This window comes from Aythya fuligula, chromosome 1, assembly GCF_009819795.1.
Source record: "Aythya fuligula isolate bAytFul2 chromosome 1, bAytFul2.pri, whole genome shotgun sequence".
Taxonomy (NCBI): Eukaryota; Metazoa; Chordata; class Aves; order Anseriformes; family Anatidae; genus Aythya; species Aythya fuligula.
Window position 1 is genome coordinate 206,077,747 of NC_045559.1, and position 134,596 is coordinate 206,212,342.

At 61.3% G+C, this 134,596-nt stretch overlaps 8 protein-coding genes across 8 annotated transcripts; 4 read left to right on the forward strand and 4 right to left on the reverse strand.

Moving 5' to 3' along the window:
• Positions 1-3,626: 3,626 nt before the first annotated feature.
• Positions 3,627-11,025, reverse strand: STARD10 (StAR related lipid transfer domain containing 10). The gene is made up of 6 exons (XM_032193342.1): positions 10,808-11,025; positions 5,526-5,673; positions 5,200-5,303; positions 4,790-4,907; positions 4,306-4,358; positions 3,627-4,210 (listed from the first exon to the last, which is right to left on the reverse strand). The coding sequence occupies exons 1-6, from the start codon at positions 10,967-10,969 to the stop codon at positions 3,983-3,985; spliced, it is 813 nt and encodes a 270-aa protein (XP_032049233.1). The 5' UTR covers positions 10,970-11,025; the 3' UTR covers positions 3,627-3,982.
• Positions 11,026-17,646: 6,621 nt separating this feature from the next.
• On the forward strand, positions 17,647-83,196 carry CLPB (caseinolytic mitochondrial matrix peptidase chaperone subunit B). The gene is made up of 17 exons (XM_032207476.1): positions 17,647-17,820; positions 19,417-19,468; positions 28,284-28,370; positions 38,337-38,440; positions 42,317-42,445; positions 57,547-57,644; positions 61,257-61,371; positions 68,546-68,623; positions 71,182-71,237; positions 73,800-73,844; positions 76,207-76,368; positions 78,258-78,414; positions 78,806-78,880; positions 81,010-81,083; positions 81,494-81,613; positions 82,008-82,112; positions 82,398-83,196. The coding sequence occupies exons 3-17, from the start codon at positions 28,342-28,344 to the stop codon at positions 82,647-82,649; spliced, it is 1,599 nt and encodes a 532-aa protein (XP_032063367.1). The 5' UTR covers positions 17,647-17,820; positions 19,417-19,468; positions 28,284-28,341; the 3' UTR covers positions 82,650-83,196.
• A 6,302-nt stretch (positions 83,197-89,498) lies between these two features.
• Positions 89,499-93,953, forward strand: PHOX2A (paired like homeobox 2A). The gene is made up of 3 exons (XM_032208132.1): positions 89,499-89,718; positions 90,592-90,779; positions 93,504-93,953. The coding sequence occupies exons 1-3, from the start codon at positions 89,499-89,501 to the stop codon at positions 93,951-93,953; spliced, it is 858 nt and encodes a 285-aa protein (XP_032064023.1).
• Positions 93,954-96,887: 2,934 nt separating this feature from the next.
• On the reverse strand, positions 96,888-111,186 carry INPPL1 (inositol polyphosphate phosphatase like 1). The gene is made up of 29 exons (XM_032207807.1): positions 111,026-111,186; positions 106,209-106,272; positions 105,585-105,735; positions 105,373-105,493; positions 104,861-104,998; positions 104,690-104,780; positions 104,420-104,509; positions 104,240-104,338; positions 103,964-104,114; positions 103,717-103,823; positions 103,524-103,626; positions 103,234-103,430; positions 102,780-102,897; positions 101,609-101,705; positions 101,322-101,460; positions 101,123-101,222; positions 100,950-101,038; positions 100,775-100,856; positions 100,598-100,687; positions 100,365-100,478; positions 100,190-100,278; positions 100,007-100,094; positions 99,752-99,907; positions 99,571-99,655; positions 99,259-99,409; positions 98,960-99,142; positions 98,457-98,654; positions 97,119-97,249; positions 96,888-97,020 (listed from the first exon to the last, which is right to left on the reverse strand). Exons 1-29 carry the CDS (start codon positions 111,184-111,186, stop codon positions 96,930-96,932), a joined length of 3,474 nt encoding a protein of 1,157 aa, XP_032063698.1. The 3' UTR covers positions 96,888-96,929.
• Positions 111,187-115,311: 4,125 nt separating this feature from the next.
• Positions 115,312-119,713, reverse strand: LOC116502086 (folate receptor alpha-like). The gene is made up of 4 exons (XM_032207818.1): positions 119,579-119,713; positions 117,875-118,063; positions 116,764-116,899; positions 115,312-115,595 (listed from the first exon to the last, which is right to left on the reverse strand). The coding sequence occupies exons 1-4, from the start codon at positions 119,711-119,713 to the stop codon at positions 115,312-115,314; spliced, it is 744 nt and encodes a 247-aa protein (XP_032063709.1).
• A 1,558-nt stretch (positions 119,714-121,271) lies between these two features.
• Positions 121,272-123,153, forward strand: ANAPC15 (anaphase promoting complex subunit 15). The gene is made up of 4 exons (XM_032195063.1): positions 121,272-121,411; positions 122,262-122,321; positions 122,505-122,642; positions 122,860-123,153. The coding sequence occupies exons 1-4, from the start codon at positions 121,292-121,294 to the stop codon at positions 122,905-122,907; spliced, it is 366 nt and encodes a 121-aa protein (XP_032050954.1). The 5' UTR covers positions 121,272-121,291; the 3' UTR covers positions 122,908-123,153.
• Positions 123,154-123,239: 86 nt separating this feature from the next.
• LOC116493572 (transmembrane O-methyltransferase homolog) lies at positions 123,240-125,309 on the reverse strand. Its single transcript, XM_032195049.1, has 3 exons — positions 125,048-125,309; positions 123,647-123,843; positions 123,240-123,560 (listed from the first exon to the last, which is right to left on the reverse strand). The coding sequence occupies exons 1-3, from the start codon at positions 125,307-125,309 to the stop codon at positions 123,240-123,242; spliced, it is 780 nt and encodes a 259-aa protein (XP_032050940.1).
• A 3,647-nt stretch (positions 125,310-128,956) lies between these two features.
• LAMTOR1 (late endosomal/lysosomal adaptor, MAPK and MTOR activator 1) lies at positions 128,957-132,697 on the forward strand. The gene is made up of 5 exons (XM_032193677.1): positions 128,957-129,065; positions 129,604-129,749; positions 130,548-130,625; positions 130,737-130,863; positions 132,181-132,697. The coding sequence occupies exons 1-5, from the start codon at positions 129,024-129,026 to the stop codon at positions 132,271-132,273; spliced, it is 486 nt and encodes a 161-aa protein (XP_032049568.1). The 5' UTR covers positions 128,957-129,023; the 3' UTR covers positions 132,274-132,697.
• Positions 132,698-134,596: the final 1,899 nt, after the last annotated feature.

Below are 134,596 nucleotides of genomic sequence, written 5' to 3' on the forward strand. Positions count from 1 at the left end.
GCCACCCCTGTCCCCGAGACGCCCACCCCCGAGTCACCCCTGTCCCCAAAACGCCCCCTGCCCCATGCCAGGCACTGAGCGCCGGCTGGCACTAGGGACGCCCCCTTTCCACCCCAAAACCACACACACCAGCTTTACAACCCCCCCCCTGTGCATGGCACCACCTCTCCTGCAGCTCTGGGGTGTCCGAGGGCCACCTTGCAAGCACCCCCAGGGGGGCAGCATCACCACCACCACCCCCCCGTTGTGCTCAAGGGGAGGGGACGCAGGGCGCAGGCACCGCGGGGTGGCACGGCGGCGCTTCCAAACGTGCCCCGAGGTATTTTTTAGAGGTTTTTAGAGGTTTTTAGGGTATTTCTATGCAGCAGGGCATAGCAGCAGACCCCACAGCTCAGCATCGCCGGGGACACCCCCCTGAGGTCCCAACCTTGCCACCCCCGAGCGCCCCCCCCCAGCTCCAGAGCCCAGCACCTCCTGCACCCAGGCGATGGGTCGCACCCTGGCCACCCTCTGTAGGATTTCTCCCGCTGCCCCGGGGTTTTGGGGCTCTCACTGAGCGTGGCTTTAATCACCTGGGGGCCCCGATGGACACCTCCCCTTTTGGGGACCCCCCTGCCCATGAGGATGAGCCGAGAGCCACCACCGGAGCCCGGCACCAGCCGCTCTCGCTTCCCCCTGCGGTGCCCAGGGCGGGGGGGGGTCCAATTTCTGCCTCTTTGGGGGATCGGCAGAGACATCCACAGGGCAGGGAGGGATCCCGAAACCCTCCCCTGTCATAAACGACCCCTCCCTGGTGCCCTCTGATCCCATAACAGCTCCGGGCAGCCTGGCACAAAGGGTCCCGAGGTGGCACCGCAGCCCTGCGGCGACCCCAAACCCCCCCCCGTGGCACCGAGGAGGGGGACATCCCCCAGCCACACACCCCCCGAGCATCCCCCCACTGTCTCTGGGAGGGGGCAAAAAGCAAATCCCTGCCCGATTCGGGCCCTGGGATGTGCTGGGGGGTAAGCTGGGAGGTGCTGGGGGTGAACTGGGATATGCTGGGAAGCCTCCAGCCGGGCGCACGGCCCCGCGGTCACCGCGCTGCGCACCTTCGGAGCACGGATGCAGCCATCCAAAACCTGCCCCAAAAACCTGCCCCATCCCAAACCTGCCCCCCCCCCCAGGAGCTCACCCGACCCCCAGCTCGGCACGGCACGAGGAGCAGAAGCAGCAGCAGGAGCAGAAGGAGCAGGAGGAGCAGGAGCGGCACAGGACGAGCAGGGTCAAAGCTCGGGGCGCACGGGGTGGGGGCAGCGCCCAGCACCCCAAATAGGGGCGCAGGGAGCCGAGCAGGGTGGGGGGCACCCCGATACCCCGGGGGGGGCACCCCGATCACCCCGATACCTCGGTGTCCTGGCAGCAAGTCGAGGTTTCACCACGGGTGCCGCCGAGGCGCAGCAGCTCCGCCAGGCCCGGGCGCGTTCCCTGGCTGCCTCATGGAAACGGGAGCCGAGGGGAAAACCGCAGGGACTTTCCCAAAAAAAAAATAAAAAATTAAAAAAAAAAACAATTAAAAAATAAAATGGGCCGGGCTGTCGTGCTTGGGTTTGGTGTTTTTTTATTTTTTTTTTTTTTCCCTGCCCACCCAGTTCTCTTCCCAAGGGGAAAAAAAAATGAAGCGCGGTGGTGCGGGGACGCCCGCACCGGGGTCTCCAGTTTGGCACCGGGACCCTCCTCGCTCCTGGGGGGCCGGATCCTGCCCTGGGGGGGGTTGAGGGGGGGGGTCCCGCAGCCCCTCGCCCCCAAGCAGCAGCCGTGGTGCCCTCCCCGTGGCCACCCTCCAGCTTGGGCAGACAATGCCCCTTTCATCCCGCGGGGACATGGGGACACGGGGACGGGGACGGGGACACGCTCGCCGCCGGCCCCCCCACGGCCCCTCCAGGCTGCTCCACGCCAGGGTGGGTGCCCCCCTCGGGGGGGTCCAAGCCAGGGGGTGCCGCCCCCTCCCCAAAAAGCGGCTCCGTTCCCTGCCTCCCCCTGCCCTCAGCACCCCCCTGCGTGCCGGATGCGCCCCCCAAGCACCCGGCCCCGCTCACCCCCCCCAAAAAAAAACAATCCCTGGGAGCACCAAGAGGTAAAAAGACCCCAAAAACACCCCCGAGGGGTTCACCCCCCCCCCGTGCCACCCCCAATTTGCCCTCGGCTCCGGTTTTGCTCCGCTCTTGCTCCACACGGGGGGGGGGGGGACGGCGCCCGCTCCCCTTTTAATTAGGTCCTATTATTAATGAGCGTGGGGGAGGCCGGGGGGGGGCAGCGGTGGGGGCCGCAATTGGGACCCCCGTGGCGCCCCCCAAGCCCCAATGCGGGGTCTGGGGGTTCCCAAACCCTCAGCATCCCCCCCCCCCCCCCCCAAACCTCCCCCCCCACCTCGGCCGAGCCAGGAGTGCTCACCCCAAATCTTTTTGCGGCAGATTTCACTTTTTGCTTTCTTTTCATATTTTTTTTTCTTTTTTTGCTGTTTTGGGGCAATTTCGCAGCCGGGAGCAGGAGGGGACGGGGCCGTCTTTACGCGCGCCCCCCCCACCACCACCCCAAAGCCAGCACCGGGATGGTCTCGGCGCCCCCCCCACCCCCCCCAAAACCCCTCAAAACACCCCAAAATCCCCCAAAACGCCGCAGCCCGGGGGGGGCCGGAGCTGGCCCCGGGGGCCGCCCCCCCCCGCCCAAACTTGGCCAGGAAGTGACCGGGACGTGGAGGGGGGGGGGGAGCGCACGGTGCCCTTCGGACCCCCCCCCCTCCCTGGGGGTCCCCCCCAGCTCTCCTGGGGCTGGGGGGGGGGGAGGAATTTTGGGGAGGTCCGGGGGGGTCCGGGGGGGGGCGCACTGACCTGGCCGTGCCGCTGCGTGCGCTCCCGGGGGCTCGGGGGGGGGGGGGAGGAGGAGGAAGAGGAGGAAGAGGAGGAGGAGGAGGAGGGGGAGGAGGCGGCCGAGCCCTTCCCACGCCTCCCCCCAGCGCACAGCCGCCCCCCACCGTGAAACCCACCCCCCCCCGGAGCTGCTCAACCCTTATCAGCCCCCCCCCCGAGCGACCCCGAGGCGCCCCCCACCCTTTTATCCCCCCCCCCATCCTCTCCCCGTTTTATGGTGCTCGGAGTCCCCGAATCCCCAAACGCCCCCCCCAAAAAATAAAAACCCAAACCCAACCCCCGGGGGGGGGTCCTGGGGGTGTTGGGGGGGCCCGGGTGGTCCCTGCCCGAGCCCACCACATGTTGGGGGGGGGGGCACACGGGGATGGGGAGGGTCCCATGGGGAAGGGGAGGGGGGGGGGGCAGGATGGAGAGGCGACCCCCCCGCGCCCGAATTGTTTGTTTTATTCCTAAAGAACCCGCGCCGGTACAAGGTACAAAACCTGCCCCCCCCCGCGGGGGCACCCGCAAGGGGTCACACACCGAGCCCGGGGCCCCCCCTCCCTGAAAAAAGAGCTTGGGGGGGGGGGCAGAAACCCCCAGGGACCCCCCCTCTGGGGGTGCTGGGGACCCCCCCAAGCTCTCCTCTTTATGCTTGGACACGCCAGGAGCCCCCCAGCCCCCCCTGGACATGCCAGGAGCCCCCCCTAAAGCACAGGACCCCCCCCCCAAGCAGAACAGAGGGGATGGAGCCCTGCAAGGAGCGGGGTGGTGGCACAGGGGGGGGTCCCTCCTCCCCTGTCCCCCCCCCACCGAAGGCTGAAGGGCACTTTGGGTTCGCCACCGATGGGGACAGCAGCATCCAGGGGGGGCCCAGCTGCCACCCCCAGCCTGGGGAGAAGCGGGGGGGGCACAAAACGCCCCCCAACCCCTCCTGACCCCCCCCTCTCCAAGGAGCTGGGGGTGCCCGGCACGGCTGCGGACCCGGAGGCAGAAGCGTGGGTGCGTGCGCGCACGCGGGTGCGAGAGCTGCGGCGGGGATGGGGAGGGGGACACACAAAAAATAACCCCCGGGGGGGGGCTCGGGGGGGTCCTCAGTTAACGCTGTCCTCGTCGCTGGCCTCGCCGCGGTCGTCTTTGGTCTCGGAGAGGGAGCTCTCGTCGATGTTCTCCAGCGAGGCGGCGTGCTGGATGGAGAGCTCGGAGAGCGCCAGGGCGGGCAGCGTGCTCTGCTCCGGGAACAGCCAGGGCTTGAGGCCGGGGTTGTGCCGCTGCTTCCAGTCCGGGTACTTGAGGCACGCCTTGTACATCTTCTTCATCGCCTGCCGTGGGCGCAGCGGCGGGTTGGAGGGGGCGCGGGGAACAAGCGAGGGACCCCTCGGAGCGCGAGAACCCCCCCCCCCGATACCCGACTCACCTTGGGGGCCAGGAACTGCGAGGATTTGTTCACCACCCATTTCGGCAGGGAGCCTGTGGAACGGAGACGAGAGGGGTCCCCAAGATGAGGCCGGCACCCCCCGGGGGTCGGGGGGCTCCGGGACCCCCAGGCAAAGGGGTGAGGGGAGAGGGTGAGCGGAGAGGGTGCAGGGAGAAGGGGGTTGGTGCGCCCAGTTTGCTCCAGTTGCACCCAGGGGACCCCAGAGGGGTGCCCCCCGGGTTCCCCCCTTGGTCTTTTCCCCTCCTGGTGCTGCCAAATTTAAGCACAGCCAGGGACGCTTCAGGGGAACAATCCCAAAATGTCCCGAGTGGTGTCACCCCAGTGCCCCAACTGGGACCAGTATGATGACTCCAGCCCCCCCGCTGCCCACTTTCTCCAACGCCGCTCCCCGAATCCGCCCTGCCCGCACCCACCCGTCCAGGCTGAGCCCGTCGGGGTGGGATTATTGGGGCCCCCCCCTCACCTTTGGGGTCCACCTGTGCCAGGTAGGTGATGGTGCAGCTCTTGGCCCCCTTCCCCTCCACCAGGTAGCCCGTCTGGATGGACACCGCTCGCACCATGTCCTTACGGGGTGGGTATTTCTGCAGGGGGGGGGGGACACGAGGAGGATCAGGGGCAGGGCACCCACAACGGCTCCCCCAGAACACGCTGGCACCCACGGGATCCCACCCTGAAACCCCCACCCCAATGGGGACACCGGGGGAGCCGCGGCACCACGGGGTGCCAGGCGATGCGCTCCACCACCTCCCCCTCCCGGGGTCCCTCTCCAAGCCCACCCCAAGCCTCTTCCCGGGCTCTGAGCGACCCCAGAGCCCACCCAGCCCCATAGCACACCCCCCCCCCGGTCGCCCCCCACCCCCAGCAGGCGCTCACGGGGTGCTTGACGGAGTAGTTCATGATGATGTAGTCGGTGCCCATGGGCAGCCAGGAGCGCAGCGTGACGACGTCCCGGTTCTTCAGGGGCTTGGGGCACTTCCCTGGGGACAGCAGCGGCGGGGGGCCGGGGGTGAGACCCCCACCACCCCCCCAGGCATTCATCCCAGCCCCCTCCCCACCTCTGCGGGTGCCAAATCCCTCCCAAACCGGGCTCCTCACCGTGACGCCCCCGGCACCACGAGCGCACCCGGGTCCCCACCGAGCCCCAGGGTGCTGCTGGCACCCCGCCGCCCCCCCTGCCGGCCCCGTGGCCCCCTCCTCACAGGCGTAGTAGCCCACGTCGGCGTTGACGGTCAGGCGGCCGATGTCGAAGGTCTCGATGACGTTGGTGTCCCACTTCTTGCGGTACTCGATGTCGTGCAGCACGTCGTACAGCGTCTCCGCCGCCACGTCCTTGCACTCCATCCTGCACTGCAGGGGCGGGCGGCTGAGAAACCACCCCGGGAGAGGGGAGGGGGGGGTCCACAGGCACCCAGCACCCCCGGGAGGGTGCAAAGGGGCAGCAGCCCCGCTAGCAAAGCCCCCCGCTGTGGGGTTGGGGAGCCCCCCAGCCCCTCAGAGCTCCCCGCGCATCCCCAGCGCCAAGCTCCGGTGCCCGCAGCCACGGCGCCGCACGCATCCCCGGCTGCTGCTCGCTCCCTGAGGGCAGGGGGCTGAGGGGAAGCCCCCCCGGACCCCGCTAGCAGCATCCCCAGCAGCTGACGGCCCCATAAAGCAGCAAAACCCGGCCAGAGGAGGCGGCACGCAGCGCTCCCCCCCCTCACCCCCCCTCCTGGCTCTGCGTGACGCGCCGCGAGCCGCGTTTGGGTGCTCGCAAAACCCCTCTGCTGCCAGGCAGGAAAATGCACAAATCACCCGAGGGAAGAGCCCAGCAGCGGGGCGGGAGGACAACAGAGCTCTCCACGCACAGCTCGGCCCAGTTTGGCCCAGTTTGCACCCCCCCCCCCCCCCAGAGCCACCGTGGTGCAGAGCTCTGCACCGGGATGCCCGCGGTGCTGAGGGTACCGGGGGGCCCTTCCCACCTTGGGGGGGTTCTTCCCTCCTCGCCTCCATCCTGGGGGCACGGGGGGCAGCTGGGGGCAGCCGCAGCCTCGCCGGCCCCGTAACCAGCTCCAGTAACCATGGCAGCCAAATCCTCGGCAAGAGGAGGAGGAGGAGGAGGAGGAGGAGGAGGAGGAGGAGGAGGAGGAGGAAGGCAAAGCTGCCATCGGCGCAGCGGGGCTGCCACGGGACCCCCCCGGGGGCAGTCACAGCGGTGCCCCCAAGCAGGGAGAGGCTGCGGGGTGCAGGGGGGTGCACCCATGGGTGCCGGGGCAGGAGCTGGGTGAGGCTGAGGTGAGGTTTCCGGGGTGCTTCCCAACACGTCCCGGGGCGCACTGAGAGCCACGGCAGGGCTGGGGGGGCTGCAGCACGGGGGCACCCCAGGCACCCAGCACCCACGGTGCCGAGGGACACAGACCCGGGAGCACCCATGGGTGGCCAAGCAGCACCCGGGGAGGTCCAACCACATCGGTGGCACTTGGCATGGGGCAGCCACGGTGAGCACCGAGCACCCAGAGGGGTCACCAGCACCCCGTGCCCTTCAGCCTGTCCCCTCAACAGCACCAACCACGCGAGGAAGAGGAGGAAGAGGAGGAGGAAGGAGGGCTCAGGGTGAACCGTGGGGCTGCCCCAGCACCCTGGGGCGCACAAACCGAGGTCCCCCCGGCGAGGAGCAGCGCGTGCATGGGGCGCAACGAGCAGGGGGGGCTTCCTCATGTGCCGTGCCCCCTGCCAGGCCCCCCACGGCACCGCTCCTGCTGCTTTTTGCTCCTCGGGTGGCAGCAGCCGGTGGTGACTCAGGGCCTGCCCGCGCTGCCACCGTGACACCCGTGTGGCACGCGGTGCCACCGGCTGCCGTGACTCACCGGGGCCACCGGGACGCGGGGCAACACCGGGGTCCCCCCCTCGGGAAGGGCACAGTGCCACCCGGCGCCGTGCGCCCCAGCCCTGGGTCAATATTGACTCTGGGTGTGCGTGGCCAGCAGGAGGAGGAGGAGGAGGAGGAGGAGGAAGCAGGGCCAGGAGGGAGGCGGGCGCAAGGCATTCAAGTGGCCGCCTGTGCCGGGTGCTGCCCCGCTGCGCTCCCAGACCCCAAAATTTTGGGGGGGCAGCCTCAAAAAAGGGGCTTTCTGGGGCAGACCCTGCACGGCAGGGTGGCCACAAAGCACCCGGTTCGTGTCCTTCCTGGGGGGACCCTGAATTTTGGGGTGCACCAGGAGAAAAAGCTGCTGGGTCTGGGGGATGAAGCAGGCACGATCCGGCTGTGGGGCTGGAGGCAGGGACACCCAAACGTGCCCCAGCCTGTGGGGTAGGAATGGAGCCAGCAGGTCCCCAGGGGGGTCCCCCACCCCACCAGGGGCTGCCCCCAGGGTGCTGGGGCCAATTTGGGGCTCCCCGGCACTAAAAGGTGTGGATGGGGGTGGAGGGGAGGAGGGGGGACCTCGCTGCTGTGCGCGGCCACCCCATGGGAGCACGTGGAGATGATGGGGCCGGAGCCTTCCCTGAGGTGCCTGGCGTTGGGATGGGGGCTGAAGGGGGGAGTCCCGGCTGGATGGAGGGGGAAAACCCAAAACTTTTACTGCTGGGGAGGTCACAGAGTTGGGGGGGAGGGACGCGGAGGGGCTGTGGGGTCTCTCCAGAGTCAGGACTCAGCTGGATGCAGCCCGGAGCACCCCGACCTGGGGTCAGCTGGGTGGGCAGGCCCCCAAATTCCCGACCCGAATTAGCTGTGATCCTGTGATCCCAGAACAAGGCAGAGCTCGAGGCGAGCCCCTCGCTGGGGGGGGGCACCAGAGGTCCCCTAACCCCACTGATGGCACCTGCAGCCCTCATCCTGCAGAAACCCAAACAAGGGGCCAAGGCCAGCAGGTCCCCACCACTTTGGGATGGAGAAACCCCCCCAGGGCCATTCCCAACCACCCTCCCCTGCCCCAGGCGCTCACACAGCCCACCCAAAGCCTGCCCGGACCCCCCCCCAGCCCCAGCTTTGCGCTGCACCCACGGGGTCACCGATGACAACGGAGATCTCCCCGTCTCAAGGTGACCCGAGCTGGATCCGTGGGAATAAATAAATAACGAGCAGCAGCCCGGCCTCACGGGGACGGCCAGCGTGTCCCACACCGTTTTGGGGTCTCTGTGACCCCCCCCCGGGCCAAATTTCCAGCCGGCCCCAAGGCTCGGCACCGCGCGGCACCGGCTCGCTGCGCCTCCAGCCTCCAGCAAGCAGGTTGGGCGAGCCCAGCACCTCTGAGGGAGAGAGGGGGGAGCCCCGGGGGGGGCCTCTTCAAAGCGGGGCGAGACGTTCGGGTTTCATTTAATTACAGAGCAGGAGAGGGAGCAAACAATACCAGCCCCGGGAAGGCTTTGGGAAGCTGAGGAGCGCGCCCCTGCTCCTCCCGGTGCCACGTCAGCGGCCACCGGGCACGGAGGGGACGGCAGCGGGGTCCCCGGGGGGGTGGGTGCCCGGTGGCACCCCCAAATTGGCAGCCCTGGTGCCACCGGGCATGGCTTCTGCCCGTCCTGTGGGAGAAGCAGCCGGGGTTTTCCCAGCAGGATCCGTGCAGCAGGGTGCTGGGGGCAGGACGCCGGGGCAGGGGGGCGCAGGGGGCCCCGCGGAGAGGACCCGAAGGTTCGGGGAGGGAACGTGGGAGAGGCGCAGGTGTGGGGCAGAGGTGGTGACCCCCCCCCAAAGGGCAAATAGGGACCTTGGCCCCGCTCCCCCAGCCACCAGGGTGCTGCTCAGGGCTCCCCGTGGCGGCGCGGGCGAGGTTCCGGGTGCCGAGCACCCATGGGAGCGTGGCGTCAGCCCCAGCCAGGACATCCTGGTGCGTGTCCCATGTGGCTTCCCGGCTGAGCTCATCGGCACGGGCAGACGTGGCACCTGGGGATTGTCACCCGGGGGGGCAGGGCAGGCAGGGGGGGGGCAGCCAGGAGCAGCACCTAAGCACCCAGCCCCCCCCGGCACCACGGCCCCGTCCTTCCCCAAAATCCCTCGGCCCGCACCAGACTCCCCCTTTTCTCATCCCACACCAAACCCAAGGACATTTGGGGGGGGGCAGCAAAGCCAGCAGGGGCTGGGGCGGGGGGGACACACGGTGACATTTGTAGACCAGGCAGCTGGATCCACAGCGTGGGGGGGGGGGGACTGGGACATTGCACTCAGCCTGGTGCCAACGGGGACCCCACAACCGGGACCCCTGCAAACTCCCACGTGTCCCCAGGGCGCCGCAGCCCCCGGGGAGCAAACAGCACAGCCACAGCCGCCTGCAAAACCCCCCCCCCCCGGGGCCAGGGCCCCCCCGGCACTGCCTGTTTGTGCCACCAGCTGCCAGCAGGCCGCGACGCCACCGCCACCTCCGCTCCCACGCCGTCCCCAAGGGGGTCCCCACCAGCAGCCAGCGCCGTCCCCCCCCCCACCTAAAGCACCGGGGGAAGTTTTCCCTTGGCTTTCCCAGCGCCTGGCACCTGCTGATGCCACGCTGTGCCCCCCCCCCTCCCCAAAAAGCTGCTCTCCTGGCATCTCGCCCCACAGCCCCCTGCGCCCCCAGCAGCTCCTGGCCAGCCCGGATGGGGACACAGCAGGCTGGGGACACGGCGGTCCCCTTCCCACAGCCCCCCCCCCACACACACAGTGAGACTTGGGGGAGTTCTTGGGGTGGGGGGGCACAGCCCCACAGCCCTGCTGTCCCCGATTGTCCCTGGGTGAGTCCCCACGGGCCCCCTTGTCCCCAGGGAACCCTACCCGTCCCTGCCCACCCCAGGGTGCCACTTGTCCCACTTGTCCCGGGGTTCCCACTCCCCCCTTGGGGTCCCTGCTCCCCCCACGGGCACTGCACCACCCGAGGGTCCCCTCCACGTGCACCCTAAGGTGCTGGTCACCCCTGTGTCCTTGCTTTCCCCCAGGGCCCCCAAACCCCTGCGTGAGGGCTCCCCCCAGGGTCCCCACTCACCCCAGGGTCCCCCATTTGCCCCAGGGTGCTGGGCTCCCCCCTGGGTGCTGGGTTCCCCCCAGGGTGCTGAGCTCACCCCAAATCCCCACTTGCCCCAGGATCCCCACTCCCCCCAAGGTGCTGCATCACCCCAGGGTCCCTACTTGTCACCAGGTCCCCACTCACCCCCCCAGTCCCCACTCCACCAGGGGACCCCCCCGGTGCCACGGGGACCTCCCTTACCCCCAGAGTCCCCACGTACCCCGAGTCCCCTCCACTCCCCCGCAGCGCTGGGTCACCCGGGGGTCTCCACTCCCCACTGAGCCCTCGCTTGTCCCCACTGCCACTGCGCACCCTCGGGGTCCCCAATCACCCTTGGGGTCCCCAATCACCCCTGGGGACCCTGCGCCACGGGGGTCCCCTGCGCCACGGGGGTCCCCGGTGCCACGGGGTGCGCGGTGCCATGGGGATGCCCAACGGTGCGCGGGGTACCCGGTGCCAAGGGGTGCTCGGGGGTGCCCGGGGGGGGGGTGCCAGCTACCCGGGGGTGCCCCCCCCCAGCCCCTCGGGCTCACCTTGATCTTGTGCAGGGAGCGCTCGGGCTCCAGCAGCTGCACCCAGACGGCCACCCCCGCCTTGCTGTAGCTCAGGCTCCAGCCGCGCTCGCACTCGCACTCCGCCCGGAACGCGCGGAAATCGCGATCGTCGGGGATCTGCACGCTGTCGCGGCCCGACATGGCCCCGCACCGGCCTTAGGGGGGGGGTCGGGGGTCGCCGGTGCCGGTGCCGGGGGCTCGCGGCGGCCCCTACGGCGGCGGCGGCATCCCCGGGGCGCGGCGCCGCCCGGTGCGCGGTGCGCCATGGGCCGGGGCGGGGCGCGCGGAGGGGCGGCACCGGGGGCACGGGGGGGCGAGGGGTGGGGGGGGTACCGGGATGGGGGGGGCACCGGGAGTACCGGGGGGGGAAAGGGGAGGGAGGGGGAGGGCAACGGGAGTACCCGGGGAGGGGTATCGGGGGGGTATCGGGGGGGTACCGGGAGCACCTGGGGGGTACCTGGGGGGGTACCGGGAGCGCTGGGGGGGCACTGGGGATGGTGGAATTGGGGGAGGGGGTGGGGGGTACTGGTGGTGGCATTGGGAGCACCGGGGGGGGCAGTTATTAGGAGGGGGGGCACCGGGAGCGCTGGGGGAGGGGGTACTAGGGGCACTGGGGGGAGCACCGGGAGCACCGGGGGGACACCGGGCGGGGGTACTGGGAGCACTGGGGGGGACACTGGGGATGGTGGAACTGGGGGATGGGGTGGGAGGCACTGGCGGTGGCACCGGGAGCACTGGGAAGGGGGCACTGGGAGCACCAGGGGGACACCTGGGTGGGGTACCGCGAACACCGGGGGGGACACTGGGGATGGTGGAACTGGGGGATGGGGTGGGGGGCATCGGTGGTGGCACTGGGAGCACTGGGGTGGGGGCACTGGTAGGGGCATCAGCAGGGGGGGGCACCAGGAGAAGCGGGGGTCACACCAGGAGCACTGGGGCTGGCACTGGGAGCACTGGGGGAGGTTGGGAGGTTGCAGGGGGCACCGGGGCCGGCACCAGGAGCACCAAGAGGGCACCGGGGGGGGGGCACCGGGAGCACGGGGACATGGGGGGCTGGGTGCCCCCAGCCCTGCGGCAGCGTTGCGGCGCCGCAGCACCTCGCCAGGAGGGCAGGCTGCCACCACCGGCAGCTCCAGGGCTGCCAGGAGGATTTTTGGAAAGGCCGGGGCTTCCCGGGGCGGCTGGGGAAATGCTGCAGACTCAGGATTTCTCTCTCCCTGCTTAGCAGCAGAGAGGAAGCCTCTTCCCAGCTCCCGCTGCCCTAAATAACCGGGGAGGTGGGGGCGGAACGGGGCCGCTCGCCGCAGCGCCGTGGGGAGATGATGCTCCGGCAGCACCCGGGGGGGGGACAACGGGTGCAGCCCCTTCCCGGGGTGCTGTTCCTGGAGGAAAAAGCCCATGCGTGGGGAAACGGGGACAAAAAGCCCAGCAGAGGGTCCGTGGGGATGTCCCCCGGCACACGGTGGCCTGGGCGCAGAGGTTTCTGACCCACACGACGCCCTGGGTGATGCGGGGGCTCAGTGCTGCTTTTTTGGGACAGGGAAAAGAAGCCGAGGAGCTTTCTGGCATCATACAGAGCCCCGTGGGGTTCCCCTGCAGGCTGCGGGGCTGGGGGATGAGGCTGGGGGTCCCCATCCTGCTGCAGCCCCCGCTTCGCTCGCGCCCACGCAGAGGGCACGAAAAGGCAGGGATGTGGGGCAGGGATGGATGTGGGGCAGGGATGGATGTGGGGCAGGGAGCAGCTGCCCCACACCCACATGCCCTCGTCCCTGCTGCCCCAGCCCTTCCAGACAGGCTGTGTCTGCCCTGCTTCCCAAACCTGTTTTATTTTTATTTTTATTTTTATTTTTTTATTTTTTCCGCCCTGTCCCCAGGCGGTTGGGGCCGTGCCAGGAGCCTGCAGCGCGGGGAGCGCCTCTCCCGGCCCTGCCCTCCCCGGGGGGCTGAGGAAGGTGCAGGGAAAGCTCTGCCCCCACGGGGAGCCCGGCCTCACCTCTCACGGTGGGCAAGGGCTGCGGCCAAAAATTGGGCAGACGGCATCTGCGGGCCCAGCAATCCTGCCCGTGCGCACCCAGCTGGGGCACGGCGCCGGAGATGGGCTGGGGTTGGGGGGTTTAGGGGGGGCAGGCAGGGCTGGGGACCCCCTCTGCACACCCCATCACCATCAGCTCCCTCTGTTCAGTGCCCAAAACGGCTGAAATTCGGGGCTGGGTGCAGGAATCCCAGATCCTGGCTGCCCCCACGAGCGGCTCAGCAGGGAGCTGTGGGGGTGCCGGGTGCCCCTGAGCCCCGCTCTGGGGACATTTGTGGGTCCCCCCCCCAAAATGCACGCACATCCCATCGCCTTTCCTGCTGGAGCCGAGCCCTTTTGCCTTGCTGTACCCCCCTCGGTGCTTTTTTGGGGCAAATCCCAGCGTTCCCAGTAACACCCAGGCCGGGTTTCCCACTGGTCCTGCGCCCCCAGCTCCAGCGCCGAGCGGTTCGTGCGCGCTGAGCCCCAGCTCTGCCCCCCTCCACGCAGCATCCAGCCCCTGGCAGGCTCTAATTAGCAGAGCGCTGAGCTCAATTAGCCGTGCAAACCGTGTCCCACGCCGTCACGCTCTGCCGAGGGCTGCGGGCGTGGGGAGGCAGCTGCTGGGAGCCCTCTGGTGTGTGCAAATATCGCACGGACCCGCTCGGCACCCAGCCAGGTGAAATGGGCTCCGTGCTCGGGGCTGGGATGCTGTGGGCACGGCTGAGGTGTCCCCACTGCCCCGTCCTGAGGTGTCCGGGGTGAAAAATAAACAAATTCTGGTGTTAATTGCTGGGAGGGGGAGCTCATACATGTGAACACGCGGCTGGGAGAGGAAGCGGAGCTGCGAAGTGGCACTGGTGGAGCTGGGCAGGGAAAAGGTCTCCAAAAGGAGAGCAAGGGGAGCCAGGGCCCGTCCGAAACTGACCCCGTGTCGTGGAGCTGGAGCTGGGGCTTGGCACAGCTCGCCATGGCACGGCTCGGCACAGCTTGGCACGGCTTGGCTTGGCATGGCACGGCATGACACAGCTTGGCACAGCTTGGCACAGCTCGGCACAGCTCAGCACAGCATGACACAGCTTGGCACGACTTGGCACAGCTTGGCACGGCTCAGCACAGTTTGGCACAGCATGACACAGCATGGCACAGCTTGGCACAGGTTGGCACGGCTTGGCACGGCTTGGCACGGCTCGGCACAGCTTGGCACAGCATGGCACAGTTTGGCACCGTTTGTTATGGCTTGACACGGCTCAGCACAGCATGGCACAGCTTGGCACAGCATGGCACAGCTCGGCACAGTTTGTCACAGCATGGCACAGCTTGGCACAGCATGGCACAGCTTGGCACAGCATGGCACAGCTCGGCACAGTTTGTCACAGCATGGCACAGTTTGGCACAGCATGACACAGCTCGGCACGGTTTGGCACAGCTCACCTTGACACAGCTTGGCATGGCTTGGCACAGCTTGGCACAGCTCAGCACAGCATGGCACAGTTTGGCACAGTTTGGCATGGCTTGGCATGGCTTGGCACAGCTCAGCACAGCATGGCACAGTTTGGCACAGCATGGCACAGCTTGGCATGGCTTGGCACGGCTTGGCACGGCTTGGCACGGCTTGGCACGGCTCAGCACAGCTTGGCACAGTTTGGCACAGCTTGGCACAGCTCGGCACGGTTTGGTACAGCTTGCCTTGGCACAGTTTGGCATGGCTTGACACGGCTTGGTACAGTTTGGCACAGTTTGGCACAGCTTGGTACAGCTTGGCACAGCTTGGCACGGCTTGGCACAGCTCAGCACAGCTCGGCACAACCCTTCCCTGTGCCCCCAGAGCCGCTGGCGAAGGCGTTGCAGAACAGCACCCGCAATAAACCCCAGGTCTTGTAAACAACCCCGATTTTTTTCTTATCTCCTCCCTTTTCACCTCGCTCAGCCCCAACCTTAACTCCCGGGGGGTGCCGGGGGGCAGCTCCCGGGGGGCTCGCGGCCTCCTCCCGCGGCTGGAAGCAGGGGCAGAGCCTCGGCTCCCGAAATATTGATGGGCCTGGGGGAGCGAAAACGCTTCCTTGTGCTGTTTTAGCACCAAACACGCCGCTGGAAAAAAAAAAGCAGCCCTGGGGCCTGGCGGTCCAAACCCCAAAACCCCTTTTTTTCCTCCATCTCTGCCCTAAAATCCCCAGTTTTTGCACTGCTTTTTTTTTTTTTTTTTTTTTTTTTTTTTTTTTTTTTAATTTTAATTACCCACTGCCGTGCCCTGTTGTGTGCACTCGCGGGTACGCACACGCTTGCACACACATGTGCTCATGCTCGCAGGCGTGTACGTGCACACACGCAGTCACACACGTGTGCACACGCGTGGACACGAGTGCATGTGCGTGCCCACGTGTGTGGCTGTGCGTGCAGCTGTGTGCACGTGTGTGCACAGCCCTATGTGTGCAGATATGTCTGTGAGTGCATGTATGTACATACGTGTGTCCATGTGTGTATGGATGTGTCCCTGTATGTGTCCGTGTGTGTGTGGACGTGTACATGCGTGTTTGTGTCCATACATGTATGTGTATGTCCATGTATGTAGGTATATGTCCATATATGCATGCATGTGTCCATATGTGTATGTTCATGTCCATATGTGTATGTCCGTGTCCATATGTGTGTATGTTTGTGCCCATGTATGTAGCTGTGTGTCTATACGTGTATGTTTGTGTTCATACGTGTACATTTGTGTCCCTATATGTACATATGTTTCTGTCCATATATGCATGAATGTTTGCAACCACATATGGACATACGTACGCATGTGTCCCTATATGTATGCAACCATGTATGCATGTGTCCATGTATGTTTGTGTCCATACATGTACACATGTGTCCCATACATGTACATATGTGTCCCACGTATGTACATATGTCTGTGTCCATGTACGTGTCCCTATATGTACATATGTGTCCATGCACGTACGTGTGTCCATGTATGTATATTTGTGTCCCTACATGTACGTAAGTGTCCCTACATGTACATATATATATCCCTACAGGTACACACATGTCCCGTACATGTACACACATGTCCCCACATGCACATACATGTCTCCACATGTACACGTGTCCCATATATGTACATACATGTCCACATATGTACATACATGTCCCATAAATGTCCCATATGTGTCCCGTACATGTACACAGTGTCCCTACATGCACATACATGTCCCCACATGTACACGTGTCCCATATATATACATACGTGTCTCCACATGTACATAGGTGTACCATACATGTCCCATACATGTACACACGTGTCCCTACATGCACATACATGTCCCCACATATACATATATGTCCCATACATGTCCCATACATGTCCCATACATATCCCATACATGTACACACGTGTCCCCACATGTCCATACATGTCCATACATGTCCATATGTGTCCTGTATATGTACACACATGTCCCCACATGTACACATGTGCCCCATATATGTACATACATGTCCCCATATGTACATACATGTCCCATACATGTCCCGTACATGTACACACGTGCCCCTACATGCACATACATGTCCCCATATGTACACGTGTCCCATATATACATACATATCTCCACATGTACATATGCGTACCATACATGTCCCATACATGTCCCCACGTGTCCCCACATGCACATACATGTCCCATACATGTACATACATATCCCATACATGTACACACGTGTCCCCACATGTCCCCACATGTCCATACATGTACATATGTGTCCTGTATATGTACATACATGTCCATAAATGTACACACATGTCCCATATATGTACATGCATGTCCCCACATGTACATACATGTCCCATACATGTCCCATACATGTACACACGTGCCCCTACATGCACATACATGTCCCCACATGTACACATGTGTCCCATATATGCACATACATGTCCCCATACATACATACATGTCCCATACATGTCCCCACGTGTCCCTACATGCACATACATGTCCCCACATGCACATACATGTCCCATACATGTACACACGTGTCCCCACATGCCCATACATGTACATACATGTACATATGTGTCCTGTATATGTACATACATGTCCCCACATGTCCCATACGTGTCCCATACATGTCCCCACGTGTCCCACACATGCACATACATGTCCCCACATGTACATATGTACATGCACACGCGTGCCCCCTCCGCGTGCCCGCGCCTGCCCACGACTGCCCATGCGCGTGCACGCTCACACGGGCACGAGCACAGCCCCCGCCCGCGCACCCCCGCCCCCCCCCCCCCCCCTCCGGGGCCGGTCTCGAACCCGCGGCCCCGCGCTGCCCGGCTCCGCTTCCCATCATGCCCCTGACACCCGCCGGCTCCGCGGTGCTCCCTGGGAGCTGTAGTCCTGCGACCACTCCCACCGCACTGCGCAGCGCGGGGCGCGGACTCCACCTCCCATCATCCCTCGCGCGTCGCCCTGCTCCCGACGCCGCTCCCGCGCCTTTCTCCCCCCTCAGCGGGCGGCCGCCATTTTGCGTGCCGGCTGAGGAGGCGGCGGCGGGGCAGGCGGGCGCGATGCTGGGCTCCAGGGCGGCCCGCCCGCCGCCGCCGGGGCTGGCGAGGCTCCTCCGTGCTCAGCCGTGGCCGCCGACCCCTCGGGGAGCCTCCGGAGCTCCGACAGCGACGCCCGGGCCGGCGGCAGCGCCGTTGGTCCCGGGCTCGGCCGCCAGGGGCCGCCGCGAGCCCGCTGTGAGGGGGAGCGCGGCCTTGCCCTGGCGGGGGGCGGCCTGCGGGGGGCGGCAGGGCCCGGGGGGAGCCCCCTCGGCCCTGCTGGCTGCGGTGGGCCCGGTGGTTGAGGGGTGTCCCCCCCACACCGGCCTCGGAGCCCCCGGTGGGCGGCGGAGGGGCTCCTGTGGGGCTGTGCCGCCTGCGGGCCTGCTCGTCGCCGCGCTGGCTGCCTGCTACGTGAGGGACCGAGCGACTAAGGGTGATTATTGGTGTCCCCACAGGGCTAGGGGGGGGGTTGGGGGGGTCTCAGGGGGGAATGGGGGAGCTCTGTGGGATGAGGGGGGTGCTGGGTGCCTGTCCCGGGGGGGTGCTGGGCTGTGGGGGTCCCTCAGGTGTTGGGAATGAGCCTCAGGGTGGGCACAGCTCCTTGGCTGCTCCCTGGGGTCGTGTCCCATATGTTGGAGCACTGCAGGGAGCTGTCCCAGCGCTGTCACCTCACACAGGGGATGTGGGCAGTGCTGTGCACCCACCCTGCTGCAGGATGCCTGCTTTGCTTCATCCTCAACAGCTCTGGGCACGGAGAGGACCCAGCCCCGTGGCTGTGGGTGAGGGAAGCTGGCAGGAGAGGGGCTGAGCCACATCTGCGTGTGCCCAAGAGCAGCTCTCCCTGCTTCTGTGCCCTCAGCAGGGGACGTTTCAGGCACAGAGGAGCTGAGCAGTTCTTGTGTCCCCCCCCTGTGGGAAGGAAGCGCTTGGTGGGTGGCCACAGCCCCAGCACTGGGCTTGGGCCTCGAAAGGCTGACGTGTCCCTCCCAGCTGAGGCATCGGGGTGGTCCCAGGGGGGTTTTGGGGCGAGCTGAGTGCTTTTAGGTCGATGTGTAAGTGTGGGTTTGTGCCACAGCAGTGGGTTTGAGTCCCCTGCCTGGTGCTGATGCAACGTTTTGGGGCTGGGAGGGCTCTGGGTGGCCTTGTTAGTGCCTCTGCACGGGAGGTAGCCCCCGTTAATGGTCTGCCAGGCACACACAGCCCAGACAAACCTCAGTCCTAGGGTGAAGAGCTCCTCAAGCTCTGCAAAATGAGGAGCTGGGGCAGGACGGGCCGTGGCTGCAGACAGGGCTCCTGGCTCCGTGGTTTCGGGCACGTCAGAGGTCGGTTTCCCCATGAGTGACGCTCAGCCTGCTGCGCTGGGCTGTCTGCGTGGAGGTTGTGCTGTCATTACGGGAAATCTCGTCTAATTAGCAGTTTGTGCCTTGCGCTCCTGGCAGCCAGAAGCACGCTGAGTGCTGCTGCTGCTGCCTCGTCCTGGAGCAGCAGAAGAAGAGCTGAGGCCTGTGGGGCTGGGGTGCTGGAAGGTGGCTGCTAGGGCCGGCTGGAATCCTAATTAGGCTCCTGCCTAATTGTGGCTGCTCGTTAGCACCCTGAGAGGGGCTGTGACAGAGCCATGGCTGCCCGAGGAGAGGGGTTAGAGGCAGAAAACTGGGCACGGGTGGGTTGGAGAGGCCCAAAACGCTGGGTGGAGAGGGCAGAGAGCACCTGGAGCTGGGAGGAACTGGGAGGAGCCCCTCGGAGGTCAGGCAGAGGCAGGCAGAACTTTTTGGGGGGCTCAGACGTGTTGGGTAGAGGCTGCCCTTCCCCGTGCAGCCGGGAGGTGTCCTTCCTCACCCACAGGAGGAGCTCGCTGTGCTGGGGCTGCCCTGTGGGCCCAGGAAGGCAGCAAGCAGGCAGCTTGCTCCTAACCTGCCCTCCGAAACGGATCCTTGCTACCTGTGCTGGTTGGGGCCGTGCCCTGCACCCTTTCTGGGTCGTTCCGCAGCCGTGCCCGGCTCCTGACTCCTTTCTCTGTGTCTGTTTGCAGAAGACGCCCTGCTGGAGGCCGCGAGGTTCAACAACGTGTCCGAAGTCAACAGGTGAGCAGCTGCTGGAGGTGTGTGAGGAACGCTGCTGTGCAGGGCAGGTGGGGAAGCTCTGGGAAAGGGCTGGGCTCCTCCTGGGTGCCTCTGTGACCCCGCACGAGGCTGCGTGAGGGCAGGAGCAGAGCCAGGAGGGGCTGTGAGCGCTTACAGGTGAGCTGCAGGGTGGCTCACGGGTCGGTGCAGCATGGTGTGGACGTTCCCCTCTAGGCCAGGAGCAGCAGAGCCACGTTTTGGTGGGTCTGTCCCCAAACTAACAGCTCTCACAGGAGGCCAACAGCTCTCTTGTTGGTGCTGTGGGCAGTGCCTGCCTCTTTCGGGGTGGTGGCGTCGCTCAGGAGCTGCCAGCAGGGCTCAATTCACCCGGTTTTAGGTAAAATCACATTTCTCTCACCCCCCTTGAACCTCCCTGTGCCTCAGGGCTGTGACTTCTCTTGGCCCCAGGGCTTCCCGGGCCGCTTTGTGCAGCCCAGCTCTGCCCTTCCCCGAGCAGCTGCCCTCAACCAGGACAAGAAAACATTTTGGCAGCCTGCACGGGGTGGGAACAACCACTGCTGTGCTCCTGGCGGCCCCTGTTTGTCTCTGGGCTCTCCCACCCAGTGCAGGACCCAGGAGCTCCGTGCTGGGTGTCCTCCCACGGTGAGGAAGAGGAGGAGGAGGAAGAGGAGAGCCTCCGTGCACCCCTGGGGCTCAGCGGAAGCAGCCTGGCTCCGCCGGGGCCGGGGTCTGGTCTGGATCAAGGGCCGAGCAGGATATTGGTGCGCAGCTAATTGGCACATGTGTTCTGCTGCTGCTAATTGCAGGAAGCTGCTGCTCGGCGCTGCCGGGGGGGTGATTTGTGAGCCTGCAGGGGCACAGCAGCACCAGGGGGTTGCTCTGCGCTGCCCCTGCTGAGGGAAAGGCTGTGTCTGAACACGGCCCGGCTGTGCTGCGTGCTCACAGCTTGGGTTTTTGTGCCCTTTCCTTCTGATCCCTGCCCCACAGCACCCCACATTTGAAGCTCCCTGCCTGGCTGTGCCCGCCACGTCCCTCACCCACAGGCACGAGGCAGGACGGTGACAATGAGTGGTCCCCCTGCTCCAGGCAGCTTCAGCCTCAGCTTTATCGCACACCTCAGCAGCCCAGAGCCTCCGCGTGCTGCTGGCAGGCTCCTGGAGCTCGCAGAGGCACCAACAGCAGCACGAGGGGCTCCTGCTCTGCCCCCCCTGCAAGGAGCAGAGCCCCCGATCCGAGCTGAGCAGCGAGGGCTGCACCCAGGAGAGGGCAGCCCAGCCCCGTGAGCGCCCTGCTCCCTGCGCTGCCCCACAGAAGCAGCCCTGATGGAGTTTTCTAACGCAGCATGAGGCTCGTTTAAACCCAAATCTCTCCCGGGGTGGCGGTGTGGCAGGGCTGAGGGGCTCATGGCCTTGCTCGGGTGCTTCAGGACGTGTGTCCTGTGTCCCCAGCAGAGCCCTGCTGCTGCCTGTGCAGGGGAGCAGTTGCTGCTGCTGTTCAGCTCTCCGTCCTCTCGGCTCGAAGATGATGAGGAGAGGCAGGCCAGCTGCTGGTAATTCTCCAGGCCGTGTTCTCTGGTACGTGCTCTCCTCCTCTGCCACGAGGGGCTTGGCTTTGCTGGCAGCCTCGTTGGGCTTTTTGTGAGCGCCTCGCCCAGCTGGCTGCTCGGAGCTGGCCCCTTGGAGCAAAGGCTGTGCTGTGCAGCAGGGACCTGCAGAGCTTTTAGGATAACTCTGTTCCTTATCCCCAAAATGTTCTGATTTCTGTTGAAAGGAAGTGACTCTTCATTGCCCTAACCCAGAGGATGATCTGAATGATAACCAGGGAGTTTGGGGACCACCACAGGGGATCTGGTGGCAGCAAGCATAGCCAGGAGATGTTCCTAAACCAAACAGCAAAGCGTGGGCGGTGTGGGGAGCAAGGCATGCGTGGCTGTGTCCTGAGGCTGTGTTCCTGGCAGGCGTGGTGCTGACACGATGCAATGAAGGGTGAAACAGGTTTTAGTGTGGGAATTAAATTATTGGGGAGTGGAGAGGTGATACACGGGGACTTGGGGAATGCACACGGTCCAAGTGCACAGGGTTTGTGGTGTGGAAGGTGCAGGGGCCAGGAACAGCAGCACTACCAGCGACTGGAGGAGATGCTGGCTCCCCAGGGCAGGTCACCCCTCCAGAAGATCTCCCCCTCTGCGTTTTGGAGCGGAAATCTTCTCGCTGAAGACCCGGCAGCAGCGAGCAGAGTCCCTGCTTCCAGGGGCTTTCCCTGCTCCTGTCTTGCTGCTGAGCTGCTGGGCACAGAGAGGGGATGAGGTGGGTGTGATGAGTCCAGCTGGAAGTCTGTCAGTCAGGCGTGAAAGGATGAAAGTTGGGGACAGCAGCAGGGAACGGGAGGCTGATGTTGAAGGGAATTCCTCCTTATTCCAAGCAGCTTTTTCCTCGGTGGAGGATGAACGTGCCTTTCAGACAGAGCTCACACTGACACGTCGGTGTTGCTGTGGGAAGGATCCCATGGCCCAAGGCTGGATCCAGCTCGAGATCCACACGCTCTGTTTCCCTCTGCTCTCAGCTCCCAGCAGGTTTTCTCCTCTTTGCCCTCTCTAAATGGGAGAAAACACTCTGATTCTTGCATCGAGGTCAAGGAACGCGTTAACTTTTGCCACCATTCCCTTTGGAGCGTGTGGCCAGCTCTTCCCTTCAACCCCTCGTGCTGTTAGGCAGTGCAGAAGATAACCCCTAATTAACAGGGATGGTTTAATTTGCCCCAACCTCAGTTGTTCCCTGCGTTTGGAGGGAAAGCAAGAAGCAAAGCCATACAGAACTGCTGCCTCGATGCCCCTCGTGCTTCTGTTCGGGGGTAATACTGATCCCGTGCTCCAGCTTTATTTCCTCATCAGCCACCCCATCTCTCTTTATTACTGAGAAAAGATGAAATCTGAGGTGGTGGTCGGCTGCAGGAGACCGAGCTGAAGGTGCTGCAGGTTGCTGCACTCCCTGAATGGGGCGGCCGTTGCGGTGACCTGCTCCTTAATCCTTTCTGTAGCTGGCGTGGAGGGCGAGGCTGCGCTTCTAGAAGGCTGCTCGGCTTTTTTCACGGGCACACGTGATGGAAGGAGCCGTGCAGTGCTGCAGCCAGCCCAGCCCAGTCCCCTGCCTTGTCCTTCATGCCTCTTGCACCTTTTTGTAGCCAGGCTGCGAGGAGGAGCTGAGATAAGCTGGCAGGACCACGGTGGGTCCGTGGAGATGAGCCTGGTTGGAGGTAAAATGGGTTCTGCCCACGAACATTGCTCTCATCTTTCAGCTCTCTCCAGCGCAAGGGGTGGGCTGGGAGTTCAGCTCCTTGTTCCCCATCTGTGTTTGGGCACATTGAAGGCATTTAGAAACTGCTCGTGAAATCCCCAACTGGGCTGTGGTGTTCCCATTGCTTACCCTCACCGGGCCTGTCGTTGTTAGAATATATCCGAGTTAATGGGCATGTGAGTTTTTAGGGTAAACAGCCTTTTTTTTTCCCCTTTAAAAGTTCCCTTTAATCTCCCAACGCGTGCACCGGGTCGTGCAGCTCTTTGTTTCAGTGGAAGTTTTTTGCCTGGTTATGAAGTCAGATTTGGCCTCGGGGGCTTGGAGCAGATAGGGCAGCTCGGATTTCTCCACGTCGGCCGTGAGATATCGTGGCAGGCTCGTGTGTGCTTCGTCCTGGGAGGCTGGGAGACCAAAATGCTGGAAGGGAGGAGGAGGAGGAAGAGGAGGAGGGCAGCAGGGGTTAAGGAGGAAAGCTGGGCAACGAGCTGGTGCTGCTGCTCAGCCTCTCGGGGTTTGCAGGGCGTTTTGCCTTTACATTTCCTGTGCAGCGCTATTTTCTCCTGCTTTTTGTAGCGTTCTGAGCGTAAAATCTCCCCGGACCTGTGTTTGTGTGCTGAGTCATAAGAGCAGGCTTTGCAGCCAGCAGCCGGCCACAGGAGCCAGCAGCTCTCCTGCCTGTCTCCAAAACTGCTTCAAACCCAGCGTGCCCAGACCCTGGCTGGAGGCAGGCGCTGCTTCAGCTGGCACAGCCGCACGGACAGAGCCAGGGAGCACCCAGGGGTGTGCGGGCTGCAAGCTTCAAAGTGCAGGACAGAAATGAGCTTGTGCTGTGGCTCTGTTTTCTTCTGCTTTCCCCATCACGTGCGTTCTGCAGCGCTCTCACCCACCCTTCGAGACCTTGGGCAGCCCCACTCTCCTCCGAGGGTTCGTTTTCCCTTCAGAAATCCAGATGTGTAAGAGCTTCCCTCTAATTTTTGGCATTTTTTCATAATGTTTCCTGAGTTCACGTGTCTGCAAAACACTGCAGCCTGTTACCAGCCCTGAGCTGCTCATGCAGAGCTTGGGAAGCAGCCACGACCCATCTCAAGGAGGAACAGCAGCAAGATCAAAGGCTGTTGAGCGGCCTGCCTGGTGCTCCTCAACGGGCACCTCCTTCCTCCAGCCCTAGCAGGGGGATTTTGCTTTCACGCTGGGAATGCCTGCTGGCTTGGGATGGTTTTTTTTCCCCGTGCAAAACCGAGGGCAGGTCCCAGGAGGGCGAGCGCTTCGTAGGGTGTCAGCCACCCCTGCGGTTAAACGCTGACATATTGGGGACGGGCTGGGGGAAAAACGGAGCGGCCGAGGGCAACAGAAGCTTTTGTTGTGGAAAAGTTCAAGTTTCCAGCTTCCTCTTCCTCCACCTGTCGGGAGGGCGAGCTGGGCCCGCTCCCGGCGCTGAGCACAAACTCAAACATGCCCTCTGGGCTCGGCTGGGAGCGCGGTGTCAGCGAGTTAGTCACCCAGAACCCCGGCAGCGGGGTGAATAGGAGGCACATCTGTCTGGGGGCAGCGGGGGGAGAGGGCACGGCGCCGCGCGGCGGCCGGCTCGGGCTCAGGCTCGGGCTCTTTCTGTGCCGGGCGGAGGGATCAAAGTGCTGGAGCTTTGCGAGCTGCTGTCTCGAGGCAAAATAGCCCGGGTGCACAAAGCAGCGCGGGGCGCTCTCTCCCGAGGCTCCTCGAGCAAATTCCAGAGCACCTGGTGATGTTCTGCTGCCTCCTCTGCTCCCTCCTCTTATTTTCAGGGAAATCTTACAGCCTGCACGTCGCCCCTTGGAGCTGTGGGGCTCCACGGGCAGAGGAGATGCTGCCAGACTCCAACCTGGATCTCTGAGTGTTAGAAACACATCAGGAAAATCTGCTTGCGCAGAACACTGGAGAAGCAGCCGAGCTTTTTGCCCTAAAATCGTGAGGTTTTTCTCTAATCCTTAAGATGTACACACTCCAACAAACAACGAACACAAAAAGCCCTTTGCCCTGCACCAGAGCCCTGTTTTCATCCCACCCGTGTGGCTCGGGGTCTGTGGGGTACCTGCTGCTTGTAGGAACACCACAAACGGTGCTAACAGGGCCACGCGCGCACGGGAAACTGCTTAGTAGGTAAGAGTGAGTGTCTTGGATCTTATTTGGTTAAAATGTGGATAAACATCCTAAACATTGATCGGAGGAGTTTATTTAATTAAAAAAAATACTCCTGCTGGTAAATACATTTGGCTGTCTAGGAGCTGAGCAGTGGTCGTCGCTTTATCGATTGTCATATCATTAAATCAGGCGGGGAAAAAATTAATGATAGGCTCGAAGACCCTGAACATAAAGTTCAGTTGTCTAGAAAATCTGTTAAGTTGCTGAGCATCTTGCAGTGACTTAAAAAAAAAAAAAAAAAAACACAAAACAAAACAAAAATGGGGCTCCTAAATGAAATGTCAATGCGTGTTCTGCCAGATGAGCCGATGCTGGTGATGCTCTGCGCTCGGCTGGGTCGTGTGGCGTTCCAGATGCTGGCGATTATCTGGATTCTTGAATGGAAAACTGCCTGCTTCACCCTCACGTCTGAGCTCCCAGCCCCTGATCAAATCCTGCAGCAGAGCCCCCAGCGTCCTTCCTGGTGGGTGCACCGTGTTGTAACAGCTTCGGCTGCTGCACCAAGAGCTGATTTAATGCTTTTGTAATCTGGGAGCGCAGATAATTCATCGTTCAGGACGCACTTCCACAAAACCTGCAGAGAAAGGAAGCCTCCCAGGGAGCTAACAAGTCGTTTTTAGCGTCTCCAGAGCACTTTGAGGTTGCTGTCCTGCCCTCTGTCCCCTCAGAGACACACAGTGACCTGTTCAGCTGCAGTTCACCATCAGGAGGGAACAACCATCAGCCTGCCCTCTGTTTTGGGGGTAAAACCGAGCTTTTGCAGCAGCGACCCTGCAGATGGGGGACGTTCTGCTTGGGGCTGTGTTTCTCCATCATGCCAACGCCGCGGTGAGTGCAAGGGGCGCCGTCAGGCTGTGCACTGATATTTGCAGCCCCAAAGACACCCAGAGGTGGCTGCGAGGTGGCTGCTGGGCTGTACCTGCCGTGCCTCCGGGGCTTTCCTGCCTGCCTTCCTCCTCCTCTCCTGGCCTCCCGCCAGGTTCTCTCCGTGGCATTAATATTTTACTTCCTTTTGGTTGCTGGGTTTTACCTGGAGGACTTCGTACCGCTCAGGGAACAGCGCCAGGGGGTGGGCAGCACGATGGCAAGAGGAGAAATTCTCAAATTGCTGGGAGCTGTGGTGGCTGCGGGTCTGCGTCCACCTCGTTTATCCAACCCCGTGGGTGCCTGGCTGCACCAGGAGCTGATCTCTGCAGCCAGAAAGCTGCTCACGAGGGTTTGTCTGAAGCTGCCTGGGGCTGGGGACGTGCACGCGTGCGCAGCGTGGATCCCGTGAGGGCTCTGGGTGAGACCTGCTGCCTTTGCTGCCGCAGGGTATCGGGTGTCAACCTGTGGAGAACAAGGGGCTGTTGTTTACCTGGCACGCAGCTCTTTGTCCTTAAGCTGTAACCCTGGCGAAGGGAGTGTAAGCCTTCTGTTGGTGCTGTGGATCATTTACAGGGATCGTGGCCTTCGGAGCTGGTTCGTTTTTTGAGCTGTTGCAGTGCTGCCCTGCAGATTTCCCCGGAGACACCTCTCCTCCCTGGGCTCAGGGCCTCTCACAGGCTCCAAACTTGTGGGATCCCTGTGGGATCTCGGTTCTGGAACCTGATGAGGAGCTCAGAGCGCTTGGTAACTCTCCTGGCAAAAAAGGGCTGCTGCAAATCACCCCCTGGTACTACCCGCTGGTGTGCACAGCCTCCTGACATCCTCTGCCTGTTGTCTCCCGTGCTCTCGTGCTCCCAGTCTCATTCTGGCAGGGTACAAAGGTGCAGCTGGAGGGGAGCAAAGAGGACCTCATTTTAGGAATCTGGTTTGGGTAACAGTTCTCTGGTGCCTCACACCAGCAGGGAGCCCAGCATTCAGCTGTGCTGGGGTAGCTGTAGGGTTGGGGAGTGGGTTTGTTTTTAGTGAAACCACTGCAAGGGTTTTTGAGCAGGTGGAGGAAGGCTCGCACAGACCCCGTGTCCAGGCTGGTGTTTGTGCTTTCCTTTATGGTCATTCCAGTTGTAGGAAGATGATTTTTTTAATTTATATTTTTTTAGGAAAGAGGGGGAGCTTTTCACTCCTTTTCTCTAATTCTACCCCAGCAGTCTTTACTAAGCATCTGACGTGGTCAGTCAGCCACCTCAGCAGGCTGAGGGCAGTTAATTTGCAGAGGGTAGCCAGATTCAGGCACGTACCCTGTGTGAGCCCTCCAAGAAGTGATCTGATGGTCAGTGCATGCGAGCAGCCATGGGTGCAGTTGTGCAGTTGTGTTATCTGCGGTTCTGGAGGCGGTGTAAGTACTTAGCACCAGTCTGGTGCCTGCACGGCTGCAACTTGGCTTGTTTTCACTTCTCACAACCCCTGGGTTTGGTGGTTGCTCGTCCCTGCTGTCCGAGGGATGTGCTGTGCAGTGACACACGCCAGGACGATGGCACAGCCTCCGTTTGGGGAAGGGATGAGCCAAGAGGGGGACAGCTGCTGATGGCTGCGTAGCCCTCCCAGCTTTCTGAACCCCCCTGGATGTTAATTCCTGCAGCACGCCGTCCTGTGGGGCGGGAATGGGGTTATGGTGCTGCACCCAAAGGTGTAGGGTTCGGATCTTATCTCACCTCATTTAACTTGGGCACTCCACAAGTTGTGCCTGAGGTCTGAATTTCCCTCCTGCCTTGTGGCAACAAAGCTTTCAGACCCTCCTTTCGTGCCACCTGGGCTTTGCACTTGTAGGATGAGCTGCGTTAGCCTCTGCAGGGCTCTGTCCCTTGCCTTTAGCTGCGGGGGCTAAGAATGATGGATTGCAGGGTCAGAAGATGGAGAAAGGGCAGCGAGGCCGGAGAGCCTGGAGCCGGGCTCTGCTCAGGGGTGCCCAGGGCCAGGAGCAGAGGCCCCGGGCCCAGCCTGGAGCCCGGGAGGTGCCCTCTGGGCCCCAGGCAGCACTGCTGTGCCGGGCGGGTGCCCAGAGAGGGGCTGGGGGCTCCTTTTTGGGGTCTCCAGCAGCCACCGGGACGTGGGACTGGGCGAGCGGCTCTGCGGGGCCCTGCTGGGGCAGGGGGTGAGCGGCAGCACCCAGGGGTGCCCCCAGCATCAGCCAGGTTTGTCAGGCTGTGATTTGATCCCTCTTAGTTTTTCAGTTTGTTCTGTTTGTTCTCTTGTTGTGCGTGAGAAGTGCAAACTATCCCCTGCTGGCACGTGTCTTGGAGATCTCCTGAGCTGCTTCTGAAATCCTCGTGGCTGCAAGGCTGGCTGAGGGTTCAGACCTGCCATCAGGTTGTAGGTTAAGCAGCTTGGCTTAAGACACTCCGTGCCTTGAGCCTGAGACACTCGGTGTTGTGCTGTCTCTGCACCTCCTCCCTGACCCCGTCTCTCTCTCTCCTGCCCAGGTTGTTGCTGGAAGGCACGGACGTCAACGCCAGGCACCGGCTGGGCTGGACTGCTCTGATGGTGGCAGCTATCAACAGAAATTCCAGGTGCGTTTGTCCCAGTGCTCTCCATCACCCGGGGGTGAGCTGCTGAGCTCGATAAGCTGCCTCCCCGCTTGATAAAGCCACAGAGCTCCGCAGGGGTTCTGTAAATTTGGGGCGTTTTGGGGCACGTTGAGCAGCAGGACCCGAGGGAGCTTTTGGCTCCTCATTGCCCCGTGCGTGGCGTGGCAGGTGGAGCTCTGCAGCCTGAGAGGTGCTGAGCTGCCGGTGCCATTCCACGGCAGCAGGCTGATTTTGGCACCTGAGGAGGCTCGGGGTGTTATCAGCAGGTCCTTTAACGCCAGGGGCTCAAATAGCTCCCGTCAGAGCAGCCACGTCCCTCCTGGCTTGCGGGGCCTTTGCCGGGTCTTTCATGCTAGGCCTTTATGAAGCAAAAAGGCCCAACGCCGTGCCCTCCCTCCTGAGTTCCCATGATGATCGCTGTGGCTTCTTGTAACCTTTTAAAGGCACTCCTAAATATATTCAGTCTACAACTAAATTCAATTAGTTTTTTTTTTTTTTATTTAAAGAAAAAAAAAAAAAAGAGAGAAATCCAATTTTCGAAAACGTGGGACAGACGGGAGAATGAGCTTTGATGTTACAACCTCTCGGGGACGCTTTACTTAGTCACAAGTTCATAAGCAAAAAAGCCTAATGACTTGGGAAAACACAGGATTAAAGCGGGGCACAAAGGCCGAATATCCGCTCTCGGGCGACGCGATTCGGATCCGTGTGCCGAGTTCGTGTGTGGTGCAAACTTTGATGTGTGCCATGACAAGCTGGAAGTCGTGACCTCCTCGGGGAGCTCCTTAAGACGGGCACAGAGGCGGGGGACGGGGACTGTTTGTTTAACTTTGATGTCCGAGCAGCAACGGGCCCCGTTGTTTGCCCGGCCGCGGAGGGCCGGGCTTCGGAGCCTCCCACCTCTGCCGCAGGACAATGGGCAGCAATGGAGTGTGACGGCTGTTGACCATTCCAAGTGACCGGTGGACCAGAACAGGGCTTCCCGAGTTGCAAAGGCTCAGAGGAGACGGGGAGAAAGGCCGTTCACGGTACAGTAATTGCCTAAAATCAGGTAGAAATGCTCATGGAAACGTCGAGGCAGGGCCGGGCGCGCGGCACCCAGGCGGGTCCCTCGCTGCGGGCACAGCACCGGCAGGGCGTCGTGCTGGGGACCTGGCAGGAAGGCAGCGCTGGCCGTGGTGCCTGAATTGTGTTTGTTTTCCCCACGTTTTGGACAAACATTGACTTGAATTGAAAATTAGGAGTCCTGGAGTATCTGAAGCTTGGTAGGACGCGTCTCTGACAATATACCAGAAGAGTAATTAGGCACTTCACGGAGGCAAACATTGGTGCCAGCCCGCCAAGCTTCCTCCTGGTGTAACAGCTCTGTTGCTACCACTGGGGTGATGCCAGACGTATTTTTGGGAGCGGGGAGAGCCGGGCGTGGGGAGCTGCTGGCTTTGACTCAACGGTGTAGGTTTGCCCGCAGAATTGTACACACTTGGCTCTTCCCTTCCCAACGCAGCGCCTGCTGCTGCTCGGGATCTCTCGCAGTCCTTTTATACACTCTGGGGACTGGGCTGAATGCGGCTCGCTGCACTCTGCAGGAGGATGCAGGATTTTTGGCTCTGTCCAGCCACAGCAGCTGCATTACAAGTGGTGAGGATTTAGGTTCTCAGCTCCTCAGTCAGAAAGCCTCTGGGGGGTGAGCAGGGTCTGTGGCTCTCACGTCAGAGGAGAGGTCAGCGGTGGCTCGGAGGTGGCCCAGATGCAGCCGCTGAGCCAGGGTCTGCACCTTTAGCTTGGGAGAAGCACAAGGTCATTCAATTTTGCTTAAATGTGCTCTGCCAGCACTTAGTTTTTAATGTTTTCGCTACCTGAGCGAGTTACCCAGCGTGGCTTCAGGGGGCCGCGGCGCTGGGAGCTGAAATGAGTGTTTTCGTGTTAGAACCACTAAGAGAAAGGAAGCCTTCAGCCCCAAATTGCTGTCTCTCCCAAGTCGTTTTTCAAAGTGGAACTATGGCTTGGAGTCTCTGCTGTGCTGCTGGAGATTTCCGTGACCTGTCCTTTAGCTTTGTAATGTTTCCCAATTTTCGCAGCCCTCACTCTTCCAATTAGACAGCTCCAGTCCATATGTTTAATCTAATTTCAGAGGCGCTGCATTGATGATTCCTGTCAGCTGCCCTCAGCTACAAGATGAAATCCCAGGTGCCAGCAGGGATCTTTGGGGTCTGTCTTCTCTTTTTTTTTTTCAACGAAACACTGATCGTTCTCCTCCTCTTGAAAATTTCCTGTGTCCAAAACATCCCGAGGCACTGAGCAGCGATCCTGGTGTGTTCCCACTTGAGGTTTGCGTTTCTACTGATCGTTTTCAAGGGTGTGTAGCTGGGAAGGAGCAGAGTGCTGGCTCCTAGCCCCACCACCAGGCACTTTGCTCTGCTGCCTGGGGCAGGGCAGGGGCTGTGCGTGCTGCAGGGCGTGCTCTCAGCACTTCAAGGCCTCAGCAGTGCCTCAGCAGAGTGTGGCTCATCGTGCTTGGACTTGGGTCAGCCTCAGCAGCACTTTTTGTAGAAAACATGGACATTTTTTCGAGAAGAACCAGTTGTGTGATCTGCAGGAGAGCTACCACGACGTCTGGGATCCACTCGGTCTCTGCTGGGTGGCTGGGGGGAGTTATTTCTCTTCTCCTGGCCTTTAAATGCTGTGCGTGTCTTTGTGTGCCACTGGGGCTCTCTCTTGCACTGCAGATTCCCAGGGCCACAGCGCGCGGTGCCAGTCAGAGTTCAAGCCCCCAGCCGTTGCTGAGATGCCAATTACAGAAATGAAGGGAGGCTGCTAATTGCTGCAGCATGGCGCCTGAGTTTGCTGTTGGGTGATGTAAATTTAGCTGAGATAATCTAGATGATGTAAAACAACGCAGATGATATAAAAGCTTTGTAGAATGAGTTCTGTTCCTTTTTTGTTCTCCTAATAAGCGCGTTTCCTTCTTCCAGACCTTTCCTGAGGCAGGGATAGATCAACTTTGTGGTTGCTTTTTATAAGTGAGCGGGGGTCCCGCTCCAAACCCCTCTGCTCTGCGGTGAGACAGCTTGTAACCGGCTTGAGATAGAGACAGATCGGCTGTCAGCACGTTTACACAGGCAAAGGAGGGTTTCTGCTGAAATTCCTGTTGCTGGGGGAGCTTTAGCATAGCTAAGGACACGCTGATGCTGGTTTTAGTCCAAACATGAGGACGGGTAAGTGTCACCTCACGCATTCTGCGGGGTCTGACAGCCCTGAGTCCCTGCTAGGGCTGAGGAGTAACCCAGGTGGGTGGCTGTGCACACACACACACACACACCCCTTACTTTTCGTGTACATTTTCCTTTTGGAGTGGCTCCTGGCCTGTTTCCTCTTCAGTATCTGTGCGAGCCCGTTCTTCTGAACCTCAAGCCCTGTTTTAAAATGGTTTCTTAATTCTCCTGGAAAGACGTCCGTGTTCAAAGGGAGGATTTATGGCCGATGTGAAAAACACTGCTAGGGGCCTTCTTCCCTTGGCCGTACCTGCTAGCTTTGCACATCTACCATATTTATAGTAATTAAGCTTTAATTAAACGCTTGCTGCGAGCTTTGTGGGTTTTGTGCCTTCGTTAAAATCAGCTCTCATGAATAAAACCAAATGAAGCAGCGAGCACCTCAGCAGGCCAGTGGCCCAGGCCCTGCACGGCGAGGTGACGGGTTTCTCTGAGCAGTGCCCACGTTTTTACAGCACGGAGAGAGAACAGAAAACGACTTTTGCTGCGGCTGGCTCTGTCCCAGCAAGGTCTCTGCCCCAGGGGGTGTTTTTTGGGACCAGCTGCAGCTCTGGGTGGGAGTGAGGCAGAGCTGCCTGCGTTGGGGGAGGCTGGGTGTGTTTCCTCAGGGTAAGCACACCAGTCCTCATCTTTCCAGCTTCCCCTTTTCCTCTTTGCTAATATCACTGCAGGGCTTCTGTCCATCTTCCTGCGCCCTTTCTCACATCCCCGTCTTGTTTTACACTGAAAGGAGCCCTTCAGCCTTGCACTAAGTGCCTCCAGCAGCTGTGCAGAGATCTTATCAAGATGCCCCCAGTGAGTGCAGGGAAAGCAGGAGGAGGGACAGGAACAGAACCCAGCTCCACCTAAAGAGCGTTTCTTTAGTTAAACAGATGCTTTCTGTTGGAAGCTCGTCCCCAGCTCCCTTTCCCATGGGTGTTGTTCAGTCCAGACCCCTTTGTGCTCTCTGAAAGCAGCAAGGGCCAGCCTCAGAGCTCTGTGCTGCTGAATCATTCCTTCCTCGTGCTTTGCAGTGCGTCTTGCTTCTTCATCCAGTTCAGTGTGAGCTCCTGCCTTCGCCTCCCAGCTGTACATCTTCCTGTTTCATCAGGGGCTTTACCCTCTGGTTCCTCCCTTAGCTGTTCCAACATCCTCTCCTTTTTCTCTATTTCCCTTCTGCAGCTTTGGCTTCTTGCACACCCTTTTCTCCGTATGATTCCATCTTCAGGTCTGGATCTTTTTCCTTCTCAACACCTTCCTGCCAAAGACAAGTGACTCCTCTGGGCCTCAGCAATCCTTTTCCTTCCCCATTTTTCTCTGTAGACAACAGAGCTGTGGGGCAGAGGCTCTACAAGGAACCAGGACCAGCAGTGCCTGGCCCCTTCCCTCCTCCACCTCTCTGCACAGAGAGGAGCTGGGGAGAGGCTCCCCCTCTGCACTGCTGTGGCTGCTGTAGGCTGGAACGTGTGCCTCTTCCACACGTACCTGGGCTGCGTAGAAGGTGCTGTGCAGATGTTTTATTTTGGTAATAACAGCACGTCGTGCATGGCAATATTCTGGTGGGTGCGTTCCAAGGCTTGCAGCGAGGGCTGACCGATCGGAGCTGCTCCCTGTCTATAGGCACTGACGTGATGAAGTGCTGCAGCCTTGTCACCTATATTAGCTACATACATCTGTTCTCTGGGATTTTTTTCACTCCTTTCACTTCAGGCAACTGTTTCAGAGCCGTCTGCAGCAGAGCTGGCAGGATACCTGGATGCCTTCGGAAGCACACGTGGCCTTAGCGCTGGCTGTCAAGGAGCTGAGGAGTGACACGAGGTTTTCTGCTGAGGATGCTGCATTTTGGGGGCTTGCTCCTGTAAACCGAGGCATTGTGGTGGAGAGATGGGGTCTTCTTTGTGTCCGGGCAGGACCTGGGGCTCCCGCCAGAGCTCAGGGCAGCCGGATATCAAAACACATCAAGGTTTTTGCATTGTGCTGCTAACTCACGGTCATGGGGATCACCGGGCTTCGTGCTTCACCAACCCCAGCTGCCGGCGGCTTGGTCCGGGCGCTGCGCCTCTCCTGACGCAGCCCCAGCCACGTCCAGCCACCTCGTCATTGATTTCTCCCCCCCCCTCCCTGCATTGTATGGATGTATTTATTTATTTAACAATATGTTGGGCCGGCCATTAAAAGCAGAAAGCACTTTCTCCGATCGATCGAGCTGCCCGACAAACTTCAGCTCAGCGCTGCCCTCTGAGTCATCAGCAGGGTCAGCACGGATTTGTATTCACGCTGATGAATAGGCCCTGCCTCTAATCGAATCAAAACTTGATCAGCAAATTAAAACTCGGCTCGTTGAGGCTGTTGAGCACAGGTGAGTTATGGAGGGGCCTCGGCCAGCTCCAGGCTGTGTCCCTCTCCGGGTATCCGGTGAGGAGAGTTTTCTGCCCCGATGCCTGTGCCAAGAGAAATGAAACAGGAGGAATATTGACCAGGGACTCCTCCGGTGAGCAGCCACCCCTTTATTAATACCCAGTAACAGCTACAGAGGAGAGAGCTGCCTTGATGCCTTCCATAACGTTTTGACCAGAGCCTCACAGAGCTTCAGAGAGCTTCCATAATTAATCCCCGGAGCTGCCTTTTGACCTGGGAAGCAGCTACACCTCTTCCCCCTGGAAAACTGGGATTTTTTAACCAGATTTAACTGGGATTTTTAACCAGAGACTAGATTGCTGGACCGTGCTTTGTTAGTGCCACCTGATTTCTGTAAGCCCTTTGCTTATTCCAATCCACACGCTTTGCGCCGATGAGTGCGGTCACTCTGCATTTTGATTCCGCTGTTACCTTTCCTAAAGGCTAATTTGCTTGAATGTCCCATTACCTGCAAATTGGATGGGTACGATCAATAGTTGTGATTCCAGGAACGGCTGGCTGCTGCAGAAGTGCCCGGAGGGGACGACACGTCCCAAAAGCAGGAGGTTAGATTGAAAGATGGTTGGACAGGGAGGCTGGACGTACAGCGCGGTGTTATCGGGCCAGCGAGTCCCTTTCCCTTCCTGTTTACAGGATCCCAGAGCCTGAAAAAAAGAGCTGCCATCAGGGGCCGGGGTTTTGGAACACCAAATTTTGCCAGTAAGAGATCCTATCAGTGCTTATTAAACTCGAGCCTCCCAGCAGTCTTAAGAGCTAAGGAAATGTTCCTTATCTCCGCTTTATAGATGGGGGGGAAATGGTGAAAAGGGTCATTAACGGAGAGAGCCGGGCAGTGCAGACACCGTAACCTCCTGCCTGCACATTCAGGCTGCCTGGCAGCTGGCACACATCTAAACTTCTCCTGAAAGGTTGTTGTCCAGGGGGCAATGCTGAAGGTGTGCGCTACGAATGGAGAGGAAAGGGCTTCCTGAGAGTCACCAGGAGCACATGGAGGTGATAGCTGATGAAGTGCCTGGGAAGAACATTCATCTCGAGGTAGGCACTAAGAACAGGACGGGAAGACAGATGAAGCTACCGAGGAAATTACAAGGCATTGTGTGTTTTCCTGTGACTCATTTGGTACCCGTATCTCACCCCTGGGCTGCGGGGTTGTGGATTAAAGCCCTGCACTGGGACTTGGGATCGTTTCTCTGAAAATGAAGAAGAGGCAGCGACCTTAAAACACATCATAGCCTGTCAGCTAAAATGGCAGTGGAGGGATCTCTTTGGTGGTGACAGCCGTGAGGCCTGGGTCCGAGGAGGGAGGTGTGTCCGTATCAGAACCTGTGCTGCGAAGGACCTGAAGGATCAGAACAGCTCTGGCACACCAGCACGGTGTGTTGGGTGGAACCTGTGGTCCCATTGCACCTAAGGCCACTCATTATTTAGTTGTCCATCCCTAGGTCCTCACCAAAGAAACCACGGGGGAACAGGGCAGTGCCTGCCCCACGGTTTTCCATCCTGCACCTCCTGCTTCCCACAGGGATTGCATCTTCAAGATCTCCGATGCGCTTCTCTCGCAGCACTTACTGGAGTTGCAGGATGTCTCCAGAGCAATCCAGCACTGGGTCTTCCAGCAGGACTGTGCAGAGATCAGTGAGCTCCTCCAGGTAGAAGCCCTGTCTGTGGCACCGTCATTTCTCCTGCTTTGGAGCTGTGGACAACTGGCACACCCCGTGCCCAGCATCACCAGCCTGGCATCGAAAACAGGGTCAAGGATCTCTGAGGACCTACAGAGTGAGCAGGGGTGGAAGAGCCTGGGCAGCTGTGTGTGCTGAAAAGCCCTTGCGAGAGGTGCTGAAGGACTTGTAGGATAAGTTTTGTTCCCCGTGCCTTCCTGATGCTCCTAAGGTGGTCCTGAAGGACCTACAGGCTTATTGTGTGTGTGGAGAGAGTGCTCCCACATAAGGTGTCCTCACTGGGGTGGCCTTTAGGAGCACAGCAGCAGAGACATGGCTTTTGTGAACGTGGGGTGGGAGATTTGTTGTTGAAATTGTTCCGTGAGGACTGAGGATGAGACAAAAAGGTTCTGTCTGGCTGGGATTATGCTGAAGAGAGTAGATAGTGGCACACAGTGATGCTTGCACCAAGAGCAAAACTGCTGAATGAACGGGAAGAGAAGTCAGTCTGTCTGGAGAGATCCAGCTGGCAGGGGACAAGCACATCTCTTACACAAGGACACAGAGGACAAGCACACCTCACACACAAGGACATCTCACACCCAAGGCTTCCTGTCCTCTGCTGCTGATACCCAAAAGTAGGGGAGATGACCTCCCCTCAGTGCCAGCAGGTACCTGCCGGTTGGGTGTCTCTCCAGGCTCTCGCCAGGGGTGCCCAGGGCCAGGAGCAGAGGCCCCGGGCCCAGCCTGGAGCCCGGGAGGTGCCCTCTGGGCCCCAGGCAGCACTGCTGTGCCGGGCGGGTGCCCAGAGAGGGGCTGGGGGCTCCTCCGCGGGGGCTCCAGCAGCCGCCGGGACGTGGGGCTGGGCGAGCGGCTCCGCGGGGCCCTGCTGGGCTGCGCTGAACAATCACCATTTGAAGATCAAGATGTAGTGCATCTCAGCCGAAATATTTTAGAAGTAAGGACGTTGCTGATGTGTGAATGTAAAGGAACTCGGGGTGATCCCAGAGGTGCGTGCCAGGAGGGGCTCCTGGCTTCCAGCGTGCTGCTTTATTCCCCAGAAGTAACTTTGTGCACGGTGAGGAGCGTCGCAGTGCCTCTGTTCAAAGAAGAGAATAACCACCTCGTATTCCACTAATGCATTTATGGGGTAAACGGGAGAGAAGCTTAAGTTAAATGGTAAATGTGAGCTGACAAGAGGCAGCCTGCAGATCCCTGTCAGTCAGGCTGCGCTGCGCGGGGCACAGAGCCGCTGTCAGCCCCTGAGCCACGGCACCGGTGATGGATGCTCGCTAACGCCGCGCTGTCTAGTTGTCATGGCAAGCTTGAACCCTGGAAAGAAATAAAAAAATAAAAATTAACTGGCTTCGAGCTGCTTTCGGAGGTGGTGGGAGATCTGATTTTTGCCTGATGATTCTGGGTTCAGAAGCAGCTCTACACCTAAACGTCTTTTAAAGACCTCCAGGGATGGGGACTGAACCCTGGGCAGCCCATCCCAATGCCTCACAACCCTTTTGGTGAAGAAGTTCTTCCTAATATCCACCCTAAAGCATTGTGCTGATCTGTCAGTGTGTTGGTAACCTTCCAGGTCTGGGGACCCAAAGCCTCAGCTCCAGCACAGGGCAGTGGAGTAGGGGATGTGCTGCCTGTGTTGCTGTGCTGCCCTAGGAGGATCTGCCTCTCCGCCAGGCACTGCAGGGTGCAGTAATTGGGAGTCCTCTACCAATTCAGAGATGAAATCTCTTTCAGAAGTCCTGGCTGTGTTGCAGATGATCAGGCTGTCTTCAGCAGTGATCTCGTACAAATTGTCTGGTGCTCAAAGACAGGTTTGACTGAACCTCATGCAGGAGTTGAATGCTTTTCTTCCAGAACCCTTTATAAGTAATGCAGTTGAGATCTGGTTTTGAGTTCTGAGTTTGGTGCTTCCTCTTGGGAGGGCAGAAGAAAGCAAGGACTGGCTGTGTGTGACATCCAGCGTGGGTGCAAGGGCTGCCTGCTTAAGGGTGGCTTCCATCAGCTCCCCAGGGGTAGAGGGACCACTAAAATGAGAGCTATAAACAGTAGAGCAGAGACCTTGGGTGTGACTAGGAGCCTTCCAGACCCTTACCGTGTCATACTTCATACTGAAATCCCATATGCGTGTATTGTAGGATGGCACCTTTAGTAATGGAGACTGTACTGTCATGATTGCCTCCAAAAGCAAAAAAAGTAAAAGCAAAATTGCCTCCAAAAGGAAAAGCACAAGCTAGTTTTACTTCCCGTGCCTTGAAGAGTGTTGTAAGAATCCACTTTGTAGCCAAGCTCTGGCTCTGACTGCTGTGGCTGTGAGCAGTTTCCACCACTGACCCAGACTAAAAAACAGACTAAAAAAGTTGCAGGGCTGCATTTCTCACTGCACGTGGCCCTACAAGTGCCTCCCACATCTCGTTGTTTTCAGAAGATGCTGGTGTTGTTTTATTTGTTGAAATATTCCATAATAGACGTTGGTTTAACTTCCCCCCGCTAGCTGGGAATGTTTGAGGATGGCTTTCTGAGCCCTTTCTCAGGGCCTGATGGATTCTGGTCACCCATTCTGATCACTCACTGTGCCTCTGCCTTCCTTTTCCTGTGATTTGTACCAGCTTGGTGAAGATCCTGCTTGCAGCTAACGCAGACCCAAACCTCGGAGATGAATTCAGCAGCGTGTACGAGACTGCCAAGGAAAAAGGCCTCCATTCGTTAGAAGGTAATACTGTTCCTGTTCAGCTGCCTGTGTTTGCCTTTGAGGTCCCAAAATTTCAGTTTCTGTCTTTGAAATGGAAATTTGACCTCTTTTTTTCCCCAGCTTCTATTTAAATGCAGAGTTACTGGTGCTGTGTGTGGGTGTATGTCTGCAGGTGAGAGAAAACAGTACGTAGCTGCTCACGAGAAGCAATTCCTCAGTATCCTAGGGATAACTTTTTTATGTACAGCCAGAACACGGTACGAGGCTGTAGGTAGGAGCACCATCCCACTGCCCGGGGAAGGGCAGCGTATTCCACTAGCAGGTTTAGGCTTCTGTCTTACAAACAGCCATAAAATGAAGGAAGACTTGTCCAACTGACAGAAAGCTGAATGATGCTGACCTGCTTGCAAGTACTCTGGCTGGTTTTTGGCCAGGTGTTAGTGCTGCCTTTCCTCCCTTGCCTCTAGACTCATGCCTTCAGTCTTCAGCCTAAACCAAGGACTTTTTCCCTGCTCTTATTTGATCTCGTTACGATTTTTCCTGGCCCACGTCCCAAGTTCCAGTCTCACCCTGACGTTATGCCCATTGCTGGGGAGCTGAGGCAGGCTGGACCCCGCTAACATGCCACCAGCTGCTACCCTCCTGGTTCTGGAGGCATTTTCCCCACCCAAAAGCTGAGCTGACCCACCGTGAGCCCTGGGTCAGCAGCCATGGCACGTGAATCCTCACGTGCAGCATCTCCAGGTCTCTTCTGGCCACCTTGCCAGAGCTCAGCCCACGCTGGGACTCCTCAGGGCCTGGAGTCTCCAGCCTGACTGCATTGTGTGCTTCACCTTCTGCCTCGAAGGGAAACCTTCCCCTGATCACTGCCAGGAGGAAATTTGGGGAAGCCACCCCCTCGGTTCTCCAGGGCGTGTGTTTGCCCCCTGTAGTTTGCAGAGCCAAAATCGCACGGTGACAGCGTCCATCCATCCCTCTGAGCTTTTTGCCTCGCTGCTAAGAGCTGAAAGCTCTCAGAAAAGTCTAATGAAGGCGTAATATTTGAATATTGGAACCCTTCATAAAACCCGGGTTGAGTTAAGAAGATGAATCAGCGAGGGGACAGCTTTGACAGGGCGTTATTTTATTTTTAAAAGCTCTCCGCTCTCATCCCTCACCGTAACCCACCCGTGCAATAGACCTGCTCCTTGATGGAAGTGAGGACACACATCTATCAGATTGCTGTAGCAGTGAATGCAAAATGTATGAAACAACATTAAAAAATGAACAATGGAATGCCAATACATAATGCATGTACACAGACTTTATTTAAGACAAAGTGTATCAGCCAATAAAGTTAATTGTTTTTGTCTGCATTCATCCCTCTCTAATGTTATATATTTTTGGGGTGAGGAAAAGATAAGGCCACTCAGTAAGAAGTTGCATTAATTCTTTGCTTGACATGTTTTATTAAAAAGAATAAATTCTGTTGCATTTTAAAAAAGAGAGGGAGAGAGAGAAACTGCCTTTGTTTTTTTATATTTTTTTTTTTTTACCCATTTACATATTTCGTGTATAAATATTTTTTCATAAAAACATCCAAATCGAGAGGGTATGCTCCGCAAACACTGCACAAAATATATTACAGACATTTATATGGATGGCAGGAAGGGAGACAGAGGGCTGAAAATTTCCAGGCACCCAGTGATTGATGGTCGACGAGGCTTCCCCTGACGCTTTATTGAGTTTCCGATGATTATCTCTCTCTGAGACATTTTTTACAGATGACGGCCGAGCTGTCACAACGGACCATGGGGGAAAAAAACCAACAATAATAACACTTTAATCTCTTTACTGCACTGCTCCCTAGTATCTCAGATTCATCTTCCCTGACGCACGCAGTTCATTATCCTGCTCCTCCCTGGGTAGGAAATGACGACAAATAAATAAATATACATACTCGCCCGGTCCGCTCGGAGAAAAGACCCAGGAAAGGAAAGGAGCCAGGGCATTAATTGATCTTCCTGGAGGTACTGCGGTTCATTAGCGGGGATGCTGGGCTAGAGCAGCAGCAGGCATTCATTGCGGTGCTTTCTGTACCAAATCTTCTGGCAGCCTGTCAGGAGGTCTTCGCAGGGAGCGTGGAGGCTGCAGGACATCCACGGGCTGTGTCAGTTTGCCTTGCTGGTGCAGAGCAGTAGTGCCCAGAGCACCCAAACTCCCTGAACGTGGGCTTCCTCGGGTTTAGTTGTCAAAGCCCACAGCCCTGAGCTGCTCGTGGGAGATGGATCTTCACTCCTGAGACATGGGGATGGTGTTTGCCGTGGGCTCTTGACTGTACCGAGGAATAATTGAGCTCTTTGGAGGCTTGGCCTCTCCATCCTGGCCAGGCTCGAGATGAGGCTTCTCTCTGCTGTGCTGAACGCTCTCGGGAGTGACGTGAAGGTGCCTCTGTGCCTGGAAGTCCCCTTGTGCTAATCAGCAGGCTGGCGTTGGCGTTTCCTTCAGTCCCTAAAACGAGATGCAGATGCGTGCTCTGCACCCAGGGACGGGCTGGACCTGCACGTAGCCAGAAGTGATGCGCTTGCAGGGGCCCTCTGCCTGCCTGGTGACAGCTCAGCCGCTCTGCTGGCCTCTGCCACTGTACCTCGGCTTGATTGAACATATTTCCCCAGTCCTCCAACTTCCCAGCCCGAATTCTGCTTTGCTGTTGCCCTGCTGTGGAGGAATTAGCGTGTCGCTGTGCCTGTCTCACCCCCCAGCCCTCACCCTGCCCTTGGAGAGCCTCGTCCCAGTTGTCTCAGCCTGCCAGCACAAATGGTTGGTCTCTCCCTGTTGCAGGGTGTCCTTGTGCACTGGCATTCGGTACAACAGGGCTCAAAGGGAGGAAAAACACGTAATTAATCAGCTTCTGTTCCAAGAGACGTCGCAGTTCCTAGGTCTGACTTCACAAAACCTGCCAGGGCTCGGTGTAATTGCATTTGCGCAGGGGATTCCAGGCTTTCTAATGAGTTGTAAAATGCATTGTTATGAATCATTCCCAGCCCGGCAGGGCCTGGGAACACACCTCAGGCAGCCCACTGCACCGGGGGCTGAACGAACAGAATAAAAACTCCAGGTCCCAACGAGCTGACAGCTTCGGTACCTGGCCAAAGACAGCAAGCCAGCGGGCAGGAGCAAGGATTAAGGTCTGGCACTTTAACCCGTCTCACTTGTCAGTGAGCAAAAGAAGCATTTTTAGAAGGGTTCCTGCTTTCAGATGCCTGCTGCTTGGCATTTCTGAGAAGCGTGGAGTGCAGCAGGCAGCTCCTGGTGGAGGTGAGCGTGTGAGCTGTGTGACAAGGGGAGCCCACTTGGAGGACACCCCCGGGGTGCTGCCAGCTGGCTGCTCCCTCCAGGACCTGTAGCTCTGTCGTCTCTCGGCCTCTCTGGCTCTCTTCTCTTGGTTTTGGTGGGTTTTGGGGTTGGGTGCTCCTGGAATTGAAGAGCTGCGGGCTGCTGGGGGAGGAGGGTGGTGCAGGGGAAGCACCGAGCGGTTCCTTCTCTGGCCCTTCTCACAGGAGAAGGGAAATACAAGGCAGAAGGCTCTGCGTGCTGCTTTGAGCTGAGTCCTGACTTCACCTGAAGCCACAGAAGGTGCAGAGGGGCCGGGGTTGGGGTTTTCTCTCTGGGCTTTCTCCAACCACCTCCTCCCCAGCGTGAGGGGAGTGGGAAGGCAGCGACCAGGCCGTGTAGATCCCTGGGTTGTTCTCAGGGCTGCTGCTCCGTGCGGTGGGTAACAGCCACCAGAAACCCCCACGGGGTCCCGATTGTCTCCTGGAAAAAGCCTTTGGGCCCTTACCAGCTCCTTGGCGGGCGATCCACGCGTGTTTTCAAGCAGTCCTTCACTTTGTCTCTCTCCTCCTTCTTCCCCTGCAGTCCTTGTGACCCGGGAGGACGAATTCAACAACCGCCTGAACGTCAGAGCCAGCTTCAGGGGCTGCACGGCCCTGCACTACGCCGTGCTCGCCGACGACTACCTGACGGTCAAGCTGCTGCTGGATGGAGGTGAGCTGCAGGGTGCCAGGCCTAGACAAGATGCACACTCCTCCGTGTTCAGGGCTAGATACGATTCACTGTTTGCTTTAATCTCATTATCTTTTAGTCTCTGTGTTCTTAGTCATCTCCAGCTTTTTTTTTCTCGTGGGTGTCCTCGTCTTAATCACCAAGTCTTCCTTTTCTTCCAATGGAAGTGCACCCACTGCTCTCTCTGTGTGGTATTTGGAACATTTCCCCTTTTGCAACGTGCCCTCTACCCATCCGTCATACCCGCCCTGTACCTGTCCTGTGCCTGTGCCCTGTTTTACTGGGATATCTGCTCTGTGGGCAGCAGGGCTCTGGATGGGGACCAGCACGGGGACTGGTGGTTTGGGTTTAGCAATGCAAAATCTGCAGAAATTAACCCGAGCAGTTGTTGGTCCTCCCTGTTAGAGCACGGAGTCCTTCTCATGAATCCTGCCTTACTGCTCTCTCTTACGTACCCATGACTCTAGATACAGATCCAAAGAGAGGGAAATTAATGGGTTATAGGGTAGTTCAGGCTGGAAGCAACCACGGCAGGTCAAAGCCCCAGTTCAGAGCTGTGAAGCCACACCAGCCGGGTGCTGGGGACCTCCATGGACGTGGCACAGCCTCGCTGGGCAGTGCTGGGCTGGCCTCGTGGGGAAAAAGCTCATCAGCAAAAGTAGAGGAAAAGAAGAAGATGCTTTTAGCCAACAGAGATGTGCTGCCATGACAACAGTTTTTTATATTTACCCTCCTGCTGATCTTTACCAGGATGACATTTGCTTCTTTGTTCCTCTGCCATCCAGACCCAGAGTGTGCTGAATGAGTACCTGGGTGTGCACGGTGCTGGTAAAAGCTGCATCTGCCCATGGTGCACCTTGTTCTGCGGACCACAGAGCTAGTGAGTTCTGCTTGCCTCCAGATTTATGCCCTTCGTCCCTGCCATTCCTCCTACAACAATTTCAGCTCCTCTCCTCCCCGTGGAGGCACCCAGGGTACCCTTGAGCAGCAAGCAGCAGCGCTGTGCCTGCCCTCAAGCGTGTGCTTGCGTGAGGGCTGCGTGCTGTCAGCCTGTCCCTGCAGTGGAGAGACTCCCTAGCATCTCTCGAGCCCGATGCTGATCTCACAGACATTTTAGGAATGCCGTGGTCTCTGCGGTGTGGGTGTCTCAGGGGTTCAGGGGTGAATTCTCGGGAAGCAGGCAGGCAGATAATTGGGTGACGTGTCCACATAGGGCTCATTCCGTAAGAAATGAGCTAAAAAAAGCTAAAAAGATAATGGGAAGTAGCATCCGTGCAAAGTAAACATTCCCAGAAGAGATGAAGAATTAGTGTAGGAACATTGAGCCTCGATACTCATCTATATGTACACTTATTATCTTTCACAAAGAGAAAAATAAGACTGAAAGTCAGAAATTCAGAGCCACTGAATGCCACGCTTAACTCTGGGTCAGGATTTCTCTCTGGATACCACCCCCCTATTTCTTGGCCATGAATTAACCCCCAGAAAAGAGGCACGGAAAGAAAACCTACTGCAAATGGGTTTAACCCAGGTTCTTGAGGTTTGCTTGCGGAGAAGGGAGCTCAAAAATCTGCCAGCTGCTCTGTCGGCTGTGGGAGCGTGTGCTTGTGGTGCCTGGGGAGTCCTCAGACTTCTTGGTGTGTGGCTCCGTGCTCGCAGCCTGTGCAGACACCTCCTGAGCACCCAATTTTGGGATGCCCGTGGGAGGAAGGGGGCAGAATTCCCCCTCGGGTGCTGGGGAAGCTGTGAGTGCACGGACCGGGAAGGGCCGTGGTGGTGAACGCAGCAGGCAAGGGGGGATCTGGGGTGCTAGGAGGGAGGCAGCGTGGCCAAATCGCTCGTCCTGGCAGTTTTGGGAGCAGGGCGAGCCTGGGGCTCGTGGGGCTGGGGAGTGGCTCGGAGGTGAGAGGCTGTGGGTTTCAGCAGGGCTCTGTTCTCTCTAAAAACACCTCAAATGCAGGCGTGGACTCAGGACAGGAGGAGCAGTCCTCTGTGAAGCCGGCACAGCGCTTCGCAGCAGCAGGGATGTGAGTGTGGTGGGCACAGTGCTCAGAGAAGACGATGGCAGAGCTGCCAGCAGGAGGCTGAGAGCTCTTCATCAGCATCTTGAGTCCAGGCTGGCAGCCACCACCTCGTACCACCCAGGGAAGGGCTGAAAGAAGAGTTTTTCCCAAGATACCTGGGTGTTCTTTCTGCTTCTCAAAGTCTCCATGAAACACGGGTGCAAAGAAGTGAGGTTAGCACTGAGGAGTGTAAGCCATCGTGGATAAATAACTGCAAGCAGCAAGGCCAGCTCGTGTCCCTCTGTCCCCTGCTCAGCTGTCGGAGTGCTGCTGCCCTGTGCGGGCCTCTTTTGATGCAGAGGGCAGTGCTTTTGGGGTGAAAGCTGGTTCTGTTTGTGGGCTTCTGTGCCGGAGCCACCGTCCTCTCCATCAACGACCTCTTCTGCTGCTCGGCGCTCACAGAGAGGTCTTTGTTCCCGGCAGTGTCTCAGCTCGGAAGAACTCACTTGGATCTCAGAAAAAAAAAAAAAAAAGCACACAACAATCTGCAGGATTGGGGTTGTTTGAGTTCAACTGAAGGGACCGAGTATAAAATCAGAGTGAAATGCTGAATTTAGCCAGCCGTAGCACGAAGGTTTGAGATCCTCATCCGCATTCTGTACCCAACCCAGCCCCGTGGAGATCCTCCTGGACACAGACTCAAGACAGAGACACAGACTTTGTGCTAAGAGTGCATTTCCAAGTGCAAACCAGCATCTTGCAGAGACACAGGCATGTCTCAGTGCTCGGACACGGGGAAGAGCAGTCCACAGACACGATTCTCCGCTCGGTGCACGATGTGCCAGACCACACTGAAGTCCTTGTGGGATCCGAGGCTAAATTTGTCTTGTTCTTCACATTAACCTGCCTTTGCCTGTCCGTGCAAACTTCCATGTACCCTCACAGTTACGCCGACCACTTGTGATGATTTAATCCCAGCCGTGTCCCCTCTCACCAGGTGAATTCCTGGGGGCTGGCGGTGCTGCAGCCGCCCCTTTTCCCCCTCCTTTCAGCACGTCCCGCAGGCAGAAGGGCGATTTCACGACGGGCGCGTGGCGTGACGCCGGGATTTCGTTGCTCTGGCTCGGGGTGCTCCCCTCCTCCCCACTTTTGGGCAGTGACAAAGCGCCGGGCCGGCCTTTTGGCTCGTGTAATCCGCGCTGAATGCGGGGCTGCGAGGCCGAAGGTCTCTCGGAGTGGAGATGGAGCACCTTGCACAGCCTGCCTGCCGCCGGCCCTTTGTGAAGATAATTCCCCCCAGCGCCCTGCCATTGACATCTGAGGGGAGGACGTTTCCTGTTTGCTGACATGGAACAGGCTCCCCTCGCTCCCTCCTTTACACTTCCCTACACCTGCCTTTTTACTGAGTGGCCATTTACTCTCCCCAACACTTCCTTCGCTTGGTGCCCTGCCCTCGGGGCCAAAGCCATTAACTGCCCAGGCCCCTCTGTGCTCAAACAACCACCCCGTTGTGCGGCACCGTTTTTTTAAGGGAAGCCCCCCCCGTGTGCCTCCCCCTCGCCCCACCTCCCTGGCCTTTTGTGGCCTATTCAGCGACTCACTTGACCCCTCCAGGACCTTATCCCCTTGTGGTCAGCATGTGTGTGCCCAGCAGACCGCGAGACGAAGTCGCTGCTCTGTTGTCCTTCGGGGCAGTTGCTGGTGACATTTCACAGGCTCCTGACCTGAGCTGACACCATAAAGATCAGCGTTTCTGTGGAGGAGTGGGTGGGAGCTCGCTTCGACCGCCTGCACCAGTCGCTGCTCCAGGCACGATCGATTTTGGGGGCTTTGTGTGCGCCGCCGAGGAAGGAGAGGCAGGGTCTGCAGGATGGAGGCGTCTTGGTTTGGAGAGGGAGCTTTGAGAATGTCTCCGTTTAAATCTGCTGCACGAAACGGCCCCTGCTAAAAGCTTCTGCCTCCTGCCACAGAGCTCAGCCTTCCTCTGTCAGCCTTCTGAGTCCGATTCTGCTCCGGAACCTCTTGCCAAAATGCAGGTAGCCCGAGATGCCCAGGCAGGCGCTGTTCAGATTCACCTGAGAGCGCAGAGGTCTGGGGGGGATCTCGGTTCCTGTGGCCCCCACCCCGTGCCCGTAAGCCCAGTGGCTCTCTTCCCACCCTCGTAGCCACGGGCTCTCACCAGTAGTCAAACCAAGCCTCGCTGGTGGCTCAGGCTGCTACCAGCCCCTTGCCCTCCAGCACAAATTCAGCAGCAGCTTTTCGGAGCGAGTACCTGGTACCACTTTATTAGGCTAACGTGGGAGGAAGGATTCAGGTTTAAAGGATTCTCGCAGTCTGAAACCCGGCACGGGAACAGCGAGGCTGTGAGGGGCTGAGCCTAGCCAGGGGAACGGAGCAGAAGGAGGCTTGTAGGAGCCTGAAGAAGTTCACCAGGAACCATTTGTCCCTGTACAACTCTTGACTGGTCTCTCCCTGGTTAAATCAAGCCCGATCTGCTTGCTTTTGTTTTAAAGGGTGCCTGGCCCAGCCCATGCATCAAGCTCTCATTTGCTGTTGAGATATCGTGCAGCTGATGGCCAGGGTGTTAGTCCTGGTGTGAACAGGAATTGTGGCATGGAAAGAGAGACAAGGAGGGTGCTAGGAGGAGAGTCCTGTTTCCCATCAGGGCACCGGGGTGCTGTAGGATCACAGAGCCATAAAAGCACCGAGGCATCCCTGGAGGTCAGCTAAATCCAGCCCGCTGCTCGAAGCAGCATCACTGGAGCAGCTCTGCGTTTGGTTGGGCTTTGAGTGTGTCAGGGAACCGACACTCAGAGACCTCTCAGCAGTGCAGGGAGGCTGAGGCCAGGTCACAGAATCCCAGAACCATCGAGGTTGGAAGAGATCTCCAGGATCACCTAGTCCAGACTCCTGCTCGAGTCGATCCATGCTGCCTTGTCAAGGGTGAGTGATCTGGTGAGCTCTGTGAGGGATCCAGTCAGCTCTGCACGCAGCTGTAATTAAAGGAGAGGGGACAGGGGGGAGCAGAAAGAAAGAATGCGCGTTTATGAAAACATTTTAGCTGCAGCTGCAATGACCCAGGCTTCAGAACTCCATTTGGCAGTAAATTTAACACAGGGCATTTGTTGGTAATGCTCCACGCTCACCTGTGAGATACACTAATTGCAAGTGTTGTAAGCAGGATGAACGATAGGTGAATGAGTTACTGAGCTGGCATGGCAAGGGGTGCTCTTCTGGCGTCAGAAAGTGAAAGTGTGTGTGGTATTACCAGGAGAATTCAGGTTGTAGTTCCAGCTGGCTTTCCTGTGGTGGAAATCTGCATGATATGCCTTAGACCCAAGGGTGTTTGCAGCTTTTCCTCGAGGGAGAGGCTCTGTTCCTGAAGCGAGAGGGTGAAGGACATCACCAGACCCTGAGCGGGGTCATCCAGTTCTCTGCACTCAGTGGGGTCACCAGCATCAGCAAGAGAAAACCGGGGTGACTAAACGAGGAGCTGAGGAAGCCAAGCTGGCAGAGATCCGTTACGCTGACACTTTTCTAATAGATGGATCCCAAAAAATTTCCAGCCAAGGTTCAGGTACAGCTGAATTTAAACCCACTGACAAATTGTTTTTTGCTTGGCTCTGTTCAGCCACAGAGATTGCTCAGGGTGCAGAGCGCTGCGCCAGGGCCCAGAAGAGCCTGCAGCAGTAGTTGGTGTGCTTGAACACTTCCAACACGAGCTGCTTCCCTTGGAAATCACATTTTTCAGAGCTACCTTGGCAGCTTTTCCTGTCTCACCCTTTAACTCGATCACTGCCGGCTCTGCCTCTGCCACCTGGGATCAGCCGGGGCTGTGGAAGCTCCAGTGGCAGGGGTAGAGCAGGGGAGAGCAGCTCAGGAGCCTGCTGTTGGTTTAGAAATGCACCCCGTGTCTGCTCTGGGAGGTTGTGTGCTCCTCCTGAACGCCGGCGTTGCTGCAGCTCGGGGTGGGGAGAGGAACAGCACGGGCTGCTCGGGTTCGGCCTCAGATCTCCCAGAGTTAACCTGCTCATCTCGGGAAGAACAAGGCCATAATTCAGTCCCGGTGAGCAAAAGCAGGCCGGTTTGCATCCTAACTCTGCCCCTGCTGTTGGGGAGCCCGCAGCAGCCTCAGAAAATCCTCGTGCAGGGAGCATCCCTGCCCTGCACAGACCCACGGGCACCCCGCAGAGCCCCAGCCCACGGCACCAGCAGGAGCTGCCGAGTCCTCTGAGCTCCTGCGGGTTCCCCAGAGGACACCAAGCCCTCCCCTAGCCAGAGGTGGCAGCGAGGCATCGGGATGGGTGTTTTGGAGAGCCCCTTGCCCGGAGGCCCCCCCAGGATCCGTCCTGGTTGCAGGTTTGGCTCGCACAATGAAGGCGCTGCCCCAACGCAGCCAGCCCAGGCCAGCTGCTGCGCAAGAGTGCCTGAAAGCCTCCCTCCCTCCTTCTCCGTGCTCATATTTACAAGGGAATGTGATAAATTCCGTATTGATTCCTTCTGTTGCACTGTAAATTTTGCAAAAGATGATTAAATAGTGCAATAGAGTCTGCGAGCACCGTGGCTCAATATGTTCTGGGCCGGCGTATCGACCCCCTCCATCCGACGGCAGCAAGTTCCACTCCCAGCCGCGCCAGACCAGTAATTAAAATCCTGTGAGACTGGGATTTAAAAACCAATCATAGCACGGCCCTGAAGCTTCTAACATCCCACCGTGGCGAGAGCAATAAGGGTAGGAGTGCAGGCACATTTATGTCCGTGTCGGAGTGCTTAAGAATAGTTTCCCCACAGGGCAGGGGAGCAAACAGATCCCTCCCTGAGTGTTTCTGGGCACAAAACTCCGCAGTGACATAATGTTTGTCGTGAACTTAATGGCTCTGCACACGTGTAGACGTATGGAGAGGTGAGGATCCTTTGGTTTCCCTTCCCATCCTGTTACCTCACCAAAAAAAAAGGGTAGGGAGGATTGTTCTCACACCCAGGCACCAAGTAGGCAGAAAACAACATAGGTCAGGATAAGGGAGGGTGGAAAGGAGCAGGTAGGGCAACTGGTTTTAAGAGGGATCACCAAGGATAGAGGTTTTTTTGAGCCCAAACTTCAGAGTCCAAGTGTCTGAGCCCTTCCATACCCTGCTCCTTCCTGGGCATTGCTGGAGAGGGCTGTTTGAGAGCACTCTGGATTTAAATCCCCAGGAAAGTTGAAAATGGTTTTGAGGTCAGATTCAGCTACCATTCTCCATGCCTTTTTTACCTCAGCTATGTCAAATTTTGTGCTCAGAGTGCAAAACTTGCAAACTTGGCTCCCTGTCTTCGTCCTTATCCTGAGGTCTGCGTCTGGAGGTACCCAAAGCACTGCGCACATCATCTGCCAGCCACCCTGGCCCACGGAGCTGCAGGAGGGGACATCCCCGTGCGCTCAGATGGGCCGTGGCACTGGGAAGGAGACACCTGGGTTTGCTTTCTGTGCTTGCACAAATTCTGCTGCGGGCTGGGTGTGCTTTACTTCAGGCTGGGAGTGTGTGGAGGGGGGATCGGGTACCCCGCCGTGCTTAAATGCTAAGCACAAGCACCGTTCAGTGAGATACCAGGAAGAAAGGAAATCCAAAACAACACGTTTATGTTGAAGACACATTAATTTATTTTTTTTCTCTTTCTGTTGCAACCTCCCCATGTGCCATGCATCTGTTTTATGCATTCAAAGAGAAATCCAGTCCTGTGCCGTTACTGCTGGGGGGTCGGTCCTGGCCAGGTTGTGCCTGTGCGCTGGGCACAGCTCTGCTGAGTTCCACTGGGGTCCCTAAAAGCAGATTTAAGCCGCTCTGGTTGCCCTTGCTTCAGCAGGGCTTGGCCCAGACATCCTCCAGCTCCCCTCCAACATCCACCGTGCTGTGCTGCGGTCATCCTGCTGAATTCTGGCATTTCATACCGGAGTGAAAATCTCTGGGCAGGAGTCCACGCAGGCACTAGCCTTCGTCACAGCACCGAGCAGCCTGGAGGAGACGGAGTCATTGCGGAGGGTTTGATGTGAATTTCAAGCAGCGTTCTGCGTTCTGTACCCTGGGAGCTGCCGTGTGTGCGGTGCCGCCTCGTGTGTAGCCTCGTCTCACCCGCCAAGGACACCAAGTCACCTCCAGGATGCGACGTGGGCTGGGGTTTGGGAGACGTGGGGCACTCCCAGCTGTTCTGGTGTCCCATCCCCTCGCTGTCCTCACCCCATACCCACCTCCTTGAGGCAGGGCGCTGCTTGCTTGTGCCTGAGGACGCAGCGAGGGTGGGAGCACACAGGGAGCCACGGATAGGAACGGTGCGTAAGAGAAACCAACTAGGTTGCTAGCAGCACCAGGACACTTCCCAGTCTGTTTTTTCTCCTTCCCGAAGCAATTCTCACCTCGATGCAGCAGAAAGTTAATGTTTCACAGACCTGATCATGGCAACGCCAGGTTCTGATGCCTGCTTTCCTGCTGGGAGGTGGCTCCGTGCCTGTCACTGCGCGTGCGCAATGCCGACTGATTTTTCCCTCTGGGCACTGCTTTACATCTATGAGACGAGTTGGGTTTCACTCCCAGCTCATCGCTGTGTGTCAGGAGGCTCTGATCAGATCGGGTTTGGTGGTCATCGTGTCAGTGTTAGCCCTCCTTCCTGGCAATTCGCAGGTGCCCCCAGACAGCCTCCTTTCCCCGAGGACACCAACCACTGGCTCTCCTTCTCTCATGTGCTTTGTTTTCAGAGGTTAAGTCATTATTTATCTCTGGGGAGCCTTCTAGGAGAGGCCTGCTGCTTGGGTGAGGAGCATTGAGGCTCTCGGGCACTGCTCAGGTCCCACAGCCACCAGCAGAGGTGGCAGCAGGATCTGGGGCTGGGCGTGGGGACACACGGGGGTAACACTTCTGCAAAGCAGCCTTTGGACATTTCTTCATAAAACCTTTGAGCCCTTGGGTTACATCTTGATCAGCTATCGAACCTCACGATCTCTGGCTGCCGTCCAGTTTCTAATACAGTTAAAAAGAGTTGTTTTTTTTTTTTTGTTTTATTCCTGAAGCAAGGGCTTCTTTTAAATCCTTTTTGTCCTGCATTAGTGTATCTTTGCATTTAGCTTCCTAGAGCAAAGGCTCTGCTCTGGTTTCCTCATTTCGCTGAAGGGCGGTTCCTTTTTAAGATCATAAATTTTCCCATTTAAAGACTTTTTAACAAATAGCATGATGTTTTTGGAGCAAAACTCCCGGGCGATGGATTCCTTGCAGGAGTTTGCTTATTAGGAAGTTAAGCAGGAGGCAGTGTCCTGCTGCAGCGTGCTGCGTGGGAGCTGAGGTTTGGGAAAAGCAAGCCTTTTGCTCCATCCAAGGCTGAGCTCAGATTTCCTGTCTCATGAGCTCTCTGGCTTTGGGAAGCAGCTCCTGGTCCCTGGTTCGTACCCGTTTATCCATTTATTCCTATCGTGCTTTCTGCCTTGCAGTCTCTGTGTTTTTTTCTTAGCATTCCCTGTCCTCCAGTCTCTCAGAAGAGTAATCCTGCTACTGTGCTTCCCCTGCTCAGCCAGGACGTTTCATTCTGCACAAATCCCGTGTCACTGGCAAGTACAACCAGCTCCTTTCTGTACATATTTATTTGTCTCCAGCCTTTCTTTAATACGTAACAGCAGTGCTCCACCCACGGGACTTGGTCCTTCACTGCAGTACAATTCACTAGCACTCAGCTGTCCTGACGTCATGTTCCTGCCTGCTATTTCCAGGCTCCTCTAAAGCATGCACAGCCTAGATTTGGACTTTGCTGCTGTTATCTGTGTGGAAGCAGAGGCACTTCTCTTCTGGTCTGGTTCCCAAGGTTTGGGAGCGCTGACCCAGCTGCACCTCAGCGAGGACCTCTCCTCCTTGCTGGTTCTTACCTGCTCCTCCTCAGGAACTTCAGCTTTTTTTCTGGTGCAGAGGGATCTCCTCACCACGAAGGGCTCTCCCTGCTCCAGAAACACCTCTAGTTCTTAACCAAATCCGAACCTTTCCATCCTACATCCCCTTCTCAGCCTCTCAGCTGAGGCACCGGCCCCTTCTTTGTTCGTGGATGCGTTAAAATTTATTAAAAACCGCACAGTCCTGGGAGCAACCAGGTAAATTTGTGAGCACAAATCCTCAAGAGGACGGGCTGCCAGCATGGTTGGTTAAGGCACGAGGCGTTTTTTTCTTTAATGCAGGCAGATGCAGAGTTCTGCATGCTGGGAGAGGAATTACCGACCCGTGGGGAGTGGAGGCTCTGAGGAGGTGTGAGTCCCAGCCAGAGCAGCAGGGAGAAGCAAGGGGAGAGCTGAACAAAAGCAAAATGAGCCAGGCCAGCCCCAGGGCAACAGTCAGAGGGTGAGGGAGATTTTAGGCAGGACAGGCAGGGCATGAACTAAGGCGTGATGCTGGATGGATGCATATTGGAGAGGCTTCAAGCACGAGGCTGGACCAGCAGCAGGAGGAACGAGGGGCAGCAGATGCTGATCCCAGGAGCTCCCGGCTGTGCCTGCTGCCCTCCTGGGGCACACATTATCCAGCACTCAGTTTGGTGGCACTGACGCAGACACAGACACAGAAATCCTGCAACATCCTGAGCTTGGGAAGCCAGCAAGAGTTATTCAGGGGCAAGGATGGCATTTCACAGCACACAGCAACCTTCATCTGCATGTGTCCCTCTCTGCTGTAGTGTTTTTGGGCTGATCTGCCAGCCTCCAAGCAAGTTCTGTAACGTGGCTTCTCATTAAAGCGATGCTTCGTCCGGTGATGGAAGGAGAGAGGACTCGAGGAGCTGTAGAAGTGAATTCAGAAAATCCTGCTGAACAGAACCGGGTGGTATCGCCGCAGCGAGGCACAACAGCACCTTGGGGATCTGCTAAAGGTTTGGTACCTCGCAGTCAGTGCCTGTGGTATCATCACAAAATAAATGCTCACATTTTAACGAGTCGCTGATGAGCGATTCCAGCTGCTCAGCGTGGTGGATCCGCAGTCCTCAGCTATGTTTCTAACCCCTTCAGCCAGCGAAATGCAGCCTGCCTGACCAGCCCTGCTCTTCACCCAGCCTTGCAGTGTGGGTTCTGCCCCTGCCCATCCCGTCTGTATCCAAAATTCTGCAGTTTGCTGCCCTCCTTGTATCGCTGCAAGGATTTTTGCTCTCTGCTTTCTAGCTCGGCAGCCATTTGTGGTTTTTATTGATGTCTTTAGCATCACTTCTGTCCTGCACCTCTTCATTTTTGGCTCATGTTGATTCTTCTCCCACCCTCCCCGGCCTGTCCGTATTGCTTCGGGGTCCGACTGCTGTCCCTGGAGAAAGAGGGTCTGACACCTGGGGGCAGGCTGCTGGGATTTCTGTCCTTCCTTGAGAATTCCCACTCATCTTTCACTCTTTCCTACTTCCCTTTTTCCTCCCCATTACTTCTTTACACAACTTTTTCAACCCGGTGAAGGCAGAAGCCTAGATGTGCAGGGATGTGCACCGAAGCCTGAAGGTCCGCTCGTACCCAGTACCTTTGGAGATTTTGTTCTTGGCCTTCCCTTGGTGAGATTTGAGGCTGTTCCTGGGGCAGTGTGCATTCACGGTGAAATTCAAGCAGCTGGGGAGATTCTTTTGAGCTGGTAGCAGGGGCTGAAGGTGGCTGCCAGCGAGTGGAGCGGTGCCCGGTAGCACGTCCCTTCCATCCACCGAGGGATCGGCCAGAAAAAGGGTGGCAGGAGCCCAGGCTGTGGTGGCAGCTTCCCTATTAACAGTGTATGTTAAAAGGTGCTTGTGAAACGCGTGTCGTATTGATTTAAAAACAGGTTTACGTGTCTGGAAAAGGGGGTGATCATGCTAATCCAATCAGCGCAGGCTCGGGAGGACAGAAGTCCTTTTATATTACCTTAACTAGCCGCGTGGAGCAATAACAATGTCATCCCTTGTCAAAGCTGACGCCTGATGACATTCTGCAGTCCCCAGCAGGTGATGCGGGCTGCCTCCTCTTGGTGAATCCCAGGCTATTTCGGTGCTCAGACGGGGCCGTGGAGAGGTGTAACCGAGGTGGCAAATTGCATTTAGCACACCGGGGTCGTGCAGTCCCTCCCCGGGCCTGCCTGCCGCCCAGAGCCCCTCTGGTTCGAGGTGATGTCCGTGTGCCCATCCCCAGCAGCATGCCCACTCTCGGTTTGAGGATTTCCAGTCTTTTTTTCCTGGGATTTAGTTTCCTTCGCCAATTAGTCACCCTGGTTTTTCCCCCATTAGACGTGGACAGGGTCCTGCAGGGGGTGCCACGTGGGAGCGGGGTGCTCCCGGCGTGCAGAGGGGGTGTTTGCTGAGCCAGGGCAGAGGTAAGAGGCAATCCCTGAGGATTTTCTATCCCTCCTGTGGCTCTCACACCGTGCTGAGGATGGGCTGTGTGCCCCGGAGGGACTGGAGAAGTGACACAGAGAGATGGCTGCAGGATCAGGCCCTGGCTGGGAACCTTAATTATGGGCCAGCTGGGATAGGGAGCAAGGAGGGAGGACACAGAGCAAGGGCTGAGGACAGGGGGCAAGGATGGAGGACAGGGAGCAAGGATGGAGGATGGGGAGCAAGGAGAGAGGAAAAGGAGCAAGGATGGAGGATGGGGAGCAAGGAGAGAGGACAAGGAGCAAGGATGGAGGACAGAGGGCAAGGATGGAGGACAGGGAGCAAGGGAGAGAGGACCGGGAGCAAGGATGGAGGATGGGGAGCAAGAAGAGAGGATAGGAAGCAGGGAGAGAGGAAAAGGAGCTAGGACAGAGGACAGGGAGCAAGAACAACACCATGGTGGGGTCCCAAACTGCCTCTCCCCAGAGGACCCCACCCGATGCTGCTGGTCCCCCCGCTCCCCCCGGTGCCGCCGCGGCGAGGATGGGTCCCCGCGCCTGGCGCGTCCCGCGCTCTATTGACAGTTATCCGGAATCCGAAGGAATTCAAGACAAATTGTTAAGAGGACGGAGTTAATAAAATTTGAAAAATTGAGGCCTGTCACTCCACTAAACTTTGTTCGATACCGCTGACAGCAACATATTTCCCCAATGAGTGACCTTCCGCAGCTGCTCCAGCTAGGCGCCGCCGCGCGGGTGCCGGGCGGGAGCCGGCGAGCTATTTATCAAATATGATAAGCCGGGGTCTGCTAATGCGAGGAGGGAGGTGCAGGAGGGCCGGGGGAGGAGGAGGCCGCCTCGCACAGCCCGAGGTGTCGCCCAGGTGTCCATCTCCAGCCCCAGACAGCTGGTGGGAGGTGACGGATTGCCTCCTATTAAGCCCGGCGAGGCCGGAGCCCGCTGGGCGCACGCAGCGGGGCCGAGGAGCCCTGGCCGTGGGCGGCCGCAGGGGTGGGCGAGGGCAGCGGGGAGGGGGCGGCGAGGAGGGAGGTCAGGCCGGGGCGGCGAGGAAGCGGTGGCCGTTTCGGGGTTGTATTAGCAGGCAAAGTGACACGGTTATTTATGGCGGCGTAATATTTTATTGCTGCCGGTACTGGAGGTGGCAATCGACCAGTCGCGCCGGTTCGGGTTCTATCAATTATTGCAGCAATTAGTCAAGTCGTCAAAGCCATTAACAGGGGGATTAGGCCAATATTGGAGAGCCATTATTGATAGATCCAGGAGAAGGGGAGAGCCGAGCAAACCTCAGCCTTCATTTGAGAGGAAAGCCGGCCTCGCCTCCAGGGTGTCACCGCTTGGAGAGCCCCGGCCCGGAGGGCACCGGGAGGGCTGGGGAGGGGGCGAGCTCTGCCTCGCCTCTGCCAGGGATACGGAGTGGTGGGCCCCGGCCCCGTGCAATCCCACCTGTCTCCATCATATCCTTTATTCGCCCTGACAAGGCTCGCAATAGAAATTACTCCGTGTCGGATGTTTATGGAGCACATTTTTCATTCTGTAAGCAAATATAGATCCCCGATGCCAGCGCTTGCAAGTGGCTGATCTCCCCTCTCTCAACCCTCTCTCCTCCTTCATATATTATGATTGCTGCTCGCTTTTATGGGGCGCTCGGGGTGCTCGGCGCGGCCCCGGGTTTTAGGAGCAGAGCGTGCCGAGGTGGCCGCATCACCCCGAGGTGCAGCAGGGTGGGAGGTGTTTGCCACGCTGCCTGCAGAGCGGGGACCCCGCAGCAGCACCCGGGCAGCTTTTTGGCAGCTCCCCTCCCTCTCCCATCCCTCCCTGCTGGGCACAGGCACTGGCAGGGCTCCCTGCCCTGCTGCTGGTCACCGTCACCCCTCTGGTTCAAGCACCCTGCTTGGCTTCAGCCCAGTTTGAAGGTTCATCCTCGTGACCTCTGACTGGTTGGCACAGCAAGCTGGGGGGGCGCAGAGTGCGTGAGCATTGTGCCAAGTCTCTCTGTGCATTAAGAGAAGTTTCCTGAGATGCTGAGAGGCGGAGCTGAACCCTGTGGGACTGTGTTTGCATCTCTGAGTGTTCCCCAGTAGCTCTCTCCCCTGATCTTGGAGATCTTGCCCTGCCTCTACCTGCTTACCACTGCTTCCCAGCACACCAACTGGGACCAGTTTGGCTGTGTTCTGTGTTCCCCTGCAGTCTGGCATGTCTGGGAAGGGGACAGGGCACAGGGAGCTCTGGGCAGGCTTGTTTCCATGAGGATGCCCACCTGACTCCCCGCAGCAGTTCAGTCTTTGGGGTTTGTTGGCTTTTTTTTTTTAATTATTTCTAAATAAGAGAAGGATTTTTCCCCAAAAGCTCACGCTGGCAGCTGCTCAGCCCACAGCCACCTCCAGCTCCAGCCTGGAACAACAGAGCAGAGGGATGGCGTGGCCAATTGAAGCTGCCGTGGGCCCATTTGGCTCCCCGGGGACCGGTGGCAGGCACTTTTGTCAGGCTGTATTTTCCTCTGGTGACCGTGTGCTCTCATCCCCAACAGCATCTCTTCCCTGTTGGGGGTGACAGTCCCTTTTCTAGTTCCCTGCACAGCCACACGTAACCACTGGGTGTACATTGTCCCCTTCTGATCCCCATACCCCCTGGAGCAGAGGTTACGAGGGGACTCGGAGCAGCACGGGGGGCTCAGGGTGCACTTTGTGCTCGTTCTGCACCCAGGCTGAACTCTGCTCCCCTCACCTTTTTCATCTCCTCCTGCCGCCAGGTGCCAACCCCCTGCAGAAGAACGAAATGGGACACAAGCCCCTGGACTACGCCCGCGAAGGGGAGGTCATGAACCTCCTGAGAGCATCAGAGACGAAGGTGAGCCCGAGATGCAGGTGACTTTCTTTTTCTTTTTCCACTCTAAGAACAATTTTCAAGGAGGTGGGGTGCCTGCGGTGAGGGACTGCCTCAGCACACCTCCACGGGGTCATGCTGCTTTGGAAGAAGTCTGTGCAAATTGATGACATGATGCAGAAAGGAGAAAGAAAACAACTTTTGAAGTCCTTACGAGCTGTAGCCATAGCCATGTGCCCTTCTCTTCATGTTGACATTTCTGCCTTGGGAGTGAGGTATGCAGGGACGAGTAATTCTGTCCTGTAAGCCCTCGGCAAAAATGCAGTAAAATTGGGATGTTCTTTTACTTTATTTTCTGAAATTCCTGGAAACAAACAAACAAACGAACGAACAAAAAAAAAAACTCAGATTTTGCTCTACAGGCGTGGAATTTTTAACTCGCCTGTTGGAAACCTGAGGTTAAAAACTCGCCCATGCGTGGAAGATGAAGGGAATTTAAACTGTGGCGATTGCTGCGTTTAACAAATACCATCAAGAAGTAATCTGCCAGGCAGTCACATCTGCTGGACAGCCTGTGCTTGCCTAGGAAAACCCTTGCCTGAGTCTTAATTCAAAGCCACGTTCCCCAGCCAGAAAACTTGTGTCTGTAGCGTGGAGCTCAGCGCTCCTTCCCCTGGGTTTTCTGTGCTGGATCAGAGCAGGGAAGGTGGCTGCAGAGCTGACGGCTTCTGGTGAGCTGTGCTCGCTGGGACAGCTCCCCAAGCAAGTTTTTAGGAAGGGAAGTTGAGAATAAAGTACTCGGGATCGTTGCAGGAGGAGGGAGGAGGAATTATCTGCTGGCTAAAGAGTCTCTGGGGTCCAGCCCCGGCAAGAAAACCCGCCCCAAACAGCTTGAAAAGCTGCTTTGGTTTTTATGCTTAACTAATAGATGAAGGGGAGAAGGGAAATATATCTGTAGAGATGCTCCCGATGAAGATGATTGGACTTGTATATAAAACAAAAGACAGTCAAGGCAGCTCGTGATGAATATTCAGCTGGGGGGGATGCGGTGCTCCGAGGGCTGCATCCACCCCAGTCTCTGCGCTCCACCGAGAGTCTTTGAGAATTTATTGCTCATTTTAATCACTGCTGGAGAATGAATTGGCAGAACTATTACTGGATGGGCACATCCCATAGATTTTATTTACATATCCTGGTGACAGAATAACAAGGAGTTTTCATATGTATTTTTAATTTATTTTTGAGTTCCTTTATCCTTCTAAAAGAACTCCGCGTGCGCCTTCCCTGTGCTAGACCACGCTTGCTGGTATCGAGGTATCGAGGGTAGCGAGGGCTCCTGAGCTGGCTCACGTTGCTGAATGCTGCAGGTGAAGTCTGAATAAGCTGTCGTGTGTATTACAGGGCTGAAAGGAAGGGAGAAGCCCTTGAAACTCTCTTCTGTGTGCACCTGGCATGAGAGCAGCCCCAGGACGAAGGCTTGCAGACTGATCTCAGTGGTTCGGGTTCTTCCTTTGCCCATTCAGTTGTTGCTCCCCAGCACACCCAGCCGACTGTCAGGGGCTGGAATTTATGTTTAGTGACTTCTCAAGCTTTCCTCAAAGATGATTTCCTCAAAATTTTCCTTCCCCTCGGTGCCATAGCTAAAGCTCAGCTCTGGAGCACATCGGTCACTTTTGCTTTTCAGCCACCAGAACTCAGCACCGTCCTCCCACCCCATCCCTCTGCTCTGAGTGTCACACTCAGGGAATCTGACGACTGCTTACAGCCCCAACCTGACCACCCAGCAGGATTTCCTCTCTGTCAGTGGCTGCTGAAAGGTTTTTAAGAAAGGGATGAGCCCGGACGAGCACCTCGCTGCCTTTTCCCCCTGCTCCCTTCTGGCAGGCGGTGCTGTGAGGACTCCCTGAGCTGGACCTCGTGTCTGCTTCATCGCATCCGATAGCCTTTGGGGGAGCTTTGAAAGAAACATTCAGGCACCCACTCATGGTTCTAGTGCAGTCTGGTTATTTTCCACAATTCAGGCCCACATTTTGAGAAAAATATCGGGTTTGGTAGCTTGGTGAATGTCTGTTAGGCTCCACCCAACTTCACACGTAGAATTGGGGGGAGAGTAAGTGGCCTCCCAGTGAAAGCTAATTTTTTGCTGTCTGTAACCCCCCTGGAATTACTTCAAGATGCTGTTTGTCCCACTCAAGGACCCCTCTCCCAGCCTCCAAAGGCTGTAACTCTGGGACAGCTTTCCTCACGTCCCTGACTTGTTTTGCAGCTGCCCACCCTGCAGTTTACCACCCTGGCTTCCTTTAACCTCCTAAATTCCTTTCCCTGTCAGGTGAAAGATGCCGTGCCCTCCACATTTGTAGGTTTTCTGTGAAGTTTCCTCTGCTCAGCGTTGCCCACAGCCGCTGGCACACGGGGCTGCTGCTGGCATGGGGACACCGGAGCCGTGGTGGCACGGGGCAGCAGCAGGTTCCTCCAGAACACATCCTGAGCAGAAAACTAGTGGGAAAGCTTGGGAAAAGCACTGTGACTGTGCAGCCTTTGCCCATGAAGGGGCTTTTTTCCCACCCAGGGACGTTTATGATGTTGGTCTTGCAAGGAGGGAGGCAGCGTGGCAGCAGAGGGGCGTCCCCTCCTGCCCGTCGTCCCAGCTCTCCGTAAGCCCATGCGAATCGTTCAGCATCCTGGCAGCGGGGATCAGCTCCTCTGCACTTAAAAAAAAGAAAGAAAGAAGGGAGGTGAGGTGGTTTAACTGATGTACAAAAAGTTCCTCGCTCTGCAGACCCCGTGGGTCTGGGTGCTGTGCCCATCGCTCAGCACAGCTCTTCCCACAGCAGCAATTTCCCCAAGGAGAGGCCATGGAGCAGAGGCCACCTCTGGCCCTGACGGAGAAAGGAGCTCAGCAGGAAGCTTTGCAGCACGTTCTAAAGATGCAAAAGGGATTTGGGACTTGCCCTCTTTCCTCTAGAAATGCACTGCGCTGTTAGACCTGCCCCCGCTCCGGGCGTCTGCCAGGGTCCTGTCCCTGTGCATCTGAGATGTGCTTGTGCTTCCTGCTGAGCTGGGCGTGGAAGGAGGCAAACACCCCGAGCTGAGAGCTCCTTGCAGTGCTCCCGGTGTCTGACATCCCTGGGGTGCAGAACAGGGCACTGCAGTGCTCCTCGTCCCGCTCGGGGGTGTTGTTTGAACAGGAGGTGCTGGCAGGTAGGAAACCAACGCAGGAGGAACAGTTCAGGCTTTGCTTTTCAGAATAAACAAGTCCCTAACGGGTTAACAGCTCGGTAGGAAATTTGAGAAGGATCCCAGTTCCCTCGGGATCGCTGTCCCGGGAGCGCTGCAGTCTGGTTCCCTCCTCAGCTTCTCAGCTGCAAGGCTTCCAGCTGCTGCCCTCGAAGCTCACCCCGCTCTGTCCTACTGCCCGTTGCTGCCAGCCTCAACAATTCCCTCTTGCTGCCTCTCAGGCTGCTGCTGCCTCCTGCCAAGCCCAGGCTGCATCCCGGAGACCAGGAGCAGCGATCTGTCCGTCTGTCCGTCCGTCGGACACACGACCACACAGCGCTCTGCAGTCGTGTGTGTACCACTTGTCGCTCGTGTTGCCCAGAAAAGTGCCAGGTGCCAACCTCTCCTTCCCTCTCGCAGTTCCAGGAGGAGCAGCGCCGCCGGGAGATCGAGGAGCGCCGGAGGTTTCCGCTGGAGCAGCGGCTGAAGGAGCACATCATCGGGCAGGAGAGCGCGATAGCCACGGTGGGAGCAGGTAGGACCACTCCTGGAGCCGTGATCCCAGCTGCCCCCCCAGCAGATCTCAGCAGCCCACTGAGGCTGGGGAGGTCCTGCAGGCATTTTCTGGCTGGGAAAGAGCTTGCTCCTCATCACAAGAGGGGCTGCTGGATGCTTTCTGAGGCACGGGGCTCGAGCCCTTCCCTTCAGGATGATTTCTCCCCACGCTAACCCAAGGGTTGCAGCTGGCCTCCAGGGGTTGCGCCGCTCACCGTTAGCATCTTCAGTCAGCTGCTGGCTGAAATACGGTGCCTGAGCACGACGACACTTGAACATCTTTTTCCCAGGACCATTTGTCTTAAGGATGTTGTTCATTAATAATTCACGAGCAGTTCGGAACAGCTCTATGTGCATAAACACCTCGCACACAGCCTGCTCGGGGAACCTTTCTGTGTTCCTTACAGATGTGGGACCGGGCTCCACGCAAAATACAAGCACGTAGCTCGGTCACACTTCCCTGGCCATCACCTCAAAGGCCATTTTAGCCCCGTGTCCTGCCAGCAGCGTGCAGAAACCATCAGCAAGACAAACAGAGGGGTATTGCCCCGCTCTGCTCCCCCCACATCCAACAATTTGGAGCTCTTCCCACCTCCATCCTTCTGGGGGTGTTGCTCGGTAAATACTGACGATAACACTGAAGCAAAACTGTTCTCAGCAGCGTGGCCCTGCTCATTCCAAGAGCCCTTCCAGATGTCCCTGGGGGCACATCACCATCCCCTGCTGGGAGCAGGATCGGCACACGGGGCACACCACCAGCCTGTGCTTTAAAGCCCTCTGCCTCTACCTGTCTGCTGCTGTTGCTTTCTGCCTGCAGAGCCGTGCAGGCTGGCTGTGGGGTGCTAAAACACTCAGTGATTTACATCCCTTACCTCTGGCCAGGAGTGATTGAATCTCCCGGTGTTCCCTTCTCTGCACCGGCTGCCACCCCTGGGCCACGTTCCCAAGCGAGGGTGCCGGTGCCTTTTTCTCGAGGTGTTTTTCCCCTGCTTCAAATTCCGAGTTTTCCCTGCTAAAAATGAAATAAACAGGGGGAGTCAACGAGGAGCCTGGCCTCTTGTGGCTGTGCTGCAAGCATACAGCGCGCGGTGAGGTTTGGAGGGACCGGCAGTGTTTGCTGTCAGCCCAGCCGGGGGGAAAAACCAGAGCAGCTTTGAGGCAAACAGGCCCAAACAGCAGCCTCGAGTCTCAGATGAGCGCAGACATCGCTCTGAGCCTAACCTCGTTATGCTAATCAATTAAATACATCGAGACCAAAGGGTGTTGGGCATCTGTGGAGCAGAGGGGGAAGTGTTGTGGCTGTCACTTCGCCTAGCGAGCGCCGTTTTGTCTCTCCCCAAACCCCGTGTGGGCTGCGGGGGGCTTTTTCCTTGCGGTCACCCGTGGGTGCAGCCTCGCAGCTCTCCGGGGCACCTCGTGTCACCCTGGGCACTGCAGCACCGTGGGGACATCAGGGCCCCGAGCGCCGTGAATAACTCCTCGAGCATCCCAGCTCAGTGCCCGAGCACCGGCGGGTGAGGTAAGAGGGCTGAGGTCAGGGCAGCGCCGCGTCGGGAGCTCAGCGACCACTCCAACCTCGTTAACAAAGCCGAGCCCGGGCTGATCTCAGAGCCCTCGAAAGAGCAAAAGAGCGAGCGCTGCTGCGAACACAACAGCCACCCTCTGTGTTGGGAGAGGGGCTGCGCCTGGGGGCAGCGGGACGGGCTAATTGGGAGGCTTTGATTAATGGGCAGTGCCTGCTTCTGACACAGGTGGTGTTTCTGCGCATTAAAGTGGCTGCCTTTATGGAGGTTTCTCTTATTGAATTATAGGGAATGTGCTTGATACCCCCGCAGCCTCAGGATATCAGACCAAAAGGTAGCAGGAGAGTCTCCGTCCCCTCCTCCCCCCTTCCCTTCTGCCCTGTTTTGGCTGGTTTCCTTCAGGAAGGGTGAATTTAGAGACATCACTTTTTCTTTCAAGCGCTTCCTATCTCTCCGTGTCATTTTTTTCCTCCCAGCTGTTTTTTTTGCTGCCACTTCATGGACTCCACGTGCCTCCCGTTGGCGCTCGCCGCCACGGTTTGTTGGCCTTGTTGCACGCCGCGTCCCCAGATTTACCAAGGCCAGCTGATATGCTTAATTTATAACCACTGCCATAATTGAATAATCTGATTTAATCCAGCACTCGCTGCATAATCCAAACAGGCTCCAGAGAGGCTCAGCCCCGAATACAAAGGGGACAGGAGCTCGGGGTTTGATCTGTGGGTTGGGGTGGCAGGGACACACAGAGGCTGTGGTGGTCGGGACGCTTGTGCCGCCTGCACCCCCTGGGCACTGCCCTGTCCTTAACACTTTTTTCCTGAAATCAGGAAAAATCCACGGGCAGGTCGTGCCCACAATCCTGGGAGCTGACGGGAGCCTGGATGTTACAACTGCTCCACACAGATGAGCAGCTGAAGGGCTTACGGTTGTGTTCCCAGGGCACTCTCAGCAATTATTGTACTCCGAATCTGCTCAGCTCTTTGCTGGTTCCCTCGGATATGCAGAGGCAGCGGGGTGAAACTGCGTATCCTAAATATGATGGAGGAAGAATGCCTCTGGTTTAGAGAGAGCACTTGCCAGGCCGTGGGCAGGTAGAGGTGGGGTTGCAGAACACCCTTCCAGCAGTGATTTTCCCGTCCTTTCGGGTTGAAGCCATGTGCACCAGGACTCTTCCTGAAGTCGAAAAGGAGAGAGGAAGGAGAAGAGTTGTTTTATAAATAAAAGCGTAGTGCGGAAAATCCACTTTTAACGTATAAATGCCAGATGTTGAAGCCGTGGAGCAGTTGTAATGCTGAAACCAGCAGCAGTGCAAGAGCTGGAGGAAGATGGATGTGTGGGAACAGCACCCTGCCCTGATCCGAGGGAACCAGTTTTAATTTGGACGAAGTATCCTCCTGTACACGTCCCGCATTTCAGCGTGCGCAGGCACCTGTTACACCGAGGTGAGCAGTCCTGTGCCTCCTCTTCCTCCTCCTCTTCCTCCTCCTCTTCCTCCTCCTCTTCCTCCTCCCCATGGGGGCACAGCCAGGGGACGCGGGGTCCCGCGGTGGGTACGGACCCGGAGGCATCGCCCCCGTGGCACCACCCTGAGCCCGGGCGGTGCGCGAAGCACCAGCGAATGAATTGATTTGATAAATGGACATTTATTACACTCACAAATTGGCTGAAACCAATTTCGGTCACATCAACCCCTGATAACTGCTAGGGTATTGATTTGTGTAAAGTAATACAGTGAATTTATCAGTTCAATAGCGAGCTGAAGGGCCTCTCGGAGACACAGCGCTACGGTTACGCCGTTACAGATGTCCGAAATAAAGTGGAAGCACTGCGGCCACGCTGCAAATGGCTCCAGAGAAGGAGGCCCGGGCGTCATCCTCAGCCTCTTCGCCTGGACACGGGGGCTGAAGTTCCTAATGAGATTTGGGCAAAGTGGCACAACCTGCCTCTTTCGTCTTATTTATTTATTTCTGCCGTCCCCGCAGCCGCCCGAGGAAGGGGGCAGCTCGGCAGCAGGCACACCGCAGCCCCGGGGAAAGGAGCATTCCCATGGGCTTTCTTTGCTCTGCCTGAGGTCTTCATCCCTTCAAACCGGCACCGATGTCCTGCTTTGGCCTAAAATAGCAGCTTTGGCCTAAAATAGCAGCTTTGGCCTAAAATAGCAGCTTTTTTCCCTCTTGCTGAAGCTGAACTGCGCAGTGACCAACCTTAGGGCTTGGAGGTGGAGAGCTGCCCACAGCCGTGGCTGTGAGGCTTGGGGCCGCAGTTTTCCCCTCTGTAATTAACCAAAATCTTGCAGTTTTCCCCGCCTGTGTGCTCGAATATGTCATAACTTCCCGGCTGCTTACAGAAGGGGTTTTACACCTCCTCGCTCCCTCGATCTAACCAACCCCCTGCAGACAACGGCGATCAGCACCTTCCCGCCGAGCCCCCGAACTGAACCACGAGCTCTCGCTTTATGGTAGGGTTTTATGGCGTGGTTTATATCACTGGGGCTGCCGTGGGTGAGCCGGGCATTCAGCCATAAAGCGCCGTGTCCTGCTGCGGAGGAGACTGAGAACAGACAGCACTTAACCTCGCCGCCTTCGGACCGCTGAACGTGCTGACCCCGCAAGTGGTCAGTCCGTGCCCCGAAGCAAAAGTTTATTGCCTTTATTATCTCAGCTGAAATAGCTGCAGAAATTGGCGGCCGTCGTGTTATTCCCCATCAATTTAAAAAAAAAAAAAAAAAGCCTTACCCCTGGTATTTGACCTCCCGTTTGCTGTGATAAAGGACAGGGAACGAGCACGTGCGCCCGGCCAGGGAGGGCAGGGCTGGGACACGCTGGAGCTGGGATGGATGTGCCCAGACCTCATCTGCCCCTGGGACCCCCACCAGGTGGCTGTTGCCCCTCTCCTTAGGGCATCCTCTCTGCTTTTGCCCCTTCCCTGACATTCCCGGTGCAGGGGACGTCCCCGCCGTGCACTCCTGCACCCCACACAGCCCGCGGGCTCACCCCGAGCACCGAGACACCTGGGGCAGGCTGGAGGTGAGCCGCGTCCGGATGGAGTCCAGCCCTGCAGCCTGGCTCTGCGCCCGAGCTAATTAAGCCTTGACAGGAGTCAGGACTTATTAGCACGGCTGAAGCCCTGGATAATGCATCCAGATCGTGTCCGGGCATACACGGGCAAGTCCACGTGGCATTGGGGATGAATTTCCACAGCCAGCACTGTCCGAGCACGTCCTGCTGGGTGCCCCTGGGGCTTAGGAACCAGGGGGTGCTCACAGCCACTCACCCCGGCCCCCTGCACAGAGCTGGGGTGAGCTCGAAGCTTCAGGCTGAGCCACGGTGCCCGCTGGGTCCCCTCCGTGCCCCGCAGGTCGTTAGGGATCCAGGCACGCTCCTGCTCTGCCGGGTAATCACCTTCCTTATTAAAACCCGCTCTGCGCTCTGCCTGCTTGGGATTCATCTCGCTCCAGCCCCTGGAGCGCGCTAATTTTGTCTGCTAGATGAGAGACCCGGGTGCTTTCTTGTGGAGATGCTTAATGACTGTGGTCAGGTCAATCCTCAAACCTCTCGTTGTTAACCTCAGGAGATTGATTTTTCCTTGGTGTTTTCAGCCTCGCTCGAGGCTTCGTGCTTCCTCTCCTGATCCTCGCCAGCTCTGTCGGCTTGCAGCCTCCCCGGCTCTCCTGCCCACACTCCTGGGACGTGGACACAGCACGGAGCACTCTGCACTTCTTTTCCCTTACCCAATCAAGCAGAGTTTTTTTCATGGGCTCCCTTTCTGTCTTTCTCAGCTTGAGTTTCAGCACTCCCCGTTTATCTGGGTGCGCTCCTGCCAGCTCCAGAGGGACAAAACTCCACAACGTCCCCGCTCTGGGGACACACGGGCAGCTGGAGTCCTGGGGCTGCGGGACCAGGACACTCTCAGTCTGAGGCTGAGGGCCCAGGGCACATTCTCATCCTGGGCTGATTTTTTCAGTGAAAACCACAAAGAAAAGGGAGCCGTTCTGGCTCGTGTTTGCTCTGGGGGTCACCAAGCAGTGCCCCCGTACAGCGACGGGGAGCGGGGGAGCTGCAGCTCTGAGCAGCCTCCCTCTGCTCACCATCCCTCAGACCTTTTGCTCCTGCTACTGGATTTCTCTCTGCTGCCTTAGGAATAACTCAGGCTGTACCTCTGGTGTCCTGCCCACGTCGTGCCCCGCTTCCATCAAGCTGTGCCCATAGCGTTGGGCTCTCTCCCAGCTCGGTGCTGGAAACACGGGATTAGAGCTCAGCGTGGCCTCCTCCTGTGTGACACCACACAATTCTGGCTGCTGCAGCTTCTCGCAAAACATCACGAGGCTTTACAAAGCTCAAGGCAATCAATACGGCAAGAATAACTCTTCGGAAGGGCTGCAGCAGAGGCCGTGTGTAAATAACGCCGATAAACCAGGGGGGGCTCGGTGGGATTCTGCCTCTCCCCATGAGCAGCATCCTGCAGGGCCCCTGGGCTGCCTTGTGTCACCGGAGCCAGCCACCAAATCGTGTCCCAGCTGGGGCTGTAGCACTTTTTTGTGGGTCCCTCCTGTCCGCAGGTTGCTCATGGGCAGGGCAAGCCCCGATGCTTTTCTCCTTTCCCGTGTGGTCTGGGACGTGGGTCGGGTCCTGGGGCAGAGTCACCGCGCTGGGCAAGGGGGTAACCGGGCTGCCGACCCCACAAGAGTGTCTTTGGGTCTCGTGGGGACAGCTGTGCCCCTGGGCAGCCCCTGCCACCCCCGTTTTTACTGGGGGCTGTGCAGGATGGGATGGGAGACGGGGCCCAGTGAGGCTTGCCTTGGGTGAAATCCGCGCTTGGTTCATCCAGGAGGTTCATCCCCCATCTTCGGGGAGGTTTGGGCACAGACCTGAAGCTGCTCCAAGCACCTCCCAGCACCAAAAAACAACCAGTTACAAGCTCCAGTCCAGCCCTGGGCTGCTACTGGTGTTCAGCTGCTAGGGGCTGCTCACCTCCCGGCCAGCAAGGGGCTCGGGCTGAGCTTGGGCGGGTATTTTGGGCCAGATGCAGCCCAGCAGCAGTGCCTGCTTGTCCCTCTGGGCTTTGAATCCTGTTCCTGGTCTCTCTCAGGTCTGGTGCAGTGATTTGACCGGTTTGGTGGCCGTGTCCCCAGCTCTGAGGCTGCCAGTGGGACGGGCAGGAGGTGCCTCCACTCAGAGCTCCTGCGACCTTCGATTCAGCACCTCTCTTTTTATTTGCATGCGAGGAATAATGCAAAAAAAACTTCCCCAAAGCTGCCTTTTCGCAGAAAGGTCGCTCTTGTGAGCTGGAAACCCAGCGCGCCGCCTGCACCCTCCCCTGCAAGCCCTCCCCGTCCCTCCCCGTCCCCCCTCCTCGCCGTCTCCCTGGCAACGCTGAGTGCACATCCTGGAAAACTTTATCCGAAATCTGCTCTGGGCAGCCTTCCAAATCCATGCTAACCTGATTAGGTGTCTCTGGGGCCTTTGCTGGCTAATCAAATTAGATAGCACTAATGGCAGCGAGGACTTGGAGTGGGTAGAGAGCAGTAAAACATAGTGTATACTTAGTGATAATTATACTTGCTTTTGTGGCATTGATTTATATGCCTTCTCTCCCCCTCCCCGCTTCTGTTTTTGTTGTGTTTAAATGCAGCCATTCGGAGGAAGGAAAATGGCTGGTACGACGAGGAGCACCCGCTGGTCTTCCTGTTCTTGGGATCGTCTGGAATAGGTAACGCCTGGGTGACCTGCTGCAGGGAACGGGATGGGAGCAAGGAGGAGAGGCTGGGCTGGGCTGGAGCACACGAGGACACACGTGGGCACACGAGGACACACGTGGACACACATGGACACACGTGGACACGCATGGACACGTGCACACACATGGAAACAACACATGAGGACGCTGTGCTAGCCTTCCAGGAGTCCTCCCAAGGGACTGTCTGCCTTAAATGCTCGAGAAGGAGCAGTTTTCCTAACAGAAGAGCGAATTTAATGCCTCCATGGGTGGGGAAATATCAGCAACGTGCTGCTTGCAAACCAACTCCCTGCTCGTCCCGCTCACGCGGGCAGGGATTGCTGCGCAGTGACGCGGTCGTATTGACACTGGTAATATTTTTCCACAAGCACAATGAAATGCGACGTGACAGCTGATCAGTTCATGAAATGGGCAAAATGAATTTTACTCAGGAAAAAAAAAAAAAAAAAAAGCAGATTTAAAGCAACCAAACCGTGACATTTGAAACGACGCCGGCGCTTCCGCGCCCGGCTGGCTCACGGGGCTGCGGGGACGATGCCGGTGCTGGAGGGGTTAAGCACCTCGCAGCACTAGCAGGCCGAGTATTAACTCTAAACGAGTTGCTATAAAGCAGTATAAAAGCAGTAAGAAATGTTTTTGAGACTTCATTGCGCTGATTATGGCAGGTCTGAAGGCTCAGCGATATAAATTGTCAGCTCCTCAACTCGCACGTATTTCCGCGAGGGTTTTTTGCTGCTTTTGCTGCCATAACAATGGGCATTGAAATGAGAAGGCAAAGCAGCTGATGTGAGAAATGAGAAAGCAAAGGAGCTGATTTGGAAATCGGATTGTATCAGGTGGGTATTTCGTCTGGGTCTTGGTGGAATGGCAAGCTGAAAAGACCAAGTGCGTACAAACCGAGACACCTGATGTGCCATTTCAGCAGGTTCCCCCAGCACTTAAGCACTTTAAAGACCCATATATACATATATTTACAATACATATGTGCATGTACACACACACACATACCCCTATATGCTCACACATCAGGCTCGAGGACACAGCAACAAACAAAGTCACCAAACTGAGCCGAACTCGGAGGAATTCTGGCAGCAGCGGTACCTGTTGGGACAGGCTTCCAAGCCGTGATGCATTTCCATTCTCGCAGCCCATTTGCGGTGATCTAATTAAGTGATCCCGGGGATCTAAGATTTATCTCCAGCAGCATGCAGAGTGCAGCTGTTCCCAGGGTGGGGCCGATGTGTAATGCTGCTGCTGGGGGTGCTGCGTGCCCACAGCACCGCGGCTGTAACACCAGCACAGCTCTGCCTGCAGCTGCAGCCCCTCTGGCTATGCAGGATTGTACCTTTTTTTTTATTATTTTTTTAGCTAGTTTGGTTTTTAAGATACAATCTTTTTACTTAGATAGTTGCTTAGGGCATTTATGTGTCTGCTCTCTGCCCTGACGTGCCCGAGTGTTTATTTTTCAGTGCGCAGAAAACACAAAGCGCACGCCGTGCAGGCGGGGTGCTGGCTGCAGGCACACCAAGAGGTGCTAACGTCAACTCAGAGCATCTCCCCCGCCTGCTAAATGCTGCTCCTCTCCTTTGCTGCTAATTCCAGGAGCTGCAACCAGCCCCAAATGCTCCACCTGCTAAACCCAGCAGTTACATGCCAGTGGGTGGCAGCAGGGGAGCTTCAGGGAGGACGCTTCTGCTGGCTCTGGCAGAGCCTGGGTATTGAAACACACAGCAGAGCTGCCCCTTGGACCAAGCTTTACCTGGATGGGCAGATTGGGAGGGCAGGGTCTCGCCTTTCGGGAGCTGCTGAACTGATTTACTCCGTCACTGATCGTTTGCAATCCTGGATTTTGATGCCAGTTGCCTTGCATTGATCAAGTAAATAAAGAAGGTCACATTACCCTGAAATGCTTTATCTAGGGAGCAAAAAACATTGCACATGAAACTTGGAATAGGGTAAAGGTAGCAAAAACCTGCTCTAACCACATCTTTTTGCAGAAAAAATTCAGCTCTTTGCCCATCATTTAGGGATCACCTCCTAAAAACCAAGCAGCCAGTGCTGAGCTCGGCACCACCATTCCTCCTCTGGGTGCTTGGGATGCTGCCCACGCCGCCGGCTCGGCTCGCAGCGCTGCTCCTGGTGCAGGGAGGAGCTCCAGCAGAGCACAGAGTGAGGAGCAAGGAGCACAGAGCACGGAGCAAGGAGCACAGAGCGAGGAGCACGTCTGCCCTGCCCTCAGCTCACTCCTTAAGCAGCGGCCGTGCTGTGTCACTGCCCTGCCACCACTCCCCTGGTGTGCACCCTGACCCTCCTGGGGCTGTGATACCATGCTCCTAAGGCGGTGCTGTGCCCTACCTCGGGGATTTGGCAGGGAAACCCTCTTCCCCTGAATGCATTTGCAGAAAAAAAATGTGTATTGGTCGGTGTGGGAGGCAGCCCTGCAGTCAGCACGGCTTGCAGGGGGCTGGACAAGCAGCACTTCTAACTTCTTCTGCCTTCTAACACCAGGCTTTTCTTTCTGTTTGACACAGGAAAGACAGAGCTGGCCAAACAGACAGCCAAGTACATACATAAGGATGTCAAAAAGGTAACGCCTGCTCGCTTTGTTGTTTGCCATTCGGAGAGCTCGGTGCTGGGACGCGCTTGGTGCTGGGACACGCTGGGTCTCCTGGGCTGCAGCACACTTCGTGGCAATCCAGTGTGAGATCTGAGCACGTGAGCTGAGGAGGAGTTAAAAGGAAGCGTTCCCAGCCCGTGTCCCTGTCTGTGGCACTAATGGTATCTGGAATCATAAATGTCAGAATTAATTTAACCGAGCCTCGCGTTCCCTCTTTGAGGTTGCGCAGGGTGTTGACACCCTGTGTGGTGAACACTTTTTTTTTGCCTTTGTTCCTAATAAGACCGTAAATCGTTAAAAGGATGAAAATTTAAAAATCCATTTTGCGTGTCCCTGCGTGCACCGTTTGTAGCAGTGTCCAGGACAGGCAGTGGAAATGGTGGAAATGACCTCGAGGCTGGGTTCTTAGCGCCGAAATATTTGGGATTCCAGCACCAGAAGCTGTTCGTGGGCTTTAGCCTGCTATCCACGGGGCAGTTTTCAGTTAGGATGGGCTAAAATCATCTCCTTTGGCAGGGGACTGGTTCAGGGGTGCCTGCCTTTTCAGACACACTCCTCCACTCGCAGCCGAGCATCCCCTGCCCTGAGAAGCACCCGGCTTTCCTCCTCCAAGGGCTGGGGGAAGCGCAGAGAGGAGAGCTGTGCAAATGGGGACGCGAGGAAACACGAGCAGAGCTGCTCCGTAAGCTGATATTAGATTAATTCCTCCTGCCCACATCCTCCAGCACAGAATGGACACGAGAAAATGACACATGAAGAAGGAAGATCAAAAGTAAACCGACGCTGTAAAAGTGGCTGTTCTGGTTTCTTTTCCTCGTCCTTCTGTAATTGCCTTCCCGAAGCAATAAATCCTGGTCCCTGGGTCTCAGGCACCTCCACCCGAGACTCCCGCACCTGGAACTGGTCAGGGCCCAGCCAAACATCAAATAGAAAAATCAGCTCACCACTAAATGCTGTGTTAATTCAATAGCATGCACAAATCGGAGTTTTATTGGTAATGAATCAGCTCGGCAGCCGGCGCTGTAACGAGCGGCGTGAAGAGGGGCCATCAGCCCTTCTGGGCACTTCTGGGGGACGCAGCTCTCAGCAGGAGCCGCCTGATTAAGAAGGAAGAAGCCAGAACCGTCTCATTGCCATGCTGATGGAGAGGTTGTGGTGTAATGACAGCCGCTGACGTCCTTACCCAACCCGCGTTAGCACTGGGACGGAGGCGCCGCAGCGCGAGCAGACCGCAGCAGGGCAGAGCCTGGCACATCCTGGTGGTGGAGACGTGGTGAGCCTCGTGTCCGGGGCACCACGAGGGTGGGAGAAGCTGCTGCACATCTGCAGGGAGGTGGCACCAGTGGCTTTCTGAGTGCTGACCCCCTCGGGTGACTTCTGCAGGGCTTGGCTGATGGATAGGGTCAGGCTGGACTGGGCGAGGTGCTCTCCGGGGAAGGATTTCCACCAGAACTTCTCCTAGGGTTGATTTCTACAATAGTTGGGGAAAATATTTTCTTTTGTTGAATTTGGTTTCGATTCCATCTGATAAAAACCAAATGGGTGGAAAGAGAGTAACAAAACATGTGGGCAGGTTTGAAATGAAGAATTTCAGTCGCTCTGAGCTGCCCAAACTGCCCTGAACTCACACCACCACCACCCAGCACCCCCAAAACCAGCGTGTGCTGCACGGACACGTCCTCCTGCACGGTGCCAGCACTTGGTGCCCGTGTCTGCCTGGCCTCCCACCTCCTTTGGCTCTCCCCAGCCAGTGACTCCATCACCCAGGGCTCTCGCAGTCCTTGGAGGGCAATGTTGGAGCCTCGAGGGTGTCCGGCAGCACCGGGTGGTCTCACTGGTGCCGAGCCACACACCGTGGAGCCCCTCGCCCAGCAAAGGGCTCAGCCCCACAGGGTGCTGGGGAAGTGCTGGTGGAAAGGTCTCCAGTGGGATGCTGGAAGGTCGAGCTGGTCTGCTCCTAGCTTCAGCACCCAGCTGCAAGCCCAGGAAATGCCTTGGCTGCAGGGAATAATCAGCTTTCCAAATGCAAAAGGAAACTTGTGTAGTCATCGTGAGTTCTGTAACGTCGTCTCTTTGAGGTGATCGTCCATGAACCTCGTTTACCTGGGCTGTACGATTTGGGGTTTTGCTTAGTTTTGTTTTTACATTGTATTCTTCGTGGGATTTGTTTCAAAAAAAAGGCTGAGCAGCAAGAAAATCCGTTTTATGTAGCAAATTGTGAGCTATTTCAGTCCCACTTTCAGCCCCCAGCCCTGGTGACCAGCAGGGTGTTTCGATGAACCTCGGCCAGGGGCAGTGGGATCAGTTCCTGGCTGCCTTTGAGAAACTGCAGTTATTTCCCTCTTCCTTCAGAAGAAGTCCTAATATTTGCAGTGGATTTATCTGGCCGCTGCCTGCCTGCAGTCCTGGGGAGCCACGAGGCGAACACAAGTGTGCTCAGCCACCTGCCTGCTTCTGGAGAAGCCTTCCAAATGTAATGAAACCGGGGGCACATTAATCAAAAATCACTTTACGTATTTCTTTCTCTTCCAGGGTTTCATCAGACTGGACATGTCGGAGTTCCAGGAGAGGCACGAGGTGAGTAAATGGGCTGTCTGGACTTCCAGGGGTTGCAGTTCTGAGTTTAATTGGTAATTCAAACAAATCGTGCCAATCCCGCCGTTCCCCGGCGTTTCATCACTGTCCGTGGCCTCCCGCTGCCTCTGAGCGCGGGCAGAGCTCCTGGCTGCAGGCTGCTGTGGAGGCCTGGCCGTGGCAGTGGGCAGCCAGGAGCTTTTTGAGTTCCTTTGCCAAAAAACGGGCAGTTTGGTGTGCCGGAGGCGGGTGCGGGACGCACGGCAGGGAACACGCGGCAGTGAATCTGCAGAAACGTCCCCTGGAAGGGGTTCAGTGCTGCAGTGAGCCCAGGAGGAGAAATAGCACGGGGAACTATGGACCAGAAGGGGATATTTTATATGGCATCTGCTGGCTGTGGGCACCTTGGCTGATCCCACGTAGCCTTCAAGCTCTGCTGTGAGGCATTTGCACTGACAATAGCAGCACCTCCTGCTGGCCCAGCCAAGCCCAAAATCCTCCCGGAGAGGTCCGTCCCCTCCAACTCCAAAAAGCAGCAAGGTCCCAGCTGAGACTGCATAAATCTGGTTTGCAAAAAAATGCAAATTTAAGTTCTTCTGATGGCAGCCTAGGTCCCTTGTGTAGTGTTGTTGATGCCACTGGTGAGGTGCACCCAGATCCAGAAGCGCAGAATAAGAGCTCTGCTGAGGATCAAACCCTTAATCGGGGGAGCTGCTGCAGAAGAGGAGGAGGAGGAGGCACTGGCTGGGACCTGGGAAGATTTTTGTGAATAAGAGGAGGAAAAAAGTGCCGTGGAGGAGTGCAGGAGTGCTGGCAGCACCACTGCTTGCATTTCATCCTGCCAAGGGCTGAGCCACCACCTCCACGGTGGGGGGACCCCTGTGAGCAGGAGGGGGTCAGGGCCCTCCAATGGCCAGAAAAGGTCCAGGAGAGCATTATTTTAGCCGAAGCAGGGAAGTAAGGAGATACGGGGAAGAGAAAATTCGGAATTGCCTGCAGCTGGCCTGATAGATCGCTTGTCGGCGGTTCTGGTGGGGACCTGCGCTGGAGGAGTGAAAAATGCATAAAAATAAAGCCATGTTGATGACTCAGTGCAAAGGAAGAGGAGCTGGAAGCGGCGGTGTAAATGTAAGATATAAAACACCGGGCCCTGACAAAGACAAGAGGCAGAGCAGAGGGAAGAAATAAAGTAGAGAATTGCAGCGAGAGCAATATAAATTTTTCAAGCAAACAAGGATCAGGAGGTCAGCCCAGGAGACAGCATCCTTTGAAGGAGCCTGGGGAGCCTCACGTAGCCACAGGCGCTGCTAAACAAATGAAATGAATTAGCTGCCTTCAGCTAATTCCTGCTGGAGGGTCCCTGAGCCCGCGGGAGCCCCTCACCTCTGCCCGAGAGCCCCCAGGAGAGGGCAGGGAGGCTGCAGCAGCGCACGGCTCCGCTTCCCGGGGACGAGGGCATCACGGCTGTCCCCGGGCTGCATTGCTGGGCCAAACGGAGCCGCCTCGAAGAGAAAAGGTAGGTGGCTGTGGGCACGGCTTTTGGGAAGCAGGGGTGAAGGTGTCGGGGCTCCTTTCCCCTGCCAGCCCGCCGAGCACCAGAAGGGGACGGTTGTGCCGGCACGGCGGCACGAAAGGCTTTCGGGGTTCTCCAACGATAAACGAAACCACGACAGACCCAGCGCCAGGCTGTGCTGCGTGAAGGAGAGGCAGATAGTTTGTTCCGCGAGGACTCACCGATATTCTAAGGGTTTGGGATTTTGCTCCCAGGATTTCACCCGGGTGAGCAGCCTGCAGCTGGCTCTGCGTGTCCGGCGTCTGCCTGAATCAACAAACCGACCACTAATTGTGTTCCTTTCAACTTGGTGTGCTTAAAGGACTTCAGGTGCGCCCAGAGAGCCAGGTTGCTTCAAGCTGAACACCAAAATCCCCCTGTCATTTCTGCAGAAGCAGTTCTGTTGCCAGGAGCACTCTGCTGTCTCCTTTTTGAACCTCACTTAGAAGTCCCGGTGCTGAGCAGTAAGGAAGTTGGCTGCGGGTGCAGGACAAATACTTGCACTGTGGCTGCTTCCCAAGCTCTGGGGAAGCCACCTACCACCTGTGGTCCTTCAAATTCTCTCTTAAAAGGGCCAAAGGGCATTGAAATGGGTCTTTGAGAGCTGGGGGGGTCACTCAGACACCGCTTCGAAGAGCAGGGGTTGTGCCTGCGCGCGGTGCTCCTGCAGCCTCTGGGGCTTAACCCCCTGTGTGAGGCATTTGCCCAGCAGTCACCGATCTGCATTTCACCAAATTGTGCCTTACTCAGCTCATCTCGGGGTACCTGGCAGCGCACGGATCCCCTCTCACGTGTCCTGTCCCTTCCTCCTAGGTCGCCAAGTTCATCGGCTCTCCGCCCGGCTACGTGGGCCACGAGGAGGGCGGGCAGCTCACCAAAAAGCTGAGGCAGTGCCCCAACGCCGTGGTGCTCTTCGACGAGGTCGACAAAGCCCACCCAGACGTCCTCACCATCATGCTGCAGCTGTTCGACGAGGTGAGGCTGGCACAGAGTGACAGAACTGGAGGGGCTGGAGGGGACCTCAAGAGATCGTTGGGCACAATCCCCCTGCCAAAGCAGGTTCCCTAGAGAAAACCTGGGGTTGGAGCTTGAGAAAACCTGGGGTCGGTGTGAGGGCCGGCTGCAGGAGAGGTCTGGAGCGGGGCGGAAGCGCTCCAAATCAATAGTCACTGCCAAAAAATGTGAGCCAGCCAGTCAGGCCACGTTAATGCCGGGAAGCAGCATCACGCTGAGGTCTCGTGGTGGAAGAAATGACATCTTTGGGAAGAGAAAAAGCCAGCGATGGGAGGGGCAGGAGCCTGAGCAAGAAGCCCACAGGGATCAGATTGTCCCGTGTCGCTGGGAAGGCACGAGAGCGAAGTCTGTGTCATGAGGATACCACTAAAAACCCTGGTGACAGCAGAGGTGGGCAGCAGAGGGCAGGAGCACCGAGAGGCACACGTGCCCTGTGGCTGCCCACCAGGGTGGCACGGGGAAAACCTTTTCTGGCCACCCAGGCACGGGTCGGGTGCTGCCACCTCATCAGGAAAGCACGGCAACCTGGGCACTTCTTAGCCTTAATGAGCCGTGCCTCGTTAATTGCTGCTCTGGAGCTGGGGTTGGTTCATTCACGGCGTTCCAGGCAGCACGTGAGTCATCTCCCAGCCTTCCTCCCCCAGATGCTGGTTCTCCCCCTGATCCTGCTGGCTGTAGGAAGGAGAGAAATACTCGCCGAGGAAGGGCGCACAGGCAGTGACTTCGGAGCCCTTTTGCTCTCTGCTGGTCTCCGGGGCTCTCTTTGCTTCTCACCTGTCCTGGGCAGCTGCAGCTCCTCTTGCAGGAGCTGGTGGGAGCCAGGGACAAACGCGTGTCCCTGGAGCAATCGTGGGACACCAGGAGACAAGGGGGCTGCTGCATCTCCTGCTGCACGCTCAGCTTGTTGCACGCGAGTTTTTCCGTCTATTTTTAAGGTCCCAGTCTGTCCACGGAGGCGAACAGACTCCGGAGCGATGTGCTGGGAGGTTTTGGGGAGTTTAGTTTTTCTTTTAAGGATTAATAACACAATTTTTTCTTGCATAGATCATCACAGCAGCAGCTAAATGTGAAATCAATTCCTGTACCACGCACTTGACAGGGCAATAACCCAAATGTTAATCTCAAGCACCCAACAAGGATTTGTGTCATTGTGCTGGATATCTGCTGCTGGAGACATATCGAGGAAAGAAACTGCCTGGGGAGCTGCTTATTTTTTTTCCTTATTTTTCTCTCTTTTTTTTTGCTTTATTAATCAAGAGAACTAGCACTTCTGAAGGGTTCCTGTGCAGGTTTGGTGGGAGGAGCGCTGACCCCACAGCCCTCAGCTCTGCAGCAGCTCCCTGGGTGCACGGGGAGCCCTCCTTGGCTTTTTTGGGGCTGTCCCAGGGGGATGCTCTCTCTCTGTCACCTCTTGCTGCCCCAGCCGGATCCGTGCGTGGTTCATTCCACGGGCAGAGCCAAGCAGTTATTCCTGCAAGGTTATTTTGGCTTTGCTTATTTTTGGTCAGGCTCCTGGCAGTCTGTGCTCCCACGTGGTGCTGCCAAACCACCACAAAGCTCACTGCCCCTGCCTGGCCCAGCACTGGGGGAGCTCCCAGGCAGCCACAGCAGCACAGGGAGCTTTGAGCTGACTCCTCTGTCCCTCTGGTGAACACCCAGTTGTGGCCAGTAAATACCAGTGAATAGCACAGCTCTCATCGCAGCCAGCCCAGCACCTGCCCGTGTCCTTGGGCGTCCCTTGGACAGCATCAGAACCAAATCTCTGGGGAAAAAGAGGGCTGTGATGTTTTGCCTCGTGTTTTGGAAACATCGTGGGGCACCCACTGATGCTCGTGCTGATTTGGTTGCAGGGCAGGCTGACAGACGGCAAGGGGAAGACCATCGACTGCAAGGATGCCATCTTCATCATGACCTCCAACGTGGCAAGCGACGAGATAGCCCAGCACGCCCTGCAGCTCAGGCAGGAGGCCGTGGAAATAAGCAAGAAGAGGATCGCAGAAAACTTAGGTACTGGGCTTTGCACGTCCTTCTCCAAGCCCCTGGAGAACCCAGCTCCTCCCTAAGGCTGCAGCTCCCTGCTGCAGGGACCAAACGCCTGCCCTCACCACCACGAGGCCTCTTCGAAAGCCTCCCTGCAGCATTCATTGTTCATGAGCACGTCCTTGAGCGATTTGTCTTTGCTTGGGGCTTTCTAGCCCACCTCTCAGCCCTCCCCACCCCGTGCTCCCTTCCCTTTATCTGCTTATCCTTTTCTTTCTCTCAGGACCCTTCCACGTGCTTCCTCGGAAACACCGTGGCTCCTCCAGGCGCTCACGTTAACGAAGAATAGTTTAGTTCTTTCTTAAGTCAGCTAAAGGTAATTAGGACTGAGCTTAATAGATTTTACTTTGCCTTTTAGTGACAGCACAAGCCCCACACGAGGGTCCTGAAGGAAATTGCCCCCAAGCAGGTCGCAGAGGGAGGACGGAGCAGGGTAAGGGCAGCCTCTGACAGCCCTGCTGAAGGCACGGGGTCTCTGTACGCTCAGCCCTGCAGTGATAACCCCGTAGGATAACACCAGGAGGCCACCAGTAGGGCTCCACTGCCCTAAGGAAGGACAGACAGCAGTGCCTGCAGCGGGGCTTTCCCCCTCTAGCTCTGAAATAGGGACAGGTTTGAGCACAGACACTGGCACAGGGAGCACGAGGAAGCACTGCCAGCATCGGGTGCTGCTGTGCCTGTGCAGAACCACAGTTTCCTCACCCGTTTGGTCCCCTTCTTCCCATCCACGGGGTACCTGGCAGCCTGTGCCCTCCTGCACGTAGGCAGGGTTTCTCTGCTCACCCGTGGAAATGCCCAAGAAGCTGTGGTGTGCGGTGTGTGCTGCGGCCAGGAGCCACAGCTTTCTGCAGCAGCTCCATGGACAGCAGGAAAAAATGCTGGGTTTTGGCATCGAGTGTATTTTTCAGCTTCTCTCTCACTGTCTCTTCCTTTTTGCCTTGAGAAGCGGATGCCAAAGCTGACTTAATTCAGAATCTTTAAACTTCAATCAAACTAGGTAAAGGACAAAGCATTGCCTGCAACTGAACTTTCAAGAATAACATTTTAAAATGCCAAGCACTTTTCTCCTAAATGAGGAAAGCATTGAATTTTAATTTCTGGAACTGTACGACAGACAGCTGCAGTGAGTGAAAGGCAGCGAGAGAGCACAGCCAGAAAATGCATTTTGATCAGGAGCCCGGCCTCAATTGAGTTTCGCAGAGCTCCTTGCAATTTGCAGAGCCCTTGGCTTGGAGGTGCCGCAGGACGCAGCGGCCGGGAGGTCAGCCTGAGTGCCTGGCTGGGCAGATAAATGGAAAGATAGAGGGAAGGAGCTGCTTCCGCCCTATCTCGCCATCTGTGAGTGAAAGCAGCAAATATTGCAGGTGACAAACCTCAGCACTGCCTGTGCTCTGCTCTGCCCTCCCCAGCTCCTCTTCCAGAGGCCCCGTACGCGGGCAGAGCGCTCTGCCCAATCCCCTCGGTGGCTCAGGGATGTGAAAGGGGCTGAATCCTATAACCCAGGACCCCCAGCTCCATTTACCCCACTGCTCTGCTCGTCCTCCCCGTGTGGCACAGCAAAATCCCCACCCAGGATCCCTGGAGCACCCCCGTGCTCGTGTCCTGGGGGTGCTCCTGCAGCAGGGAGTGAGCCGGGGTGGGTGCTGAGAGCCCCCCAGCCTCCCAGGGGAAGGGGCAGGGGGACTTCAGAGCGCACAGCACCGTGCCTGGAAGCCTCCTTTGCCACTGCTGCGAGTGTCACAGCTCCACCAAGGCTGCAAATGCAGGAAAGGCTCTCGGCACCCAGCCTTCAGCAGGGTATTTCTGCACTTCTTGGCGTTACAGCCTCCTACCCAGAGCACCTTTCCTGCGAGGGATCTCCCCTTGTGTCAAATGGCCCGTGGAGTTACGTGCCTGAAGGTGTAGGAGGGGAGCGAGGCAGTCGAGACAAAGAGAAAGGTGCCGTGGGGCTGCAGGAAGGTGAAGCCTGCGCTGAAGCTGGCTGTCAGGGCTGGAGCTGGGATTAGAAGCAGGGCTGCCAGACCCTGGCTCCATCTGCAGTCAGTGGAGGGAAGTGGTCCCGAAGCCCGAAGCACGCTTGTGCCCCAGGCTGAGTGTGGGTTTTGCTGCTTGCTGAGGGGCCCACGGGCTGTCCTCTGTGCCTAAAGAGCTGCCACAGCCCCCCCAGAACACCCCCGGGTGCTCCCTGGGCTGGTTCTCATGGCCCAGCCACCGTCCGGGTTTCACGGGGGCCAGAGGAGGACTCCTGATACCCAAAATCTGCTGGCAGGCAGCTCGTGGGGTGTAAGGCATTGAGAGGAGGCAGAGCAGGAGCTCTGCTGCTGTCTGAGAGTAGGGTGCACAGGGCACACAGCCAGCCACGGCAGGGAATTGGGTGTAGGAGCCCCACAGCACCCACCAGCCGTGGTTTGTGGCACGTGGGGAGATTTGGGGTCTGATCCTAGACCCTGCCCCCATCTCACCATCCCGTGCAATCTTCCTGTGCTGGCTCCTCGTCACGCAGCTCCGCGTGTCCTCCCTTCCCTGCCCTCACCCGTGTCCTCGTGTCCTTGTGTCTTTCAGAGGACGTGCAGGTGACCGAGAAGATCACCATCTCCAAGCAGTTCAAGGAGAAGGTCATTCGCCCCATCCTAAAGGTAGGGGGGATCGGTTTCAGGGCTCGTGTTTCAGGTGTGCTGAGCTTTGTTCACCGAGTCGTGCGGTTTAAGCGCCGTGCCCCTCACCAGCTGCCTCCCAGATGTGAGCTCAGTGACACGACGTTCATTTTCAGGCTTGATGGTTAATTTTCAGGCACCCAGAAGCAAGGTCAGGGCCTTGCAGAAAGAGATAGCAGCAGCTCTCTGCTCCCGTTGTAGTGCAGTTATAGGAGACTGGAAGGGGAACGCGGGCTGGGAAGTGCTGGGGTGGGGTTTTTGGGGGTCCTGTGCTCACTCTGGGCCACAATCTGCTCAGCTTCTGGGCCAGAGAAGTCCTCCTGCAGTGACACGTCCCCCTGGCACCCCGTCCATCCCCTGGCACCCCTGACCTGCAGCCCTTGTCCCCACAGGCTCACTTCAGGCGGGATGAGTTCCTGGGGAGGATCAACGAGATCGTCTATTTTCTCCCTTTCTGCCACTCGGAGCTCATCCAGCTCGTCAACAAGGAGCTGAATTTTTGGGCCAAAAAGGTAAAATCCAGTCCGTTGCTCAGAGGCAATTGCTTTAGAGGGAACTTCTCCTTCACGAGGAGGAGGAATTCCCATCCAAGCCTTCATCCTGCTGTTGCAGAAGCAGCGTGAGCATGTGTTTGTGCTGTAGTCGTCTTCCATGGGTCAGCAGGACAGTCAAATGCCTGATGTCTTGGCACATGGAGTGCTCCAGGTGGCCAAATAGGATTTAGGGGGGCAATTTTGGAACCTTTTTGGGCACCAACAGGGCTGAGCTCGGACACAGGGACACGCAGCACCCTCCTGTGCTGCCCGTGGTGTCCCAGCTCCCAGCTGCTCAAGGAAGGGAATGGGGGTGCTGGGGATGCTCAAACACCCCGGTAACATTTATTTCCTTCTCCTCCTGCCCCCACAGGCCAAGGCGAGGCACAACATCACCCTGCTTTGGGACAGGGAGGTGATGGACGTGCTGGCTGACGGCTACAACCTGCACTACGGGGCTCGGTCCATCAAGCACGAGGTAAAGCACCAGGACCAAGCTGGCCTCGGCCCCGCTGGGTGCCGCGGGGGGCACAGGAGCAGGGGCAGTGCCCCCACAGCCTCCCCTCGCAGCCCTGCTCTGCCTGGGGAGCACCAGGAGGCTGCTGCTTGTGTCTGTCCCATGAAAATGTGGCTGCAGGGCTCGCAGCCAGGATGCTGGCGGTCGGGGGGAGGACACATCGCTGCCCAGGGGTGGGAAGGAGGGCGGCACGGCTCCCCCGGGGGTATTTTGGGGTTTTATGGCAGCTGCTTTTTCCTCCTCCAGGTTGAACGGCGCGTTGTGAACCAGCTGGCAGCTGCCTACGAGCAGGACCTGCTGCCGAGGGGCTGCACCCTGAAAATCACGGTGGAGGACTCGGACAAGCAGCTGCTGAAAACCAAAGACAGCTCAGCCCCCGGCGCGGAGAAAACAAAGACGCCAACCCTGCGGCTGGAGATCGTGGAGAAGGACAGCAAATCCCGAAAACTGGACATCCAGGCACCTCTGAACCCAGAAAACATCACGTACTTCCTCTAGGGCACGCCGGGGCTGTGCGGGTTGGCAATAAAATACCCTCAGACTCGCAGTGTGCCCCGTGGCCACATCTGTGAGGGCAGGCATCCATCCCAGAGGAGTGTGAGGTGGGGCAAAGCTGCTCCTGCTGCCTCTGCTCCTGCTGCCTCTGCTCCTCTGGAGCAGGACACGGGCAGGCAGGCCCCGCAGCATCAGGCTCTGGGAGGGCACAGAAGGCTCTGGCCGTGGGCTGGCGAGGCGCCGTGCAGCCACGGGGGGACACGAGGGTGAGGGGCAGGGGGATTTCACTGCAGAAACAGCGTAAAAGAGAAGGTGCTGGGGCTGTTTAACACAGAAAAGCAGATTTCTGACTGTACGGGTGCTGGTCGGGCTTGTCGCTGCCTGAAGATGGGAATTGCTGCAGGGACTGGTTTGTGGGGCTTGGACTGATGCTGCATGGGGTAGGATGGGCTGAGTGTGTGACAGCTTCGTTTAAAAGCCACCAGGCTCTCTGACTGTACCTCGCCTGCTTCTGGTTATTTATTGCAATAAACGTGGCGTGCACACGCGATGCTCTGCCTCTCGGGGGGCCGGGCAGAGCGGGGTGGGCATTGCCCGGTAATGGGATCGAGGAGGGAGAGACACAGCCCTGGGGGGCTCCTGCAGGTCCTGCTCACCCCCGGGAAGCACGAGGAACACCACGAGGAGCACCATGAGGAGCACCACCAGCACGTTTCCTCTGCCAGCCCCATCCCAGCCGGGTGCCATCCCACTGTGACCCTCACCAAACACTTTGCTGCCACTGACCCCTCATCCTCGCAGAGCTGCTCCCTGGACGTTGCTAATTTCTCGGGGTTAACACCGATGTCTGAATTGTCCCTGGTGTCAGCTCGAGGTAAAGGTCCCTGTACCCTGCAGGTTTTTGGGGAAGGTGCAGTACGAGCAATCTGTGCCTTCCTCACCAACCTTGGTGACGGGTCCAGTGCGGGACCACGCACCTTGGATTTGGACACATCCTCTCCTGGGGACACGGCCAGCGTCACATCCCTGGGGACTTGGTCTTGTGGGGAGGGATTTGGGGGGAGGCAGACGGGTCCCTTCCCACAGCCTCGGTCACTGCTCGGCCACCCCATGGGGCGAGGAACCCGGTGCCGAGGTCACCGCCCTTCCCTGACCGCGTCGCCGCGGATTACCCCGCCGGTCGGTGACGTGCCACAGGCACGTTGGGAAGGGGAGGAAATGAAATACAGGCGGAAATCAAACAAAATAGCCCTGCGGAATTAATAAGTTGCAGTCCCTGGGGCACGGGGACAGTGACGGATGGGAGACAGTGGCAGAGCCCCGGGCTTGCCGGGAGCACCCACCCTGCTCCAGCTGAGGCAGAAGTTTTGGGGAGCCCCTCGCTGCCCTGCAAGGCCCCCCCATGTGCTGGCTGCCCCCTTCCCAGCTCCGTGCAGCGCTGGCAGGGTCACAGCCCCGACCCTTTGTGGGTGCAGGTGGCCCCAGACAGCCCCGGGGTGCGCCAGGACCGGTGCCTGGGGCTGCTGGAGGGGCTCATCCCGGTGAGGTGCCCGAGTTTTTGGGGCTGAGCTGCTGAGGCAGACGTCAGAACCAGGGCACCGCCTGTCCGTGGGCTTGTTTTGTCCCTGGTGCTCATTTTCCAGGGGTTGTAGAACGTTTTATGGGGCTGCTTTGACCCCACTGCCCATGGGGCTGATCCAACCACACGAGGTGTGCGCCCAAAGGGACAGGGCTGTGACAAAGAGCAGCTTTGGAGCTGGGGGGGCTTAGGGATGGCACAGGGGTGGGCGCAGCACTCAGTAGCAGCACTGCACAGCCAGGAGCCGCCGGCATTCCTGGATTTTTCCTTTTATTTACTACCACGGAAAGCACCGCCGCGGTCTCCCCAAAAATCCCTTCAGACACTTGCACAGACTGCATGGTCCTGGAGGACCTGATGAGCCTCCTGTGGGGTCAGAGAGGACAGGAGGAGGTTCTTCGTGTTCGTCTTCACCTGAAAGGGTCTTGGAGCTCCACGGGGGTTTTCCTGACCCTCTCCAACCCAGGTCCCACGCAGACACCGTGGTGGGGCCAGCCCAACACCAGCCCAGTGGGGTGGGCGCTGGATTTCGCACAGTTCCCCAGTGGAGCTGCCCGGGTCACAGCCTGTGCCCACCCCGCGGGGCTGGGACACTGCGTGGGGACGGGGAGAGCCCCAGGAGCCACCTCCACAGCCCCAGCTCCTCGACTGCCTCCAGCCCTGACACCTCCAGCCCGTCCCGGACTGTCGGAGGCTCCAGGGGACACCCACCGGGTCCGGCTCTGCCAGGGCCACGTCCCCACGTGGCACACGAAAACCAAGAGGCTCTGTGCCCGAGAGGGAGAGCAGGAGCAGGAGCATCCCAGGTCCCAGAATCATCTCGGTTGGAGAAGACCTTCAAGATAAATCAACCATCGACCCGACATCCCATGTCCCCTCACCAAACCGTGTGGCTTCCTGGCTCCAGCCCATCAGTGGAGCGCTGGAGGTGCCCAAGCATGGACCCACGGGGCAGAGCTGGCTGTGCATGGGTGTGCAGGGATGTGTGAGGTTGTGCAGGGGCATCAGGGGGTGTGCAGGGGCGTGCAGGGGTGTGCACAGCCCTGTGACACCGGGGACAACCCAGGGGTAAGGGCAGGACTCCCTCTGTGTGCCTTTAGGGGTCGGCTCCCCTTGCGCCCAGCCCAGGCAGCACCCACACAAACCGTGCTGCACCATGTCCCACTGTGCCGTGCCTCTGTGACAAATCAATTCCGTGACACCGTGTGACTCTGCCAGGCCACGTTACGCCAGGCTGTGCCGTGCCACGCTGTGCCGTGCCGTCCTGTATCGCCCTGTGCCGTGCCATCCTGCTCCATGCCGTGCCGTGCCGTGCCGTGCCATGCTGCACCAGCACCCCAGGGAGTGGAGAGCCAAAAGCCCCGTCAAGCAGGAGCATCACCGGCCCAGGCTGTGCTGGGGAGGTGAGCGGGGCCCTCCCCGATTGTTTTATTTGTTTTTAATTGTGTTTGAGGAGAGGAGCTGGCGTGCCTCTAAGCAAACAGCAGAGGGTTAAAGGGCTCCCTGTGACAGATCAAATAAATGTGCCATTGCAGCCGGTCCCAGAAACAATAAAACCAAGGCAGGATCTGGAGGGGAGAAACATCAGGCTGTGACGGGAGAAATTCAATTACTGCCAGCCTTCAGCCCCGTGCCGGGCTCCTAATTCGATTAGGGGCAGGCGAGCTCCAGCGCGCGGAGGGGCCTCGGCGCGGCCCCGAGTCGGGGCTTTGTCATGGGGAACAAAGCAGCGGTGGCCGGGGGCCCGCGGCACCGCGGCCGGGCGAGCGCAGCCCCAAATTGCAGCCCTGGCTCGGGAACCGGAGCCACGGTGCCCACAGTGCCTGCAGTGCTTGCAGTGCCCACGGTGCTCGCGGTGCCCACGGTGCTCGCGGTGCGCCCAGCTGCCGGCCGTGGGATGCCAGCTGCCAGCACGCACCAGTGCCGTGGTCCTCGCTCGGGCACCGCTGCTGGTGATGGTGAGGGCACGGCACGAGGTCTCCTCCCTGCTCCTACCCTGCAGCAGCTCCAGCCCCTGCACCCACCTCCGCGCTGAGCTCTCGGAGCAGCCCCGGTGTTAGCACGGCCCCACCGCAGCGCAGCCGGGGCTGGCACCGAGGAGCAGCGGGGACAGGAGGGTTTTGCACTGAGACCCTTCCCGGAGCACTGGTGTGGGCAAAGCTGGTGCTGGAGACCCCGTGAGGCCCTGCAGTGCCTCCTGTTTCACGGGGGCCCCGATTCCTGCGTGCTGACAGCGGGGAGAATGGGCACAGAGCCCTGGTGCCGTGCATCCCGCAGAGCCCGGCCGGGCTGGGGGCACGGGGAGCCCCCATCTGTGCTGCCGGGACCCCCTGCCCCCCTTCCCGGGCCAGGCTGACCCCTGCACCCACCCTGACCCCTCCGAGGTGCCCACCCTGTGCGTTGCCACATGTGTCGGGGTGCGGGTGCTCAGCCATCGCGTGGCACTGGGGATGTCACCCCCCTGCCAGCCCCAATTCTCCCTGCACCACCATCGGGTCACCCACATCCCCCCAGCTCCCACGGCCGGGCCCGAGCTCTGGGCTCACCAGGGCCATGGCAAGGTGGGGGCACCCCCGGTGCTGCCCCAGCCCCCCTTTGTCCACTTTCTCCTCTCCCCCTTCATCCCCCCCATCATCTTCCTCCTCCCCTCCCCCTCATTCTGCCCCTGGCTCTGGGTAGCAATAGCAGCAGCTCCTTGCGTGGCAGATTGCTGCCTAATTAGTTTAGAGGGAAAACTTAATTGAATTAACTTTTTCACAACTCCAGCAGCCTGACAGTTGGGGCTCTCTTTCACCAGCCAGCCTCCATCTCCTTGATCTAATTAACTTGTTTAGCAACCTGCCCGGGTCCGGCGCCTGCGCCTCGGCCAGCGCAGCTGGGGGCTCGCCGGGGGGACCGGGCCACCAGCCCCCCGGCCGGCCCGGCCACGGGACAAGGGGTGCCCCAGGGACCCCCGAGCTGGTGGAGCAGGGGGCTCCGGGACAATTGGGGGCTGTGGCCACGGGTGGGGCAGCGGCTGTGGGGGGGGACATGGGGCAGGGTGTGGAGAGGGGCATGGGGCAGGACATGGGGGAGAGTGCAGGGAAGGGCACGGCACAGGGCATGGGGAAGGGTGTGGAAGAGGACACAGGACGGGACACGGCATGGGATATGGCACGGGACATGGGGCAGGACAGAGGGCAGGACAAGGAGGAGGACATGGGGCAGGACATGGCACGGGACATGGCACAGGACATGGGGTAGGACAAGGAGTAGGACAGGGCACTGAACATGGAGCAGGATGTGGCACAAGACGCAGGGCAGGACGTGGAGGAGGACACGGGGCAGGACATGGAACAGGACACAGGGCAAGAAACGGAACAGGACACGGTGCAGGACATGGCACGGGACATGGCACAGGACACAGGGCAGGGCATGGGGCAGGATTCAGGGAAGGATGCAGGACAGGACATGGAACAGGACATGGGGCAGGACACGGCACAGGACATGGAACAGGACACAGGGCAGGACACGGGGCAGGACACAGGGCAGGACATGGGGCAGGACATGGCACAGGACATGGCACAGGACACAGGACAATACACAGAACAGGACATGGCACAGGACATGGCACAGGACACGGGGCAGTCACTGGCAGGACATGGGGCAGGATTTGGGGAAGAACGCAGGGCAGGACACGGAGTGGGACACATCCCGGGCAGCCCCAAGGACATCAGGGCCAGCTCCTGGTGCCCCGTGTCCTGAGCTGGTGCTGCAGGAGGGGTCAGGATCCGACCTTGCCTTACACCAGCGCTGATGCTGCAGGGAGGGCAGCAAGCAGCCCCCCCTGCACCCCCCAGCTGGGCAGGGGGACACAAAGCCCCCGGCCGGGTGCAATTAGACTTTTAAATCCTCTTTAGTGAAAGTGTTTGTCTTGAAAATGTCCCCAAATCCCCCCAAATCCCCCCCCCCGGGTGCCTCTGAAAAGGGGCGAAGCCTTTACCTTGGACGTTGCCATTCAGGGGTGCCCAGCGGGGCGGTAATGAGGCACCGCTGGAATTCAGCCGGGTTGCAAATTTTGGGGGGGGGGGGAACGGGCAGAGAGCCCCCGTGGATGGGATGGGGAGGGGGGAACCCCTCACCCCCTGCTGCCCCCCGCCCAGGCTGAGTCCCCCCCCGGTTTCAGCCGCTTTGGCCAAAATCTGGAGGCAGGGGAGCCATCGCCCCGTCCGTCTGTCTGTCTGTCTGTCTGTCCGCAGGGTCACCTCCAGCCTGGGGCCTTTGGGGTGCAGGGGTTGTGCTGGAGGGGGGGGCACGGGGCTGGGTTCAGCCCCCCCGGGCCAGGTGGGGGGCGACCTGGTGGTGCTGGGCCGGGCACGGGGGTCCTGGGGTCCCTTCTGGGGTCTGCATGTGGGGGGCTGGGGGGGGCTGGGGGCCGGGGAGGTGCAGAGGGATGGGGACAGGACTGGGGGGGGGGGCAGGTGATGGGGGTATGGGGATGGGGATGGGGGAGATGGCAGGGGCAGGGATGTGGGGGAATGAGGATGGGGATGGGGATGGGATGGGGATGGGGACGGGGATGGGGATGGGGATGGGGACGGGGATGGGGATGGGGATGGGATGGGGATGGGGACAGGGACATGGACAGGGATGGGGATAGGAATAGGAATAAGGATGGGGTTGGGGATGGGGACGTGGTGATGGGGACGTGGCAATGGGGACAGACAGGGGCAGGGATGGGGCCGGAGATGGGGCCAGGGATGTGGTGATGGGGCCGGGGACGGGAGCAGGGCTGGTGCCGGGGATGGCGAGGCCGATGGCTTCGGGGACACGAGTGGGGACGAGGCCGGGGCCGCTCCCCCGCAGCCTCCCCGACGTGCGCCGCTGCGGGGCCGGGCCGGGGGCTCGGGGAGGGCTCCGGGGAGGGTCCGGGGGGGGCTCTCCCGGTGGTCGGGCACCCGTCGGGGCTCGGGGCCGGGCCGGGCTGGGCGGGCGCCCACGAAGGGTTAAGGGCGGGGGGCGGCGGGGGGAGGCGGCTCCGCCCGCTCCTGCTGCGCCCGCGGTCCCCGGGAGATATTGTCATGCAAAAGCCCCCGACGCCGCCAGCCATTGTCTCCCCGTCGCCGGGCCGGTATATTACGGGGCTCGGCGGCCCGGGGCGGGCGCGGCCGTGCATGGAGCGGCGGCCGGGGGCTTGGCGGCCGGGGCCGGCGGGCAGGCGGCCGAGGTAACCGGGGCGGCCGGGGCCGGGGCCGGGACCGGGGCCGGGCGGCGGCTCCTCCGCTCGCCGCTCCATGTTCGCCATGGACTACTCCTACCTCAACTCGTACGACTCCTGCGTGGCGGCCATGGAGGCGTCCGCCTACGACTTCAGCTCCTGCAGCCAGGCCAACACGTTCCAGTACAGCCCCATGCGGGGCGGCTTCGGGGCCAGCCCGGCCTGCCCCCCCCTCGCCTCCGCCAACTGCGCGCTGGGCGCCCTGCGCGACCACCAGCCCTCGCCCTACTCGGCAGGTAACGGCCGGGCTCCGCCGAGCCGTCGGGGCCGCCAAGCCCCCGCGCCCCGAGCCCCCCGCGCGCCCCCGACGCGCCCCCGGGGTGCCCCGAGCGGCGGCGGCCCCGCAGCCGCCCATGGAGGGGGTCGCCGCCGGGGAGACCCCTCGCCGAGCCCCGCTTTCGTTGGTGCCGTCGGGGCGCTGCCCGCGGAGGAGTCGCGAACGAAGCGGCCGCGCTGTCGGCACCGGGACCGGCACCGGCACGGGCACCGGCACCGGCACCGGCACCGGCACCGGCTGCGCTCCCCGCCGGCCCCGCTCCCACCGGCCCCGGCCACCCGGAGCCCCGCGCCCCGCCGTAGGGTGGCGGCGACAACGAACGAAAGGGAACGGGGGGCGCGGGGAGGCAGCGCCCGAGCACCGGGAGCGCCCTGAGCGCGCCGGGTCCCTGCCCGCTGCGTCCTGCCCGCTGCGTCCCGGTGCGTCCCGGTGCCTCCTGCCTTGTGCGTCCCGCCCGGCGCAGCCCGGTGCCTTCTGCCCGGCGCATCCGTGCCCTGTTCCCTTTCCCCTTTGGGTCCCTTCCCGCTGGGTTCCTTCGTGGTGCCTCCTGCCCGGTGCGTCCCTGCCCGGTGCATCCCCTCCCGGTGCATAATTCCTGCCGGGTCCCTTCCCACCGGGTCCCCGCACGGTGCATTCCCTCCTGGTGCACCCTGCTCAGATCAGCCTGCCCTCTGCATCCCCTCCTGCTGCATCCCCTCCCGGTGCTTCCTTCTCATCAGCGGGTCCTGCCCGGTGCACCCAGCCCGGCTCATCCCCTCCCGGTGCGCCCAGCCCGGTGCGCCCAGCCCTGCCCGCCGTGCCACCCCGCTCACGCCCTCCTCTCCCTCCCCAGTGCCCTACAAATTCTTCTCGGACCCATCGGGCATCAACGAGAAGCGGAAGCAGCGGCGGATCCGGACCACGTTCACCAGCTCGCAGCTGAAGGAGCTGGAGAGGGTCTTTGCCGAGACGCACTACCCCGACATCTACACGCGCGAGGAGCTGGCCCTCAAGATCGACCTCACCGAGGCGCGGGTGCAGGTGAGCTGCGGGGAACGGGGCGAGGGAGCTCCTGGTGGAGCCCCGGGGGGCTCGGGGACAGTGCTGGGACCCTGCTGCTTTGCTTCCCGTTTTTGGGAGGTGTTGGACAAAGGGTCGGGGACCCGGGGCTGATTCCCGGTGCGGGGAGCTGCAGCTGAACACGAGCGTGCGCCGTCCCCGGGCCAGTCTCCCTGGTAAAACCAGGAGCATTTCCCTGACCGTGGTGCGGAGCAGTCCCCAAAACCAGTCAGTGATGGGGCGCAGGGAGGTGGCCCTGGCTCCACCACCTGTTTCCCATCAGCAATTTATTTATTAGAGCAGGGAAGGCAATTTATTTGTCAGAGCAGCATCATCCCATGCGGGGATGAGGGGCGCGTTGCGGGCTGGAGCACCCTGCGGTCAGCGCGAGCCCCTCCGGATGGGGCCAGGGGCCACGTCCCACAGCAGGAGGGGACCCTCAGTCCCCACCCCGGCTGTCGCAGTGGGAAGACCCCAGCCCCGGGGGTCTCCTGGGTGGGAAGCAGCCGCGTTTCCATCTCTGCTGGCAGCTGTAGCGGTTCCTGTCCCGGCTGTGGGCTGCGGCAGGGTCTGGCACAACCTCGGCTTTCCCTGTGTGTAGGGCAGAGACCCGGGGGGGCACCGGGAACGGGGTGAAGGAGGTGAAGGATCCTCTAGGACCCCGCTCCCCCCTGCCCTGCTGCATCCCCCGCGGTGCCACGGAGCAGCCTGGGGGCAGGGGCACAGCGCGTTTGCCCCCCCCCAGCTCAGCCCCAGCACCGCCTGCCCTTCATCCCGGGGTCCTGCAGGCAGGATGGGCGCTGCAGCCGGGGGACGGGGGGGCTGCCGACCCCCAGCTCCGTGCAGGGGGACGGTGACATCCCCAGCTGGCCGTGGGGACAGGACGGGGCTTGGCTGCGGGGCTGAGCCTGGTGCTGGGGGGGGGGGATCCCTAGAGCAGGGAGCGGAGGAGCGAAATCGTTGCGGTGCCGCTCGGGGCGCAGCGCACCCGGTCCTGGCTCCCGGCACAGGGACGGAGCCGTCGGGAATTTTCCTCTGCCTGGGTTGGGCAGAGGAAAATTTATTTTGTTTGCCCTTTTATTATCTGGTTTTTGGCACGTTGTTGGGGGCAAGCATGTGCCGGGGGGGCTCTGTCCCCAGCAGTGCCCCCCTCCCCGGCTGTGCGCGTCCGGGTGTCCCCGCAGGGCGCTGCTGGTGCAGGGCTGCGGCACCAGCGCCGAGTAGGGAAAGCGCACAGAGAGCCCCGGAGCTTTCAGAAAATTAATTTTAAATTTTATTTAACTATTTAATTCATTAAATAACCATCTGAAACTTTGAAATACCGCACCCTGGTGCCATCCCGGAGCCAGGAGCGGGGGCGTTGTGGAAAAGATTTCGGCTGCGGTTGGGGCTGTGCAGGCAGCGGGGCTGCAAGCGGCAGCAGGGGCGAGATTCCCACAGAGCTGTTTGTGCTGTGGGGTCTCCAGCACGCCCCGAACCTACAGGAATTGTGGTGCTGGGTCTGTCTGGGTGATTCCACCCCGAGCTGGATGCATTCAGGGGGAGGGCAGCCCCCATTAAGCCCCCCGCAGCCCCTGCTGGGTGCCACCACAGCCGGGCACGTCACTCGCTGCCCTCGCACGCTCCGCTTCCATCGCCTGCCTGCAGCCAATCCCCCCCCCGTGTATTTGGGGTCAGTGCTGGGATCCTAGTGGGGGGTGTCCCAGGGTGCACGTCCCCAGCACGGTCCTGGTTTGGGGGCACCAGGCCCCGGGATGGCGCCTGACCTGCTTGCCTTGGTGTGTCCCACCCTGTCCTGTCCCATCCCCATCCCCATCCCCATCCCATCCCCATCCCGTCTTCATCCCCATCCCTGTTCTTTCCCATCCCCATCCAATTCCATCTCCATCTGTATCTCATCCCCATCCTAATCTCATCCCATCCCAATCCCCTCTCCATCCCCAACCCATCCCCACCTCTATCCCATTGCCATCCCATCTCCATCCCCATTCTTTCCCATCCTCATCCTCATCCTCATCCTCATCCCATCTTCATCTATATCTCATTCCCATCCTCATCCCATCCCAATCCCCTCTCCATCCCCACCTCTATCTCATCCTCATCCCCATCCCATCCCCATCCTCATCCCATCCCATCCTACCCCATCTCCATCTCCATCATCTCCATCTCCATCTCCATTCCTTCCCATCCCCATTCCCATCATATTTCCACCTATATCTCATCCCCATCCCATCCCATCCCATCCCCATCTCTATCTCATCCTCATCCCATCTCCATCCCCATCCTTTTCCACCCCCATTCCCATCCCATCCCATCCCCTCTCCATCTCCATCCCATCCCCATCCCCATCCCATCTCCATTTATATCTCATCCCCATCCCATCCCAATCCCCATTCCATCCCCAACTCTATCTCATCCTCATCCCATCTCCATGCCCATCCCCATTCTTTTCCACTCCCATCCTCATCCCATTTCCATCTATATCTCATCCCCATCCCATCCCCATCCCCTCTCCATCTCCATCCCATCCCATCCCCATCCTCACCCCATCCCCATCCCCATCTCATTCCCATCCCATCCCAATCCCCTCTCCATCTCCATCTCATCCCCACCCCATCTCCATCTCCTTTCCCATCCTCACCCCCTCTCCATCCATACCTCATCCCCATCCTCACCCCACCCCATCCCCATCCCTTCGCCCCCCAGGTCTGGTTCCAGAACCGCCGGGCCAAGTTCCGCAAGCAGGAGCGCGCGGCCAACGCCAAGGGCGCGGGCACCGGCGGCGGGGGCACCGGCGGGGGCGCTGCCAGCAAGAAACCGGAGCCGCGCTCGTCCTCGGAGGACGACGAGTCCAAGGAGTCGAACTGCAGCCCCACGCCCGACAGCACGGCCTCGCTGCCCGCAGCCGGCAACCTGGGCAGCCCCGGGGGTAGCCTGAGCCCCAGCCCGGGCGCGGGGCAGCCTTTGGGGTCCGGGCACCCCCCGCAGCCCCTGAAGGCGCCGCTGTGGCCGGGGGTCAGCACCAGCGGCGGCGCCGCCAACACGGCCGAGCTGCTCAAAGCGTGGCAGCCGGCCGAAGCCATGCCCGGACCTTTCTCCGGCGTCCTCTCCTCCTTCCACAGGAAGCCCAACGCCCTCAAGACAAACCTCTTCTGATCCAAAATTCCACCCCCCCCCCCCCCTTCCTCCCCTTCTTCTTCTTCCTCCTCCTCTTCCTCGCCCGCCTAGCTTCTTCTGCCCCTCGCCCCCCCCGTTCCCCCAGCGCCCCGGGGACCCCGCGGTGACGCCCCGCAAAACGCTGCTGGCGGGGGGCAGGACGGGTCCCCCCCTCCACGTCCCCATCCCTGCGCAGCCCCGGACCCCCACCCTGGCTCCCCGGGGGCTGCGGGACCCCCCACCCTCACCCGGACCCCCCCCCAGGATGCTCCCTTTTTTTGGGGGGGGGGGGCACAGCCCCATGCGCCCCCTGCCCAGGGTGCCGCCGGCACCGCGGATGCTGCAGGAGCAGGGGGGTCAGCAGCCCCAGGACAAATTTTTTTTGGGGGGGGGGGCTGCAGCCACCCCCAGCCCGGACGAGGTGCCCAAGGCGTGCCCATCGCTCCTGCACGTTTCGGGGGGGGGGGTCACACCGTGCCCCCCCCCCCAATTCCACCCCCCTCTCCATTTCTCCCCACCATCCCGGGGGCTCGGCAGCACTTTAGGGTTCGGGATTCCAGGGGCTGGGGGGGGGCTGGGAGCAGCGGGGGGGGGGCTCAGAGCGGCGCTGAATTTATTTTTTTTTGGGGGGGGGGGCACTGGAAGCAATGCACCCCCAGCTGTGGGGGGCGATGCCGGGGTCCCCCAGCCCACGGACACGGAGCTGCCCCCCCCCTCCACGCGCTGGGGCTGGGGGCACAGCCCCCCCCCCCCACCTCACCCACCCCGGGGGGGGGGGGCAATAGGGTTTGGGGGGGGGGGGGGCACAGGGCAGAGCTGGGGGGGGGCTGGGAACCGCGGTGGCTGCGAATGGGGCCGAGCATCCCCGGGCCACTGTGACCGAGGGGTGGTGCCCACCAAGGTGCCCCCCCCCCAAAAAAAATCCGGGTCAAGGACCCCCCCTGGCCCCCCCCAGGGGTGTGTGTGTGTGCGTGTCCGTGTAGCTTCCCCAGCACAGGCACTGGGATTTGGGGGGGTTTTTTGGGGGGGGGGGTCCCGGCCACCCCCTGCCCTCACCCCCCCCCCCCCCCCCATTGCGGTGGCTCCCCGGGGACCTCTCCGGCTGCTGGATGAGGTTTTGGGGTTGGTTTGGTTTTTTTTTTGTTATTTTTTTTTCCTTTATTTTATTTTATTTTATTTTTATTTTTTTTAACTGTTCTGTAATTTATTGAACCCGTTTGCAAATTATACTAATCCAAATAAAACTTAATTTATTGAAGAAGCCCCCAGGCTCCCTGCCACCGCAGGGCCCCCCCCCCCCCCCCCAAATCCCCCCACACCCCTCCTGGGGGGGCCCCAAACCCTTTTTGGGGAGGGGGGGGGCACTGAGATTTTCCCCATTAAAAGCCCCAAAACCCCCCCAGGCAGCTGCAGGGACCTGGACCCCCCCCCCCAGAAGTGATGGGGGGACAGAGGTCGTGCGCCCCCCCCTGGGACCAGTACGACCAGTCTAAGGGATCCTGCGCCATACTGGGACCAGTATAAAGGGGCTGTGCTGCACTGGGACCAGTAACTGGGCTGACTGGGAGGAGGCTCTGGGGGGGGGGGGGGGGGCAGAGGGGGGGTCCCACAGCAGGAGGCGAATGGAGCACACGAGGCTGTTTATTTGGGGAGGGGGGGGGGGGGTACAGGCAGGGGTCGGGGGGGGGGGGGGGGGGCAGCTCCTCATCCTCGCCCTTCGCCCCCTCTCCTCGGGGGGCGAGGCGCGGGGGGGGGGGGCGTTAAATTAAAACGTTACAAAAATAGCTCGTGATTTTACAAAAAACGGGGAAAAAAAGGGAAAAAAAGGGAAAAAAAGGGAAAAAAAAGAAACACGGAGCACGACACGACGGGGGGGGGGGCGGGGGGGCTTGGCAGGGTTAGGGGCACACCAAACGCCCCCCGGGGCTAAAACTGAACGGGGGGGGGCCCGGCGCATCCTTCATCTCGGCCGGAGCGGGGGGGGGGCAAAAAATGGGGGGGGGGGGACACTGGGGGGGGCTTCGTGCCCCCCCCCCCAGCCCCCCAAACCCCGGCACTTGTGGCTGGCAGAGCCCCGGGGTGCGCCCCCCCCCAAGGGGCAAGGCACGGCCCCGGGGCCCAGCTTGGGGTCCTGGGGGGTTTGGGGGGGCTGAGCTGGGAAGGGCACTTGGTGAGGGGCCGGCTGGCAGCCCCCCCCCCAAAAAAAAAAACCCAAAAAACCCTCCCCACGGCCACCACGGAGGGGACGGAGCCGGGAGTACCGAACGCAGCGGGGGCACCGCGGAGGCACAAGGGGGGGGGGGGGCGAGGGGCAAAAGACCCCCGGTGGGATGCTCGGGGTGGGGGGGGGACACCCAGCATCGGGGGGGGGGCACCCAGGGGACCTGGGGGAGCCTCTCCAGCCCCTGGGTGCACGCAGTGGGTGGGTGGGTGCCCCCTTTCCATGGGTACCCCATTCCGTGGGTGCCCCCACCCTGTGGGTGCCCCCCCCCCACGGCATCAGAAGGCACTTGGGTACCAGCCCTGCACGCACCGGGCTGTAATGGGACCTCTTCTTCCTCCTCCTCCTCCTCCTCCTCTTCCTCCTCTTCCTCCTCCCTGCCGGGGGCTGCGCTGGGAGCAGGGGGCACCCAACCCTCTCCGGACACCCCCAGGGCTCCCCCTAATCCCCCCCCAACCCCCCTCAAAAAAAAAAAACAAAAAAGCAGGACCACCCCCGGCTGAGCGCGTGCCCCTTCTCCCAATAAATAAGAAATAACTTAAAACGCTGGGGGGGGGGGCCCCCACTTTAGGGACCCCCCCGTGAAATTGTCTGACCAGCACCCGCCGCCCCTCGCCCCTCTGCTTTGCCCCCCGCTGCCCCCCTGGTGTCACCCCAATGCCCTGGGGGGGGGCTGCTGGTGATGGGGGGGGGGCTGCTGGTGATGGGGGGGGGGCTGCTTGTGATGGGGGGGTCCCCGGGGGGGTCCCCGGTGGCTACTTTCTGAGCTGCAGGCTCTCCAAGAGGACGCGTTTGTGGCCGGGGTCGAGGACGCCAGCCTCCTCCAGGTCCTCCTCCGTGATATCGCTGCCGAATTGGGGAGGGGGGGGGGGGGCGCAGGGGTCAGGCACCCGGTGACCCCCTGACCCCCCTCTGGGTGTCCCCAACCTCGGGATTGCCCCCACCTGAGGAACTCGAGGTCGTCCCAGCCGTTGTGCAGCAGCCCCTGCTCGTACCTCTCCAGCCCCATGGCCCGCAGCCACTCGCCCACGCTGGACTCGCCGGCGCCCGCGCCGCGACCCGCCTGGCACAGAGCCTGGAAAGGGGGGGCAGGGGGGGGAAAAACAGGGGTGTAGGGGGGGAAAAGGGGGTGTAGGGGGGGAAAAGGGGGTGTAAGGTGGGCAAAGGGGGGCGCCGGGGGGGTGGAAATGGGGCGCAGGGTGTGCGCCCATGCTGGCGCCGGTGGGGATGGCGCACCCCGTGCCGTGCTCCTCTGCTGTGCCACATCCCCATCGCCCACTTCCTATCCCCAAAGCCCCCATCCCCCAAAAACCCCATTCCCGAAAACCCAGCCCCTAGACCCCCATCCATCACTGAAACCCCTTCCCCAAAACCCCATCCCCAAAGCCCCAACCCCAAAGCCCCCATCCCCAAGACCCTCATCCCCCAAATCCCATCCCCAAAGCCCCCATCCCCAAAGCCCCAATTCCCCAAAGCCCCATCCCCAAACCCCAATCCCCGAAGCCCCAACTCCCCCAAACCCCACCCCCTCAAACCTCATCCCCAAAGCCCCAATTCCCCAGTTCCCCAAAACCCCATCCCCAAAGCCCCCATCCCAAAAACCCCATCCCCCATAGCCCCAATTCCCCAAAGCCCCCATCTCCAAGACCCCCATCCCCCCAAAAACCCCATTCCCAAAACCCCAGCCCCTAGACCCCCATCCATCACTGAAACCCCTTCCCCAAAGCCTCTTCCCCCAAAACCCCCATCCCCAAAGCCCCCAGCCCCCAAACCGCATCCCCAAATCCCCAATTCCCCAAATCCCCATCCCCAAAGCCCCCAGCCCCCAAACCCCATCCCCAAAACTCTCATCCCCAAAACCCCAAATCCCCCATCCCTAAGACGCCCATCCCTGAAACCCCATTCCCAAAACCTCATCCCCAAAGCGCCCATCCCCCAAAACCCCCCATCCCCAAAACCCCCAGCCCCCAAACCTCCAACCCCCAAACCCCCCATCCCCAAAGCCCCCATCCCCACTCCATCCTGGGCAGGGCTGCTTGGGGACCCCCAGGGCTGTGCCCCCCCCCCCCACCATCCCCAGCTCAATTTTGCGCCCCCAGCCCCCATCACACCACCCCCAAACCACCCCTTATTGCCCCCCCCCAAAAAAAAAAAAACACATCCACCCCCCCAGCACCCCAAGAACAGAGCCAGACGGGGGGGGGCTGTCACCACCCACCAACCTCCCCAAAAAAAACAACCGGGGGTCCCCCCCCGTGCCCCCCCCTCCCCAAAAAACCCACCTCCTCGGCCAGGTCCTCCTCGATGCTCTCCCGGATGCAGTGGGGGGGGAAGGCGAGGGGGCGGCCGAAATCGGGGTGCAGGCAGCGGGGGGGCAGCTCCAGACGCCCCTTACCCAGCAGCTGGGGAGGGGGGGGGCCCCCCCGCGCCCCCCCCTCCCGCCCCCTGCCGTAGTCCACCTCGCTCAGCGTCTTGGCCATCTGCAGCACGGAGCAGGAGCGATCGTCCCGCAGCCCCCCCCCCGGCTCCCGGGGGGGTCCCCCCGGGGGTCTCCATCCCGAATCCGGCCGCCCCGGTGGGCAGGGGGGGTCTGGGGTGCAGCTTGGGAGGGGGGGGCTCGCAGGACGCGCCCCCCAGCAGCTCCTTGGCGCTGGCGTAGAAGGGGGTCTCGGCCACCTCCAGCTCCCGGGGCAGGGGTGGGGGGGGGAAATCGGGGGGGGGCAGAGCCCCGGGGCCGGGGTCTTCGTCCGAGGAGCTCTCCTCGGCGCGGCTGGGCGGGGGGGGCCCGGCTGAGGGGTGCCGGCAGCGTTCGGGGGCCCCCGCCTTGCCCTTGGGGACGGGGGGCTTGCCGGGGGTGTCGGGGGCCAGCAGCTGGTGGGGGACCCCCTCCAGCACGTAGTAGGCGGGGTTGTTGAAGCTGTTTTTCAGTGGCCCCCCCGACGGCTCCGCTGAGGGCTCCGGCTTGGATCTGAGGGCAAAAAGGGGGGATTGGGAAGGGGGGGGCGCGGGGGGCTGCGGCGTGCCCCCCGACCCCTAACCCTAACCCTAACCATGACCCCCCCCTCTCCGCGTGCCCGCGCTCACCGGCTCGGCGCAGCCTCGTCCCGGGAGGTGCCGCGGTGTGGGGCGGGGGGGGCGGGCGGCCAGGGGGGCGCTGCCCTTCTCGGGCTCCTCGGGGGGCTTCGCCGGGGGGGCCGCGGGCGGCTCTGCCCCCGTGGGTTTCCTCCCCGCAGACCTGGGGGGGGGGGGAGGTGAGAAGCATCGGGGCATGGTGCTGCATCCCACAGGGATGCTCTGAGCATCGCCGGGCTCTGCCTGCACGATGCTCACCGCCCCCCCAGCCCCCCCCAGAACCCCCCCCAAGCCCCCCAGGGTGGTCTCCAAGCCCCCCCTTACTTGGCGTAATCCTGCGTGGCTCTGGCACCCAGCGGCGCCTTCCCCTTGCCCGCCGCCGCCTCGTCCTTATCAACGCTGATCCACTCTGCCAAGGGACAGGGAAAGAGGAGGGGGCTCAGAGCGGGACCCCACACCCCCCCCCAGCCCCCCAAAACCCCCCCCGGGCCCCCCCCATGCTCACCGTAGAGCCGCTCGCGGGTGCCCATGCGCTCGGCGGGCACGCGCACCTTCATGGAGCCGCGGATGTTGCCGGTCTCCTCGCCGCGGTGGGCCAGGTAGGTGAGGAACTGCTGCGCCGTGCTGCCGATCATCGACTTGAGCGCGATCACACACTCACCTGGAGGGCGCGGGGAGGGCGAAATTTGGGGAGGGGGGGCCCCGTCAGGATGAGGGGTGCGAGGTCCCCGAGGGGCGCAACGCGCCGGCGGCTACGCACCGTAGGACTCGTAGCCGTCGAGGGACTTGACGGTGAGCAGGAGGTGCTGGTCCTGCAGGTACTCGATCTCGGAGAGGATGGGCTTCAGCTGCGGGAGAGGGGACGATGGGGGTGGTGGGGGGCACGGAGGGGACCCCCGTGAACCCCCCCAGCTCGGCCCCGTGCGCCAGCGGGGACCCTCACCGTGGGGAGCTGCCGGGACGACCACTGCACCTTGAGGAAGTTGATGTTGTCGCTGCTCTGGCTGTCGTTCTCGAAGCTCTTCTTGAATTCTGCCAGGGGGAGAGCACGGTGCCAGCAGGTCCCCCAGGGACCCCCGACCCCGGGACGCCCCCCCACACCCCCCCCAGGCGCTCACCTTCCAGGCAGGTGGAGTAAAACTCGATGAAGAACTTGGTGCGGCTCGCCGTCTTCACGATGGCCTCGATGCTCTCGAACTCGATGTACGCCTGGTCCGAGGACTTGGAGAGCCCTGCGGGGAGAGGGGAGCCGTGGGGACCCCCGGGGGCGTCCCCTTGTCCCCGCAGGGGTGGGGACGGGCCACCCGCGGGCACCCATTGAGGGGTGCGGGGGTGTAAGGGGCGCCCCCACCTTTCTTGGAGACGAACTGGGACGTCACCCCCACCTCGAAGGAGCCGAAAACGGGCGAGTGGTCGCTGGTCATGATGTCGTCTGTGCACCCTGCGGCAGGAGGGGACAGCTCGGGTGGCCTGTCCCTGCGGGGGGGTGGCCTGTCCCCAGCGCCTGTCCCTTGCCCCCCCCCCTCACCGTAGGCGTTGCAGTTGACGTGGGTCTCGGGGTAGGACTTCCAGAGGATGCGGTCGCACCAGGACGGGACGTTGGTGCGGACCTGGACGGGCACCAGATGGGGTTTTTTTGGGGAAAAAGGATGGGATTAAGGCAAAACCCGCCTGGGGGGCCCCCACCCTCATCCAGCACCTACCCCCGTGGGCTTCTGCTTGTGCCACACGTAGGTGTCCCGCGAGCCGCGCTCGTAGCGGTACGTGGGGGGGAAGGTGATCTCCTCCTCGGCTGCCAGAGGGGATTTGGGGGGTCAGGGGGGGGCTGGAGCCACCCCCCCATCACCCAGTGACCCCCCCGGCTCCTCTCCCTCACCAAATCGCAGGAAAACCTTGTGCTTCTCCTTCTCCAGGTTGAGCTGATCCACCTTGAGCAGCGGCTCGAACTCCTTGCGGCTGATGTAGTTGAGGATCTCCTGCGGGGCAGAGCAGGGCAGAAGGGGCTGGCACGGGGAAGGGGAGGGCACGCGGGCAGCCCCCCGGCCCCCGACGGCCACCCCGCGGCCCCCCAGCACCTGGATGTCCATGTCCAGGCGGTAGTTGAGGTCCCCGAACCAGAAGAGGTGGGTGAAGCGCAGCGAGATGTCGAAGGAGCTGAGCTGCTTGTCCCCCAGCGACAGCAGCCGCAGGATGTCCAGGTAGTTCTGGTTCCTCCTGCCGGGGAAGCAGGCACAGGGACATCAGTGCACACACCTGGCACACGTGTGCAAGAGCCTGCACGCCCCCCCTGGGGACCTCTGCAGCCCCCAAAGCCCCGTGCCGGTCCCTCTCGGCGGTCCCCGCGCGGGGACACCCCCCTCACCTCGCCGTCTTCTCGTTGCCCGAGGTGAGGTGGCAGTTGACGAAGCCGAAGGAGGTGCCGTTGAACATGAAGGAGACGCCCACGGCGCCCTTGTTGCCTGCGGGGAGAGGAGGACGGGGGTTAGGATCGGGCCAGGCCATGGCGCTGATGGTGGGGAGGTGCCCCCGGGTTCTGGTGGGGGCACGGTGCCCACTGGGATGGTTTGCACGGGGTGCGCTGTGCCGAGAGCGCGTGCCCAAAGCCATCCTTGTGCAATGCACACGTGCCCAGAGACCTCCCTGTGCAACACACGTGCACCCAGAGCGCTCCCCAGGTGGTGTACACACACCAGGGCTCCACCTTGTGCAACGCACGCACACCAAAACCCTGCCTCATGCAATGCACAAGTGCCCAGAGCCCTCCCCGTGCAACACATGTGCACCCAGAGTGCTCCCCAGGTGGTGTACACACACCAGGGCTCTACCTTGTGCAATGCACACGCACCAAACCCCTGCCTAATGCAATGCACACATGCCCAGGGACCTGCCTGTGCAACACACGTGCACCCAGAGCACTCCCTGGGTGATGTACACGCACCAGGGCTCCACCTTGTGCAACGCACACACACCAAAACCCTGCCTCGTGCAATGCACACGTGCCCAGAGCACTCCTTGTGCAACACACGTGTGCCCAGAGCACTCCCCAGGTGATGTACACGCACCTGGGCCCCACCTCATGCAACGCATGCACACCAAAGCCCTGCCTCGTGCTGTGCATGCACACCCAGAGCCCTCCCCATGCAACACACGTGCACCCAGAGCACTCCCTGTGTAACACACATGCACCCAGAGTGCTCCCCAGGTGGTGTACACACAGCAGGGCTCCACCTTGTGCAACGCACGCACACCAAAACCCTGCCTCGTGCAATGCACAAATGCCCAGAGCCCTCCCCATGCAACACACGTGCCCAGAGCACTCCCTGTGCAACACACGTGTGCCCAAAGCGCTCCCCAGGTGATGTACACACATCTGGGCCCCACCTCATGCAACGCACGCACACCAAAGCCCTGCCTCGTGCCGTGCATGCACACCCAGAGCCCTCCCCGTGCAACACACGTGCCCCTGAAGCCCCCCCAGTGCCAGACACTCGTGCCCCGAGCAGCAACACCCGGGCGTGCGCCCCGCCACCTACCCAGCGTGTTGGCGATCCCCGTCTTGACGCTGGAGGTGCTGACGTGGCTGATGCGGTTCTCGTGCTCCGGCTTCACCAGCACCACCACTTTGATGTTCCACAGGGACTGCATGGCCACCTGGGGGCCGCGGGCCGTGAGACCCCACAGAGGACACCCCGTGGAGAGGGACCCCCCGCCCCGAGCCGTGACCGCGGTGCGCACCGGGAGCCAACACAGCCACCCCCCGGCTGCACCCACGCTGCCAGCAGCCCCCTCCAGTGCCCCCCGCACCCAAAGGTGGGCTCCTGCCACGTGGCAAATGAGCAGTGGCAGGGGATGGCCACAGCACCGGGGACCACGACAGCTCCAAGCACCCCAGCACCGCGTGCGCCCGCCCCGAAGCACCCGGTGCCGGCACAGCCAGGGTACCCCTGGCTCCCTGGGGGGGGGGGGGGGGGGGCAGGGGGCTCCTACCGGGCGGTACTCGATCTCGGTGAAGTCCTTGAGCACGGCGCGGAGGAAATCCACCCACTCCTTGTCCCCCATGGAGTTCTCCTGCGTGCCGAAGACGTAGATGTCGTGGGGGATGCTGACCGTCACCTCGTCCAGCGTCTTGCCCAGCCCCTTGGAGGTGAACCAGGAGGTGATGCTCTTGGGCGGGGGAACGCTGCCTGTGGAGGGGGGGGCACAGTCAGAGGGGGGGGGGCTGCCCACGCTCAGCCCTTGCAGCCCCCCCCAGGCACGGGAGCCGTGGCCCCGCTCACCCATGTTCCAGGTGCCGATGAAGATGGAGATCATGTCGGGCTCGTCCTGGTGCGAGTGCTTGTTCTTCATCAGCTGCAGCAGCTGGCAGAAAGCCTCCCGCTTCTGGGGGGGGGCAGGCGGTGAGCCCCCCAGCCCCACAGGGACCGGTGACACCCCCCCCGGTGCCCACCACCCCCTGGGAACCCCACGCACCCGGGCGCTGACGAAGACGAAGTCCTTGCGCTGCGTCTTGTCCTTCTCCTTCTCGAAGACGATGCCCAGCTTGTTCTGCACCCGCTGCGACTTGATCAGCTGCCGGACTGGGGTGGGGGGAGGCAGAGGGGAATCAGAGAGGTGCCGAGCTCCTGGGGGGGGGGGTGTCCAGACCACTGCGGGGTGCCGAGGATCCCCAAAACCACCACCAGCAGCACGCAGCGCTGCGCCCAGGGGCCCCGCTCACTCTTGTCGTGGGTGAAGGTGTTCCAGTCCTCCTGCGAGTCCTTCTGCTTCTTCAGCACCACCAGCTTGCCGCCCTCCACGTCCACGCTCAGCGTGTACTTCTGCGACTTGCCGATCTTGGTCAGGTCCCCCAGGGTGACGTCCAGCTTCACCTGCGGGTGGGCACTGGGTGCTGAGGCTGCCAGCCCGGGGAGGTCCCCCCGGGGCCAGGTGGGGGCTGGGGACGTCCCCCCGGGGCTGGGGATGTCCCCTCGGGTACCACGCTCCCGGGACTCACCTCGAAGGTCTGCACGGGGATGCTCTTGGCTTTGCGGGAGAGGGGCTGCGCCGGGGGGGCCGGGGTGGCCGAGCTCATCTCCTGCAGGGCTTTGAGCGCCTGGGGGGAGAGCCCAGCGTGGCCGTGAGCTCCCAGCCCCTGCCCGGCCCCCCCGGCACGGCCGCCCACCCCAAAGCTCACCTTCTTCTCGATGCTGGAGAGGAAATCCTTCAGCACGGACAGCTTCAGCACCAGGCTCTCCAGCTCCTGCTCCCCGCTCTGCGGCGCCGTCTGGAAGCCCCGGGGTGTCACAGCCCCCAGACGGGACCCCCAGCCCCCAGCACCCACCACCCCAACCCCCCTGGGGGCACCTCCCTGCCACCCAAGTGCTGTGGGCACCGTGGGCACCTCAGCCTGCCCCAGGGGACCCCGGGGAGCCACCGCCGCGCCCCCGCGCCCTCGCCCCCTCACCTGCTGCAGGATTTTGGAGACCATGGGGGAGCTCTGCTGGTCGAACACCTTGGAGAGGATCTCCAGCCCCGCCAGCACCTTGTCCACCTCGCTGCAGGGAGAGGACGGGAGTCAGTGAGGTGGCACAACGTCCGTCTGTCCGCCCGTCCGTCCCCAGCACGCGGCGCCCACCTGTGCAGCCGCTTGCAGGAGGTGACCAGGGTCTTGTTGAGGTGGGGCAGGCTGCTGGCCCCCGCCTTCACCGCCTCCAGGTCCAGCGTGTAGCTGCCCTTCAGGTACTCGTGGGAGATGCTGGTGAGGCCGTTGGTGCTGCGGGGGGAGCCGGGTGAGGGACACAGGAGGGACGGGCACGGTGACACCGTGGGGATGTGGGGACGGGCACGGTGGCACCGTGGGGACGGGCACGGTGATGCCCTGGGGACATGGGGATGGGCACAGTGACACTGTGGGGACATGGGGATGGGCACAGTGACACGGTGGGGACATGGGGACGGGCACGGTGACACCGTGGGGACATGGGGATGGGCACAGTGACACCGTGGGGACATGGGGATGGGCACAGTGATGCCCTGGGGGGTGTGGGGACAGGCACGGTGACGCCCTGGGGACATGGGGACAGGCATGATGACACCGTGGGGACATGGGGACGGGCATGGTGACACCGTGGGGTCGTGGCTCCTCACCTCTCCGCCGCCGCCTCGGGCACCACCGGCCCCGGGCTGCCGGGGCTGAGCCCCACGGAGGAACCCGAGAAGCTGCTGGAGCCAGAGCGCGGGGGCAGGGGGGGCTTCTCGTCCTCGCCATCTGCAAGGCAGCAGGGTGGGCGTCACGGCACCGGCGGGCACAGGGACCCCCGGGGTGGGGGGGGGGTTATTAGAGGGGCCGCCCCGCGTACCCGAGTAGTCCCTGTCCTCCGCGCTCTCCTTCTCCTTCTCCCTCTCGACGGCGAAGAGCAGGGTGCAGACCAGCCCCTGGTTGGGCTGCAGGTACAGGGCGATCAGCTCGCTCAGCGTCTTGAAGCGCCTCACCTGCACGCCCTGCGACGTCTGCGGGGACACGGCCACCGTCACCGCCCCGTTTTGGGGTGCCTGGGGCGCGCGGTGAGGCGGGGACGGGGACGCTGGCCACGCCGGCTGGCACAGCACGGGGAGCACGCAGCCGGAGCCCGGCCGGCAGCCATCCCGCTGCCTCCTCCCTGCCGGGGGCGGCTCTTTCCTGTCTGCCCGCTCGGCACAAAGGGGCTTCTGTTGCTCTAAAAATACGCGGCGGCGCGGGGCCGGCCAAGAGCAGCAGCGCCGAGGCGCCCGGCTGCGCCGCGAGGCCGTGCGCTCGTGGCACAGGGACGAGCCCTGCACCCCCCCTCACCAGGCAGGGAGCCCCCGGAGGCCCCCACCCTGTGCAAACAGGAGCACAGCGGGGGTCCCCCGCTCTGCCGAGCGCCCCCAGACTCTTTGGTGATGTCCAGCCCCCGCTGGTGGGGTGTCCCCGGGGGTCCCCGCGGTGTCCCCGTGCCGCCCACCTGCACGGCCAAGAAGTCCTCGTCGTCGGGCAGGATGCGGTACGTGTGGACGTGCTTCTGGAACCTGCAGGGAGCCGAGGAGCAGGCGTCAGGATGGGGACCCCCGCGGGAGCTCGGCCACCTCCCGCGGCCTGCGGGGTCCCCCAAAACCGGGGGGAGCAGCAGACCCCGTCCTGCGGGCACCCCGTGCCACCAGCCGGGCAGGGAGCCCCAAACACAAAGCCGGGTGCGCTCGCTCAGCTCCGGCACCAGCACCTCGTGCAACGAGCTGCCCGGCCTCAACGCAGCTCACGGGGGGCTCCTGCCCTCCCCCAGAGCCCTCTCCCCAAGGGGGGGGCCACGCACCAGGCTCTCCCCATATCCCCAGGCCACGCAGCGGGGCCGTGCACATCCCGAAACGGGCAGGGAGCCGCTGGCAGCAGGCGGCCAGGAAGCAATCTGCTTTCCCCTGGAAGCGCACAGGAACCGGGGCCACGATCCCGGGGCAGGGGGTGACGGGCACCGATGAGAGACGGGGGTGCCGGAGCCGTGGGGAGGGGGGGACCCCGCGCCCACCGTGCGCTCCCCGCGGGTGCTGCCCACGCGGGACGCTCGGCTGCGGCGCTGCAGGGGGTGACACCCCCCCTCCCCTTTAGACCCCCAAGCAGACCCCCCCCCCCCCTCACCCCGGGTGGCCCCCCGAGGTGGCCGTCGCGGTCTCTCCGCGTGCCACGGGGGCCGTCCCGCCAGCGCCTCGCCCCACGCTCCCGGAAGGAACTCTAAAAATACGGCTGGCACCGAAACGCCGCACCAAAATAAACCCTGCGGGGACGGGGGAGCCACGGGACGGCCGAGCCCTGCGGGAGGCAGAGGAACACAGGGGGGGGGACACCCCCGTGCCAAGACCCCGGCACTCAGGACCCCCCCAGGGTGCTGCTGTTGGTGGCCGTCCCCCGGTGCCGGTGGTTGGGACGGTGGCTCCCGGGCTGGCCCCCGGCCACGGGACGTGCAGAGGTGACCGGGAGGGTGTCACCGTGCCAGGGCCACCGGGTAGAGGGACACGGCCCGGCCACGGGGCTGGGGGGTGGCCACCGGGGCCACTGGGGCCACTGGGGCAGGAGCTGTCCCCATGGCACTGTCCTGGTGCCACCGGGGCGCACGGGGAGGACGAGGTGTCCTGGGGCACAGCTGGGGGTGTTTGGGGTCACCGTGCAGCAGGGTGCCCCCAGGGCACCCCCCCCATGCCCCTTGATGCCCCTCCAGTGCCACAAGCACCCCGATAATAAAAGGACCCCCCTGTTCCTTAGCCCCCCCCCCCAGCACGGGGGGTTATTCCGCCTCCGGAGGCAGGAACAGCCCCAAGGTGTCAGTGCTGGGGGGGCTGCAGGAGCCAGGGGTCCCAAATCAGCCCCCCCACACCTGAACCCCACCCCCCAACAGCCATGGGGAGCCCTGGTTGGGACATGGGGAACCCCCCCCAGATTCGGAGGGGGGGGTCCTACATGGGAAACCCTGCTGGGGGGGGCAAAGGGGGGCACATGGGGAGCCCCAGCTGAGATCCTGGGTGGCTACAAGGGGGGGACCCCAGATTTGGGGGGGGGACAGAGGTGGGAGGCACACGGGGAACCCCACACTGGGGTCAGGGGGCTCCACGCAGGAAATCCCGGGGGGGGGGCACACAGAGAGCCCCAGCTGGGGGGGGTCTCAAGGGGTCTCCATGGGGAGCCCCGAGCTCCACACCAGGAACCCCAGCGGGAAGGGGGGGCGCACGGGGAGGTGTAAGGGACCCCCCCTCACAGGGGTCGGTCCGGGGGGGTCCCGGGGGGGGCTCAGGGCAGCCCCCTCCCCCTCAGCTCAGCCCCGCTGCGCTCGTGGCCGTCTCTGTGACTAATCCTGGCGGCCGGGGAGCCGCACAAAGAGCCTTTATGTGGGCACACGGCCGGACACGGGGCCCCCCCGGCACCCTGCTGCGGCCCCCCCAAGCCGCCCCCACCCCACAACAGCCCCCAGCACCCAAGGGTGGGGAGGTCACACCCCCGGGGGTCCCCGCTCCGAGGGTCCCCGGTGCGTTATTCCCCGTTAATCACCGGAGAGGGGGGGCTCGAGCCTGGCCCCACCGCCCCAAGGGGACCCCCACGGGGACCCCAAACGCCACCGCTCGCCCCAAAAGCAGCCGGAGGGGGGGGGGGCCCCAGCACCGGGCCCCCCCCCCCCCCGGTAGCACCGCCGGCACCCACGGCACCCGGCACGGGGAGCGCCACGGCGGCCGGTGCCGGCGGCAGGGTTAAAGGAAGCCGGCGCTGCCGGGATCCCGGCGCAGTTCCCCTTCCTCCTCCTGCCCCCGCAGCTATTTTTAGGCCCCCAGCCGCTCTCTGGGGCCGGGCAGCCGGGAAGGGGGGGGCCCAGACCCCCCCCAACACACACACACACACACACACCCTGGGGCTGGGGGCTCGGAGAGGGGGAGCCCGGGTGGCACAGGGGGGGTGCCCATGGGGTGAGGGTGCCCGTGGGTAGGGGGGTGGCGGCACGGTGAGGGTGCGTGGCTGGGGAGGGGGGGGGGGGACACCGCCAAACCTGGGGGGGGGGGGACACACCGTGGTCCCACCAAGGCAGGGCAGGAGGCACCGTGGTGGCCACGTGGCCAGGAGCCGACCCCGCAGGAGCCCACGGCCAGGCCAGCCCCGGGGAGGGGGCCACGTGCCGTGATCGCGGCACCCAAAGGTGCGCCCCCGGGGCAGGGCTGGCGGCGACCCCACGCCGTCCCCGCTGCTTCCCCCGTGGGGTTTTGCCCCGTTTGCCCCACGCAGCCGTCGCCCACGGGCTCCTTCCCAGGCGCCCTCGCCGCCACGCGGCGCCGCCTGCCCCAAAAACCACATCAAGGTGCCCGGCCCCGAGCGTCCCCGGCGCGTACCACGGCCGGGCCACCCCGGCCCCGGGCTGTGCCGTGGGGTTTGGGGTCGGCCTGGCCCCCCCCTCACCACGCGGGGTGGTGCCCCGAGGCCAGCGGGCAGGGTGGTGGCACCGTGGTGACGTGGGGTGGCCACCCAAGGGACCCCCACCCCGCTCACGGCGCTTGCCCCGGGGGCACCGTGCGCCCGTGGTGGGTGGCACAACGTCCCCGCAGCCCGGGGAGGGGGGCGATGCCACAGGGCCCCCCCACGGGTGGCCCTGCGCCCTGGTGGCCCCATGGGGTGGCCCTGTGGGGTGGCCACCCTGGCGGACCCCCAGCCAGCCACCGGGGTCAGGCCCGGCCCAGCTGTCCCCTGCCTCGGTGTCCCCACGCTGCCCCCCCCACCCAGGAGGGAACGGGGTGGGGGAGACCCCCCCCCCAAGACCCCAAAAGGACCCCAGGGTGCTGGTTGGGATCCAGTTGGGATCCTGGCGCCCATCTGATCCCAACCGGGGGGGCTCTGGGGGGCCCCCCCCCATGCCCATCACCCCCAGCCCCAAACTGTGCCCGTTCCCCCCCCCCAGTGCCGGGTCCCCCCATAACACCAGCAGCCCCCACACCCAGTGCCCCCCCATGCCCCCAATTGCCGGTAACCCCCCCATGTGTGTGCCCCCCCCCATATTCTCACCAAGCCCCTGGGTGCCAGTGACCCCCCCCAGTGCCTGGTGCCCCCCTGGCAACCCCCGGTGCCGTTACCCCCTGTGGGGTCGATCCCCCCCCAGGTCCCAATCACCCCCCCAGGTCCTGATCCCAATCCCGGTCCCGTTCTGCCCCCCAGCTCTCATTACCCCCCTGGGTCCCGTTGCCCCCCCCGAGCCCCGTTCCCCCCGGTGCCCCCTGTGCCCCCCCGTGCCCCGGTCCCCTCTTTTCCCCCCCCGTTGCCCGTTCTGCCCCCAAGTCCCGGTCCCGGTGCCCCCCCCTTTCCCCGTTCCCCCCGATCCCCCCGTTCTGCCCCCGGGTCCCTCCCTGGTCCCATTCCCCTCCCCGTTCCCCATTCCCTCCCCGTCCCCCCCCGGTTCCCGGTGCCCCCCCCCGTTGCTCCCCCAATGCCCCGATCCCCCCGGTCTCCCCGTTTCCCCCCCGGTTCCCGGTGCCCCCCCCGTTATCCCCATTCCCCCCCCGTCCCCCCCGGTATTCCCGTTGCCCCCCCCGTTCCCCATTCCCTCCCCATTCACCCCCCGTTTCGCGGTGCCCCCCCCCATGTCCCGGTGCCCCCCCGGTGCCTGTTCTCCCCCCGATCCCCGTTCCCCCCCCGTTGCCCCCCCATGCCCCGATCCCCCCGGTCCCCCCGTTCTCCCCCCGTTCCCCATTCCCTCCCCGTTCCCCGTTCCCCCCCCGGTACCCCCCCATGTCCCGGTCCCCCCCCGGTCCCATTCTCCCCTCCGGTTCCCGGTGCACCCCCCCATGCCCCGTTCCCCCCGATCCCCCTGTTCCCTCCCCGTCCCCCCCCATTCCCCATTCTCCCCCCCGTTCCCCGTTCTCCCCCCATTCCCCCCCGGTCTCCCCATTCCCCCCCCATTCCCCGTTACCCCCCCCATTCCCCATTCCCCCCCCATCCCCCCCCGATCCCCATTCGCCCCCCCGTTCCCCGTTCTCCCCCCATTCCCCCCCCGGTCTCCCCATTCCCCCCCCATCCCCCCCCATTCCCCATTCCCCCCCCATCCTCCCCCATCCCCCCCCCGATCCCCATTCCCCCCCCCGGTCCCATTCTCCCCCCCGGTTCCCGGTGCCCCCCCCGGTACCCCCCCATGTCCCGATCCCCCCCCATCCCCCATTCCCCCCCATTCCCCCCCGGTCTCCCCATCCCCCCCCCATTCCCCGTTACCCCCCCCACCCCCCGTTTCCCCCCCCACCCCCCCCACCCCCCGTGCCCCCCCACACACACAGCACACACAGCGCGTACGCCCCCGCCACGCTCTCGCTGTCCCGCACCAGGAAGCTGCCGTCGCGCCCGGCCCGGGCCAGCAGCTCCTCGGCCCCCGCCCGGCTCAGGTCCCGGTGGTACCAGGGCGGCGCCGACCCCCCCGGGACCCCCGCACCCGCCATGGCTCCGCCGTGGTGGGGACACGGGGTTGGGGGGGGGGGGGGGGGGGCGGCGGGGGGGGGGGGGGGGGGGAGAAACGAGCGGAGCCCCACGGTGGGGGGGGGGGGGGGGAATAGGCGGGGAGGGGCGGGGGCACCGGCAGGGGGCGGGGGGGGGCACCGATGGGGCGGGGAGAGGGGGGAGGAGGGGCGGGGGGAGGGGTTGGTGGGGGGGTGGGGGAGGGAGGGGCGAAGGAGGGGGGGAGGTAACGAGGGGGGGGGGAAGGGGGGGTGTGGGGCGGGGAAAGGGAGGGGTGGGGAGAGGAGGAGGGCGGATCGGAACGGATCGGCACGGATCGGAACGATTCAGAGCAGTTTGGCACGGTTCAGCACGATTCAGAACAGTTTGGCACAGTTTGGCAGGGTTCGGCACGGTTTGGTGCAGATCAGCACGGTTCAGCACTGTTCAGCACGGTTCAGCACGATTCAGAGGAGTGTGGCACAGTTTGGTGCAGATTGGCACGGTTCGGCACAGTTCAGCACAGCTGAGAACAGTTTGGCACGGTTCAGCACGGTTCAGAACAGCTTAGCACGGTTCGGCGAAGTTCAGCACGGTTCAGAACAGTTTGGCACAGTTTGGCATGGTTCGGCACGGTTTGGTGCAGATCAGCACGGTTCAGCACTGTTCAGCACGGTTCAGCACGGTTCAGAACAGTTTGGCACAGTTTGGCATGGTTCGGCACGGTTTGGCGCAGATTGGCACGGTTCGGCACAGTTCAGCATGGTTCAGAACTGTTTAGCACGGTTTGGCACAGTTCGGCATGGTTCAGAACGATTCAGAACAGTTTAGCACAGTTCGGCATGATCCAGCATGATTCAGCACTGTTCAGCACAGTTCAGAACTGTTTAGCACGGTTCAGAGCAGTTTGGCACAGTTTGGCATGGTTCAGCACAGTTTGGTGCAGATCAGCATGGCTCAGCATGGTTCAGAACGGTTCAGAGCAGTTTGGCACAGTTTGGCATGGTTCAGCACGGTTTGGTGCAGATTGGCACGGTTCGGCACGGTTCATAACAGTTTAGCACGGTTCGGCATGGTCCAGCATGATTCAGCACTGTTTAGCACAGCTCAGGACTGCGTAGCACACTGCAGCACAGTCTGGCACAGTTCAGGACAGTTTGGCACGGTTTAACATGGTTCAGCATGGTTCAGAACAATTCAGAACGGTTCGGCATGGTTCGGCACAGTTCAACACGGTTCAGAACAGTTTGGCACGGTTTGGCACAGTTCAGCACAATTCAGCACAGTTCAGAATGATTCAGAACCGTTTAGCACAGTTTGGCACAGTTCAGCACGGTTCAGAACGATTCAGAATAATTTAGCATGGTTCCGCACAGTTCAGAACAGTTTGGCATGGTTCGGCACAGTTTGGCATGGCTCAGCATGGTTCACCACAGTTCAGCACCGCTCAGCACGGCACGGTCTGGCACGGCACAGCACTGTGCAGGATGGCCCAGCACGGTTCAGCACAGCTCAGCATGGTTCAGAACAGTTTGTCACGGTTCGGCACAGATCGGCATGGTTCGGCACACTTCAGCACCACTCACCCTGGCACGGTCCGGCACATCACAGCACCGTGCAGGATGGCTTGGCACGGCTTGGCACAGTTCAGCACAGTTCAGAACAGTTTAGCACACTTCAGAACTCTTTGGCACGGTCCAGAACAGTTTGGCACAGTTCGGCACAGTTCAGCACCGCTCGGCATGGCACGGCACAGCACTGTGCAGGATGGCTTGGCACGGCTTGGCACAGTTCAGCACGGTTCAGAACAGTTCAGCACGGTTCAGAACTCTTTGGCACGGTTTGGCACGGTTCGGCACGGTTTGGCACAGCACCGTGCAGGATGGCTCGGCACAGTTCAGCACAGTTTGGCACAGTTCAGCACGGTTCAGAACTCTTTGGCACGGTTCAGCACGGTTCAGAACTTTTTGGCACAATTTGGCACGGTTTGGCACGGCTCGGCCCTGCCCGCCCCGTGGGGCCCCGCGTGCCGCTGTCACCGCCTGCTGGGGGCTGCGTCGGCCCCTGCCCCCCTGGCACGGGGGGAGCGCCCCATGGGGACCCCCGGGCCAAAGTGGGGGACCCCAGGGAGACAGCCCCGGGGCAGAGGGCACGGGGGGGACGTGGGGGGGACATGGGGACAAGGGGGGTGACACTGGGATGTGGGGGGGACACTGGGACATGGGGTGGGACATGGGGACGTGGGGGGGACACTGGGGATGTGGGGGAGACATGGGGACGTGGGAGGGGCACGGGGGGGACACTGGGACGTGGGGGGGACATGGGGGGGACATTGGGGACATGGGGGGGACATGGGGTGTGACATGGGGGTGACATTGGGGACGTGGGGTGTGGCACTGGGGTCATGGGGGTGACATGGAGATGTGGGGAGTGACAGTGGGGACGTGGGGTGGGACCTGGGGACCTGGAGTGTGACACTGGGACATGGGGGGGACGTGGGGACATGGGGGGGTGACATTGGGGACATCGGATGGCATGGGGAATATGGGGGGGACATGGGGACGTGGGGTGTGACAGTGGGATGTGGGGGTGACATGGGGACGTGAGGAGTGACATGGGGACATGGGGTGTGGCACTGGGGACATGGGGGTGACTGGGGGGCGTGGGGAGTGACAGTGGGACATGAGGGGTGACATGGGGACGTGGGGAGGACATGGGGTGTGACATTGGGGACATCGGAGGGACATGGGGTGTGCCACTGGGATATGGGGTGGGACATGGGGAGTGACATGGGGATGTGGGGGTGACACTGGGGGACATGGGGGGGACATCGGGGGTGACATTGAGGATATGGGGGTGACATTGGGGACATGAGTATATTGGGGGGGACATGGAGTGTGACACTGGGGGACGTTGGGAGTGACAGTGGGGACATGGGGGTGACACGGGGGTGACACGGGTCACCCTGACCCCACAGGGCGCATGGAGAGGGCGAGCACTGCTGCCCCCACACCCCCCACACCCCCATTATCCCCCCCCCAAAACCCCAAAAAAAACCCCACTGAGCCCTTCTGTGCGCACCACCTTTATTCCCAACCTCTCCAAAACACACCCCACAAACCCCATAAACCCCCCCAAAAATTAACAAATCACCCCCCTCTCCCAACCCCCCCACACCCCTTGGACACACTGCAGGGGGGGGGACACCCCCACACCCCCCATTACCCCCCATCACCCCCCCAAACCCCAAAAAAAACCCACTGATCCCCATGGGCGCACCGCCTTTATTCCCAACCTCTCCAAAACGCACCACGACTACCACAGCACAAACCCCACAAACCCCCCCAAAAATCAGCAAATCACGCCCAGACCCACGCAGGGGGGGCCGCCAGCAGGCCCAGGGGCAGCAGCAGGGTGGCGGGGGGCGGGGTGACATTGAGGATATGGGGCTGATATGGGTATATTGGGGGGGACATGGGGTGTGACATTGGGGGACGTAGGGAGTGACAGTGGGGACATGGGGGTGACATGGGGGTGACACGGGTCACCCTGACCCCACAGGGCGCATGGAGAGGGCGAGCACTGCTGCCCCCACACCCCCCACACCCCCATTACCCCCCCCAAACCCCCAAAAAACCCCCACTGAGCCCCTCTGTGCGCACCACCTTTATTCCCAACCTCTCCAAAACACACCCCACAAACCCCATAAACCCCCCCAAAAATTAACAAATCACCCCCCTCTCCCAACCCCCCCACACCCCTTGGACACACTGCTTGGAGGGGGACACCCCCACACCCCCCATTACCCCCCATTACCCCCCCCAAACCCCCAAAAAAACCCCACTGAGCTCCTCTGTGCGCACCGCCTTTATTCCCAACCTCTCCAAAACGCACCGTGCCACCACCCCACAAACCCCACAAACCCCCCCAAAAGTTAACAAATCACTCCCCTCTCCCAACCCCCCCACACCCCTTGGACACACTGCTTGGGGGGGACACCCCCACACCCCCATCACCCCCCCAAACCCCAAAAAAACCCCCACTGATCCCCTCTGTGCACACCGCCTTTATTCCCAACCTCTCCAAAACGCACCCCACAAACCCCACAAACCCCCCCAAAAATCAACCAATCACCCCCAGAACAACACAGGGGGGGCCACCAGCAGGCCGAGGAGCAGCAGCAGGGTGGCGGGGGGCGCGGGGCGGGGGGCACGGGAGGCGTAGAAGCGAGCCACCTCCACGTTGGGGTTGCCCAGCACGGGGTCGAACCAGAGCTGGATGCAGCGGCCGCTGCCGCGCCGCGCGGGGCTGTAGCGGTAGGAGTGAGACCAGATCTCCTCGCACAGCGCGGCCGCCGTGGGGAAGACGTACTTGAACTTCTGGCACATGGCGCCCTGCGGGCACTGGTTGGTGCCTGGGGGGGTTATAGGGGGGGTTACGGGGGGGTTTGGGGTCATACAAGGGGAGATGGGGGTGGTTTGGGGTCAAACAAGTGGAGTTGGGGGAGGTTTGGGGTCATGGCGGGTGTTGGTGGAGAGACGTGCTTGAACTTCTGGCACATGGCGCCCCGCGGGCACTGGTTGGTGCCTGGGGGGGGCTATAGGGGGGGTTATGGGGTGGTTATGGGGGGTTATAGGGGGTTAAAGGGGGGTTTGGGGTCATACAAGGGGAGATGGGGGAGGTTTGGGGTCATGGCGGGTGGTGGTGGAGAGGCACTGGTTGGTGCCTGGGGGGGTTAGGGGGGGTTAGGGGGGGTTATAGGGGGGTTATGGGTGGGTTACGGGGTGTTATAGGGGGGTTATGGAGGGGTTATGGGGGGCTATGGGGGGTTATAGGGGGGGTTTGGGGTCATACAAGGGGAGATGGGGGCGGTTTGGGGTCATGGCGGGTGGTGGTGGAGAGGTGGAGGTGAAGGGGGGGGGAGTGGGGGTGTGGGGGGGGTGTGGGGGGTGCACAGGGGGACAGTGACCACCCCGCTGGCACCCACCCCAAAGCCCCAAGGGGACCCCAGCCCCATGGGAAACCCTAGACACACAGGGGATGCCCAACCCTACAGGGAGCCCCAGCACCTTGGGGACACCCAACCCCATAGGGACCTCCAACCCCACGGGGACCCCCAGCCCCACAGGGACCCTCAGCCCCTTGGGGACCCCCAGACCCACAGGGGATGCCCAACCCTACAGGGACCCCAACCACACAGGGACCCCTAACCCCACAAGAACCCCCAGCCCCAAAGGGACCCCCAACCCCATAAGAACCCCCAGCCCCCACAGAGACCCCCAGCCCCATCGGGACCCCCAACCCCATAGGAACCCCCAGCCCCACAGAGACCCCTGACCATATGGGTCCCCCAACCCCATAGGGACCCCCAACCCCACAGGGACTCCCGGCCATATGGGGACCCCCAACCCCAAAAGGACCCCCAACCCCACAGCGACCCCAGCCCCACTCCCAACCCCCAGCACGATCCCCAGCCCCACCCCCCGGATCCAAGGGAACACCCCAGGCACTGAGGAACCCCAGATCCCACTGGCGACCCCGCTGACCCCACTGACCCCGCTGACCCCGCTGACCCCACTGACCCGAGGTCCAGTTCCAGCCCTTGTGCCAGTTGACCTTGCAGGTGAGGGCGTCCTGGCAGTCCTCCCACCACTGCTCGCAGTCCTCGCGGCACAGCGGCACGTGCAGGATGCGCTCCCGGCGCCAGCTCGAGTCCGTCTGCGGGGCCGGGGGCTGAGCGCACCGACCCCACAACCCCCCGAAATCCCCCTCCCCAAATGCCCCCGGATCCTCCAAATCCCCTCTTTTCCCCCAAATCTCCCCTTTTCCACCCCAGCGCCAGCTCGAGTCCGTCTGCGGGACCCGGGTCTGAGCGTGCCAAACACGCACCCCCCCGAAACCCCTCTCCCCAAAACCCCCCTCCCCAAATGCCCCCGGATCCCCCAAATCCCCCTGCATCCCCCAGATCTCCCGTTTTCCACCCCAGCACCAGCTCAAGTCCGTCTGCAGGACCCAGTGCTGAGCACACCGACCCCGCACCCCCCCAAAACCCCCCTCCCCAAATCCCCCCACATCTTCAAAATCCCACCTTTTCCCCCAAATCTCCCCTTTCCCCCCAAATCTCCCCTTTTCCACCCCGGCGCCAGCTCGAGTCCGTCTGCAGGACCTGGGGCTGAGCACATCAACCCCAGAACCCCCCGAAACCCCCCTCCCCAAATCCCCCCAGATCCTCCAAATCCCCCCTTTTCCACCCCAAATCCCCCCTTTTCCCCCAAATCCTCCCTTTTCCCCCAAATCCCCCCTTTTCCACCCCAGCGCCAGCTCCAGTCCGTCTGCAGGAACTGGGGCTGAGCGCACCAACCCCAGAACCCCCCTACCCAAATCCCCCCACATCCCCCAAATCCCCCCACATCCCCCAAATCCCCCCATTTCCCCCAAATCCCCCCATTTCCCCCAACCCCCCCCATTTCCCCCAACCCCCCCCATTTCCCCCAAACCCCCCCATTTCCCCCAAACCCCCCCACATCCCCCAAACCCTCCCTTTCCCCCAAACCCCCTCATTTCCCCCTCATCCCCCCATTTCCCCCAAACCCCCCCTTTTTCCCCCAACCCCCCCCATTTCCCCCCAAACCCCTCATTTCCCCCAAATCCCCCCCTTTCCCCCAACCCCCCCCATTTCCCCCAAGCCCCCACCTGCACGATCCACGGCCCCAGGTTGGGCGAGCACTCGTAGAGGCAGGTGTCCTGGATGAAGTGGCGCTTGCAGCGGGGGGGCATGGCCCCGCAGTGGTCCCAGTTGAAGTTGTAGAGGTAGGACTGGTCCCGGTGCGCCTCCTCACTGGTGTTGGCCGTGCAGCACGCGTTGTCCTTCCACAGCACGCACTGCGGGGTGGGGGGGTCAGCACCCACCGGGGGGGACACCCAGGGGGGCTGGGGTGGCACCGAGGGGGCACCGAGGGTACCGAGGGGGTCTGGGGTGGCACCAATGGGATCTGGGAGGGTACTGGGGGGGTCTGAGATGGCACCGAGGGGGTCCAGGAGGGCACCAAGGGGGCACTGAGGATGCTGAGGGGGTCCGGGAGGGCACTGGGGGGGGTCCAGGATGGCACCAAGGGGGTCTGAGATGGCACCAAGGGGGTCCAGGTTGGCACCGAGGGGGCACCAAGTGTACCAAGGGGGTCCAGGAGGGCACCAAGGGGGTCTGGGAGGGTACTGAGGGGGCACCGAGGGTACTTAGGGGGTCCAGGAAGGTACCAGGGGGGGTCCAGGAGGGCACTGGGGGGGCACTGAGGGTATTGAGGGGGTCCGGGGTGGCACCAATGGGATCTGGGAGGGCACTGAGGGGGTCTGGGATGGCACCGAGGGGGTCCAGAAGGGCACCAAGGGGGTACCAAAGGTACTGAGGGGGTCTGGGATGGCACCGGGGGGGTCCAGGATGGCACAAAGGGGGCACTGAGGGTATCGAGGGGGTCTGGGGTGGCACCAATGGGATCTGGGAGGGTACTGGGGGGGTCTGGGATGGCACCGAGGGGGTCCAGGAGGGCACCAAGGGGGCACTGAGGATGCTGAGGGGGTCCGGGAGGGCACTGGGGGGGGTCCAGGATGGCACCGAGGGGGCACTGAGGGTACCAAGGGGGTCTGGGGTGGCACTGGTGGGACCTGGGAGGGTACTGGGGGGGTCCAGGATGGCACTGAGGGGGTCCAGGATAGCACAAAGGGGGCACCAAAGGTAGTGGGGGGGTCTGGGATGGCACCACGGGGGCACCGAGAGTACCAAGGGGGTCCAGGAGGGCACCAAGGGGGCACTGAGGATGCTGAGGGGGTCTGGGAGGGTACCAAGGGGGTCCAAGATGACACAAGGAGGGTCTGGGATGGCACTGAGGGGGTACTGAGGGCACTGAGGGGGTCTGGGGTGGCACTGAGGGGGTACCAAGGGTATCAAGGGGGTCCAGGAGGGCACCAAGGGGGGTCCAGGACGGCACAGAGGGGGCACCAAGGGGGGGTGGGATGGCACTGAGGGGGCACTGAGGGTACCAAGGGGGTCCAGGATCACACTGAGGGGGTCCGGGATGGCACTGAGGGGGTACCAAGGGGGTCCAGGAGGGTACCAGGGGGGTCAGGATGGCACTGAGGGGGTCTGGGAGGGCACCGAGGGGGCACTGAGGGTACCAAGGGGGTCCAGGATGACACCAAGAGGGTCTGGGATGGCACCAGGAGGGGCACTGAGGGGGTCCAGGAGGGTACCAGGGGGGCCAGGGTGACACCAAGAGGGTCTGGGATGGCACCGGGAGGGGTCCAGGATGGCACCGAGGGGGCACCGAGGGGTTCCGGGATGGCACTGGGGGGGGTCCGTGGTGGCACTGGGGGGGCACCGTGGGGGGTGGGTGCCGAGCTCACCTGGCCGTAGAGGAGCCCCTCGGGGCCGGGGCGGCTCTTGTGGTGCGTGGCGTCCATGCAGATGTTGAGCAGCGAGTCCTGCGCCCACGCCAGCGCCAGCAGCGCCAGCAGGGCCCAGGGGGCCACCATCACCATGGGGGGGGGGGGACACCGGGGACACCACCGGGGACACCGGGATGGCAGCGGGGCGATGTCCCTGTCCCCACGGCCCCGCTGCGGGGACAAAGTCCCCGAGCCACACGTGGTGGCACGGCACGACCCTTGGCCTTGGGTTGGTGCCAGGCACGGGGGGGGGAGTGGGAAGGATTTGCCCCCCCCCCCCCCCTCCGCCCCGTGACCTCCTTTGACCCCTCCTGGCGCTGCCGTGACCCCGGTGACCCCATTGGGGTGTGGTGGTGGCAGGGCGGTGGCATTGGGGTGGGGGGGTATTGGGGTGGGGGGGGGTCCCGAGAGCCCCGTGGGGGGGTCCTGGGGTGCGTGGGAGTCTTGAGGTCCCTGGGGAGGGGTCCTGAGAGCCCTGGGGGGGGTCCTGGTGTGTGTGTGGGGGGGGGCAGTGAGCACTGGGGGGGGGGTCCTGGTGCCTGTGGGGGGGTCCCAAGAGCCCGGGGGGGGTCACAGTGACTGGGGGGGTCCTGGTGCATCAGGGAGGGGGGGTCCCAAGTGCCCGGGGGGGGTCCTGGTGTGTGTAGGGGGGGTCCCAAAAGCCCTGGGGGGGTCCCGAGAGCCACATGGGGGGGTCCCAGTGCCTGGGGGGGGGGTCCTGGTGTCTGGAGGGGGTCCCCAGAGCCCTGGGGGGGGTCCTGGTGTGTGTAGGGGGGGGTCCAGTGAGCACTGGGGGGGTCCTGGTGTCTGGGGGGGTCCCGAGAGCCCGGGGGGGGTCACAGTGGCTGGGGGGTTCCTGGTGCATCAGGGAGGGGGGTCCCAAGTGCCCAGGGGGGGTCCTGGTGTCTGGGGGGGGGTCCTGTTGTGTGTAGGGGGGGTCCCAAGAGCCCTGGGGGGGTTCTGATGCCTGGGGGGGGTCCCAACTGCCCGGGGGGGGGGGTCCTGGTGTGTGTAGGGGGGGTCCCAAAAGCCCTGGGGGGGGGTCCCGAGAGCCACATGGGGGGGTCCCAGTGCCTGGGGGGGGGTCCTGGTGCCTGGGAGGGGGTCCGCAGAGCCCCGGGGGGGTCCCCAGAGCCCCGGGGGGGGTCCTGGTGTGTTTGTGGGGGGGTCCCAAGAGCCCCAGGGGGTCCCAGTGCCTGTGGGGGGGGGTCCCGAGAGCCCCGGGGGGGTCCTGGTGCCTGGGGGGGGGGTCCCAATGTGTGTGGGGGGTCCCAAGAGCCCCGGGGGGGTCCCAGTGCCCGGGGGGGTCCCGTTTTGTGGGGGTCCCCCTGCCCCCCGCCCCCCGCCCCCCCCGGTGCTGTCCCCCCCGCGCCATGCGGCTCCCCGCGCTCCAGCTGTCAATCACGGCTTGGCCACGCCCTATAGAGTCTAGACCACGCCCCCCTGTGTACAGGCCGCGCCCCCTGAGTGCAGGCCACGCCCCCCTCCCGCCTTCTGCGTCCCGTGGGCGTGGCCTCGCGGCGCTCCCCCCTCCCCGCGCGACGGCGAGCGGCGCTCTGCGCATGCGCCGCACCGGGACACGCCCCCCCCCTCACCTCCCCGTATACACAGAAGTGCTTCCGGGTCGGGGCGGCATTTCCGGGCGGGCGGCGGGCCGGGCAGGGCGGCGCCATGTCGACGCTGTTCCCGTCGCTGCTGCCGCGCCTGACGGAGCCGCTGTGGTTCAACCTGGACCGGCCCTGCGGGGACGAGGGCGAGCTGCAGCAGCAGGAGCAGCAGCACCAGGCCTGGGTGCGGGGCTGGGGCCGGGGGGCGGCCCGCCCAGACCCCCCTGTGGCGGCCGGGGCCTGCTCGGGGGGTGCCCAGGCCCAGGAGCAGAGGCCCCGGGCCCAGCCTGGAGCCCGGGAGGTGCCCTCTGGGCCCCAGGCAGCACTGCTGTGCCGGGCGGGTGCCCAGAGAGGGGCTGGGGGCTCCTCCGCGGGGGCTCCAGCAGCCGCCGGGGCCTGCAGGGGCAGAGCGGTGCCGAAACGGGGCTGCTTAATTAGCCAGTCGTTAATTAACCCCCCCCAGAGGGCGGGTGGCTGTTGTGCTGGTGCCCTGCGAGTGCCCTGTGCTGCCGGTGTGGTGCCACGGCCCACGGGAATGAGGGGGGAGACACTGTTAAATTGATTAAAACGAAGCAAGTGACTCGGTGATTAAATTACCCCAGCCAAATTAAGTCACTTCAGGCAGTTTAAAAGCAACAAAACACCTGGGAGATGTTCAGCGTCCCGCTGCCTCCGAGGCGCTGGGTGTTTTAATTGAGCTCTAATTACCCCCAGCAGCTGTGCCCGTCCTGCCCAGCAGAGGCCTCGTTAGGGGCAGACTGATTCCATCCCTCGATGCCAGCAGGGTGCAGGGACACCCCCAGCCAGCCCAGTCCCCCTGTGCTGGGCTGAGCACCGCGTCCAGGGGATGTCTCCCCGGTGGCCTCGTGGCTTCTGTGACAGCTTCAGGCTGCCCCCAGCTGCCCGGTCCCTTCCTGGGTCACTTTCTGGGGACATTTCTGGGGACAGGGGCTGTGGGGGCGCCTTGCTTTGTGTGTGTTTCGTGGCGGGGGTCTCCCTCCCTCACGTTGACCCCCCCTCTTCTCCCTCACCAGCTGCAGAGCATCGCAGAGAAGGACAACAACCTGGTGCCCATCGGGAAGCCGGCCTCCGAGGTGGGTGCAGCCGTGCCATGGGGCCGTTGTCACCCCACGGGGGGGTGCAGCAGGGGTCTGGGGTGGGTTTGGGGTGATTGCAGTGGGGGCTGGGCTGTTGGACGCCCCGCTGTGACGGGTGGGGGGCTCTGGGGTGTGGTGGGACGCGGCACCGCAGCGCCCTGAGCGCCGGGACACCCGCAGCACTACGACGAGGAGGAGGAGGAGGACGATGAGGATGATGAGGACAGCGAGGAGGACTCCGAGGACGACGAGGACATGCAGGATATGGATGAGATGAACGACTACAACGAGTCCCCCGACGACGGGGAGATCAACGAGGTGAGCGGCCCTAAATCCCACCCAGCTCTCCCCCGTGCCCAGGCTATCCCCAGCTCCTGGGGGCAGCCTGGGCCCGGCCTCAGCACCCTCAGAGGAAGGATTCCTCCCCGCTGCTCTGCTTGTCCCGGGGTGCATCTGCCCGTGTCCCCACCCTGCCCCCCATCCCTGCCTCATTCTGCCCGTGTGTGTGCCCCACATCCACCCCTTCCCTCCCCAGGTGGACATGGAGGGGGCCGAGCAGGATCAAGACCAGTGGATGATCTGAAACCACCGCGTCCCGACCAACCTGGAGAGACTTGGGGGGGGGCAGCTCCTGCTCCACTGACCCCCCTGGGGCTGGGGGCTGCTCCTGCTCCTGCTGCATCCCACAGGGGGCCGGGCACGGAGCCCCCTGGCGGGGCTGAGGACCCCGGTGGCACCGACGGGCACACAGCACCACTCACAGCAGGGTGGGGGCACCAGAGCAACGCAGCACTTTTGTAATAAACACTCTTTTTTTTTAGGAAACAGACCCAAATCTGCTTCAGGTGCTCACAACCCCTCCCTACCTGTGCCCTTCCCCCTTCCTGCAGCCCCAGGGCCCTCCCCGGTGCCGTCTCAACGCGGGCCGAGGTAACGCAGCTCGGCCACGCCGTCGGGGATGGCGGGGCAGTACTCCAGGCTGGCTCGGTGCACCCGGCAGCGGTAGCGGCCGCAGCTCCGGGCGTACTGCAGGAAACGCGGCGCCCCGGGGAAGACCACGTTGTCGGCCAGCACCGTGGCCCCCTCGGCCAGCAGCCCGTGCTCCTCCAGCAGCCGCAGGTCCCGCAGGTAGCAGCGCTTCCAGTGGTCCATGAAGACGAAATCGGCTCGCTGCAGCCCGTGCCGCTCCCGCAGCCGCGGGATCACCTCGGCCGAGGGGCCCACGATCAGCTCCACCTGCACGGGGAGAGGGTGAGGAAGGACCCTCGGCTTCCTCACCAACCCCTGTGAACGCCGGGGGCTCTCCCCGCCCTGCTGCTCACCTTCTCCTCGTCGAAGCCGGCCAGGCGGATCACCTTCTCGGCCACGGCGGCGTGCCGGGGGTCGGGCTCCACGGTGTAGAGGCGGGCGCCGGGGGGCATGGCGTTGGCCATCAGCACGGTGCCGTAGCCGCAGTAGGTGCCCAGCTCCAGCACGGTGCGTGGCGCCCGCTCGCACAGCAGCCGCTCCAGCAGCTGGCCTGGCACGGCACGGCGTGGCACTCAGAACCCCCTGTGCCAGTGGGGGGCTCGCCGTGGCTCTGCCCAAAGTGCCACGGCTCGGCGGGCAGGGCCACGGCTTTGAAATGGCACCGTGGCTGTGCGGGCAGTGCCGCGGGTGTGCCACAATGCCGTGGCTTTGAAATGGCACTTCTGGCACAGCCGCGGTGCTACGGATGTGCCAAACGTGCCGTGGCTTTGAAATAGTGCCACGGGTGTGCTAACGGTGCCGTGGCTTTGAAATAGCACCGTGGCTGTGCCGAAAGTGCCACAGGTGTGCCAGACATGCTGTGGTTTTGAAATAGTGTCGTGGTTATGTGGGCAGTGCCACAGCTGTGCCAATGGTGCCACGGCTTTGAAGTAGCACTGTGGCTGTGCCAGCAGTGCCACAGCTGTGCCAAAAGTGCCACGGCTGTGCCAAACATGCTGTGGCTCTGAAATAGTGCCGTGGCTATGCTGGCAGTGCCATGGCTGTGCCAATGGTGCCACAGCTCTTCAGTAACACCATGGTTGTGCCAGCAGTGCCACAGCTGTGCCAAATGTGCTGTGGCTCTGGAATTGTGCCACAGTTGTGCCAGTAGTGCCACGGCTTTGCAATAGCACCGTGGCTGTGCCAGAAGTGCCACGGCTGTGCCAAACGTGCCATGGCTTTGAAATAGTGTCGGTGTTGTGCTGGCAGTGCCACAGCTGCCAGCACAACCCCAGCTTGGCTGGCAGTGCCACGGCTGTGTCCACGTTGCCACGGCTTTGAAAGAGCACCGTGGCTGTGCCAAAAGTGCCCCAGCTGTGCCAACCATGCTGTGGCTTTGAAATAGTGCCACGGCTCTGCCAGCAGTGCTGTGGCTGTGCCAAAAGTGCCACGGCTGTGCCAAACGTGCCGTGGCTTTCAAATAGCACGGTGGCTGTGCCAACTCTGCCATGGCTGTGCTGAACAAGCTGTGGCTTTGGAATGGTGCCATGGCTGTGCCAAAAGTGCCACGGCTTGGCTGGCAGCACTGTGACTGTGCCAATGGTGCCGGGGGGCTTTGAAACGGCACGGTGGCTGTCCCGAAAGTGCCACAGCTGTGCCAAACGTGCCAAAATTCCGCGCCAAATTCTGCTGGGGTTGTGCCAGCAGTGCCAAAACCACTCTTAGCAACACCGCGGCCGTGCCAAATGCACCCCGGGCCACCCTCTCCCGCTCACCTTTGACGGGCCCCACGCAGCTGAGGTGCTCGCAGCGCTGGCTCCAGCGGTCGAAGGTGCTCAGGACGTGGCGGGGGTCTCCGGGGACGGCGTTGGCCAGCAGGTACTGGAAGGCGCGCTGCTCGCGGGGCACCCCGCTCAGGCGGTCCCGCAGCCAGCCCAGCAGCACCGCGCGCAGCAGCAGCGCCAGGAGGTGCCGGTAGCGCAGCAGCAGCGTCAGCAGCAGGGGCACGAAGGCCAGGGCCAGCACCGCGGACACCATGGCCTGGGGAGAGGGGTGGGCGGTGGGCAGCAGCTCTGTCCCCAAACCAGTTGGGGTTTGGGAACGCCCTGGTGTGGGTTTGGGATCTCCTGGTGTGGTTTGGGGACCTCCAGGTGTGGGTTTGGGACCTCCTGGTGTGGCCTGGTGCGGGTTTGGGACCTCCTGGTGTGGTTTTGGGATCTCCTAGTGTGGTTTTGGGATCTCCTTGTGTGGTTTATAGGACCCCCTGGTGTGGTTTTGGGATCTCCTGGTGTGGGTTTGGGACCCCCTGGTGTGGTTTTAGGAACTCCTGATATGGTTTTGGGACCCCCTGGTGTGGTTTTGGGATCTCCTGGTGTGGTTTTGGGCCCCCCCCCAGCGTGGTTTTGGGATCTCCTGGAGTGGTTTTGGGCCCTCCAGGTGTGGTTTTAGGACCTCCAGGTGTGGTTCTGGGCCCCCCTGGTGTGGATTTGGGATCCCCTGGTGTGGGTTTGGGCCCTCCAGGTGTGTTTTTGGGACCCCCCTCAGGGCATGTGGGGTGCACCCCGGGGTGCTCGGGTCTTGGGGGGGGGGTCTCCAAGGGCTGGAGGGGACGGACAGATGGACAGACAGACAGCAGCTCTGCTGGCCCCCTGCACCCCAAAACCTGCACCCCAAAACCAGCACCCCGTATGGCTGCCTGGACAGACACGGGTTCTGCTGCCCCTACACCCCAAAACCTGCACCCCACAACACACACCCCACACCCTGCAACATGCAGCCCCCCCCAGTACCCCACATTTCCCCCTTGCACCCCACAGCCCCCTCTGTGTCCCCTGCCCCCTGCACCCAACTCGGGGACTCCCCCAGCCCAAACCCCACAGCCCCTCCATGCCCCCTGCCCCTCGCCCCCCAACCCTGTACCCAAAACAGGGACTCTCAGGGGCTCCCCCAGCCCCAACCCCACACCCCACAGCCCCTCCATGCCCCCTGCCTCCCCCCCCCCCCAACCCTGTGCCCAACTCGGGGTCTCTTGGGGCTCCCCCAGCCCCAACCCCACACCCCACATCCCCCTCCATGCCCCTCGCCCCCCACCCCTGTACCCAACTCGGGGTCTTCTGGGGGCTCCCCCAGCCCCAACCCCACACCCCACAGCCCCCTCCGTGCCCCCCAACCCTGTACCCAACTTGGGGACCCTTTGGGGCACCCCCAGACCCAACCCTGGACCCCACAGCCCCCTCCATGCCCCCCACCTCACTCCCCGCCCCCTATAACCAACACGGGGTCTCTTGGGGGCTTCCCCCCACCCCACAGCCCCAACCCCGTACCCCACAGCCCCCTCCATGCCCCCTGCCCCTTGCCCCCTGAACCTGTACCCAACATGGGGTCTTCTGGGGGCTCCCCCAGCCCCAACCCCACACCCCACAACCCCCTCCATGCACCCCACAGCCCCCTCAATGCCCCCAACCTCACCCCCTGCCCCCAGTACCCAACCCAGGGGCTCCCCCAGCCCCAACCCCACACCCCACAGCCCCCTCCATGCCCCCTGACCCCATACCCAACTCAGGGACTCTTTGGGACTCCCCTAACCCCAACCCTGGACCCCACAACCCCCTCCGTGCACCCCACAGCCCCCTCCATGCCCCCTGCCTCCCCCCCCCGACCCTATACCCAACTCGGGGTCTTCTGGGGGCTCCCCCAGCCCCAACCCTGGACCCCACAATCCCCTCCATGCACCCCACAGCCCCTTCCATGCCCCCTGCCCCTTGCCCCCCACCCCTGTACCCAACTCGGGGGCTCCCCCAGCCCCAACCCCACACCCCTCAGCCCCCTCCGTGCCCCCTGCCCCTATACCCAACTCTTGGGGTCTCGCTGCCCGCAGCGGGGGGCTCCCACCTGTCCCGGCGCTCAGAGTGTCCCCGAGCCCCCAATGTCCCCCCCCCGTGCTCCCCACTCAATTATTGATGCCGTCGCCTCGCCGCAGCGGCTCCGGTTACGGTTACGGGGCCCAGCGGGGACGGGGGACGGGGTTATGGGGTGGGGGGGGGCTGGGGGGGCTGGGCGGGGGGCTGCGGGGTGGGCGCTGGGACTGGGATCCCAGTGCTGGGGCTGGGGGCACCGGGACTGGGGCTGGGGGGCTGCGGGCACGGGGTGGGGGATGGATTTGGGGGGGATGGATGTTGGGTTTTGGGGATGGATGCTGGATTTTGGGGGATGGATGTGGGATTTTAGGGGGTGGGTGCTGGGTTTTGGGGTTGGATACTGGATTTTTGGGGGTGGATGCTGGATTTTGGGGATGGACGTTGGATTTTGGGGGCGGATGTGGGTTTTGGGGATAGGTGCTGGGTTTTAGGGGATGGATGCTGAATTTTGAGGGAATGGACACTGGATTTTGGGGGATGGATGCTGAATTTGGGGGATGGACGCTGGATTTAGGGGGGATGGATGCTGGATTTTGGGGGTGGGTGCTGGATTTTGGGGGTGGATGCTGGATTTTGGGGATGGACACCGGATTTGGGGGGATGGATGCTGGATTTAGGGGGGATGGACACTGGATTTTGGGGTGGACGCGGGTTTTGGGGGATGGACATTGGATTTTGGGGGTGGGTGCTGGATTTTGGGGATGGACAATGGATTTTGGGGGAAGGACGCTGGATTTTGGGGACAGACACTGGACATTGGGGCCACCAGTGCCCCAGGTGTCTGCACCCACCCCTCCTGGATGCACCCTGCCCCAATCCGGGGTTGTTTAACCCCAAAACGCGGGGCAGCAGCCCACCCCCTGCCCCCATGTCAGGGCAGGCAGGACCCCCCCTGCAGCCCCCCCCCAAAGAGCAGGAGGTGGCCACGGGGGGGGTCTGGGGGGGGAGTACTGGGGGGCACTGGGGGCAATGGGGGGTACGGGGAGCAGTGGGGGGCACTGGGGGAGCTGGGGATACTGGGGACACTGGGGGCATTGAGAGAACTGGGGGCACTGGGAGCAATGGGGTGGTACTGGGGGTTACTGGAAGTACTGGGGGCTCTCGGGTACTTCTGGTGGCAGTGGGGGAACTGGGCATACTGGGGGCACTGGGGGAACTAACAGTACTGGGGGAACTGGGGATACTGGGAACACTGGGAGCTGTGGGGGGTACGGGGGGAGCTGGGGATACTGGGGGCATTGAGAGAACTGGAGACACTGGGAGAACTGGGAGTACTGGAGCAAAGGGAGAGGTGGGGGCAATGGGGCACTGGGGGAACTGGGAGCACTGGGAGCAGCGGGGCTACTGGGAGGAATTGGGGCACTGGGAGCACTGGGGTCACTGGGAGCACTGGGATGGGGTCACTGGGAGCACTGGGATGGGGTTGATGGGGTCACTGGGAGCACTGGGCTGGGGGCACTGGGGTCACTGGGAGCACTGGGATGGGGTCACTGGGAGCACTGGGATGGGGTCACTGGTGTCACTGGTGCCCGGTAGCCCCGCCCCCCGCGCTCGAAGCCCCGCCCCCACCCCGCCTCCACGTGACCGAGCCCTCACGCGCCCACCCCCCCCATCCGCGAGGGGGCGTGTCCACCTCCCTTTCCCTGATTGGCTGCCCCTCACGTGACCCCCCCCGCCCGTCCCGCGCCTGGGCGGGGAGCGGCTCCCTCTCCCCATTGGCTCCCAACGGCCCACGTGACGGCGGGGCGGAATGCTGGGTCACGGGACCGGAAGCGGCGGCGGCAGTGGCGGCGGCGGGCGGGGCGCGGGCGGCCGGGCCCTGCTGCGGCTCGCCATGGGCTGCTGCTACAGCAGCGAGGCCGAGGCCTCCGACCAGGTGCGGGGGGGGGGGCCCGCGGGGCACCGGGAGGGACCGGGGGGAGGCCGGGGCCGGGCCCGAGCCCCCCGAACGCCCCTCAGCGGCTCCCGGGGCCCCGCCCGTGAGGTCTGGGCCTATGTGTGTAGGGGGGGTGCAGGCCCCGGCTGCGCCCCCAGGTCCCCGGTGCAGGCCCCAACCAGGCCGCGGGGCCCCCCCGGTGTCCCCTCGGTGCCCCCCGGTGCTCGCCGCCCCCGTCCCGGTTGGGTTTGGCCCCCCCCGGTCACCGCCCCCCACCCCCCGTCCTCGCTTTGCTTCCCCCGTTGTTATTTTGGCCCCCCCCGGGGGCCCGGAGCCGCTGCCCTGCCTGTGGGGGGGCTGCAGCCCCCCCGGTCCTGCTGGCAGCCCCCCGGTGCTGCCCCCCACCGGGGTGCTGGAGGGAGCTGGAGGTGCCTGGGGGTCTCAGCAGGGTTTGGGCAGAGCGAAACGGGAGCTGGGGGCTGCTGGGGCTGATTTTCATCCTTTTCCCCCCCCCCCTCCCCGTTGCTTTTTCCCCCAGGAAGAGGAGACGAAGCGGCTGCTGGAGCCGGCGGCCAGCCCCCCCAGCAAGGTGCTGAACGGCGCGGAGCAGAGCTACCACAGCCTGCCGGCAGCGCGCACCGACGAGCAGGCCATGCTGTCCTCCATCCTCGCCAAAACCGCCATGTAAGCCCCGAGCCGTGGCGCTGCGGGGGCTGGCTGCACGGCTCGGGGGGGGCCAGAGCCGAGGGGGAGCCCCCGGAGCTGCTCCTACAACGGGATCCGTAGGGGTCGGCCTGGAGTGAGCCAGCAGGGCCAGGGAGGTGCTCGTCCCCCTGGGCTCGGCTCTGCTGAGGCCGCCCCTCGAGTGCTGGGTTCAGCTTTGGGCCCCTCACTCTCAGAAGGACATCGAGGCCATGGAGCGTGGCCAGAGAAGGGCTGCGAAGCTGGGACACAAGTCCTGTGAGGAGGGGCCAGTCCCTTATCTCAGTGATAGGGCGCGAGGCAGCGCCCTCAGGTTGCTCCAGGGGAGGTTTGGGCTGGGTGAGGGGAAAAATTTCTGGCACCCAGGCCCTGGGAGGGGCAACCCGGGGGTGCCCCCATCCCTGGAGGCGTTGAGGAGCAGCGGGGACATGGCTTAGGACTTGGTGACGGGCAGTGGGGGCACCCCCAGCCCCTCTGGGCAGCCTGGGCCAGGCCCTCAGCACCCTCAGCGGGCAGAATTTCTTCCCAATTTCTTCCCAATTTCTTCCCAATTTCTTCCCAATTTCTTCCCAATTTCTTCCCAATTTCTTCCCAATTTCTTCCCGAAGCCTCCCCCCTGCCAGGCTCCACCCTCTGCCCCTCATCCTGTCTCAGTGGCTCCTCCAGCCCCAGCTCTGCTGGCTCAGGAGCTGTGTGTCCCCCCCCTCCAGTCCCAGGGGGTGCTGCCGGCACCTGGGGGGGGGGCTCGGGGCGAGCCCTCGCTGTCTCCTGTCCCTGCAGCAACATCATCGACGTGTCGGCAGCGGACTCGCAGGGGATGGAGCAGCACGAGTACATGGACAGGGCCAGGCAGTACAGGTGAGACCCTGCCCCATATATTGGGGGGGGGGAGGCTGGAAGCCCCTCGGGGTGCTGGTGGCCTCGTCCTTTTTTGGGGGGGGGTTTCTGTGAGCCCCTCCCCGCCCGCAGCACGCGCCTGGCCATGCTGAGCACCAACCTGACGCACTGGAAGAAGCTCCCGCTGCTGCCCTCGCTGACCAACCAGCCCCACCAGGTGCTCGCCAGCGACCCCGTGCCCTTCGCAGACCTGCAGCAGGTGAGGGGGCGAGGGGGGGAGACCCCCCCCCCCCTGGGTGGGTGCGGGTCCTGAGGTGGCAGCTTCACGGTGTGGCCGTGCTGGTGGCAGCTGGGGGCCACCTCTGGCTGGACTGGGTTGCCACCAGGACGTTGGTCCCCTCCCCGGGAGCCCTGTGGCCATACAGACCCCGCTCCCAGCCCCACAGCTCCCTGCGACCCGTCCCGTGCACCCCGCTCCTGGGGGGGCAGCAGGGATGGGGCCTCCTCCATCTCTCCATTTTTTCCCCTTCTCCATCTCTTCATTTCTTTTCCATCTCTCCTTTTTTTCCCCCTTTTTCCACCTCTCCCCATTTCTTTTTCCCTTCTCCATCTCTCCCCATTTTTTTCCCTTTTCCATCTGTCTTTCTTTATTTTTCCCTTTTCCATCTCTCCCCATTTCTTTCCCATTTCTTTCCCTTCTCCATCTCTCCATTTTTTCCTCCTCTCCATCTCTTCATTTCTTTTCCATCTCTCCCTTTCTTTCCCTCCTCCATCTCTCTCCCTTTCTTTCCCCTTTTTCCATCTCTCCCCATTTTTTCCTTTCTCCATCTCTCTCCCTTTATATTTCCCTTTTCCAACTCTCCCCATCTCTCCCCATTTTTCCCCTTTTCCATCTCTCCCTTTATTTTTCCCTTTTCCATCTCTCCCTTTATTTTTCCCTTTTCCATCTCTCCCTTTATTTTTCCCTTTTCCATCTCTCCCTTTATTTTTCCCTTTTCCATCTCTCCCTTTTTCCCTTTTCCATCTCTCCCATTTCTTTCCCATTTTTTCCCTTTTCCACCTTTCCCCATTTTTTTCCTTTTTCATCTCTCCCCATTTCTTTTTCCCTTCTCCATCTCTCCCCATTTTTTTCCCTTTTCCATCTCTCCCCATTTCTTTCTCATTTATTTCCCTTTTCCTTCTCTCCCCATTTTCCCCTTCTCCATCTCTCCCTTTTTTTCCCTTTCCATCTCTCCCTTTTTTTCCCTTTTCCATCTCTCCCATTTCTTTCCCATTTTTTCCCTTTTCCACCTTTCCCCATTTTTTCCCTTCTCCATCTCTCCCCATTTTTTTCCCTTTTCCATCTGTCTCCCTTTATTTTTCCCTTTTCCATCTCTCCCCATTTTTCCCTCCTCCATCTCTCTCCCTTTTTTCCCCTTTTCCATTTCTCCCTTTTTTCCCCTTCTCCATCTGTCCCCATTTCTTTTTCCCTCCTCCATCTCCCTCCATTTTTTCCCTTTTCCATCTCTCTCCATTTCTTTCCCTTTCTTTCCCCCCCAACCCCCCAATTTTCCCCCGGTGCCCCCTGTCCCCCCAGGTGTCCCGGATAGCCGCCTACGCCTTCAGCGCGCTCTCTCAGATCCGCGTGGATGCGAAAGAAGAACTGGTTGTACAGTTTGGCATCCCCTGAGCCCACCCCGCGACACCACCGCTCCACCGCCTGGGGGTTTGGGTTTTTTGGTTTGGTTTTCCCTCTTTTTGGCTTTATTTCCTCCCCCCGCGGCACCTCGCCCCGACAGACCTTGTACAGACGCCCGGTTCCGACCGATCACCGCCACCCCCAAGGCTTCGTCCCCGCTGTTTGGGGGGCTCAGTGGGGAGGGGGCTGCGTCCCCCCACGGCCCCACTGCACCCCGAGGCCCACGGCGGGGGTCCCGGTGCCGGGGGGGGGGGCCGTGGTGCCGCTCCTGCTGGGGAGGGTGGGCTGCAGCCGGGCTCCTGCAGGTCCCGGTGGTTTCAGCCCCCCCCTTCCCTCATTTTTACATGTTTGGGTCTCGGTTTTGTTTTTTAATTATTATTCTCTCGCCACCGTAGATAAACACCTTCACCCAGGGCTGCCTCCTCTCTTCTCTGCCCCGTGCCAGAGCTGGGGGCGCGTGGTGGGGGGGGCTGGGGCTGTGCCCCCTGCATTTTGTGCCTCTTTTTTTTTCCCTCCCCATCCTCCTGCTGGTTTCCCTTCGCCCCCCCCATGTGCTCTGCTTTTGGGGTTTGCTCTGCGCCTCCGCCCTGCCCAGTGCTCCCAGTTGGCAGCACCAGTCCCCCACTGGGGCTCCCACCCCTCCCCGCACCGCTGCTCGGGTGGGGGCTGCTGGTTTTCTCCAAACGCCCTCGTACTCAGAGTCACCACAGCACTGCAGGGGGGGGGGGGCAAAAAAATGTATTGGGGTCACAAATGGGGTCTGGAGGGGGGGGCACATCCCTGCGGGTGGCTCCAGGAGGCCGCGAGGCTCCGGAGGTGCCCCCCCAGTTTCGGGGTGAGCACAACGCCGCGGTTGAAGGAGAGGTCGAGCCAGCGCAGCTGTGTGGGGGCTGCCAGCAGGCGCTGTAGGGTGGGGGGCAGCCCCCACAGATCCCCCAGCCCCATATAGGCCAGGCGCAGCCCTCGGCTGGGAGAGGGGCGGCCTGCGGGGTGGAGATCTGGGGGTGTGGGGTGAGGGGGGGGTGAGGGGGTGCCCCCTGCCCATACACACGCCTCTGCCCCTACCTGTGTCTGTAGCCATACCCCTGCCCCTACCCGCACCCATATTGGGGTATATGTCCATATATCCACACCCCTGCCTGTCCCTGTACCCGTACCCATTCCCCATACCCGTACCCATACACTTACCCCTTCCCCTGCCTGTACCCATACCTGTACCCCTACCCGTACCTCTACTTGTACCCATACCTGTTCCCATACACATACCCCCGTACCCATACCCGTACCCATACCCCTGCCTGTACCTGTACGTGTACCCATACCCCTGCCCCTTCCCATACCTGTACCCATACCCCTCCCCTGCCCATACTCGTGTCTGTACACGTGCCTGTACCTATACCCGTACCCAATACCTGCATCGCACCCCTCTGTACCCGTACCTGTACCCATATCCCTTCCTGTACCCATACTCACGTCTGTGCGTGTGCCTGTACCCAGTACCTGTATCTGTACCCACACCCCATGTCTGTACCCATACCTGTACCCACACACATGCCCTTTCTCCTCCCTGTACCCATATCCCCTGCATGTACCCGTACCCATACCCATACCCTTTCCCCTGCCTGTACTTGTACCCATACCCGTACCCCTTCCCCTGCCCATCCCTGTACTTCTACCCGTACCCCTGCCCATACCTGTACCCATACACATGCCCTTTCTCCTCCCTGTACCTATTCCCACCTGTACCCCTTCCCGTGCCCATACTCATGCCAATACCCGTAACTGTACCCATACCCGTCTCTACCCATGCCCATACCCTTGCTCGTACCCATACCCCTGCCCCTACCTCTACCCATTCCCCTGCCCGTACCCATACCAGTACCCACACCCCCACCCCTACCCGTACCCACACACACCCCCCTTCCCCTACCCATACCCGTATCTGTACCCCTGCCCCTACCTGTACCCGTACCCAGTACCCATCCCATACCCCTGTCAGTACCCACACCCATCCCTATGCCCCTTCCCGTCCCTATACCCGTCCCCCTTCCCGCCCCCCCACCCACCGTCCAGGGACTGCAGGGGCTGGAAGGAGAAGTCCAGGGGGGGCGTGAGCTCGGGGGGCAGCGGGGGGCACGGCATGGCTGTGGGGACCCCGACCGGGCAGCTGTGGGGCACACGGGGGGGTCACTGCACCCCGAATCTCCCCTGTGTCCCCAACACCCCCCCCCCCCATAGCTCACAGCCCCACAGCAGCCCCCCCACTCCCATGGCAACCCCTGCTCCTGCTCCACGCATGGCTGCGTACCCCAAG

Coding starts and splice junctions, on each gene's coding strand:
- LAMTOR1 (XM_032193677.1), top strand. CDS start 129,024: ATGGGCTGCTGCTACAGCAGCGAGGCCGAGGCCTCCGACCAG. Junction 129,066..129,603: donor AGGCCGAGGCCTCCGACCAG/GTGCGGGGGGGG, acceptor TTTTTCCCCCAG/GAAGAGGAGACGAAGCGGCT. Junction 130,864..132,180: donor CCTTCGCAGACCTGCAGCAG/GTGAGGGGGCGA, acceptor CTGTCCCCCCAG/GTGTCCCGGATAGCCGCCTA.
- INPPL1 (XM_032207807.1), bottom strand. CDS start 111,186: ATGGCGGGTGCGGGGGTCCCGGGGGGGTCGGCGCCGCCCTGGTACCAC. Junction 103,431..103,523: donor CATCGGCACCTGGAACATGG/GTGAGCGGGGCC, acceptor CCCCCTCCACAG/GCAGCGTTCCCCCGCCCAAG. Junction 100,095..100,189: donor CGTCCCGGCAGCTCCCCACG/GTGAGGGTCCCC, acceptor CCTCTCCCGCAG/CTGAAGCCCATCCTCTCCGA.
- LOC116502086 (XM_032207818.1), bottom strand. CDS start 119,713: ATGGTGATGGTGGCCCCCTGGGCCCTGCTGGCGCTGCTGGCGCTGGCG. Junction 116,900..117,874: donor TGGGGCCGTGGATCGTGCAG/GTGGGGGCTTGG, acceptor CCGGCCCCGCAG/ACGGACTCGAGCTGGCGCCG. Junction 115,596..116,763: donor GGGCTGGAACTGGACCTCGG/GTCAGTGGGGTC, acceptor TAACCCCCCCAG/GCACCAACCAGTGCCCGCAG.
- PHOX2A (XM_032208132.1), top strand. CDS start 89,499: ATGTTCGCCATGGACTACTCCTACCTCAACTCGTACGACTCCTGCGTG. Junction 89,719..90,591: donor GCCCTCGCCCTACTCGGCAG/GTAACGGCCGGG, acceptor CTCCCTCCCCAG/TGCCCTACAAATTCTTCTCG. Junction 90,780..93,503: donor TCACCGAGGCGCGGGTGCAG/GTGAGCTGCGGG, acceptor TTCGCCCCCCAG/GTCTGGTTCCAGAACCGCCG.
- LOC116493572 (XM_032195049.1), bottom strand. CDS start 125,309: ATGGTGTCCGCGGTGCTGGCCCTGGCCTTCGTGCCCCTGCTGCTGACG. Junction 123,844..125,047: donor CTGCGTGGGGCCCGTCAAAG/GTGAGCGGGAGA, acceptor GTGCCGTGCCAG/GCCAGCTGCTGGAGCGGCTG. Junction 123,561..123,646: donor CCGGCTTCGACGAGGAGAAG/GTGAGCAGCAGG, acceptor CTCCCCGTGCAG/GTGGAGCTGATCGTGGGCCC.
- STARD10 (XM_032193342.1), bottom strand. CDS start 10,969: ATGTCGGGCCGCGACAGCGTGCAGATCCCCGACGATCGCGATTTCCGC. Junction 5,674..10,807: donor GCTCCCTGCACAAGATCAAG/GTGAGCCCGAGG, acceptor CCGCCCCTGCAG/TGCAGGATGGAGTGCAAGGA. Junction 4,359..4,789: donor GGCACAGGTGGACCCCAAAG/GTGAGGGGGGGG, acceptor TCCGTTCCACAG/GCTCCCTGCCGAAATGGGTG.
- ANAPC15 (XM_032195063.1), top strand. CDS start 121,292: ATGTCGACGCTGTTCCCGTCGCTGCTGCCGCGCCTGACGGAGCCGCTG. Junction 121,412..122,261: donor AGCAGCAGCACCAGGCCTGG/GTGCGGGGCTGG, acceptor CTCCCTCACCAG/CTGCAGAGCATCGCAGAGAA. Junction 122,322..122,504: donor TCGGGAAGCCGGCCTCCGAG/GTGGGTGCAGCC, acceptor GGACACCCGCAG/CACTACGACGAGGAGGAGGA.
- CLPB (XM_032207476.1), top strand. CDS start 28,342: ATGGTGGCAGCTATCAACAGAAATTCCAG. Junction 38,441..42,316: donor AGGCCTCCATTCGTTAGAAG/GTAATACTGTTC, acceptor CTTCCCCTGCAG/TCCTTGTGACCCGGGAGGAC. Junction 57,645..61,256: donor TGAGAGCATCAGAGACGAAG/GTGAGCCCGAGA, acceptor TCCCTCTCGCAG/TTCCAGGAGGAGCAGCGCCG.